The sequence below is a fragment of the Trachurus trachurus genome (genome assembly GCF_905171665.1).
Source record: "Trachurus trachurus genome assembly, chromosome: 5".
NCBI lineage: Eukaryota > Metazoa > Chordata > Actinopteri > Carangiformes > Carangidae > Trachurus > Trachurus trachurus.
Genome location: NC_139896.1, coordinates 31,591,784 through 31,729,168, shown reverse-complemented (window position 1 = coordinate 31,729,168; position 137,385 = coordinate 31,591,784). Strand labels below are relative to the sequence as shown.

General features: G+C 41.1%; 4 protein-coding genes across 4 annotated transcripts; all 4 read left to right on the top strand.

Moving 5' to 3' along the window:
* The first annotated feature begins 22,509 nt into the window (after nt 1–22,509).
* On the top strand, nt 22,510–33,683 carry dusp7 (dual specificity phosphatase 7). Its single transcript, XM_083972779.1, has 3 exons — nt 22,510–23,444; nt 25,111–25,539; nt 28,818–33,683. Exons 1-3 carry the CDS (start codon nt 23,036–23,038, stop codon nt 29,132–29,134), a joined length of 1,155 nt encoding a protein of 384 aa, XP_083828905.1. The 5' UTR covers nt 22,510–23,035; the 3' UTR covers nt 29,135–33,683.
* A 39,603-nt stretch (nt 33,684–73,286) lies between these two features.
* rpl29 (ribosomal protein L29) lies at nt 73,287–75,727 on the top strand. Its single transcript, XM_083972703.1, has 4 exons — nt 73,287–73,359; nt 73,808–73,860; nt 74,143–74,207; nt 75,546–75,727. The coding sequence occupies exons 2-4, from the start codon at nt 73,824–73,826 to the stop codon at nt 75,636–75,638; spliced, it is 195 nt and encodes a 64-aa protein (XP_083828829.1). The 5' UTR covers nt 73,287–73,359; nt 73,808–73,823; the 3' UTR covers nt 75,639–75,727.
* Nucleotides 75,728–78,433: 2,706 nt separating this feature from the next.
* On the top strand, nt 78,434–132,643 carry iars1 (isoleucyl-tRNA synthetase 1). The gene is made up of 34 exons (XM_083972619.1): nt 78,434–78,495; nt 79,726–79,849; nt 80,751–80,907; nt 81,003–81,122; nt 81,412–81,494; nt 82,923–83,040; nt 83,239–83,386; nt 87,948–88,035; nt 90,065–90,125; nt 90,340–90,435; nt 92,816–92,938; nt 97,311–97,402; nt 99,088–99,186; nt 102,310–102,436; nt 104,358–104,431; nt 106,241–106,435; nt 107,086–107,172; nt 107,950–108,033; nt 110,852–110,996; nt 111,913–112,033; nt 112,270–112,361; nt 113,340–113,417; nt 113,991–114,112; nt 117,208–117,310; nt 117,536–117,619; nt 121,400–121,574; nt 123,755–123,867; nt 125,868–125,963; nt 128,416–128,592; nt 128,824–128,944; nt 129,139–129,264; nt 129,421–129,567; nt 130,553–130,705; nt 132,270–132,643. The coding sequence occupies exons 2-34, from the start codon at nt 79,731–79,733 to the stop codon at nt 132,350–132,352; spliced, it is 3,807 nt and encodes a 1,268-aa protein (XP_083828745.1). The 5' UTR covers nt 78,434–78,495; nt 79,726–79,730; the 3' UTR covers nt 132,353–132,643.
* Nucleotides 93,900–95,054, top strand: LOC310986673 (vimentin; the record flags this gene model as incomplete). Its single annotated transcript, XM_083972701.1, has 1 exon — nt 93,900–95,054. One exon carries the CDS (start codon nt 93,900–93,902, stop codon nt 95,052–95,054), a length of 1,155 nt encoding a protein of 384 aa, XP_083828827.1.
* Nucleotides 132,644–137,385: the final 4,742 nt, after the last annotated feature.

Here is a 137,385-nt window from a genome sequence, read left to right as displayed (position 1 = left end):
TACAACAATGCTGAGAGTGCAGTCCCTTTTTCTGCTGACGAAGGACCTGCTTCTACTAGTCACCCTGTGTGTGTGTGTGTATATATGTGTGTGTGTACGTACATAATGGCTGCCTGTGCAAAAGTGTAGTCCCATGCAATAGACTTCGCACTTGCCTATGCACAGCACATGTTTGTCTTATTCTATCTGTGTGTGCAGAATGACATCAGTAAGTCGCTTACTCATTTAAAAAGCACAGAGTGCACACAACACCAAAACGTCCAGGGCCACAGTCATCGTTTTGGTCGTAGTATATTCATTTGAAACTTGAGATAGAGGCTCGATGAGAAAACTAATTTAATGATCAGTCTGCTTTGACTTCGTTACCCACAGATTCTCTTTTCTTTGTTTGTTTTTCTTCTATTATAAGTCAAATTTACCCCAAAGATTTGTTTGTTTTTCTTCCATTATAAGTCAAATTTACCCCAAAGATTTACCATACAATGAACTAAACAGTCACAGCAGAACTAACACAGTGCCTTTACTCTGTCTTAAATGAGGAATCTACATTCAAATTGGTAAGTGCTTTGTTTTTAAAGTATTGATCTGGTGCTATTCTATATTCTTCCTGCTGTCAGAACATCTTATTAAAGGCCAAAGTCAACAACTAATTTGTCCCTAAGAAGCACTATGGAGCCAAAGCGTGATTATCTTTCCTCTGTGCCTTAGACCTCCAAAATCCCTTCAAAACACATCACTGAACCACACCAGTTTCACTTAGCGACATGTTCCTTTATCACAGGGGCGGTGGGTTATTTTGAGTCATTATTACCTACATTGTCCTTCTCTGGTAATTACTAGAGACGCACAGGTTCAACAGATTGGTGCTGCCAGATAAGAAAGTCATGTAATGCATCCACAGTAGATACCACGTCTTTGTCAGTGTCTTTTTAATTATTTTAATTTAGTTACAGTTTGAGTGACCAGTTTCTTCACTGATGGGTGCACCAGCAGCCTTTGGACCCATGTCTGTGACACACACATACGTAATTTAGAATTTAGGAAAACAAGCTCGCTGCAGACTGTGCTCAGATCTCAGCTGATGAATCTGTGTTAGTAAAGAAAAACCTGGATTAGTGCATCCTGAATAAATACTTACTCACTGCAGGGAATGGAGGTTAATCCAGAGCTGAAAATAGTCCCCAGCAAATCTACTATTTACTTTACTCTGAGTAACTTTACACCCAAATGTTTCAGGGGTTTAGTATTAAAGTAACAGAGTATATAGGAAACCAGACTTGTTTTTAAATGTCAGAAGACGTTTTGGTTGTTGGCAGTGAAAAAAACTCATCCTTAAACATAGATTAGTGTAATGTAATGCTTTTCACATTGGTTCTCATTCAGTTTCTTTGCCCAGCGAGTGCATGGTGCCTGCTTGTAATTACTGCAGTTTGAAAGATAAGCATCTTGTTCCGTCCCTCTATATCCTGTGTCTGTAACTTTTATACGCTCAGAGTAAGTTACTGTGTACCTTCTTAATAAATGTTTTTCACTCTTATCTCTGACTCAAAATTAGTCGATAAAACGGTTCCGGTTCCTCTTTCCTTACACTGAGCTTTGTTTGTGTATATCCAGTGTAGGGAAAGTTTGTTTTCATAATAGCTGCCAAAACCATGAGGTCACCTCTTACCTTTTTAAAAATTATTTTCCGCTCAGACCCCGAGCAGTTACCCAAGAATTCATGACTTTACTGTTTTTAATTGTTCTTAGCATTAAGATGGTGAGATGTGAGCTGTGTCATCACTGGAGTAATCCTCAACCCTGCAGTCTCTGCCAGATATTTAGCAATGATCTATTACAAAAGCATGGGGGTGGAAGCTAAATACGCCTGCCCTGCATGTGTCCAAAATCCTTATGTTTCACCCCTGGAGTAATTTACGTAACCTGACCACTGATGCTTGGATCGGTACTTTTTATTTTTAGAAGCTTCATTGAAAATGAGCCGGCGGCTACAGACGCACGCCGCAGCTGAACATTTGAGCCATAAAAGAACCTCATTCATTGGAGTTTTCTATTTAACAAAGTGGTAATATGTTTACATACTAAGGTAATGAGTCACACCAAGCCCTATTGTGGAGGCCTCGGCCGCGCTCGGAGAACAGCGTGTCGTCATTAAGAGGGAGGAAAAATATTAATTACTGTTTCTTTAAGACCCTGCTCAGGCTCTGCTCTGATGGAAAAAGAAGAAAAACAAAACCGGAATTCTGGAGCTGTGCTGCCGGGCCCACGCTCTTCCTTCCTGTCTGGGGCCCGACGTGGACACACACACATACAAGTACACACACAGTGCACACACACACACACACACTTAGACACTCATGCCAGAGAAAACGGTTCCCTTTACTATGGGCCTCAACCAGACGGCCTGCCAGGAGCTCTAGTGGAGGAGAGGAGGGGCTGAAAGAGTAGGTTCAGTAACTGCTAAGCTCCACTGTGTCTGTGTGTGTGTGTGTGTGCCTGCTCTCATATGTCTATCTTTGAGAGGACCCGACCATGCTTTAGCCATTTATGTAAAATTCAGATTTAAAATACGAATGAGTTGTAATGTTTGCCCTATGAGATTGGTGGATAAAGGATAAAACAGTTTTAGTTGTGAAATTCTGCCTCACACTATTCTCAGCACTTTGGCATCAGACAAGCCACCAAACTGATGGATCCATCACTCAGACTGGACTTCCTGGATCATATTTCTGTGTCTCACTGGTACCTGAAGCAACACACACCGACCACCATCCCACCCCCCACCCCCCACCGAAGCAGCCCACTGACGGCTGAGGTTAGGAATTCAGATGTGTTGGGGTTATGTCAGCGAAGGTCCTCGCAAGTAAAACAGTATATCATGTGCCCATGAGAAAGAAAAGAAGAAAAAAAGAAAAGAAGTTGGAGAGCAAGCCTCTGTAATATGTAGCCCATGTGTGGCCCACAAGCGTGTGTGTGTGTGTGTGTGTGGGAGGGGGTTGGAAATCCTATGAGGAGAACATCTGGATATGTTTTTCCTGGTGTGCTGTGGTTGCTGCCACTGCCTGTGTGTGTGTGTGCGTGTGTTAGTTTTACTAGTTCAGTGTGTCAGGCCTTTGTTACTCCCCTGCTCTCCTTGGCTTTTTGTTTCCTCAAACATTATGTTATATTCTGACAGACCGATGAGACTGAGATGATGCCGTCCTGCAGCAGGTGGAGGCCACACCAACATAGTACATAGTTTCACTGTGGCTGAAAAACCAGCACTTTCCCCCTAAAAAAAACCATCTGCTGCCCGTGGCTATTCTTAGATCTACAAGTTGTACCGGCCTGTGTTATAAATTGTATTTGTTAACCATTTCTTCAGTCTGGTGGTAGCTCCTCTTGGTACATTTTGTACTTTTTTTGTAGTTCTAAGTAAATGAGAGGCGGTCTGACGACACAAAGTACACAGAACTGTTTTGAGGAACCACAGTAAAATAACATAGAATAAGCCAGCCTTTTGGAAACTATAGGGTGCGATGTATAAATGTTTCCAGTGAGTCACTGCATAGCGAGACTACAGTATGTGGGATATGTATGTTTTCAAAGCAACATGAGTGAACTAAGCCATCACAACTAACACACATACACATCAGTCTTGTCCGAAATGCAGGTGCAACTTTGTAAAAAAAAAAAAAAAAAAAAACTTTCATATGTCAGTTGCCAAAAATACACCATGAAGTGATGAAGTGTGGCTGTTGTCGAGACCAGGGGGGATCCCAAGCTGATTTGTGCCACAAAGATGTCTGTTGTCATGGTTTTCACCATAGTGACATAAAAAAATAAAAAATAAAAACTACTCACACATTTGATGTTTTGCTGTTATTATGGACTAGACACCCCACATGACGAACTAGGTTAATTAGAAATCAGCATAGGCTACTGTTGCTGGAGGTGTGACAGGGAATGAGAAAAATAGAGCCATGGCTGATCCACTCTTAAAGGGATAGTTCAACATTTTGGCAAATTGGCCCATTGCCATAATCCCTATAGTTTTAGGAGTAACTTTGTTAACTTTAATTGTCAGTGCAAGCTATTTTTAGAACAGCGGAGCAGAGCCGCCGGCCGCTCAGAGCTACGTTATGGAGGCTAATGGGATTTCTTGGTTTCCCTCATCAAACTCATCAAATACACAATCCAACAACTCCAAAACGCTCTCGTGGACAAGTTGTGACCTGCACATTCACCACGCTATGAGATAATAACGGAACGTTACGAGACAGAGTTGTTTTCGAGGCAAATGCAGCTTGCCGAAAAACTGCCCCCACGGTAACGTGCATCAGCGGTTTTGCATGAATTTACCTCAAAAACAACTCCATCTCATAACGTTCTGTTATTATCTCATAGCGTGGTGAATGTGCAGGTCACAACTTGTCCACGAGAGCGTTTTGGAGTTGTTGGATTGCGTATTTGATGACTTTGATGAGGGAAACCAAGAAGTCCCATGAGCCTTCATAGCGTAGCTCTGAGCAGCTCACGTCTCTGCTCTGCCGTTCTAAAATTAGCTTGCACCGACAATTAAAGGTAACGAACCTATTGCTAAAACTATATGGATTATGGCAATGGGCCAATTTGCCAAAATGTTGAACTATCCCTTTAATGGTATTTCAGAAGTTGTTGCTGATCAATTCAGTTCAATACTTTTTAGCAAATTATTATTTCTTTTGATGTCTTTGTGACCTGGTTTTAAATTTCTGAGGCCTTTCTGTCACTTTAACTTAAAGCAATACTTACCTTTCTGGAACTTTTGCACATTTCATTGTCTAAGTTAAAATGCTATTAATAATCTGATGATACATTAAAATGTAAGAGAAACCCAACAGGGTTAAAAACTCATCATTTTTTCATTCTCATATAATTCTGAGAAAAGTCTGACCAATAATATTATTCGGTCCGATTAATAAGATTTGACGAGCGACCGAACCTACTTAATATGTAATCACTTAGTGCACCCCTCTCCTCCTCTCCCCCCTCCCGACCAGGAAGAACGCTTATTGACACAGAGCAGTAGCAGGACATGAGCAGAGGAGACTAGAGTCACAACACACACTAGAAAGAAGGTTTTTGGAAATAAATAGTTTTTTAAAAGACCAATAACTGCAGCCGCAGCTGGTCGCGGAGTTTCATGTCTGATATTGTAACGTTGATAGTGATCAGCCCCGAGTGATACGTAAACACAGGAAGTCACATGTGTCTAAAGCATCCAGTGCTAACGGCTAGGGGGCTAAGCTACTGTTAGCTCTGTGAGTTCTCAGCGGTCCGGACCCGGTTGAACTCCGGACCGGCGCGGCTCCACTCGGCTCGGTCTGGATTTATTTTCGGCCTGAACCAGCGCATCAGGTGGCGCTGGTCCGGCCGCCAGCCCGGGCTCGTTGAGAACTGTAATCTGTAACAATCACTTCCCCTGCGTCTCCAGTAGCAGTAGGCTAACAACAGTTTATTATAAAACTCATCAGTCATCATCACTGAGTCCGTTTATACGGTTTAAAACTCCGGTGTTGTGTTTGTTTGTGTTGTTCCCGTTTCACTCGCGTTCCTGTTCTGTTTACCGTTGCCATGCCAACGCATGCAGCAGGGAGGGAGGGGGCTCGTGGAGCTGCACAGGAGGGAGAGGTGGGTGGGACTTGTGAGGGAGGTGGAGCTGTTGATTTTCAAATGTTTGTGCTGTGCTGAGTGAAATGCCAGATCGGTAAGTATTGCTTTAACTCATGTGTCTTAATCTTCCACTTTATCATTTTCTGGAAGAAACCTGGATGTGGTGTTTCCATTATTTTGTCCACCACCTGTTTGTATGTAGTGAGTTGGATATTGGGATATGAATGAAAACATATCTGTGTGATTAGTGGTAGTAAACAAACCCTGATGATAAGTCACATTAAGGTGTTACAGGTGTCCAGGTTTGTCACACCCCAGTTTAAAACACCAGAAACGTGTTTGCGCCGCGGTTCCACCATGTCTTCTCCGACCACTGCTGGATTTTGGCAAAACTCCCCCGTGCCTCATTTCCTGCTTCACCCCTCGCTTGTCTCCCCCCCCTTTTCCCTCCACTCATCGCCTCCCACTTCTTCCCCCCTCTGAGACTGAACCGTGCTTGTCGGCGGTGGCTTGGGTTTGGCATTCTACTCTTCCAACCCACGCCTCGGCTCCCGCTCCAAAACCATCTTTTCCATTTGATCCCATTGGGAGTGAATGGATGGAGGGACTTTTTTTTCTTTCTTTTTTGTCTATTTGTAAGACGATACAACAAGAAAAAGTTTTTAATCTCGTTGATCTGTTAGCCTGTTATGGAAATCTGAAAGAGAAGATGCAATTCATCTGAGAAGCTATTATCCTATGTCCTCTGTCTCTTATTTTAGTGGACAAGGACTTAACTTTGTTCACGTGTCTCAAAAAAAAATATTTTCATCGTATTTGCATCTATAATTTGCATTTACTAAATATAAATATAGCTATTACCTCTTCTTCTAAAAAGTTCTCACAATAGAACATGATCCTTCACTGGTGTTACCTAACTCAAGGTCAGTTTTAAATCACACACAACTGCAGTGCCACTGCTCAGGTAAAACAAATAAAAACCAGCTTATACACGCTTCAAGGTGTGTAAACGTGTGCTGATAGTTTAAAATTGATGACCTACTTTACAGTGGACCAACCCATAAAACAAACCTGGTGATAAGTGTTGAACACCTGCCCCTTCCCAAAGCCTCGCCTCGCCTCGCCTCGACTCACCTCGACCTCACCTGCCTCTCCAAAGGTCGACACACGCCCACGTACTAACTATATAAAGAGGGTTTGTTTGCCGAGTTTATGGTCATTTCCGGGGTCAAACTTTTATATTGTTTGCGCAATAATGTCATGTCACGTCAAGAATAAATATTAGGAGTGTGTGACTGTGTGATCAAATAAGAGCTTGGGTTTTAGAAATACTGAGTCCTGAATCCAGATCTCCTCAGTAGCACCCCTCCCTCCCCCTTAAAGAAGTGTTTCACTGGCCACTCAACACACTCAGTTAGATTTTAGATTATAAGGTTTTATGTCTTACTTTATGATTTTTTTTTTTTACTAAATAATCAACATAACAGGTCCTGTATTTTTTTTTTTTTGTCGAATAAAATCTAACTTATATTCTAAAAGAAAATGAGCACCATTGGAAAACTGTGTATCAAGGAAAAAAAAAAAAAAAAACGCGAATAAATCTAAAAATCCCAGACATAATACACTGGACATGGCCAGAATCAGACTGTGATTATGTGATGTTACTGTCCAACACATGTGCAAATTAATAATCATGTGGGAGCTGTAATAAAAAAGGGCTAAAATCTAAAAAATATCCTTGTTAGTATTGTAATGTAGTTCAATCACCCACTGCTAACTGCCAGTAATGTCAGTCACTGTGTGTTGGTCACTGGGTTATTGTTGTCACTGATCTGTCATGATGACTTGACTTACACCAAGAGATCTGACATAAACATGACATGACAGGTTTCATATAGTAGAATGCTAATTTGCTGTCAAATGCTATGAACTTGTGACCTGTCCGGGGTTTTTCTTCTGCCTTTTACCCCATGTCAGCTTGCATTGCCTCCAGCCCTCCTGCCCCACTGAAGGTTAAGTGCTATACTAATGGGTGGATGCTGTCAAATGCTCTTCTGACACAGTCACTGATCAATAATCTAACCTTAATTACAGTAGTCAAGTTTGGAAATGTAAAAATATAATAAAGCTTTGTCACATAAAATATAACATGGTCCAGTTGCATTATAATAACAGTGCTACTGTTCTACTGTTAGTTCTGCTAATATCTGTTAATTACAGCTTGTTGACAGTCACTGTAAATAGGCTTCTATTGTATTTGACAAACATTTGACATGTATAATGGTTTGACAAATGAAGTAGGCTATGACATACTTTGTCAGGCTAATAGCTCATGTCGAGTCGTAGTCGATCTCAGAACAACAACTTTGCACTGAAAGCTGAAGCTGAAAGGGCAGAGCTGATAAATCAGTTAGTACATTAAAAGAAAGGCCATTAATCTGTCAGTACTTTGATAATCAATAATAATTTAGGTCGATCACAGCTTCTCAGTCGTGATGATTGACTTTTCTGAGTTCAAAATGAGATTGAGGTGTTTCCATCCTGATCACGATGTGCACACGCATGCGTTTGTGTCACACCTTCACCTGACTCAACCAAAACACTTTTTACAGGCAATATATTTTAGGAGTCAGAGTGAATCATGGGGAAGTTCCAAAAGGACAATTATGGACTATGATAATAAAATGTAATAGTTACGGAGGTCAAAGGCTGTACCATAAGTTCAATTGAAAAAATAGTTGAATCAGCCATCACCACTGCTACCTTTGCTTTCACTTTTACAAATTCACAGTTAAAGGGACAACGAGGAGTTTCTATTTGGTTATAAAAAAGTCTCACGTTAATGTGGATGAATCTACGCTACCCACACTTGTTAATGGCTCCATTTTCGATAAATATATTGTTTTGTCTCTATCGTTATTTTGTTATTTTAATTAGTGGCGGAAATGCTGGGTGAGCCGACCAGTGTTTCCTTACTTTCGGTTTCGCGGACGCTGCCTGACGGGTCATGAGAATAACACCACCGAATCGCCGTTTATGGTCGGAACTACGACGGTATCTGATCGTCTTCAAACCTCTGACTTTCATTCTTTTCTTTTTTTCTAAGTATTTTTTTTTTCATTTTGATTTATTTATTTGATAGCACAGTAGAGATAGACAGGAAAGGGGGAGGCAGAGAGAGGGGGAATGACATGCAGGAAAGGTCTGCCCGACGCGGGACTCGAACCGGGGACGCCTGCGTTGAGGACTGTAGCCTCGACATGAACAATTCCAAGAATTTCACCATGCGCGCGGAGGCTCATGGTAAATGTAGTATGAGAACACTTCGCTTTCCAAAACTCCTCGTTGTCCCTTTAATGTCTCAATGTTGTTGTCCAATATTTGTTCTGGCGGAAAGTTTCTGGCTATTGTGTTTTGCGCATGCTTTTGTCATTCCTTAGAAAAACAACTTTGTCATTGTAGGTTGGATGAAACCAGCTATTCGAAGACATGACTTGTCTGGTCCAAACTGTTCTAGATAGACTGAAATAAACCTGATCAACAATCAACAACTTGACTGTTAATTACAACTCTAATGTGATATTATTAACTTCATTACATTTAGTTAATTAGTCAAGAACATTTGTAGTTGAATGTTACTTTTCACACCATAAGCCTTAAAGCTTTTTCAGTCTTAATATCAGCTTGTATGACCTGTCCAGTTACTGTTCACCATGTTTCATAAATAGATGTTCATTAGACCAGTACTGTAGCTGTCAGCTGGTTTACTGTAATCCTGTAACAGTGGTGTGTAATGTGGTCATTTGTATAAACTGGTGGATTAATGTTGTGTTGATGTTCTGTGGGTCAACCGCTGGTGTGGAACAGGGAACAGGAAAGTGAATCTCTTCAGGAGATGCAACAGGTTGTAAGTGTGATCTGACCATCTTTGACCATCTGTTTTTATGGCCCTGCTTCTCAGCTGTCATAGTGATATAATGGGGGTGAGACTGAAGGTGTGTGTGTGTGTAAGAGAGAGAGGTGAGGACTGAGTCAATGCTAGATGACTCAATTCTGTGCTTTTACAGTCTTGCCTTACGTAGGTACAGTGTGTTTGCTCTGCAGGTTATTAGATAGATATGGTAGGCAGGGTGAAGGTTACAGGTGGTTGAGAAGAAGAACGATTTAGAAGTTCAAATAATGAGGCAAACAGACGGTTACTTTTGTCATGTTGGTTCAGTGGTTTATTAAATGCTTACTTAGCCTCACAGTGCTCAAATGTGTTTTCTGGAACTGCTACAAACCTGTGAGCAGCAGAATGATTTTTGAGGACAGGTCGGCTAGCTTAGTTTTAGGATGAATTTCTTCCATTAAAGGGATAGTTCAACATTTTGGCAAATTGGCCCATTGCCATAATCCCTATAGTTTTAGCAGTAGATTGATTTGTTTCCTTTAATTGTCGTTGGAGCTAATTTTAGAACAGTCGAGCCGAGCCACGAGCTTCTCAGAGCTACGCTATAGAGGGTCATGGGATTTCTTGGTTTCCCTCATCAAACTTATGAAATGCACAATCCAACAACTCCAAAAAGCTCTTGTGCAAAACTGCTGATGCGCGTTCCCGTCTGAGGCTGTTTTTCGGCAAGCAGTCTCTGCATTTGCCTCGAAAACAACTTTGTCTCATAACGTTCCGTTGTTATCTCGTATCGTGGTGAATGTGCAGGTCACAACTTGTCCATTAGAGCGTTTTGGAGTTGTTGGATTGTTTATTTGATGAGTTTGATGAAGGAAACCAAGAAATCCCATGAGCCTCCGTAGCGTAGCTCTGAGCAGCTCGCGGCTCTGCTCCGCCGTTCTAAAAACAGCTTGCACCGACAATTAAAGGTAACGAACCTACTGCTATAGGGATTATGGCAGTGGGCCAATTTGCCAAAATGTTGAACTGTCCCTTTAAGGCTTAGGTTTGGCCACAACATGTTGTGGGTTTGGTTAAGTACTACAAAAAAAACCAAAGGTGACTTGAAATGCCAGATGGGATGCATAAACATTTAACAAGGCTAAGAGTCTACAGCCATAATAGTAGCTGTGTGAACCGGCTAGGAGGCACAGCATTGCTTTGGCCTAATTCGGCACTGCTCACACTGACGACACTAACATGAAGATTTTTAGCAGGCCTTGTTTATGGACTCTCAGAACTAGTCCACACTGACTGCATTGAAAATAAAAATCGTTTATAGTATTTCTGAACAGCCATACCAGAGGGCAGAGTGAAAAGCTGGCAATCATCAGCAGTGAGCCATTTCTGGGGCCGTAGCATTCGGAGGCTGCAATTGAAGACTAATTGCATCACAGCAGTGCAACTTGACTGTCCCATTTTGGAGGCTTCTTCAAATGCGGCCAACAAATGGCAGCCCTCCTTTCCAAGAATGATCCAAAGGGTGGATCCTTCACAGCCCAACACATGCCAAGATTCACTGTGCGCCAGTGATGAAAGCAAAAAAAATATGGACACAGGTCAACTTGTAAAGATAAGTATTCAGTTCAACGCAGTAGACAGCAGCAGTACAGCTGGTAAACCCCAGGGCCTTAAAACCTGAAGGTTTCATCAAATAAAGTTAGGTGTTGTCATGGTTGTTATCATCTGTCTTCCATCAACCAGAGGGCTACACCTTTGTGGGCCGCATTAAGGATGTAGCCCGTGAATTAGGACACAGCTATAGAGTGTGGGCTGTTTCATCACACCTGCATCATTTAGTCTGGTTAAACCAAATCCTGGTTTGTTTTCTCCATTTGTACAATTCGTACAAGTCCGGGCAGGTGTGACAACAGAAATCCCACTTGGGCACTGACCAAAACAGTCACACCTAATCAAGACCCTCACAAGGAGGTGGACTCGGTCTGGTTCCAAACTTACTCTGGTTCATCCTCTTTGGTCCAACCAGTTGGTGAATCCATGAGTTTGAGGTAGAGGATTCCAGTTCACTTCTTCCTTTGTTCATTTTCCTGTTCAATCCATACCAGACAGTCTGACCAATAAGCAGAGTGAGCATTCTGCTATTATTTCTAATTATGTAAATTGGTTCATTAGATGAAAACAAACCGAACCAAAAGGAAAATGCGGATGGTCAAACTCAACTAAATTGTATTACGGTGAACAAACAAATAAGATGTGGACCTAATCCTGGAGATAACTGCTCAAATTGTGAGGGAGCATCGTCCCAGCAGGACAATGATGGTTTGTGTGCTCTGTTGTACAAATGAAAAGTACAACAGAGAACTAGACAGAGAGGTTAAATACTTCTCACCTTCACAGAGCCGCCATCCAGATTAGTTTTGCAGGTATTTGGTCATAAAACCAAGTCCTAGGCAGGTTTAAATTTTAACCTCACTGTCACACCAGAGGAGATCTCAGGTTATCACCATGGTTACATTTCATTAAGACAACAAGTTTGTATGAAATGTCATGGAAATATATGGAGATGTTTCAGTCAGGACCAAAGTTGTGGACCAGTTGAGGGCTAAATATAACGTGTGGTATAACCACACACATTTTGGCCACCAACCTGAATGCATGAATCTTTGTTTTATGTATACTAACTGAGATCTTTAGGACAATGAACCCTTGATAGGTCAAAATGATTACCAGTGTCATTCTATCAGCAATTAGCAGTCTATAGATTGTTTTTGTGCCTTAATGGGTTTGCAGTGCTCACCATCATTCATATTTCATGTCGTTGTTTTGTCTCCCATGATAACTGCTAGACTGAGGAGATTTCATTCATGTTGTCAGCTGTTTCTTCAAATCTACTCTCCATCATCTCTCTCTCTCTTACTCTCTCGCTCTCTCCCTTTTCTGTCTCGTGTTATAGTGTCTCTCCCTCCTTTCATCTTTCAAGTTTGGTCTTTAATAATAAATTGAACTGAGAGGCTTCTCTGAGGCTCTGGGTTCACAGCGTAAGCGCATGTACACAACATACAACATATACACTAACGGACACAGGGCCACACCTGGACTCTCTCGAAGACTCTTAAAAGATTTATAGCATCCAGCGCTCGCACACTTCCACTGCAGACATCAGCATTAATACTGCCTTTCTTTTTTACTTGTGTGAAACACTGAGCGCTCCACCACTTCACGCGATGATGTCATCCCAGATGTTTTAAGTTGTTTCAGCAGCGGCCTTTGAGAGCGCATTCACTTATTTTATTACATTTGTCCAAACTAAAGCATTGGTCCAGCATGTTAACTGGCTCTGGTTGTGTACGGCAGATGGCTACTCACATGCGCACTGTGCTAAACCATATTTTACAATGTTTTCTTTGTCTAAAACCTCATTGAAGAAACACGATAATATAACGATTTTGATCGTCGTTGTCAATCCTGAAGTCAATACTTGTGTTCCATGTGTAATAAGAAAAAATCGAACTTGCCACCAGTGCTCTTACGCTTTGCTCTTGTGGACTCAGTGGTCAAATAAATGACTTGTAACTTGTTACAGGGAGAATGGAAGCTCTCTGCCTTCCACCTAGCGTCTCTTGCCTGGAAACCAACCTTGCAAGATCAGAGCCTCCGACCCGGTGTCCCAGCTCTCGACACGGCAGCACCACGACACTAACGTGCCCCATAACCTGTAATCTCTTGTTTATGACAGATAAGATTACACAAATACACACATTGTAACACGTAGCTATATGATAAATAACGTTATCCACCTCTCCATGGATTGCTTTCTCGCCGGCTAAGTTGAAAGCAAATGCACATGACCAGGAGGAGGGTTAGCAAAACAGTGGAAAAGCGACCAGACTTGAATAGTTCCCCTTTAATTTGCCATTTTGTTCAAAGTGGCTAAAAAACATTCTTACAGTACATCACTGACTTGTGTATAAGCTCCCCCCTGTTTCTCTCAGACTGTAGGATCCACATCCAAATCAACTGTAGGTAATACAGTACACTGGCCATGTACAACTACCTCACACAGCTCCACATCAATCTGAACTATCACTAACCGCTTCACGGTTCTGAATTAAAGAGTACTGTTCCATATTAAACTAACCCCAACCCTAAACCCTAACCAGAAACGTCTGTTCTGTCTTTCAAAGGCATCCCCCATCCATTACAGCTTTTGTCATAGGAATATTGATAATATCACGAACACTCTGGAGAATGAAATGAAAATTACCTCCTGAAAGTCTAACCCAAACCCCAACCAATCTCACCAGTGATCAGAAACTGGCAGTCTCAGTGACTGCACATGTCTGATTAGTGAATAGATACAAAGCCCAGAGTAACTGAGCATAAACAGGCAGAGCAGCTTGATCCATTTTGCAGGGCTGTTTTCATGTGTTGTCGACCTGCGTGTTTTGGGGCAAAGGAAACAGCAGAGGAAATGCCAGCGTTAGCGTGGGAGAGGGGTGGCCACCTCACTCCATCACTGAGGTGAGTGGGTTTAAGCTACAGTCTGCCTTAAAGAGACCTCAGACAAAAACACAGAGACAAGAGAAGGAGCTTAGTGCCAAGTTGGCATTTTCTCAGTATATTAAGGAATACAAGGGGGAGAATTTACACCGTCGCACATTTGGATTATAATTGACAGGAATAATAATTACTAAAATTGTGTTATAAGGACAAAGCATTACACTCCTTTCTCTTCACAATTAATTTCAGCTACAAACGTCTTACTGAACAAGTACAGTTCAGTCTTGTTAACATGAAGTTTAAATCTCAGCTGAGGTTTGAAACGAGAACATTTTAATCTGTGAAAGTGAAGAAAAAAAAAAGGTTTTGGAGCTGTTCCACTGACAATGAATGGGAGACTTTTTCTGAATACTGGAAACAACCCAGGGTGATTTTCCAGGGATATGGGCAGATCTTCTGGTTCAGAAATCATCAATTTAATGCTTTTCATAGGAAAGAAGCCCAGACAAGTCCACAAAGATCAGATAATCCTCCCATTCCCTGACGGAAGTGCCAGTTATTTCCATAGATATTCATCAAAGCAGAACAGAATTTTGAATTCCTCTCACCTCCTCCACTTTGTGTAGAGGTAACATGTATTTCCAAGCTCAGAAATCATTGATACAAAACACATACTGTACATGTATCACTATAAGTGGAAGCCGTATGTCTCTTGACAGCCTTGAACATTAAAGGAGCTATTTGGATTTCACCTATCAAGTGGAGGCTAGCAAGCTATGCTAACTAGCTTTCTGGCAAGCTCCTTCTCAAAGTAACTGTCTGAATAGTACAAGGAGAGGACATAGTTACTCAGCGAGGGACAAAAACTGTTGCTCATCTGTTTCGTCTGTCCTTCCCCTGCTATGACAACACTTCACCTCCCACTGACTCTTCACATCAGGGTCAAGGTTCATGGTTAGGGGACGGATCAGAGTTAGGGTGTCAGGGTTCATCTCCGTCCTTGACTTTTTTTAGGTTCTTCATCGAGTCGTTCAATTTTCATGTTGTGTGGCTTTTCATTCAGAGAGGCATCACTTCATAAAGGCAGGGGAGCTCAGTTTCAGGTCTGGATTTACAAATGCTTCAGAAAATTACATTACCATTCTGGAGTATAGATTTAAGATGGAATTAAAGGCTCTTCCATCTGGCAGAGGTTTTTTCCACCCGTGAAAGATGGCTCTCAGCAGCAAATATATTTGTATTGCATGTATTGCCTTTTTGTTTGAATAGGTGATACCAGTCGTATTTCTTTGTGTGGCTGTTCTTTGTATTTTATTTCAATACAAGAACAATACAGCTGATTAAAACCCCGAAGCAGTGGTGTATGGAAGAGGGCAGACTTGAGAAAGCTTGATAGTTTGAAATAACAGAATAGAGATATTGTGAATCAGTAAATGTGTCTTCATAGATGATCTGAGAGGCTCCGTGTTTTCCTTAATGGCAGATTAGAGACGGTTGATTCATGTATGAGCAAGTAGACTCACAATGGTGAGTAAAGCTGCCGATGAGTCCACGTCTTTTGTTGTTCAGATCGTGGTGATTCCATTCTAATCTTTGCGTAAGCCGATTCGTCTTACCCCGCTTTTGTTGTGTAACTCATGCTAGGTGCCACTGACATTTCTGAAGAAATACACTGGAAGGGAAAAGGTGCCAAAAATGGTTTCCAGCCACTAAATGACCTATGTGTGCCCACGTGTCGGAAAAAATTATGTCACAAATTTTTTAGAGCATTGAGCAATATTTGATTCAAAATGTGATGGCAGTTGGGAGTTGTATCAAAACTGATCCACCAACACCCACAGAGTCTGATGAAACTGATTAATTGTGTTTATGCGTAATAAAACCAAAGATAGATTTTGCTCCAGCTCTGACTTTGATTACGTATTATTTGATTATAATTATAGATATTTAAGGATTTACAGAACCACCCTGAATTTGCAAACAAGGGGAAAGTGTTGGGGGAACTTTCATCACAGATTAAAGTTGTGAATCAGTTCGTGGTCATAGATTACTCTGCAAGACAAACACTCACACGTACATTTGACTGAAAATCACACTCACCTCACAGTCTTTAGGATGACACCGGAGACATTTTCCTGGAAAGTTTTGCAAATACAAAGTTTTGATAGATTGAAAATCCCTTATAGGCTACATAAAATGTAAGTACCGTAAATTTCTCCAATAGAAGCCTGGGCTTTTGTTTGCTTCAGCAGCCGAACTAACCTGGCTTAAATTTAAGACAGGCATGTACCTATATATATATGGGATGGGCTTTTATTTCAATTTGAACAAATCTTATGGTCAGCAAAGAAGACAAAATACTATCAAATCATTATTTTATTACTGTTTATAAGAGTAAGAATAGAAGGAAAGAGAGCACATATTCATTTAGAAGTTTAATCGGCACCGATTAAATAATTGCTCCAGCGCTGAGTTCTCTACTGGCTTGTCTGATCAACACAAATGGACACACCAGGTTTGGGTCGAAAACATATAAAACTTGGGTTGGCCGGATCATGGGCTTCCTTTTTTTGGAAGAATTGGAAGAATTAACACTCGTGAGTTTGGTCACGTTTTAATATTCAGGCCCGTTGAGACTCTAGCACAAATTAAGCAGCTTAGAAACTGCTCAAACAGGTGATCGTGGGCTTTGAGAGGTTTTGTAAATTCACAAGAACTTGCAGAAAATAGAAATAAACCCGGCTTCCAATTGAGACCAGCTTATATTTGCTCAAACCTGTAGCCAGACCCAGCCAATATAGGAGGCCGGCATCTATTTGAGAATTTACGGTATATTATTTACCATTTTTTCTATAATGCTGATCTGTGGTGAAAAAAGAGGAGAGGAGTTTTGGTGTTGTAGTATTGTGGTCGGCCACTGTGGCAAAATTGGCAGTGTCCGCATCCTATCCATCATGCTGTGTACACATCCACCTCCAATCCAACATTCTCGCATAATGCCGGCTCTCAAAAATGTGCTCTTGTCAATCTCACTTTTCAAAATCAGCATGTCGTGATGCCCTCTTTTCCCTGGCAACTATCCAGCCCCCCCAACGCCCCCCTCCTCTTCTTGATTTCTTTGATGTACAGCACAACCAGCACCAAAGCTTGTTCATTGTTTTGCTTCATTTTTGAAACATGAGAGTAGCACAGATGAATAATGGCAGTTGATGAGATGATGTGTCGGCTTGAATCAGTTCTACTGCAGCACTATGATTCATGCATTCATAACACAATCTGATACACCCCCAAAATTTATACTACACAGCCTGATTGCAACCATCACCTGGACTACTGATGCCTGACAGGCAACAGGTTATCTAAAGTCCACTTCGACATGATTGAAATTAATTTCTGCACGCATCAAAGTTTTAAAATGAGTGATGATGGTTTTGTTTACTACTGGAGAGCAATTTGTGGACGGACACAAACACACACAGAGTGGCTACACACTCTCTCTAAGAGCCTGTTGTTGTCCATGAAGGGAGTTGAAACACAAGAGGCCTAAAGTTTGTGTGTGTGTGTGTCTGGTTGTGTGCACTCGCCCGAGTGTGTATGCATGTATGTATGTGTCTGCGTTTTGTTAGTGAGTGTGTGTTTGTGTGTAAGTCATGGGCGGGATAAAGAGCCATTGTCTGCAGCTGGTGCATCCCCCCACTCCTCCTCTCTGCAGCTGTGAGGAAATCAAACACTCCTCTTTTCCCCCTCTCTGCCTCTGTCGCAACCTGCTGATGCCTTATTAGGTCATTCATGGTGAGACGTAGTGATGACCCAGTGATGGGTTGTGTAGTGCAGCAGTTGCACCACCACCTGAACTCTAACAAATAGCCTGAAAAAGGCCACACATCACACCATCCCACCCAGGATTAATTGTGGGGGGGGGGGGGGGGGGGGGGGGGGGGGGGATCATTAAGAGTGTCATCATTAACTGATGGCTCTGACTCTACAGTGTAGGCCAATGGCACATCTGCTTAGACACTGCATATTCAGCTATTCACTATAGTAGTAGTTGGTAGATCAGCTGATTTCCAGAAAAGTGAATGTTCAAAATGTGCTGCTTTTCTAAAACAATTGTTTGGATAATATAATAATTGTGGATAAAGCAACAAATTGAAAAGCGGTAACTAGAGTTGAATCAACTTTTTAATGACATTTTTTATAATCACTTTATTATTTCAATAGTTTGTTCAGGAAAGAAATGCAAACACTTACTGGTCAGGGCCAAAGCATTATCTGATTATTATAAGAGAATATAGTTGTGTTTATGTATACTGCCTACTACTCAGGTTCTGAGTATGTGTAATGTACATTTTTCATTATCATTTAACATTAAACGCTCGTGCAGGTGTACTGCCAACTACCTGACTGTGAACTAGATGATGTGGATTAAATTGTTTCATCAAACAGTACAGTAGGCTAACACACCACATACTGTAACAGTACAATACAGCGTAGGCTACAGTATGTCTTGTTAAAGGGAAAGACATTAATTGTTGTTTACCAACTCCACAAGCTCCACTGCTGTAGTGGAGATTTCATTCTGATGCACTGAGAGCTGAATGCTGCCTGAGGAAGACATGCGTTCCCTATCTCTGTATCACATTGCAACCACTTATCTCCTTTTTTGCTTCATATGCACTTTGTTGGTGTGTGTGCATCAGAGCTATAGGTACTTCCAGTCTTGAAAAAAAAAGCACACTTTCACTGATAGCAGTCATATGTAATGTGCATTTTGCCTGTGGTGTGTCTCTAGATTTTTCATGTGTCAATTTTCCACAGCTCTGAAGATCTATAAAACTCTAAATATACAGTGCGCTGCAGCTGTATGTTGTGTCATTGTGAGTCAACCTGGAAAAAAAAAACAGGACAAAAATGTGGCTCTGACTTTTGCTGGGTGATAGAGACATCACTCTCCCTTGTGGACACACTCCAGAAAATGTGTCTCCATTAGCTCCGTCTGGTTAGACGCAAAATACAATTCTCAGTTAGGAATGTTTTGAGCAATTGATTTGTAAAACTTGTAGAACTGTGGATAAAAGAATGGCTGTTTGTGTGAGGTTGGATGAAGGTTGTGTTGAGATACCAAAGAAAATAGCACTCACATTTACTCCTTTATCCAAAGTGACTTACAGGTGAGAGCAACACTGAGCAGCAGGAGACCTTGGAGTGGATAACAAGTACAGCTATTCACTAAGTGCAAGGAGATCCGATAAAGAAGTACATAGCAAGTGGTAGTGAGGCATGTTAGGGTGTTAGAGGGGTTAAGGTGTTCTTGCAAGAGATGAGTTGAGTTCTCGAGAGATTCTTGAAGATAGAAGACGGACACCTCTGCTTCGATGGCATTTGGTAGCTTGTCCCACCATCAGGGCGCCACAAACGAGAACAGTCTGGACTGTGATGGCCTTATGCGCAAGGATGGCAATGCCAGACATTCCTTGTAGAAACACATTGGCCAAGAAGGAGCATAAGCTGTATGATTCAGACCAGAAGTCACCCCGAAGGCAAGCATTAGTGGGTAGCATTGGTAGTCAGCGTAGGGCAATGAGCAGCAGGGTAATGTGCCCTTTTAAGACTAATCAGCTGTGATCACTAATACCCCTTTCCCACTGGCCAAAAAACCCGTTTAAACCCGCTAACAATCGGCTTTTGGTGGCAGTGGGAAAGGCGCACCGAGCCGCGTCGACCCGCGTCGACGCGGGTCAAATGACTCGGCAAGCGACGCGGGTTAAAATCGCCTTTAATCGGCTCGGCTCCGAACGGCTTGCAGTGGGAACGCCAGACCCGCGTCAACTTTTTACGTGATGACACTGAACGTTACGTGACGCTACGTCATCGCGCCGGTCGCGTCTCATATCACGTACCAAAACAAAGCTCTGCTCCGCTCTGCTCTCATCCGAGACTGGGATCAAAAGATCAGAGAACACTGACCAAAAACAATAGAAAAAAAGAAAAGAAAAGAAGCGACAGTCTGTTTAACTGACGTGTTGTGCCGCGGACGTCCATCATCCGGCCGCAGCAGACTCTCTGTCCTCCGCGGTCCTGGTGCTCCAGGTCAGCCAGCCAGAGAGTCTGCCTCGGCGGACGGACACTCCGCGGCGGGCGGCTGTGGCATGACTGTGTGTGTGTCTCTTGCACCGCGGATGAGAGCGGGGCGACTGGTTTATGCTCTGTCTGATCCCTCAGCGGGGGGTCAGACTCGGCTCATTTTGGTCAATGGGAAAGGGGCCAAATGCCGATTGTTAGCGGGTCGACCCGCGTTTAAAAAACCCGCGTCGACCCGCTAATTTTAGTGGGAAAACGGCTTAAGAGTTCTGACTTAGGAAGGTTTTTGTTGAAGGTGGCGTTTCTTCATCTATGTGGAAGAGCTGAGATCAATGTAAATTGTGGGGTCATGGTGAGAAACACAGGTGTCGTCTGCATAGCAGTGGTGGGAGAAACCATATCATATCAATGGGAAATTGGATTGGTGGTGTATACTACAAAGATAAGGGGTCTCGGTGCTTTGCCTCTCCTGAGGATACCCTGTAAAGGGGTCCACTGAGATAGGATTAAAGGGATAGTTCAACATTTTGGCAAATTGGCCCATTGCCATAATCCCTATCAAATCAATGGAACATTATGAGACTGAGTTGTTTTTGAGGTAAATTCATGCAAAACCGCTGATGAGCGTTCCGGCAGTTTTTTGGCAAGCAGTCTCTGAATTTGCCTCTAAAACTACTCTGTCTTATAACGTTCCAATAGCGTGGTGAATGTGCAGGTCACAACTTGTCCACGAGAGCGGTTTGGAGTTGTTGGATTGTGTATTTGATGAGTTTGATGATATGAGGGAAACCAAGAAATCCCATGAGCCTCCGTAGTGTAGCTCTGAGCAGCTCACGGCTCTGCTCCCCCATTCTAAAAATAGCTTGCACCGACAATTAAAGGTAACGAACCTACTGCTATGACTATAGGGATTAGCCTATGGCAATGTGCCAATTTGCCAAAATATTGAACTATCCCTTTAAAGCTAGAATAGGAGATCCTGGAAAAACAGTTTGTTCAGGCTACATTATTTGAAAATGCACAATGCAAAAGTCCAAGCCCCTTTCTTCAGACTTCTCTCTGAAGCCACGCCTCTAGAGCGCAGGAACGAGACAACGTTGCTGCAACTGTCTCGTTGACTTTAGCCGGCTAGCATTGGCTCTGGCTCTGGCTCTGGCGTCAACTTTACCGTATCGTAAATCGTTAAAGATTCTGAGCACGCGTGCGATTAGTGTACGAAGAGGAGTTTGGGGGCGGGGCAGGTTGATAGACACATCACGATCCAATTAAAGCAGAAGTAAGCGGAATATTTGTGTTAATATAAGTCTTAAATAGTTATATCTTCTGACAGCAATCACTTAGAGTGTTTGGTCTGAAACACGGGTCTGTCAGTCGCTCTGCTCTGCTGTAAGCCGAGGAGAAAACTTTCCTTGTATCCTACAACCTTTATCCAATGAGGAGAGAGAACGGCATAAAGGGGCGGTCCTCTCTGTGTGTGCAGCTAAGGGATGAGCTTGAATGTGGTGACGTAGGGACGAGGGCGGGGCCTGCTAACTCCATCGGCTGACAAGAAGTTAGCCAAAACGACCGGATCGCTTACTTATGCTTTAATTCATTTGTGGCGTTCAAAATCATTAGACAGTGTTTTTACAGGATTATTTATTCCACAGGTAACTGACATTTTTCATTTTTGTGAAAAATGTAATTAATCAGTTGCAATCGGGGTGTGAAGAGGATTTCAGGCAATAAAAAATGCTCCAGAAAAAATCTCCTCCCCTACCTTTAAAAGCAAGATGCCCATATCAGAGAATATAGACCAGAACTATGTATCTTTTTTCTTCTTTAGAAATGAAAATAAAAATAATTAATAATTATAATAATATTTTTTTTTGTTTGTATAATTTCAGAAAAAGTGACACCTTTACAAATTCAATGAAATGTCCAAATCTTAAAGTTTTGAAAAAAAAATAGTCAAAATGATGAAAAGAGAAAAGGCCAAAATCATGAAATATTTCCATGAAAGGTAGGAATACTTAAGATTTATATTTATTTATTTATTTATTTATTTATTTATTTATTTATTTATTTATTTATTTATTTATTTATTTATTTTATTATTATTTTTGTTTTTATTTATCTGTTGGAATCTGTTCTTACAAAAATAAAAATGTAAATGTACTTTATAACTCTCCACCACTGCAAGCAAGAGGCTGATATTTTGCATATTTAACCACCCCCAGTCAGATGTATAATTCAAAGGTAGGTTGAACAGTGCTATATAGATTATCAATGAATGGATAGTGTGTCATGAAATCAGTGCTCGTTGAGTGTTCAGCAGCTCTGCACCTTTAAATCTGTGCGCTCCTCCCTCCTCAGTGACAAGCCTGCAGAGCCTCTTTAGCGCAGCCAGTGGAAATGACAAACCAGAGGCACTGCATGGGCCAGCATGTCAAATAATAACAATAACCATGGGCTTTAGCGACAGCATCTCAGCCGGCGCAGTCATCCCCGGACACTAAACGAGGCCGTGTCGGTCGGTCTCGCGGACAGCCCTTTAAAGTTGGAGCGCACGGGGCTCGGCAGATGGACGTCGATGGGCTGGAATGAAAGCTCCACTTCTCCCGTCGGACTGAAGGAAGGAGGGAAAGAAACCGCTGCATGTTCAAGTTTCCTGCTCCAACCAGAGGGGCATCGCTGCGCGCGTGTTGGATGTGTGTGGAAGTCTGTGTTGGGAGCGTGTGTGTGCGCGCCCGCAGGAACAGCAGCAGCGGCAGGAGCGGCGGCGGCGGTGGTGGTGGTGGTGGTGGTGGCCGTGGGAAGGGAAGTTTAGCGGCGTGATTTTCTTCCTTCCTCTCCTCTATTTTGTTGTGCGTGTGTGTGTTGTTGTTGTTTTTTTTGTTTTTTTTAATTCATGTCGCAGAAGAGGACAGGCGGATTAACGTTTCCCTGATGAAAATTAATCATCTGTGGAGAGGCTCTGTGATCGTGACTATGATGATGATGTCGGGGAAGAGCGTGGAGTGGCTGCAGGAGGAGCTGGAGACCGGGGCCAGCTCTCTGCTGCTGCTGGACTGCAGACCCCACGAGCTGTACGAGTCCTCGCACATCGAGTCGGCCATCAACCTGGCCATCCCGGGCCTCATGCTCCGGAGGCTGAAGAAGGGCAACCTCCCCATCCGCTCCATCATCCCCAACAACGAGGACAAGGAGAAATTCGTCAAGCGGTGCAAGACGGACGTGGTGGTTCTGTACGACGAGGCGACCTCGGAGCGGCAGGAGTCCGGACTGGGGAGCTCCGTGCTGGGGCTGCTGCTGCAGAAGCTGCGGGACGACGGGTGCAAGGCTTTCTACCTGGACGGTAAGACTGTGTTTAGTTTAGTTTGGAGTGTGAGAGGCTCTGCTTGTGTGTTGTAGTTCCTTTTAATTCATAAAAAAAAGGGAAGAAAAGAAACTCACGGCGAGTCTCTGCTGTCAAACCGGAGAAGACAAATTGTTTAATTTCCCTCTGATGTGATTAACAGAGATTGTCCCAATTAGAGGATGGTGGTGTCAGTCAGCGCACAGTGAGCAATTGATCCTAAAAGTACAATATATTACAGCCCTGACATGGGATTATCCTATTTGTCTCCAGATGTCTGCTGTCAGAGGACAAGAGGACGATTGAGACTGCTGATTATTATTTTTAAGAAAACCATCACAGTATATGAGTCGTAGTGGTAAAATAAAATAAAAATGTCATCATAAAACTGATAGGGGTATTTAAGTGTTGAGATAAATCCAGCTGCCCGACCACCAAACTTAGTCTGTTATGTATTATTCATGCATCATAATGAGGCAGCGACGCTCCAGTCTAACAGCCTGTATAATAAGGCAGATTTTATAAGCATAGTTATACTGGACACAGCAGCTGGTGAGAAGTCACTAAATGAACTTTGATGTCTAACGCAGCACTTTCGTTTTCTCATCGCACCGCATTTAAAACTGCCCTTTTCTCTCTCTCCTCTCTTCTAATGGCGGGGATTATTATCATCAATAAACCATCGGACAGCAGTGTCCTGTGGCTGAGTTTAAAGAGCCTGCTCAAATGTGTTTTCAATTAAATGCTGCTGCTAGAAAGAAAAAAAAATGTCCCCGCCATGTTGTGTGTGTTCTTTCAGGAAAAGACAGGCGTTTTTTTTTCATGAATGAACAGGGAAACGAGGAGACGCGCTCTGAATAATCCTAGAGCACGGAAACGAAAGATATTTTTGATATCATGAAACCCGTACAGTTGTCAGGTTGTAGACAAAAGACATGGGGTGCAGTGTGCGTTTGATTTATGGAAGACCATAGACATTTTAGTGCGGTGTCACAAACCGAGCTGCCATTCACAAAAAGTCCACAGTGCAGTGCAGAGCAGAGCTGTAGCAGAGCTCAGTGTCCTGCTGCTGCTGCTGCTGCTGCTGCTGACTCTCCCCGGGGCTCAGCTTTTCTCAATGGCGCACATCTGTCCAGTCTGTTTGCTTATTCACAATGACGTAAATATCATGGTATTCTCATATTATCTGTCACACTGGCTTTTACTAACAAACTCTTATCATTAAAGAAATGGCAAGTTGACATATGATGTAATATGCTTCATGTGTCCAGTGTGAATAAAAAAGGTATTTAAACTGATTTCATCAGGCTTCCACTACACTTTCCTATACATCATGACTCTATAAATGTAATTCATTGTTAAAGGTTAAAGGTGTATTTAATAGATTTTAATTCAGATTTTTTGTTTGTTAGATTTAACAACCAGAATTTATTTTTCTATAATATACCATAATAATTTGAATGTTTAGGCCTATTATTCTTTATTTGCTGTCTTGTTTATGGTTCCGTATCCACCTCTTGTATCATGCAGACTTCACATCCAGCTGCCATTTTGTAGATGCTGAATTGCACATAGTGTCACACACACAGCCAGGAACCTGCCTCTGGGTATTTATGTGCAAGGTACAGCAAATATTGACCTCATTTGCTCCTTTCTTATCCTCCAGGGGGCTTCAACAAGTTCCAGTCAGAGTACCCCGAGCACTGTGAGACCAATTTGGACAGCTCCTGCCCCAGCAGCTCCCCACCCACCTCCGTGCTCGGCCTCGGAGGGCTCCGCATCAGCTCGGACTGTTCCGACGGGGAATCGGACCGCGAGCCGGGCAGCGCCACAGAGTCGGAGGGCAGCCCCCTCCCCAACAACCAGCCAGCGTTCCCTGTACAGATCCTGCCATACCTTTACCTGGGCTGTGCCAAAGACTCCGCCAACCTGGATGTGCTCAGCAAATACAACATCAAGTACATCCTCAACGTGACGCCCAACCTGCCCAACATGTTCGAACACGAAGGAGACTTCAAGTACAAGCAGATCCCCATCTCTGATCACTGGAGCCAGAACCTCTCGCAGTTTTTCCCCGAGGCCATTTCATTCATTGGTGAGTAAAGGTGGAGAAAGCTTAAGTCAATGTTCGGGTCAGAGATTACATCAGCAATACTGTGGTTATCAATATTATCGATTAATCTGCCAGTAGTTTTCTTGATTAATACAGTCGTGATTCTGTCCATATATCATCAGCTTCAGCTCTAGTTGGGATCAATTTAGTTTACACTACATGATAACTGACATTTTCTGGATAATTTTCTCACTTAATCAATGAATTGTTCATTTTATTAAAAAAAAACAATACGTCTACAGGTCGTGTAGGTTCAACCAGAACTTATACTTGAATTATTCAGTAGTTTATAAGACAAGGAGGCAATAAACAGCATTGTCTGTTCTTTGTAGAATTGTTTGGTAATCATCTCAAAACATTTTATTGTGACAAATTCCGACTAGATTCCACCAAAGCCTGGGAAGCTGACCTTATTTTTAATATAACCAATTCTTCATAAATATAAATGTTAAATTTATTATCAGAATAGTTGAAATTTTAGGAAAGTAACTAAAGATTATTCTCAAATGATTGATCATTTTGTGTCTAAAAATGTCAGAAAACAGTGAGAACTCCCCATCATAGTCTTGCAGCATGTGTTCATGTCTTTAAAAGATTCAGTTTTCTGCCGTAGAGAAGGAAGAAACACAGCAAATATTCACGTATAAGACAGGGGAGTCAGTTAATTTGTGGTTGAAAATGGACATAAACAGTTATGTAGTGGTTGGAAGTAGCTGGTGATTCATTTCCTGCCACTCAGCTAATCGACCAGTGGTTACTCACCTTACTTGTATTTATCAAGATTTCTGTTATAAAATCAAGAAAGAAAATCATACATTTAACAGTTTTGTGTAAAAGGTTTTCAGCAGAATTAACCACTCTGCCCCGCTGCCTTTATTCTACTATCACTGATAAAATATGAATTCAGAATCACAAAATATGAAGGAAAGCCATGAATAAAACATGGAAATGGATTTTTTGAGAATGAGGTCATCCTGAAGCCACATGAATTTCACTCTCATTCCCGAGCTGCATTCCAGTTTTCTGCATCATCTTGTCCCATCTCAAGTATTTCCCATCATTCCCTCTGACTTATCTCCTGAAGAGTGAGTGAATTCCCAAAGCCTTTATGTTGGTCTTAGACTGTCCAGACCCCGGACTCTTTCCTTTTCTGTTGGAGTAATGTCTCTGCCTAGGTGGGAGGAAGTGTGACATATGCCAGAGCCAGAGGTCGTGGCAGATTTGGGTCAGGCTGATGTTAAATGGAGCTGTCTGGCTGGCTGTAATGTGCAGGAATTACATCAGATCTTTTTGGTAATAGCAGGGTAATTATGGGTGAAAGAGTGAAACTGAAAGTGGAGACCCAGATGTGACTTTTTACACTGCACTGGTGTTAAACTGTGGATTCTTTAAATATCTGAAAATACTTTTTGAAATGCATTGAATAACATGGAGATGGAATGGATCTGATTTTCTGTGTAATATTATGTATTTATAGCACCAGTAATGTGATGTAATGCCCCACAATGTGAAGATCGCCTCAGTGCAGATGCACTTCTTGTTACTTACTCGACTTGTGAGCCTTGTGTAGTTGAGTTTGCGTCTTCTGATGAGGATTTTTTTTAAACTGTGGAAAGCGAGAACGCATCACATATAAATTTAATTTGGCTTCCGCTTGGCAGCCTGAGCTCGTGAGCCAACTGACCTCAATCCTACAACAAGAGATTCAGACAGAGCTAGTGAGGAGAGGCAGAGAGAGACAAAGCATGAAAGGGAGAGAGAGAGGGAGAGGGAAGGAAGGAAGGAAGGAAGGAAGGAAAGAAAGAAGCACTTAACTCTTGCCCTAATGGCCTGTAGTGATGCAAGCGCAAGGGCTGGAAACTGGTAGAAGGTGGATGGATGTGGCCTCTTAATAATGTAAGATGTTTTTTATTCAGTTTTTTTTCTATCGACTGAGAGCTAGAAAGCAGAATGAGAGATGGCTGTGTGTGGTCATTGAGAAAGGTTGTACGTGTTACAATGTGATTTTATTGTTTGAAAGAAACATCCGATTTTTTTTTTTTGCATATTTTTCGTTGGAGTCAGATGACACCTTTTAGTTGTTAATTTTATCCAATGACCATACAGTCGTCATCAAGTCATCAAGTATCTTCATTGTCCCAAGACAGGGAAAATGGGTTTGCAGTCAGGAAGATACGCACAGAGACATTCAAACACAATACACAAATGAACATGTAACATACCATGGGCAAATTAAAAGAATGTATTATAAGGATGTATATCCTTATCCTTATATAGTAATGAAAAGCAGCACATGTATACATTTGATAAGTAGCGAATGTTGGTAATTCTTATTTGAATGAACAACCTACCACCACTGTTGCCAATACCAAGCACAAACGCTGGTCTGTTTTAAATCTATGTTGAAGAGGCACTTGTTCTTGCAGGCTTCTGCCTGCTCATTTAGTTGTCTCTGTTTATTGTAAATCGTCCTTGGCTGTCCTGAAAGGAGCTATATAAATCTAAGTCATTATTATTATTATTACCTGCCTGTTAGATTTTTTTTGTCAATTTTCTTATAGTTTTGCCTCCAGATACAACTTCAGTAGACTTCCAGCTAACAAGTGCTTATGTTGGTGAATAATATACAGGAGGATTTTCTCGTAATTAATCATTTAGTCAAAGAACGTCGTTTCCCAGGCTCAAGGAGACACTAACTCTAAAATCTAAAAGATATCCACTTCACAAAGGCATAAAGAAGTGTTGAAAATATTCACCAGCATATACAGTATTTGACTTTTTTTCTTGAAAAACGACTGAACTGCCTGAAACTGCTACCATTATGTCTCTGTTCACTGATGCTCAAATGAATGATTCTCAGTTTTACATGATCCATTATCATTATTGTTTTAATCTCCATGTGCTGTAGCCTTTATTATGCATATTAGAAGAGTTTGGCAGAGCACAGTCCACACTTCAATGATTTTACATATTTGCCCGTTTGTGATTTATAGTAATAATTGGTAAGATACTGTGATTGATTTTAGAACCATATTGAACCAGATTATGTTCATCCATTGTGAATATGGATGAAAATTCCAATTAGGAAAAATCCTTGTAAAGTTTTAGATCAGAAAATCGTCTGGTTCATTAACAATTTGATAGTTTTGGAATATAATACACGAAATATGTGTTTTTAACATTTCTAATAATCTCTCTCCTACTTTGCTCTCTTCCATTCCCATCTTCTCCTCCTCCGTTCCTCCCTTTTTTCTCCACAGATGAGGCTCGCTCAAAAAAGTGCGGCATCCTGGTGCACTGCCTGGCCGGGATCAGCCGCTCCGTCACCGTCACGGTGGCCTACCTGATGCAGAAGCTCAACCTGTCGCTCAACGACGCCTACGATTTCGTCAAGCGGAAAAAGTCCAACATTTCCCCCAACTTCAACTTCATGGGCCAGCTCCTGGACTTTGAGCGGACGCTGGGCCTCAACAGCCCCTGCGACAACCACTCGTCCTCCCCGACGCACGAGCAGCTCTTCTTCACCACCCCGACCAATCACAATGTGTTTCAACTGGACACACTGGAGTCCACATGAAAATCAGTGGGAGGGGGGGGGGGACTGTCCCCCCTGTTTTTTTCGTGGTGGGGGTCAAGATGGTGTTGTTACGGTAGTAACACGCGGCTGCGCTGGAGGAGGTTCAGCCACTTTTAATGAATGTTTTAGCCTCCTGAGGCTCGTTGTCTGAGAGCCTGGCCACGGAGCAACGGTGAAGGGACACGGGAGGTCACAGATGCCACGTTAAAAGGGGAGGGGGAGTTTTTTTAACCCGGAGCGGGGCGAACAGACGGATGGGTTTACGGCGGCGTCCGTCCTCCTCAGAGTTGACTGAATTTCGAGGGAGAGCTCTGAGCAGCTTCTCTTTCATCAAAGAGGAGAGGAGGAAACTTAACTGACTGAGAAACTGATCGAAGGTCGCGACCGGACAGACAGCTTCATACAAAGATAGGAACACGGGGAAGAAAGAAAAAAAAAAAAAATCGACATGGCTCGATTTGTGAGACGACAGCGTCCTCTCTGTCTTTCTCTGTCTCAGCTCTTGGGCTGAGCTAACTGGTGCCAAGTGGAGAATCTGGGTTTTTACGCGTAGGGAAAACTCGCTCTACCGAATGTAGAGTTTTTAAAAACCAAGGAATTTAACATACACACACACGCATAAACAAAGTATGTATGTTTGTACTGTATGTACTGTATGTATGTTAATGCACATAGCAGAAAATGTATGGGCAGTCCTTAACAAAATCAGTATGTCTATATGCATTTTTGTATATTTTTGTGTACATTTACGCACAAATCTATACCTTATATGAATATATATACGCATAGAAATCTTATCTTTGTCCAAAAACAAGGTAATCCAATCCAGTACTGGCTTAAGAGATTGTAAAACTAAAGAAGGGGAATGGGTGTGTCGACACCAACAAAGGAACGTTGTTGTGATATTCCTAGTTGTCTTTTTTTGTTGTTGTTGTTTTTTTTAAGTTTTGTTTTTCATCGAGGTTTGTAATGACCTAATGCAGTTTGCACAGTGGTGTAGCCATTGACTTGCTGGCACTTGGAGCCAGTGCTGGAAGCAGGCGGATAAAGAGACATTCAGAGAGGAGGAGGAGGAGGAGGAGGAGGAGGAGGAGAAAGAGGAGAAGCCAGTCCCAGGCTGCGACAAGTCCCAACAGCTGCACCGTGCAGTGGGGAGGGAGCAGGAACTAAGGCGCTGCGCAGAGGACGAGGTTGAGGGTTCAGCGCCGGGCCACGGGCTGAGACAGATAGCGGTAAGAGCGCGCTCAGGGTTGAGGAGCTGTCAGGTGAAACGTGGTGAAGATACCACAGTAGATTTGACCTTGGTCAGCTGTTTGCAAAATGCAAGTTCCCAGTTCCTACTTCCTTCCCCCACATGACTGTTTATCCTGTTGCCTAAGTCGTTACCACTATTTTAGTCATTCGTTTCATTTCAGTTAACCTCTTCACTTCCTGGGTGATTTCGTCACATTGTGTTGTCCTACTGGTGTGATTTGCCAAACTGGTTTCTGACAGCTCTGACTGTTGTACTTTGAGGCAGAGACTTGGATACGAGGTCAGCGTTAGTTCGTTGGGGGATTCAAAGGCAGTGCTAACATTTCTGAGCAACTTTTTTTTGGGCACCGTATCCTAGCGACCTCGAGCAATGAAGTGCCTCAGCACTCTTTTATTATCTACATTGCAAACTTCCTTTTTTTTTGTTGCTTGAAAGCAACTTTGGTTTGTTGTGTTGGCCGTCGTAGGTTTCCTTTAGGACCCAGAGAGATGCCAAATAAAGACTCAAGGAGACGAGGCTGTGATTGTAACTTGGTCTCTGTGGTGGGATTCTGGTGTTGTTGACTGGGACTGGCCTCAGCTACAGACTGCACTTAGCTACTTAATAGCATCATGTCCCTTAACTGCATTGGAGAAAAGGGAAAGGAAGGGATCACCCATTTCATCAAAGAAAAACTTTGTCTGATTCACCCTTAAGCCTTGGGTATATTATATAAAAGATATATTAAACACAAATGGGTATATACTGTATATATACAGTATATATATATAAATAAATATATATATTATAGAGCTAATAGTAAACAGAACCATATTATTTTGTATACCTGAGCATGCTGTGGTACTGTATGCTCTCTAACAGTAGACGTAACCATGGGTTGGATGTTGCTTTACCGGGTTGGAAGAGGCGTGATGAGGATCGTTTTTTTAACTGCTGTTGCAGCCGAACACGGCAGCACACAGCATGTGGTCAGGGAGTTTCCTGAGACCCTGTCCACATGAGTAGCACTTAAACAGCGTGGCGAATATGATTGGAATATGTTGTCGAGAAAGAAACAACAGAATCCTTGCAGTGATTTCAAGGGGGAAAAAATCCTGATTAAATTTCCCCTCTCCTGTATTAATTGCCATTTAATGCAGACACAGCAGCACTACGGCAATATGTGTAGGTTGCTCTGGGGCTCATGCAACAACATGGTCACATCCTGATCCTAAATCTCCTGTTTGTTCATACTAGTGCTACAAGCTGGATTCTAAAAATCCTCCTATACCTGCACAGTCTGTCAGCCTGATGTTGTGATCATTAGCATAATCAACCCCAACATCACCACATCAGGCTCTTTATCTCGCTCCATTTCATTCACAAAAGCGTGACTGTGATTAAAAAGAAAAAACAAACGTTCACACTGAGGACCTTTCTATTCTAAATCAGCAGACCAAAACATAGCAGCGAGGAGTGCTGAGGGGACCCTCATGAGATGACGGGATATGATATGAAGTATGAAGAGTTAGGGACTTTCAAAAGTCAGGCAGTGGATCTAGGGGATGTTTGGCTTGAAACTGAGCAGCGTAAACACACGGAGGCAGCTGCTGGAGTGTGAATTCTTCTAACCGGAACACACATGTCAAAAAGAAAGTCCAGTTGTAAAGTGGTGAACATATTCAAAACGCATAGAGAATCACAAGTCAAACGAGTGTAGTTCACTTGTTTGAACAACACTCGTTTCGATCAACTACAGGTAGTTCTAAATCTAGCTTCTCTTAAACTACCCACACAATGACAATAACAAATATGCTTGTAAGAGTGGTTGTTGCATGAGGCCCAGTGTTTTATTGCCAACTCCAGAAATTAAGTTTCAAAGCAGAAATGTGGACGGGGTCAAAACAGAAACAAAGAACTGGTTTTTCAGAAGGGACAGCAGTTGAATCTGAACAGGGTTGGTTTTAGCTGGCCTTACATAATGTTTCTAACTTGTTTCTAATGCTGACTGTTCAATACTCTTTGTATCTCACTTTAGAAAAAAACATTGTGTAAAAAAAAATGAAATGTTTGTTATCTGTTATTTGAATCAGAACATGGTAATAATAGATGGCAAGCTGTCTTTTTACCGTGACGGGTCACACAAGGTCCTCTTTGTTACTCTGCAATATATCAAAACACCTTTTTTGCAGTATTTTGTAGATCCAAGACCTCAAAAATTTTTAAATTCTTCTTCTTTTGTACTTTATCTATTCTATATGATTATACAAGATCCAGCTCGATTATGGCTTGTGGACTGAAGTAACATTTCACCTGGGGTGTCCAAAATGTAGGACCGGTGTGGTCAATACCAACCTGAAAGGCCCTCATTGACACACAAACATTTGCACACACACACACACACACACACACACACTGCTTGACACAGCCAGAGCTGTGGTTCAGCATGCCAGTTAAGTTTCACAATAGAAAGTTACACCACCCGGCTTAAATAATTACAAGGTCTTTTTCCGTCTTGTTTTGATATAATGTGCTCTATGCTATTCCTGTGGCCTTTCCATATGAATATATATCTAAGTATATATATATGTTATGAATTTATATGCAAAAGTTCCTCTCCTATTATAGCATCAGAGATAAAAAATAATACTATCATGCTTGAATGGACTTCCCTTGTCTGGAGTCATATCCCACTTACAATAAGAAAAAAACGTTGAGGACTTGATCACTTGCACCCTAGGATTGAAATATATTTCAGTACGGAGCTTTTCTATTTAAAAAGAATATGGTTGATTTCAAGCTGCTTTCTTGTGTTTTGTGTCTTTGTAACAATGAAAGAGAAATCAAGTCTTTTTCTCTGTTTGTAAATTTGCCAGATCACGGGAACGACAGTTTCTGTGTCCTTAAACTTGTAGCTACATCTTGGTAAAAATGTGCTCGGGAGGGAAAGATATGACTGAATGATAGGAGAGGAGAGGAGAGGTGGAGGCAGCGGCGACGTAAAACGTAAAAAGGCGAAAGAAAAAGTGAATGATTTAAAAATGTTACCTCAATGAGGAATTTTTCAGGGATTTTTTTGACAATGCATCTTGCATCGTGTTACAGCTTCAAACACACGTTGAATAGCTGTTTTGTATTGTGCTGTAAACAGTTTTTAAAAAAAATGCAATCTGTCTGTGTATAAAAACAAGGGGCATGTTAACCGAGGCAGTTTCACCTTTCTGTCTTCTGAAGGAAATACGATTGACCCTATGTATTGTACAGTATATGGAAACAACACAAGACATGTTTATACCGCAAATAAATATTGAAATATTTTTTTCTTTAACACTTGTTTTCCTCTTATTTCTTAACACATTACATTAAGAGCCATGTTGATGGCTTTTGAGGCACTATTCACCAGTTAAATCTTAAACTTTCCTGTTATATTTGTGAATTTTAGGCTAATTTATTATTTATTTATATTTTTATCATAATTTAGTACAGATAAATAATTTAAAATACACAAACATGTCAGAAAACATTTTGACATGCAACTGGTGACAGTCTGTGAGTAAATTAATACAGCTATATTATAATAGGGTGTTAACCTGTTCACAATTTATAGGCAGTGCTGCAGAAAAGGTAGGCCTATAGTGTGGCTACATATATCAGATGACAGTAAAGGTTTCTTTATCAGCCTATACTAAATTTGGGGGTTTAGTAGCCTACTGACATTTCCTCATCTTCAGCCATATTCACGCACACAGAGGCTTTGTCTTGTTTCTCTGCTGTGGTTTCTGATGACTATAAATCTGATTGTTTAAACTGAAACTCTGCCACTTCCCCTCTCAAACACCACTGTGTAGTTGTGTGCAGTAAAGAAGCATTGTGTCATCTGCCACCCACCAAAACCACTTTGATCAAAATTTAGCCAAGTTTCTATATGAATCAGCACACTGTGAAAAAAGATCTGGGGAATTATTTGCTTTCTTGCCAAGAATAAGAGAAATATTAATGTGACACTATAATAGGCTAGCCTGGGCTGGCTAGCCTAGCTTAGCATGTTCTGGAATGTCTCCTGCCCAGATGTGAAAATTTGACTACTGGCACCTGTAGACCTCTCACTGAATAAGTTAGGTAAGGTTTACCCATTTAGTCTTTACGCTAAGCTAACTCTGGCGATATAGCTATCTATAGGCTGTACTGTACAGTGAGAGTGGTATTGATCCTTTTCTTGGCAAGAAATATATTTAGGCTATGTTCACTCAAACATTATTAGTTAGAATAAAACACACTAGTGGCTATTTTGAGGTGCTGTGGTGTAATGTTTCTATTTCAGAGGAATAGCAGCTGCAGCTCTCTCCCTGATACCTGTGTCCATCAACTGTCCTATGTGTCCATGTTCTCAACCAGTGGGTAATAAAGGTTCACATGAAAGTGAGGGAGAGAGTAGGAGAATCAGTGAAGTGAAGAGGCAAAGGGGGGGGGGGGGGGTTGATGAAAAAAAAAAAAACCTGGGTGTCTTAAAGACAGCACTGTGAGCTGTGCTGTGCATGGCTATAAATATCTCCTCATCTCTTCCAGTGTTGTCTTCGCTCCTCATCCCTCCGTGGCTCTCCTTCATTTTTCCCATGACTTCCTCTGCTGTCGCATCATCCAGAGAGCCATTCACCTCCTGCTTAATTCAGACAGGATATTACAGTGACAGTGGCATTGAAATAATGGAAATTAAGGCTACACCCTCTCTGGTTTCCTGGCAACGCAGTGACAGGGTTTCCCACATGCCAATTATCATCATGGTAGTTCATGTAACAGGAAATGTTTCTTGCTCTAATTTGAAGTAATTGAAGCTGTGCATTTATCAGAGGGATCTAGGATGGTTAAAGGAATTAATAAATGGCACTGGACCATTTCCTGTTTTGCCCCTTCTACCGAGGTACAGAGCTTAAGTCACGTCCCTGTTTGTTAGCCTACTGTTTTAATTGAAGTGCTGTATCCTGTCTTCCTGTGTGGTCCATAATGGGGTTTCCTCATGTGTCTCACCTGCATCTGATTGCACCTTTGTCAGATGGTCTGTTGTTCCGTCTCCTGTGTCCTGAGTTTCTCCTGCGTGTTCCTGAGTTCCCATGTGAGTCAAGTACTGTAAGTCTTGAGTCACTCTGACAACAAGGACGTAATGTTGCTACAGACCTTCATTGCCTAACTAAATCCAATCAAAACACACATTTCAGACTTAAATGTCAGAGACCGAGTTGCATTGTGGGAAAGCAGAATCATTTGTGGACTATAAAAGATCAAAGGTCAAACAAGCATGATGGTGCATCCAGCACTTAGGGCAGGTCTGAGTTATGATTTTAGCCTCTGTACAGGGCCCAAGCACATATGCTGCCCATACTACTACATTAACCTAACCATGTAGTAGCTTAGAAATCATTAACATTGCTGCTAATTGTATTTAAAGGGATACTTCACCCAAAATCAATAATTCACCAATCATCACCGTCATGCCAAGGAAGGGTTCGGAGTTATCAAAACGCTTTTGGAGTTCCAGGGGGGGTCCGGCTGACAACGAATTTTCATATAACGGCGGCAGATAGAGTTCACTTTTGAATCGTCCAAAACACACACTATGAAACATCCAAATACCTCCATACTGCTCATCTGTACTGACCCAAGTGTCTTGAAGCCGCAACATGAAAAAGTTGGAAAAAATTAATGTTTGTGCGCATGCACGAGATTTGCTGCGAGATGTTCGTTCATCGTTGTAAACCATTGGATGTATGATGTAAACACAGAAGAACATCTCGCAGAAAATCTTGCGCATCTTGCACAGCCACTAAGAGCTACTACTACAACAATCCGCCACCATTATATGAAAATCCATTGCCAGCCGGAACCCCCCTGGAATTCCAAAAGCGTTTTGATAACTCCAAACCCTTCCTTGGCATGACGGTGAGTAGATGATTGGTGAATTATTGATTTTGGGTGAAGTATCCCTTTAAGTGTAAATACAAGTATTAGATAAGTAAATAGTAGGTCAGGTAGTAGGTTAATGAGCATCAATAAGACACAAATCTGAAAATCGTGTTCAACCAGAGTACAAAAAAAACTAAACAAAAAAACAACTATATTGTGAGTGAGTCATTTGCACCGACCGAACATCGGAATGTGGTTGATACCCACCAGCTGCTGCAGACATCATTTCAAGGTGAATGAAAGGTCACAGTGGAAAAATATCTGATCTCAACTCTTGCTGCTCTGGTGAAGCTGCAGGTGACAACACGCACCGCACAAAATATGTGATGCTGGTGTGAAGTGATACAGAGGTAGCCTACGTACAGTATGTGTGCTGGCTGTCGTATCTGCAGTCTACAACAAATGAATTACTTTAATGTTATGGCTGTAATCTCTATGTTAATTGGCAGCATTAACACAAACACAAACAGATCTTCAGCAGTGACAGATCCTGCCATTTTGGCTCCCCTGAACGCAGCGTGGACTTATTTCTGTGCCTCCATCTTCTTTCACTGAGCTTGTCCTCGTGTTCTCTGACAAAGATGAAAATCTACATCACAGCCGCAGTCGTGATATTGACAAACAGAGGAGCTCAGGCCTGTCTATTTTTATGAAAGGCTCCACTGTTGCTGGTTCCTTTGATTGGCTCAAATAATTACAGTAAACTGCCTGCTATGGCTGCTACTGCTGCTGCTGCTGCAGTACTCAAACGAGCACTGTCCTCCCACTGTGAGTGCTACTGTACTGATGCACTGGACTCTCTCCGCTCTCCTTCACAGTTATATAAGGAACCAGCACAGCACTCTCTCCAGCAACGCACCACCACTTCAAGAGCATAATAACAGGGGGATCTGGGAGGGGAGCGGAAGTGGAGGGAGGTGTGGAGGGAGGATGACAGGAGCGAGGAAGTGAAACGAGGGAGAGATGTTCCTGTTTCATCATGTTGAGAACTGCATACCTGTATGGAATGGAAACTTGAAATTTGACGAGGCGCTCGAGGCCGAGGAGCAGAGAGACACACATGTTTCTGCTGCTGTACCTGCGATCACGTGTTAATGCATCTTCACCTTCAGATTACATTATGAGTAGGCCTATTGCTGTGTTTGTTACTGTTTTTTTTTAATCATTATCATTAAACTCTTATGTTAACATGTTAAATTTCCATTAAATCTTTGCGAGAAGCCTCTTAAACAAATATTATGTCTTCATGCGCTGCTGCAATGTATAGTACTAATATATACTCTTAAAACTCTCAGTTATAGTCTAAAACTAATAACACATTTTATTTTGTGGACTCTCTCTTTTTCTCCTGACAGACAAGCATCATGATTCGTATTGGCCACATGGAAATTGGACTGTTTATTGGCAATATACTGAATTTCTTAAGAGAACAGTCTCATTACTTCATAGTAGCTGATAACAGAGTGTTGCCAGGTGCATATTCTGGCTGGAAACAAACTGCCCTTTATCTGTAAGTGGGTAATTGATTTTATTTAGGAAGATGAACATGGCCTGTTTGTAATATATTTGGCATATGAACGGTAAAGCCTTTAAAACTCGCTGACTTTATGGAGTCAGTCTCAAGTGTGAAGTCTGTGCATTTCCATCTCAAAACATTTGAACACAGATTATAGTCATCTGCACACCATTATACATTTAGAACATACTTGTGTACATATACAAAGCTGTGAAATGCTGTGAGGCTGAAACCCTGTTAGTCTGAGGTCAGCGGTGGATGGTTAACAATCACCAGTATGAGGTTTTGTCAGTTCATCCGTGTGGGCTGCTGAACTTCCTGTGAGCTCATTACAGACACACACCTGAACAAAGTCTTAACACCGCAAATCACTGACATCACCTTCAACACTGATTGGTACCATGAAAGCAAAACATGGAAAATGACTTAATTAAGCCAGAAAGTTAGATGTACAGTGTGTCGCTTTGGAAATAAATCCGTGTCTTGGATGTTCGGAGCAGCTTTACCAAGGCCAAATATGGTTACACATGTGTAGATTGGCAGCAAAATCATTACCCTGTAGACTATGATCTCAGTCGCTATATTGTACAAAGTGCGTGTGCGAGGTTTCGAGGAGGAAGTTTGTGGGTTTCAATCCTCATTAGGATCAGTGATTTTCAAAGTTCCACACCCAAAGACTCAAAAACACACAAGTAAAGCACAGAAGTGTCTGACCCCAACGGCTCCGGGTGTTTCAGGTTCAATCTGACCAAACATTTGAGTTTATTGCAGGACCGCTCGGAAGAGTTCAAGGATGTGGCTTCAATACACATGAGACTCGGTGAATTTTGAAGTCAAACGGCCAATGAGAAAACTGCTAAAGGCGCAGCGAGGAGCTCCCAGCGCAGTCAGGAGCACGGTGGTTTTCATATGAGACTGTGTGAGTCTGGTTTAAATCCTGCCTGTTTTCACTACCTGGAGCATCAAAGCCAGTCTTGGTGCGGGGGTGTGTGATGCCTGCCCGTGAGCATGTGCAGCCACATGTGCCTGAATGTTGACTTTGATCCCGTCCTTGGAGAGCAAACATTTTCAGGCTGTTCTTATCCCTTTGCCCTCTTCGACATTACCTAATTAGGCCACTGTTGTGTTGGTTTAATTTGCTTTTGTGGAATGTATTTACAACCATTTTCCGGGTAATTAATATAATAAGTACCGTAGCTACTTTTTTTGCTCTTTTTAATCTTAATTTTCTTTAACTTTTTTTTTTTTTTGGCATTGCTTTATTATTACATGTTTCAGTTACAATCACTGTCGGCCTAAAGCTATAGCCTATCTGTTGACAATATTATAACGTGGAAGTCTACTTGTCTCTTCCTCCGTCTCTAACCTTAAACCCTACTTTATTTTGTTAAAAATAAAGTGAAGTTTATATCATAACTTGTATCATAACTTGTTTGCTGCAGTGTTATTGCTCTGTCTTGAGGTACTTAGCTCTGCCAAGGTCTTATAGTGTAACATCTCTCCCAGCTTCAGACAGTAATTTAGGTGATTCAGAGAAATGTCTTGCACATACAGCGATGGGATGAAGTGATAATGACCACCCTTTCCTTCTGGGTTCTTCCTGTGCTTTTCTTTGTTTTGTTTTTTTTCTCCTTTTTTCCATTTCACTAGACTTTCACCTCTTTTTACCCTTCTTGTCTTGTCCTCCCCCACTCATTATCTCCTAATTCTCTTTCATTTTCCCTGTCCTGTCCTTGTAAGTACCGTACTTTCTCTCTCTCTTTTTCTCGTTTCCTCTGCTTAACTCACTTCACATCTTAATACAACCCCCACAAACACGAACGCACACCTTCACCTCCACTTCCTTCCCCTTGGCTAGTGGTATCATCATGGCAGCAGACAGGGCGAGGGCGAGGCGCTCGGCGGGTTAATAAAGAGTGCTGCACAATGCGTCTGCGAGTTAAAGAGTAACAACAGTGATTACCTCACTGCAGTCAGTGACCACGGCCCACGTGGCAGCAGCCATGTCTGGGAGGGTACAGACAGACAGACACAGGATGATGAGCAGTGATGTGGTGAAGCGATGTGGAATCTCAATCACTCATAAACCAGTTGATTTTGGCAGGTGATACCCTCTTTTAGATGTATCAAGCATTTGACTAACAGCTATTCACTCAGGGTTTTGCAAGTAATCCAGACATTTTTCAGCCAGTGGGTGATAGAAACCCATTAAATAATCAGTGATTAGACATGCTCTCCACTCTGGCATTCATAAATGATGAATGAAATGCTGCGTCGTGCTCCCCAGAGTCGGATTATCAGACCATTAGCACGGTGACTCCTTTAAATTGCCCGATCGTCTCGGCAGCACCACCACCGGCATAAGATCAGCAGTTTACATTGTTAAGATTTACATTAGTGTACATGAAACCACTGGCTTGTTCAATTTGGTGCATGTTTTTTTTTTCCAGTAATAACCTCTATAATTGCCTTTATGCATGATAAGTTAAACTTGTAACAGGAAGAGTTTTTGTTTTTTCTGCACAGGATCCAAAGTGGTTGACAGGGCAGCCCCTCGCTAAACACCGATCAGGCCTTGAGTTTGGGAGGAGAGAAAGGAGGTCATCTTACCATATGCATCGCTGCAGTGATTGACATTCACCATCTGACCATACACTGCTCAGAGCCTGGCACCAGTGCAGGAGAGATGGTGGCACTTTGAATCCAGTGCAGGCAAGAGGTTAAAAAAAAAAACAAAGACGCTAGAATGTCACTGCAGACGTGCAAATGCGTAAAAGACACAGGAGTTTGTTCACCTCATCGATCTGCTTTCAAAATATAAGATAAATGTATTTAATCATTTAGGGATAAAAGAACGGCATAATTTCACAGGAAATGATGCTTTGTGGAGTTTAAATAGTTAATTAAGTCTTTTTTTTTTTGTTAGCAGATACACAAATGCTTCTCTTCCATTTTCTGTGTAACATATGACAGTGTCTTTTGCAGGATTGTCATGTCCTCCATGTGTTCCCCTGTTTAGTTTGAGTTATTTTAAAAACCCCTAGTGTCCTCTTTATGTCCTCTTGTGTCCTCCCAAATTTGCAATCAGCACCTGCCCCGCCCTAATGTGTTACTCCTGTGTCTCATTGTCTTCCCCTTGTCTGTGTACATACAGAATGACTCCTGCTCCACTCACCGGTTGCCAGTTCATCTTGTCTTCCTCATTTTTGTCCTCCATGTGGGCGACCCTTTGTGTTTCTTTTTGTATTGTCCAAGACTAAGGCCTGTTGACCTTTTTCTTGATATTTGTTTTTTCTCCTTGGAGACATTTTGTCCCTTTTTTGCTCCTGTTTTCACTCACCTGTGTTTTTGGAGCCTGTATTTGGCTCCTATGTTTCTCTATAGCTGCAACAAGGATGTTGAAATATACGTTTCAAGCTTGTGCATGTGCATGTCATGTGTCACAACATTCATCCATTCATACTCTTTTTTATTATTGCTATTAGAGGCTTTGATTGATTTGGCTTCGCTTCATGCGATGAGCCTCTGAATGTCTTTCTGTTATCTCGCTCACTTGTCTCACACTTTTTGAAATGGCAGCACACTGCAGCTGTAGTGTGAAACCCGCGAGGACACTCAGTCCCTCGGTTATATGAGGCAGAGAGATGGGGAAGTGGAGATAAAAATATTCTTTTTTTTTTTTCTTTTTTTTTTGCGACCCAATCCATCTGATGATAGCACAGTTCTCTTTTGCTGTTACCATGGTAACCGGGGACAGGAAGGAAGTCGATTTGTTGCAGAGCTCAGCAGGACAGAAACCAGAAGAAGTGATTACAGGTTATAGAAGATCCTGTTTGCGTGTGTGCGTGCGTGTGTGTTAGTGGTGTGTTAAAGTATTGCACAACGGTGGAAGCTACCACAACTAAATCTTCTTTTCATGGGTCTCCCTTATTAGTGTAGTCGCACGTTGTGTGGTAGTAGTGGTGAGCTCTTATCGTGGCCTGGACTCCAGCCAGTGTCTTATCTGACCCCATTAGATTATCTATCATTTTGCATAATCAGCCTCTGCAAACTCCCACTGACCTAAACTGAACTTACTGAACTGAGATCAGCTGTACTGAAACTGTGCTCACCACTGTTCGCCCTCGTTATAGAAGTGGTCAGCAAAAAACCCAGTGATTCACCCCCCCCTCCCTCCCCTCCCTCCCCTCCCTTCACAGTTGTAAAAAAAAAAGTACCCTATGAAATACATTTAAGAAACAAAGTGAAACTCTTTTCCTTCAAGTGCTGCAATTCTGTATCACGCGTTGTACTTTGATCTCATCCTGGACGGGGATAAAGACGGATTTATCTCTCACGTAATCAATAGTGTAGCATGAAATATCCATTTACAGAGCTTACCGAGAGGGAAACACCAGAGACTCACGGAGCAACCGCGGCTACACCGTGAAAAGTAGTGATGTTGTGCTACATCTTTACAGGTCAGAGCAATGTCCCTGACAGATGTGAAGCATGAACAGATGTCCAAGCACGTTGCCTCTCAAGGCTTGATCTCCGTGAATCAGAGTGGATTTCGAGAATATGTCCAGAGCTGAAGGAGAGGAGAGCTGACGGTGGTGATACTGTAACTACCTGGTCACTGCCAAGAGAGGAAAGATGGCACAATAAAATCTTGATTGTTTAGCTGGTTCACGCAGGCAGGAAGTAGGCTATAAACACAGGAATCATCACATTGAGGAGACGATTAAATTACTTTTTCCTATGGAAAAAACACAAAAAATGTATTTCCAAGCCTTTACATTTTTCTTAATTAGTAGGTTCCATAACACTTTATAATAAGTACAGACTATTAAGCATTAGTTAAGCATTAAATACTGAATTAATTATTTATAACACATGAATACTCATTAGTATGTAGTTAATAAACACAGTTACAGTTACTCATAATTTATAAGCACTAACTGTATTTATAAACCACATACTAATGAGTATTCATGCATTATAAATGAAAAATTCAGTATTTATTAATGCTTAATAATGTGTACTTATTATAAAGTGTTACTGTAGGTTCCACTCTGAATAGGAAAAGCTGGTTCCATTCTCCTCTCTTTTTGAGGAAGTAAATTCCACAGCTGAAAAACAGAGTAGATACAACTCCTAGTAACAAATATGAAAACAGCAACATGTCAACTGTCACATACTACTACTAATAATAATAATAATAATAATTTATCAAAAGCACTTTTCAACATACTGGATGTTGATGCTAAGCTTGACTCATTAGTTCTATTTTTGTTTGAATCAATAAAATCAATCTTGTCATTGATCTCCTGAAACACAAAGAAAAACAGATTTGTCCAAACATTGAACCAGGGAAGGGAGCAGCAGCAGTTTTAACATCTTCCCCTGAATAATTTCCCAAAGTGTGGAGCACTTATTATTTGCCCTGGCCAGCTCCACTTATCTGAGTTGAAAAACATTCACAGCATGCGAACAAGAGCTGCTCCCCATGAGTATAATAATTTAAGAAGCTATACTCCAATATATAATCCAATATACTCCAATATAATCCTCCAATAAACGTTTCTCCCTCATGTGCTGAAGCTAAGAAAGCATCCCTCTTATGGCCTAAATTTAAAAATCCATGCTCTGTTCTTTGTGTGAAGGCTTGAACTACATTGAGTTGTGTTACATAATGCTCCAGGAGTCCCCATAGAGCAGACTACACACACACACAAGAGTGTAAAATATGCATATTAGAACAGCTCCCACAAATTATTCAGATTTTACATTTCAGCTGCGTCTGTCTTCGGCTCTGATTTAAATGGATTCAGAAACAGGGGGTCAAGATTTGCTCTTGTTAAATAAATGCATCTCTCTTGCGTAATATTCCTATGACAGAAGTTTGATTGAAACCTAGTTCTGCCTATATATATATATATATATATATATATATATATATATATATATATATATACCTTTAACTCTATGGTGTTAAACTGATTACACCACCTAAGTGAGATAAACACATTGACAGAAAGGCTGACCCTCAGCCCTGTCCTTCAGAGAGACTCGCTGAAGGCTGTTTATTCATAGCGCTGTTTTAAAATAACACCACTGATGAAAAGAAAGACACGTAGTATTGCATAACCACCGCTCTCTCAGTTCCATTTCCAAATAAAGTTTTGTAATATATAGGTTAGATTGGTGTTAAACAGAGACACCACCATGGATATATGGATTACGAAGCTACAGTGATGTGGAATGGATGCCACGCAGGTCTCACTATGACAAGCTCATATGAATGAATGAAGCTGATTTATTGGGGCGGACCATTCACCATTGTTTTTGCATGCATGTCCCTGTGTCTCTGGGGTTACAGAGATTGTATTGATGTATCATTGTTTACTGAGGATATTTATTATTATATCACACTTTCTGACGCATGAGTCTTTAGTCCTGTGACCAGATTAACTTGCCCTAGGACGGTGTAACACTTTATAATAAGTAGCTACACACTATTAAGCATTAATTAAGTGTTAATAAATACTGAAGTCATCCTTTATAACAGGGGTTCTCAACTAGTCTCACTCTGGGACCCACATTTTCCCATGGTCATTAAGTCGCGACCCACTTTTATAGAATTCAAACCAAGAATTTTTTTTTTAAAAGCCTTTAAAAACTAATTTTCCTTTTTATTGAGCAATGGACCATGACAACTGCATGTACGGAAGTGAATTAAAAAATATCAAACTGCACAAAATGGAGAACAACAAAACAATATATTTGACTTCGTATCTCTGCATTCAGAGCATATTCACAAAAGTGAATAAATATCAAATTGCACAAAATAAAGACCCACAAAACAAAACAAGAATCACTGCATTCAGGCCACATTAATAAGGAACTGATATATTTGCATTCAGAGCAACTAATAAGACACTGAGGAGGACCATTTCAACTGCATGTGTTCACGTTATTTTTCAAAATAAAAGACATGTCCAACATTAGATGTGCATTAAATATTATTTACTTTTTTGACCAGCTGTCCGCGACCCATCCAGAACGGGTCCGCGACCCACTTTTGGGTCCCGACCCACCAGTTGAGAACCACTGCTTTATAACACATGGATATTCATTAGTATGTAGTTTACAAATACAGTTAGTGCTTATCAATGATGAGTACAACATTTTTAACTGTGTTTATAAACTACATACTTACTTACTCCACTGTCTTGGTCAGACTACTGCGGATTAGTGAGACCGATGCGTACGAACTGATGAAGCCCCTTGGATAAGAGGCGAAACGTCTTCCTAGACAAATACAAGTCCATTTGCCTATGATTCAATTTAAGAGAGAGAGAGAACAATGGCCTGGATGAATGAGAATATTTATAGACATGTTACATGAGTATTCATGTGTTATAAAGGATGAATTCAGTATTTATTAATGCTTAACTAATGCTTAATAGTGTGTACTTATTATAAAGTGTTGGCCCTAAGAAAAATGCATCTTCCTTATTCACATGACTGGGGCCAGTCCAATGGCGCCACAGGGGTGTCAACACAGTGGCCTGGATTTCCTACTGTCCACCTCACAACTGTTGGGGGAAAAAAATGAAAACGCTGTCACCATGGTAACTCTCAGGACTTGTAGAATCCCGTCTTTGAGTTTTATTAACCTCTGCGCGGAGATAAATACTCAAACACATGGATGTGATGGTAATCCTGCTTTGCACTACAGGCCCCTACATTTACAGGAGCACGAAGGGAAGTTAGTTGACAAAGGATGCGGATTTTCAGTTTTATGGGCGATGAGCAGCAGAAATTAGTCAAATGACGAGTCGTTGTCACTTAAAATGCCGTCCCTGTCTCATCAAGCTCTGCCTTTGTCGCTTAGACTTAGCAAACGTGCGCAGACTGCATGTCAAATGCTTTATTATTAGCAGTACATGCATTTTGGAATCAGCAGGGATGAGAGGTCTCTGGTGGATTCAAAATAATCATGAATGTTCTTTCCACACATTGTAATCTCATTATGTGCTCACAGGGTGTTCTTGTTTTATTCAAACACGCTTAATTGTCTCCGTAGCTAATTCATCCCATGTCTCTTTTTTTTCTTTCATACAGCCAATGCTTTTTTTTTTTATGGAGTCCTCACTCTCTTTTCTCTTTTTTTCCCCTCATCTGGAGTCACTGTCTCACTCGTCCTCTCTCCCTCTGACTCTTTGCTCTTTCGTCTGTCTCTCCTCATTAGTGTCCATTATCTGTGGGGAGGGCCAAAGATGCAGCGTTCAGAATCAGGATGTCAACAAGTCATTTCCTGCAGGAGATACAGGACACTGTGTGTGTGTGTGTGTGTGTGTGTGTGTGTGTGTGTGTGTGTGTGTGTGTGTGTGTCAGGGCTCCTAATGAGCTACAAATCCCTTGGTTGTGTTGCTGCCCAGGCTGCTACTTATTGCTGAACATGAATCTCGGCTTTACAGCACAGCAGCTGAGATGTCTGCATCTGCGTGAGAGTATGTGTGTGTGTGTGTGTGTGTGTGTGTGTGTGTGTGTGTGTGTGTGTGTGTGTGTGTGTGTGTGTGTGTGTGTGTGTGTGTGTGTGTGTGTGTGTGTGGTTGCACAGATTAGTTTCTATCATCACACTAAGTGGAATCCCTTTAAGTAGAGGAGGGATTCCTGCACTGTAAGTAATCACTCAATGAATTACACCTGCTAAATATAGAAAAAAAGTTTAATGAGCAACATGTCTTGAAATACAGACAGGGACAGGAATATGACAAAGATTGATCTAGACACAGGCAGACTTTGAAACAGCAATACTGTCATGGCGTGTGTGATGAATGGACACAAATATTTGTTTTCACCTCAGCTGACCCTGGTTCAGTTTCAAGTCATGTCAGCTGGCACTTTGAGCACGGCGGTATGTATCCTATCCAGGTGGTTCCTGTCCGAGGGGACAGAAACCCAGAGGACAAACACTAAGTGATTAAAAAAAATCAATAAAAATGTGTGATGTGGATGTTAGTGGTACACATTGTCACATTTGAATATGTTACATGTCCAAAAGAGGGCCACTGTTTCTTGTGTGTTCATAGTTCTGCTTATTTTGTGAATTTTTAAAATGACGGCAAATTAGATAACACTGATAATCTATCTACCTACCAAGATGGTGCCATAACAGAGGAGACCCATCACTCTGTCCGCATCCTATACAATTTCACAGGGCCGTTGCTAGGAATTCTGGGCCCCCTTAAAGAATACTAAAGTGGGCCCCTACCCCCATAACTTCTCCAGTTTTTTTTTCTTAGACTGCGTATGTATTATCATTTTTTATTTAGCCTACTTTGTTTTGATGCTAATGCAGCATTACTATGAGTATTAGTCAGGGTCTTATGCAGAATAAATCAGTCATACAAAGATTAGACTACTGAGGTTTTTTGTGGACCCCACTGGGCGCTGGGCCCCTAGAATTATCATCACCTTTCTCCCCTATACAACGGCCCTGCAGTTTCATAATACACGTTGAATGGCTTGTTGTTTTTGGAAATGATTCAAGCTAACACAAGAATCCCACTTTCTGTCATCTCTCTCTCCCAGAGGGCTCAGGGTTGTGACACTGTCTCTGTCTCCCTCTGTTAACAGCAGCATGTGACAGGGTTAAGTCAAATCTACCCTCTCACTCTGTCATATAACAAGCCTCTGTGCGTTCGACAGTGACACGCGGTGTGCCTTCTGAGCTGAAAACAGATCATTATTGGAAAGTCTTCTGCCGTAGCAGAGTGGAGAGGATGATCCATTTGATATTTCATGTTGTCGGTAAAAGAAAAGATTTGGTCTGTTGGTATTTTTTTTGTAAACCTTTATATGATCAAATTTTCTCACCTAATCTTAGATTAGGTGATTCTCCATTTTCCAGTTTTTTGTTGGGTTCAATGCGGTTTAAAGTACAATCTGGACGGAGCAGGTTGAAAAAAGAATAATAATATATCCAAAAACATAATGTTTACGAACACCTCAATGCTCTTCACAGCACTGTCTATAATACACACATTATTTTACACTATGCATCAATGCAACAGAAAAATATCTTACTTACTAATCTACAGTGTTGGGCACTAGAAAAGTAATTAGTTATAGTTACGAGTTACTTTCCCCTAAAAGTAACTGAGTTAGTAACTGAATTACTACATTATAAAAGTAAGTAATTACCAGGAAAAAATAACTATTGCGTTTTTTAAATAAAATGCTTAACTGGATACGCAAAAGTCTCTGGTTTCTGCTGATGTGTCTCTGTTACCTACAACAGCAAATGAGCCCATCGGTGTGAAGATACGCTATTTCTAAGTAGTCTAATTCTATACCTCTGGAAGGCATGGTCGGGTCGGACCACTGACGAAACCATACGAATAGATACATTACGCTGCTAAAAAAAAAACAAGTCCCGTCTTCTTTCCGACGTTTCCAAAACAAATCTACACGCGCCGGCCAGACAAATGTCTTCCTGACAGTGGGAAATGCAGTCTTCATTCCGCCGCTTTCGTCCACAGGGGCCACCGAAATCAACACTACATGAAAAGTCTGTACAGGGCCTTTAAATATGTAGTAACGCCATTATTGACGCTTCTACCGTTATTCCCATCACTGCTAATCTACATGACCAAAATGTTTCAAGGTCAAGAATAAATGTTCAACCTCTAATCATGATTTAAATAAATAGAAAAATATATAAAGAGCCATTATCCCCATTGAGTGGGGCTTAATACAGTTTTATGTGTTTTGGTTTTTCCTTTAGAAATATTTGGCCTCATTGTTGGTCAAGCCAGTTTCTCCCAGAGTAAATGTCAGGTTTTGTTTTGAGAGTCATCTGTGTCTTATTTTAATAACCACATTGGTTTTCATGTCTTGATATAGGCTGCAGTGCAACAGGAAGTGTTGCTCAGTCTCTACCTCATGTTTTTGGCAGAACTGACAGAAGTGACTCTGTGTCTGTCTGTCTGTCTGTCTGTCTGTCTCTCTCTCTCTCTGACTAATTTTCAGACTGTGGGAAAGTCTCGGCCCGTCCTTGGCCCGGTGCGACAGATTCCACCACGTGGTCAGAGGTGACAGATTCTCTGCGTATCAGACGACTCGGGTGTCCACGTCCGCTTCCTGCCCCCCTCGGACTGCGCACAACACACACACTTAACCGACACCTAAACCCGTAGTGTCCGATCTGCCTTCCTGTCCCCGTGCTCGGCTCGCGGGGTCCACGGTGGCCCGGTCCAGGTCCACAGCTGCCAACCGTCTCAGGTTACGGCACTCAGCCTGAAAATAGATGCTGTGACCATTAACATCCAACATGCTAACCACCCCGCTTCCTGTTAAAGCAATGATGGGCGTATGGGGTTACAGAGAGAGCAGAGGAACTATTTGTACAGCTTATGGTCAAACAGAGCAGAAAATAAAGGAATAGAATATAAAACGAGAGCTAAATGAGCTAAAGTAAACCAAGCCTGGTTGACATCATTTACATCTGTGCTCTTCTTGCTGGGACATGTCACTGAAGCGACCTTTCCCTGCCCTGCAGTTGTTGTATTGTTGTGTTTCCTACCACCACCTGCACACCTCCACCCAATAACCTAATTTCTCCCTCAGTCATTGTTACATTGTTTACAGCAGGTTGTCTGTTTGGTGTTCATATACTGCACAAACTAGTTTTCCTGTTGATTGTCCTAACTGGTTGCCTTTTGCCCTTTGACCACCCTCCCAAAAAAAGGTTACATTGACCTTTACCTGTTTGTTTCTGATTCATGCTGTGGACTCCTCCACCTGTCTGGATGTCAGACACCCAGTTTGACTGATCCTCACCGAGCCAGATTTACTGGCTTGGGTGGGACAGGTTATAGTGTGGATAAGGTTATTTGCATAAATTGTGCTTAAGAAAACAACAGCGGTGCTCCCTGAGGTGTTAATCTGTCCTTTATCGTCAAGACACGTCTGCTCTGCTTCTGATTTTACCACATAAGAGAAAATTAATTATCAGTATTCTATTTCTTGAATGTTCAACTGCAAATTCTTCAGTAAAATACCATACTTTCTGAAATAAGACAAAACAATCACATTCAATAAAGGCACTTTACTACCTTCCTTCACACTGGATTAATTTGAGCCAAGCTGTTTCATGTGGTGTTGAAAAGTATCTGGCTCTACATGTTTCACCTATCGCAATAAATGACCTAGTTCAGTATTTTCTTCACATAAAAGTTATAAAGTGGGACCTTATTTGCGAAAGTCAGCTCTCGACTGGTTGATTCAGGGGGAGAAAATGAGTAATTTTTGAGTCAGAGTGATTTTCAGTCTGGGGCTCAATGGAAAAGAGGCTCTTATCTGGTGAGTAGGTGTTCATCAGGCCTATTTCTGGTTGGAGTGCCGACAGACGAGCTCAAGTGTTTCCTCTGTTTTGTGACACACACACACACACACACACCAGTGCTGTGGCGAAGTGCGGAAGAAATCCTCACATTCAACATGATCGAGGTGTGACAAGACGGGGTGACAAAAACACACACATATACACGCACACACACGTAGAGCTTAATATTTTGTCACTATGGCAACTAGGCCGCAGCACTAACCAGTGTGGTGAACTGTGCACGTGTTTATTTGTGAGAGTGTAAGTCTCTCCATGCATGTACACATTTGTTTGTGTACATAAGCATGTGCTTGTGCGTGTTAGGTGTCTGTGTGTGTGTGTGTGTGGAGGTGACGCTGGGATTAACCTTAGTGGATACACAGTGATTTCACACCTCTCTTTAAGCCTGGTGAAGGAGATCTTCGAGGGGGTTTTCATTAGATCCTCCAGCAGCTCGTGTGGGAATTATTGGACCCCACATGTGAAAAAAAAACAATGTCACTTCAACATCTGCTATTTCTCACAGCCCGTGATGCTGTTCACACTGCTGCAGACAGGCGGCTCCTAAAGTTGACTGACGCGTCTCACTTTTTAAAGGGATACGCCAACATTTTTTTTTCGTGTCTTGCCTCACTCCCGAGTCCATGACCAGCAGATAGACACCATCCTTTCGACTGTGCATGCAGTAACAAGGGAGATACGGGCAGAGCTGGCACACCGCTAATTAGCTTAGCTCAAACGCTGGAAGTGCATAGGTAGTGTTAGCCTGCCTCCTACCCGAGCCGAAATCAGTCAGAAGCTGATTTCATTTTAGCTCTGAACTCTGTAAATATATCACTTTATCGACATTTTTAGGCGAGAAAGTAGCCGTTTAGATCAGCAGTGTGTCGTTAATTTGTTTAAATACCAGCTGTTTACAATTTTGTCCGGACGAATTCGGCGCTACTCAAGCTAGCCGTTGTGACCAACGCACTTCCGGTTACTTTAACAAAAATAAAACACCCGTTGCCCTTTATACAGAAAACCATGACAATAGAATTTGTGCTTTTACTTTGAAATAAGAAGCTAACCTACCCTCGATGTAGCTAGTTTGAACCAAAATAAACCGTCTTTGCTTGAACCCTCCATTTTGACCGATCTCGTCCCGTTACCGGCATTTGACCTCTCAAGATGCCTTACCGGAGAGTTTTGTCAGCTCTGAGACGAAGATCGGCCCGCCGGTTTCCGTTTAGAGTTGCTGAAGAGTTTGTCTGATGACTTTAGGGGGAGGCAGGCTAACACTACCTATACACTTCCAGTGTTTGAGCTAAGCTAATTAGTGGTGCGCCAGCTCTGCCCGTATCTCCCTTGTTACTGCATGCACAGTCGAAAGGATGGTGTCTATCTGCTTGTCATGGACATGGGAGTGAGGCAGGACACGAAAAAAAAGTTGGTGTATCCCTTTAAAAATCTCAGACCTCGCTCCAAACCGAGCCGTGACTTTTGACCAGCGTGTCCTGCTCAAGGGGGCAGTTGTCGGTCTGAGAAGTGAAGCTCACTTCCGCGTTCAAAAAACTGCAATCCCCTCGGCTGTCGCTGCAGGGATGGCTCCAGAAGGGAGCAACTCCAATTGAGCCCCATGTTAAAATAGCCGACTTTTCAGCTTAAAAAAACATATTTACAGCCTGGTACATTTTATTTTTTTAGTGTCAATCGATAGTTTCTACCCCCGCACACACTCTGAGGGGGGTGAATTTTTTTAAAACTCTACCGTTTTACCATTAGGTTTAAAAATCTAGCCAATTAGGGCGCGGAAACGTTGAGTGACAGGTCCGGAGACCGCTGCTTCGAGGCCAGTGGGCGGGCCCTCGGCCGGCTAACGGCCGCACCTCTCCAAATATGGCAAGTAAAATCCAACATGGCGCAGTTCAAACCTCTGTAGTAGCGGAACAAAACAGACTCCCCCAAACCAATGGGTGACGTCACGGGTGCTACGTCCATTCTTTTTACAGTCTATGGTCCTGCTTTAATTCCGTCCAGGTGAACAATGTCAGTTTCAGCTTGGTGTTCTGATAGAGGGCAAAGTTTGGGAGATGTTCAGGTTCATTTCACTAGTGAGAACAAACTAAATGATGACACAGCAGCCAACGTCCTGTTGCCATGCTCACCCTCACCAACACAACGTTTTGCCCTGATTTACAAAAGTGGGTAAATTGTTGACTACACCAGTTTATGGCCATAAATTGCATAGTAAAAAACCCATGAGGTATATTATTTTAAAGTAGGGAACATTATTACAAAATGAAACCAGTCGAGTTTTTTCCTCTAGGTATTGAAATAACTTATTTTCCAACAGAACTCAACTATAGGCTACCCACAGCATTCATGTCAAAAAAGTCAATATCTATTACAAAACATACTGTAGCTATATCATAACTGAATTGATTTGACAAATTATCTGTATAGTGGATGGAGTAGGATTTTAACTGACATATCTTTATTTGTAATGGAATATTTTTTACACTGTTTATTGCTATTTTACTTAAGAACATGAGAGCAGTGTTTTCACCTCTGTTTAGCACCAGTGTGCCCCTGTTCAACCTCACACATACAACAACAGTGTAGACTCGGAGACTCTCTCTTCCACAGCCATGGTCTAATCTTGCATTTATCTCCTCCCACTTGGATTACTCTAACTCTCTTTTACTTCCATTAGCAGGACTTCCTTGGCCAGGCCAGGCTTTTAACAAGGGCTGTTAAAAGGTCTCACATTACAGCCATCTCGATATCCTTGATCTGGACCCCCCCCCCCCCATCTAACAGAGTATTCCTGGGTGGGAAGCCAGTGGGGGATCAGGGATTATGTCTTTGTTTCTCACAAATCCAGGTTTTTACCTTGTGAATGTGATATCTCCATAACAGCATGAGGGGATTTCTTCAAATTTGGCAGGAAGGCTAATTTGGATACAGGAAGGAACTGACTAGATTGGAGTGGTCAAAGGTTAAAGGTCAAGGGTCAAGGTCAGTGTGTGAGTGCACAAAACACAACACCAGACCTCACACAGCAAATTATGACGACACATCACAAAAATAGTTAATATTTTAAGTGATAAACAGGGAGTGTGAGTGTTGGAGGCATATGTGTCATGTCTATGCATTTCATCTGTTAGATTTGCTCTAGGGTGGTATATTATTAATCAGCTATACATAAATAAACTTCTGTCAGACCAAGAGAGATTCTCTATCATACGATACACATTTCTTTGGTTGGCTGTCTCAATCTGTGTGTCTGTCTTTATCTGCGCTGACAGTGAGGATAAACAGCAGTGTGGGTGTGCCTGGATCATTAAAGTTAAAATGGGTGAGAGTACAGTTTCAAGGGGCTCTCCCTCCCTCATTAATAATCCACAGGGCAGACATCAGGGATATCAACCAGCCTCACTCATCTTCCTCTCCCTATTCACTTCAGAGACCCCCTTTCTTTCTCTCTCTCTCTCTCCCTGTCCATGAGTCGTTCTCACATGTCTTTGGGCGTGCAGATACTGTATGTGTGGTTTTGCCTTTTGCATCCTTGTGTGTGTTTTTTTGTATATTTAAATGACCTCCAGGCGCGACAGGATGTCTAGTCTGGAGGTCAGCCGGGTGAGGTAGAGGATGTCTCCTGTTTGCCATCTAATAGGTTTGCTTAATTTAGAAGGTGGGTGGTGTCGTGTGGATTTCCCCTGACACGTGTTACTTTGTCTTTTATTTGATAATAAGTGCTGTCACTGATCACAGAATATATGCCATTTAAATTGTACCTTTATAAATAGCACTTTGATAATACTATTCTCACTTTAACTAACACAATAACTGTGTAAAACACTGTCACTGTGTGTCAGAACTATTTGACATACAACACTCCTAAGGCCAACAAGTTGTTGACCCAACTGTGCAACAGCAAATGTGACAATTATTGGAGCAGTAGTAATGTAGTAGTTGTAGTAATGGCCTGTAGTGTCTGGCTTCAACATCCCCATTTGAAATCAGTTGCTGCTGTTGTTGACAAACACGCCGCTTTGGCTTGAAGGTGCCCTGGCCTGTAACATCAGAGCGGACTGAACGGATGACATTAATGATTCATGGTTGTTGTCGGTTACTGGCAGAGCGTCTGACGTCCCTCCAGACCGGCTAAACAATGATGTCATGCTTTAGAGTATCGATTAAACTCTCCCTCTCTAACGCATCACTCTGTCCCTCTCTTTCTCTATTGTTCTCTGTGTTTCTCTCCTCACTCCTGCTTCCCTCTCCCCTCACCCCTCCCTCTACACTGACCTCATCAAGTCCATCATCAGAAACCAGATGCTGCCCCTAAAACAATAAAGCTCCCATCCTGAGAGTCATAAAACAAACCATAATCAGATGGTCCGTGCCAGGATCAATAATTTCCAGTCAGACCCGGTAGACCCTGGAAGGTAGCTTTGGATGCTGCAGCGGGATGCAGAGGGGCGGGTGAGAGGATTGATGGGGGCCGAGAGTTGGGTTACATCTAAAGTGCACCAGAGAATCAATAGTTTGTGGACGATGTGGCACACAGTCAGAGTTATGGGTCGGCCTCCCATGGGATCTGAAGCACACAGGTCTGCTCTGCAAAATAGCCCTGGCCAAAAAAAAAAAAAAAACCCCAACAGATTGTGTTTCACTTTCTATTTGAGATGCAGCATTATTGTTAGACAAAACACATGCAACTGCAAGAAAATTATGGTGGGTCATGTTTTTGAGAGATATTCAGTGGGGGAAGAAGAACTCACATACCACATCAATACTCTCCCACCAGCATCAAAGCAGAACCAAAAGTAAAAGTATTGTACTCATTATTATTATTATTTCACATTTGTTTTCAAGATCCAGCAAGACTAATTAAGACAATGTGAAGCAGCTCCTCAGTAACAGCTGGGGTGACCATGAGGTGAACAGAAATTTAAAGGAAAAAAAAAAAAAAAGCATCATGCTGGCTGTGTTTGCTCCCAGATGGACCGTGGCCTCAGGAGGAACTCCTACCTCTGTGCTGCTGACGATCCTCCACTGAAATGCACACACAACCTTCTGCTTTCCAAGGCCGCATCTGGGACAACGTTACTGCTGCTAAAGGAATTTGAGGTCGCTTTAGTTTTACAGCCCCAAGTGGAGGCCTTGTAGAGTATGCCACTCTTCATAAATTTCTTCTTTTTTTTTTTTTCCTCATCAGTTTCAAGGCCACAACATTAAAACTGGGCTTGAAGTCTTTACAAGCTGACTCAGTCGATAATGAATGAGACCAAATCTGGATCAATACCCCTTAATTTCACAATGGGTCTGGCCTTCATACAATCGTACATGCTATATAGGAAAATTGAAAATGAATTTCTGAATGCTGTGTTTTTCACTGTTCTGCTTTAGATCTTGAAATCGTGAGGACCTTGCAGGTTGAATTACTGATTATCAGAAAATGAATGAAGCCTATGATGTTCAGCTGAGAAAAAAACACTTGTTGCAGCTATTCTTGTAACTTAACCATTTAAAACTTTTTAAAATTTGGTCTAAAATATTGATATAAATGGCCTGATGCTGACGCAATAATGTGCTAATTATTGTTTATAGGCCTGCTAGCCCACAATTTGCATGCTTATGCTTACAGATGTTAGCAGCATGTTAGCATGATGCAAGTTTATGTCTAGCTATGGCAAATTAGATAGGTCACCTCACAAAGGTTTTTTGGATTCATGTCCCAGTAACTAATAATATTTCCTGACAGTCCATCAAGTGGTTAATGAGCCTACGTCACATCCTGCTCTATGATTTATCGTCAATAGCATTGTTGCAAACATCAGTGGGATTTTTTAAATGTAATGTTTATTTATTGTACTTAATTTTGGTAGATAAAATGTTTTCACTGTAAAGTACCTCAAAGAAGCTGTGGTACAGACCATAATACTAGCATATTGTCACAGTCTGCTCTGCCTGCTCTCCCCTGCTGCTGTCAAAGTTCCTCCTCACCAGGTTCATCATTTCCAATTCCACCTGTTGTTCCAACCTGCACTAATGTAGCCAGTAGGCTATGCTAGGCAGACAGTCTCAGTCCACACCTTTGCCAGACCTTCCAGCACCAGTTCTCGGACTGATTCCCTGGTTTTCGTTATGGCTTGCCCTTTGACCACCTATCCTTGTCTCTGCCCCTCAGCCCTCCACCTTTAATCACGGGTTTTGTCTCTCCAACTCCTGGTTCCTGTCTGCCTGTGGCTTTTTAGCGAGCCCCTCCTGGGGTCCGTTTCACAAAGCAGGTTCAACAAACTCTGAGTCTAATCCTGAATTCTGAGTTGATCTACTCTAGAGATAGGAAACTCAGAGTTTTGGGTTTCAGAACAGGTGATAACAGTTAGTTCAATCAACTCTAGGTAACTTGACCCTGAGTCAATAAATGGATCAATCAATGGTCATCAATGGAACAAAGATAATATGATTCACAATGGCAACAAGCAAAAAAAAAAAACCTTGCCCGTCCCACTTCTCACGGTGGAGTGTGATGTGAGGGTTGTTCAGATAAACTGACGGTGCAGAACACGATCAAACAAATCCTCATGGAGAATAAAACATCCATGAGGTCTAATAACCCTCCTGACGGAGTTTACATGTCCTGTCAGCCGCTGTTTTCAGTCTGCAGGCTTCAGATAAAAAGGAGAAACTAGGGTTAGTTGGAGAAAACCTGCTCCCGACCAATTAGGTTCACGGAGTGTGTTGCCATAGTAACTGACTCCAAGCTTCAGTTACCTCTCTTTGAGAAACGGGCTGGAGTTACTCCTCCTTTCCTGGTTTGAGTTACCTCCCTTTCTGAAACGGAAAACCCAGAGAGTTTGCCTCATTTCAGGGTTAACAAACTCAGAGTTTTCACTAAAGCTGCTTTGTGAAACGGACCCCTGGCCCGTCCAACCCTGGTGGTTCTACAATCCCCCCGTCAGTCCATGACATTTCGTCTGCCTGCTCTGTTTTGGTCTGTCTGCCCTGCCGCCGGCTCACCTGCACTCTGCTTTGCTCTTGACCTCTGTTGCCATCAACCGTCCCTGAACTCTCAGTTAGCACCCAAACCCCTCCATGAACTCTGACCTGCTACAGAACCTTAGACCCACCATCACCTGAGCCTTGCTCATAACTACCTGTTTCCTGCTGTTATCCATCCAAAACCAGTCAGACCCTGTCCAGTTCTTATAAACATCTTTATAAAACTGCCTCTCTGTTGTGCTGCATTTGGGTCCGATCCCCCACCCGTTACAAGAATTAGACTACTGCTGCTCTGTGTTGAGACTTCTGCTCCACATCTCAGAGGTTTCACTGAAGTGACACTAGTAGATGAGAAAAACACTTTTATGCGACAGCGGTATCAGTCAGAATTTAGAAAAAAAATATTGAGACTGTACATGAATGAGAGAAAAACATTCAGCTTGTAGATGCATAACACAAACATCGATCTCTACTTCATTGCTGACTCAAGTTTTCACTGTTAAGACTGTTGTCTTCTCTTCTCTCTCCCGCTTGTCTTTTCTGATAATATGAGCAGAGCTGCACTGACTGTTAGTTTGTGTGTGTGTGTGTGTGAGCAGAGCTGATCATGTGACTTCCCACAGATCGCTGTGTTTCACTCAGGATGTTTTTGACACGAATCCTCTCGAGTCGACCAGGTTTGAGCATTCGATACACAACGGGGGCCAGACCGAAGCACATATACACAGAGAAAGAGAGAGAGAGTGCCCTGCATTGCCTTGCTGAACTGTCCTGCCAGCTCCATTCATAGTTAATCAATGGAGAGGAAATGTAGATCCTAGATTCTAATTATCCTTTGCAGTGTGGCCTCTTTCCTCCCATACTCTCCTGTTCTCTCAGTCCTGTTTCATCCCTCTACCACCTCTCTCTCTCCACTCTCTCCATCTCCTCTCCTTTCTCTGACTCTCTCATCTTTTTGCTTCTTCTTACGATTTAGCCTCATAGCGCCTCGCTTCATCTCTGTCAGCTCCAATTTTCTGCCTCGATCCCTGTCGTTCTCCTCCCTCTCTCCAGCAAGGCTCATTTTTATCAAACAGTAGCTAGCTGCTGAATGAGAGGGATTTGCTAACTCCCCCTCTCCCCTGCACTCCGTCACGCACACAAACACACACACATACACAGCACTGAGTGATCTGCAAGAGGGGATCAAAGGAAGTATTAATTCCATCATACTCAAGGCATACACGCACTCTTCGCTCAGACTTGTTCATTCATTAACGGAGTCACATGCTGCACATCTCAGATTCACACATCACTGGCCTTGAGTTAGTGAAAGAGCAGAGCCTGGGATGGACGGAGGGAGTGAGCTGGCTTGTGTAGCACGCCTCAATGTGTTGTTTTTCCTATGCACATGGTTTTGTCTGCAACAAAGCTGTGTGTTTGTAAGTGTGCAAGTAGCCCATGTGCAACTGCAGCATGTTCACCCTCACGTATGAAGAGATACATTAGTGCAAATGCATGTGTAATTGTTTGTGCATGTTCCTGTGCATTGTTGTCTGTGCAGTCGCGCTGCACTGGCTGCCTGCCTGGATCCGCTGTCACATGGTCTCTGCTCAGGAACACACGAGGCAGCAGCAATGCAGAGGAAAAAAACATCACGTCTCACAACACTGTCGGGATTTTCTTAACTTCTCCACCTGTACGTGAAAAACATTTTTATGTGGGAGAGAGGGAGCTCTCCTCAAGGTTTGGTTACAACAGTGAGACGGGTATGTGAAATTCTGCAAAAAAAAAAAAAAATAATTAAGTGAAAAAGCCACAAAAAAACAGTTTTTATTTCTTTTTAATCCTTCACCCACCGATTTTCTGTAGGAGTTCTGATTGTTAAAACTCAAACTCCTACAGATGCATCATCCGACTCCCACACGCTCCCACAGAGATCCCGGTCACTCCCACCCGAAACAGTGCTTTCTGTTGGAAATCTGTTCACCTCACCCAGCAAGAAACTAAGACACATGCAGCCCTTATGGATTACACTTGAAGCCATGGGACCTAAAATTGGATAAAAATGTTATGGATCCAGTCCCTGTTTCTCTGATAGTTTGTGCTGTTTCCCATAGCAGCTGATATGAACCAGATGCTGGAATGTCTGAATACTGAGAAGCAGAGATAGTGTAACTGTTCACAGATCAGATTTAGATAAGGGATGGTAATTTTTGGGGTTATTGATGCCTAGATTAAATTCTTGTACTGTATATTACTAGAGGGAGAGTGAAAACAAACTCAACTCAACTTAACGTTTGAGGAGTGCATATGGTTTTACTGGAAGACCATACACGCATGATTATTCGGATAATAACAGATTTTTACATTTGAATATTTTTAATTCCATCCCATGATGATGTCGCTAACCGGCAGAGTAAGTCATTCGCTTGTAACATTTGTCAACATGTGGGAATCTGCGTGCAACTCTACAGGATAATTTGTTTTCATTACAACAGGGCCTTATTTTCATAGTCTTGGCCATCATGCCTCATTTCGTGTGCACGGAGGAATTATTACCAACATTTTGGATGTGCTCACTTTCAGTTCAACCTCAAAATGAAGTTTAATAACTAGGCTTCACTGTTTGCCTGCATGTTTACAACCCATCTGACCCCTGACTGCTGTTTCTTGCCCCAACAAGAAACAGAAATGCAACCTGATGTCCAGGCATCCTGGCAGGAGAAGGACATACTGGGAATGAAGATAATTAGAAAAGTTGACCAAATTTTGAAAACACATGTGCAATATAAAACTGTAAACAGTTTTGCATGACAGAAATGACACTAACAATATTGCTATGTTACCCCCAGCAGAGATGACTTTATTAAATATACTGTGTTTGAAACGTTAAAGGGATAGTTCAACATTTTGGCAAATTGGCCTATTGTCATAATCCCTTCGGAGGAACGGAACGTTATGAGAGAGTTGTTTTCAAGGTAATGCAAAATAGCGTGGTGAATGTGCAGGTCACAATTTGTCCACAAGAGCGAGTTGTTGGATTGTGTATTTGACGAGTTTGATGAGGGAAACCAAGAAATCCCATGAGCCTCCGTATAGCGTAGCTCTGAGCAGCTCGCGGCTCTGCTCCGCCGTTCTAAAAATAGCTTGCACCGACAATTAAATGTAACAAACCTACTCCTAAGACTATAGGGAGACAATTTGCCAAAATGTTGAACTATCCCTTTAAGTCCCGAGTGTGGCTGTGTTTTTCTCCACACAAAAAAAGGACAGCACAACATCTGATTAGCAGAGAAGATTTTGGGCTGACCTGAAAATCACCTCACCATAAAAAATCCCCGGGCAGAGCTGCAGCACTCCTCTTCTCTTACCAGTCTGTTTAATCAACACCTTCTTCTGGCAGCAAACTGTACATGTGTGATTAACCGAATGGGAGACCTACTCCCCCCCCCCCCCCATCACACAGATAGCAGTAGGGCTCCAGCTGTAAGCACCGCTCTGCATGGAGTGCGTGTGCGCGTGTTCGTCGACATGTACTACCGTCCAACAACCAAAGAGCTTCGGCTGTAATTACACACACACTGACGGCAGATTAATTCCTGCTATGTGAAAGCCGAGCGAGCAAAGAGAGAAGAACAAGGTGAAAACAGAGTCGGGAGCCAGAGAGATTTCAGATTGCTGCTGTGTCTTATATCATGTTTGAATCTATTAGTAGGAACCCACCCCCACCACACAAGTCACTACCATCAACACTGAGGAAAACCCTCTTACTTCTGGTTATTTGAAGTGAGGCTGTGGGAGCTAGTCCTGCAGAGTGAGTGTATTACCAATAGTAGAGTCAGTGAGAAGAGGCAGCAGGGAACCTGGTTCTAGCAGAGTGATGTCCTAATGTACATGGGGCCTGCAAAAAGACGCCCACCAAACAATCCTATATTTTTTCACTGTACGCTTCGTGCAGTATATTCTAGGTTGCCATAAGAACAACTCATTCCATGCCCAACACTTTTTTCAACTGCTGTGTGCATTGAATCATGCCACGGTCAGAGGTCAGCTGAGTGAATCAGATAGAGCTAAACCTTACTTTGTTTTGATGGATAGAAGGCAAGTTAAGTTAAAGGGATAGTTAAACATTTTGGCAAATTCGCCTATTGCCATAATCCCTATAGTCATAGGAGTAGGTTCATTACTCTTAATTATCAGTGCATGTTGTTTTGAGATCTGCGGGGCAGAGATGTGAGCTGCTCAGCGAACACAATGGAGGTGAACGGTACAGGTCCCCTGTTTTCCCTCATCAAACTCATCAAATACACAATCCAACAACTCCAAAATCCTCTCATGGACAAGTTGTGACCTTCACATTCACCACGCTATGAAATAATCATGTTAAATCATGTAACATTACGACACATGAAGCAAATACTCAGAACTACTTGCGCTTTTCAAATCACTCCGCTCAGCAGCCGTGTCTGGAATGTAGTTCCGGCTGCATTTGCCTCCAAAACAACTCTGTCTCATAATGTTACATTATTATTTCATAGGGTGGTGAATGTGCCGGTCACAACTTGTCCATGAGAGTGTTTTGGAGTTGTTGGATTGTGTATTTGATGAGTTTGATGAGGGACAGGGGACCTGTACCATTCACCTCCATTGTGGGCAGCTTGCGTCTCTGCCCTGCATATCTCAAAACAACTTGCACCGATAATTAAGGGTAATGAACCTACTCCTATGACTATAGGGATTATGGCAATAGGAAAATGTGCCAAAATGTTGAACTTTCCCTTAAAATTGACTTGCTTAGTTACAGACTTAATTCAGTTGCTGATGATACCAGCACTCATGCATACACATACTTGCTGCCCTTGACATTTTCTAATACAGAGGAGATTGCTGCGGCCTCAGTCAAGAGTCAGACAGAAGAATCGAGTGTCCCTCTAAAGGGACTGCATCCTTCAGATAACAGCGCGGTCTCTAGGTGAAGACTTTCGTGAGCATGGCAGACCATAAAGGCCAAACCCAAATGAGACAGTCTGGTCTGTAGAGGATTTGCACTTTGTGTCACCAGCTGTGGCTGACCTCACTGTCGCAGTAAAAGCAGCAGTCCTGTCGCCTATAGCAACGCTGACAACACATAAACCTCAAAAACTTGAGGAACAGTTGTCTCACTGGCTGTTGAACTGAGCTGAAACCCAATGCATTCAGAGACTACATTCATCATTCGTCAGTCAGCTCCTGTATTTGAAACAACACATGTAAAGCGACATTTGTTGGTGCCCTATAAAATCCATGATAATTATTATTAGTCCACAGAGAGGTTTTATCGGATGGTTCAGTGCATAGGTCCATGGGGAAAGAGCGAGATCGACAGACTGCTGGTTTAGTCCAAGAAGGACAAACAATAATCAGAACAAATCTGGAGCCAAACTAGCTCCTCAATAGTCATGACTCAACTCTCTGAAGACCATGGCCTTGTAAGAGACAACATGTATTTTCTTTTTATCCCACTGTATCTTTTCTTTCTTTTTTTTAAACTCAGAAACATAACACACAGTCTCGAGGGAGAAATTTGAGAAAGAGAGAAATGATTCACCCTATTTAGAGCCGAAATGAGACTCGCCGCTTGTCTTAAAGCAAAAACATGGTTCATTCCAGCCATTTTCCACCATTCAGCCTCACAAAAGACGAAGAGACACTTTCACATCACGACCCAAAAAAATCAATAGTTAGATTTTAAACACCATCTTTAACAATCTTACCGTTCTGTGGACTGCAATGCTGCTATAAATTAAACACTATCAGCGAGTTCTAACCTTACACACATCGATTGTACTGTACATCATGCTGTAAATGTGAGCAGAAAAAACAATATACAAAAAAACAGATATATGGCCAATAGCCCTTTACACTTGTTGAAATCACACAGTGCTAGGATTTGCCTTTGACTGAGGTGGAAATTACAGTAATTCAGAACAAACAGCTGTTGACAAATGATTCAATGATCATTGATGTCAGAAATCCCACTTTAATGCTCACTATAGGGTCAATTACAGGGTGTTTACTGTGGGAATAGTGAATGATTCAAGAAAATACACACTTACAGGCTACAGAATTAAGAATCAACCACAAAATGAACAAAACAATTTTACAAGCAAAAGACCTGTGAAACCGGCATAGCAATGATGGTTGAGGTCTCATAACAGCAAGTCAGCATCTTCACATCAGGGTTCATATCGTGTGTTACTTAATCCAAAACCTCCTTCTCTAGGCCATCAAGACTTCCAAATTACATTTTCACATCAAATGTGCCTCCTGTTATCACAAATGTCTCCTCTGTGTTTTCCTTCTGTGGCGACTCGCTTTATGTTTGTTCTGTTGTCTCGTCAGTATCATTCAGCAGAAAGGCCTGGTGGCAGGGATGATTACTTTTAATCTTCATCTCTCTCTCTCTCTCTCTCTCTCTCTCTCTCTCTCTCTCTCTCTCTCTCTCTCTCTCTCTCTCTCTCTCCCTCTCTTTCTTTTTTTTTCTCTGGGAGGACAATGGTGAGTCGTGCCTGTTTGTGAAGCCGGTCTCTTCACACCGCCCCACGGAGACAGAAAGCAGGTCAGAGTAAAGACTGGCTGTCCCTGAGACACATATTGTATAACGGACTACCCAACAACACTGTGTTCAAAAATACCCAACACCGTGCTGCACTGTGTCCAAGAGTGTGTTGTGTGTGTGTAGGTGTGTTGTGAAAACACATCTATGTGTGTACTACTGTATGTGCAAGAAAAGTGTGTGCACGGTGTGAATGTGAACGAGTGTGGCAGGGATACAAGTGAGTCACCAGAATATGATTAATACAGCCTCAGTTTTAGCTCTCTTATTTAACCAGTCACTTACTTTATATTAATCTGTGTCATCTATGATAAGAAGCCTGTTTCTGTGAGATTAAAGACAGTTACAGTCCCATATGTGCACCTCTACAAATTATTTCCTCTAGTCCAATAATCTTTCCCTGAAACGTTTCCTGACACGTTTGTGTCTAAACCAAACCAGGATGATGAATGTTCCAGAGGTGTTTTCGATGTTTCCGTAGCAATACTTTTTTTACGTGACCGGGCCGCTGACCCTGTGCACAACTCTCAGGCCATTGCTGGCTTTTTGGGAAGGTGGAGTTGGTTTGTTAGTCCTCTCCTCTAAACCTTTAGCCTTCCAGGCAATAGATTACAGACTCACACCACATGAGACCAGACAGTTTTTGAGTTGTGTACAAGCTGCCCCGGCACGTCAAGCCCAACCAACCCCTGTTACCATGTAGGTGGTATTTTGCTTGGGTGCAATGCAAAATACCACTACTGGCAACGCAAGACAGAATGTCCAGAATGTTCCAGAGGTAATTGTGACTAATTTGACATTAGGGATGCACTGATCCTTTTTTAGATACCTGGACTTAGTGTATCGGCCGATACCAATACCATTGTTGTATACCTTGCCATGGGGAAGAGAGAAAAGGCATCAGGCTTGACTTTAACATTACTTTCCAAACTTTATAAAACGTTGTGGCTCTGTGTTTTTTGTCTACCGGCATGTTGCCAGTAGAATACCTAGTTTTCACATCACAGAATTTCAAATAAAAATTCAACAACCATGATCTGATTGCACTGCACACGTCTTAATCATTGTAGATATTTGTGAATATGTGTACCATAATTAAATCCGACAACAGCCTATAAACATTTTTGTCTCAACATACACACACAAGGATAGCTGGTTTATCTAACCAACATAATATAAAACAAAACCTTTAAAGTTTTGCCCCCAAATAATTCATTACGATTGATTTTAGCATTGCAAAGAAACTCAACAGACATGATATTTTCTGTATGAACACAAATTTTGTTCACATATTTAATGGTAGCATGTGCAACAATTAGTATCATCTGGGTGATTGATTCATAAGCAACTATTCTGATAATAAATACATTTTTTCAGTTATTTTCTAAGGGAAAATCTCTGGCTCTAACTTCTCCAGTGCGTTGTTATTAGTCTTTGTAAAATATGGCAGTGAATTGAAAACATTAAAGGTTTATAAAGTTAGTCAGAGTGTGCCTGTATGTGTGTTTGTTACTCTTGACAGCCAGTGTTAGAGTGGAAGTAACTGAAAAGACAAAGAGGATGAAAGAAGAGAAGGAAGAGGAAGTATTGTTGGTGGGATGAGAGCTCAGGTAACCTTTAGGCTCCAGAAAACAAATTGTTGTCGAGTCTCCACCGAGTCTGCAGTAATGAGGCCGTTTCTGATTCGCTGACACCGTTAAGAAGCTCCAGTGGAAGAGGCTGAGCTCCGAGCTGTCTCTTTGAAAAATAACAATGAAGGTGTGTTCTGTGAACAGGGCAGCGAGTGAATCGTGATATATGGCGTGGAGAGTGGGAGTAATGCTTCGCTAGTTAGAAACAGATGTTTATAATCAATATGTGCATTCACAATGAGCCAATGAACAGAGACTGAGATAATGTAATCATATTTACTGGTTCACATTCATTTTCTGGCGGCTGAGTTTTGAATTAGTTTGATTGAGAGCAGGCCGGGGACGCCTGAGACGAGTACATTACAGTAATTAATACTGGAAGAAATAACAGCATGTCTGAGTTTTTCTAGGTCATTTCAGCAGAGGAAAAGTCTTATCTTGGCTGTATTTCTAAGAACAATGGATGCGCTGGATATTACATTGATATAGTGTTTGAAAAATGTTTTTTAATGTCTAACAAATGAGCCCTAAGCTGTACAGGATCTAAAAATGTGTGTGTTTTTTTAAAGCTTTGCATTCACTTGGGAAAAGAAACCGGACATCTTTTGATTGGGAACGATTTGATATTTTTAACAATCATTTCATCATGTTTCCTTCTATATTAATTTGTACATCAGACAAAATAGCATAATCAGCAGCTACAGTATAAATGACAAACACTAAGTTAACTCAGTCATTACCAGCCCAGGCCTTTTGCTGCATGTACCCTCTCTCCAAACTTTCCTGTAATATTTTTACATATACATATAATATTTTAAATTCTTGGTAACACTTTATTTGACGCCTATCTCTATAACACATTATAACTATACTTATAATGAGTTATAATGCAGTTATAACACTGTATAACTATCATTATAAACACTCATAAATGATCATAATGCTTTATAATAATAAGCATAACACATTATAGAGAAACTCTTTTTAGAATAGTATTAGAATACTTATATAAGCCATTATAAAATGTCCTATGATGTGTTATGCTTATTGTTATAAAGCCTTATGATAATTAATGAATGATAGTTATACACGTATATAAGCCAATTATAACACATTATAACTATATTTATAATGTATTATCGATGTGGGCATTGTCAGCCAGTTACTAACAATTATAACGTATTATAATACCTGACCTTATAAGTCATGATAAAATGCTATATAGTGTGTTATGATTATTGTTATAAAGCATATGATCATTTATCATAGTGTTTATAACTATAGTTATACAGTGTTATAACTGCATTATATATTATTTCATCATGTTTCCTTCTATATTAATATACATCAGACAAATTATCATAATCAGCAGCTACAGTATAAATGACAAACACTAAGTTAATTCAGTCACTACCGGTCCAGGCCTTTTCCTGCATGTCATACCCTCTCTCCCAACTTGTAACTTCTAAATTTGCTAACATATCTATTCTATTCTGCATTTTGTCCTATAATGCATGGGCCAGCTGAGCCACAGGGACATGAAGGATGGAGGAAGCAGAAGCAACATATGGATAGACAGACAGATAAAAGGTATAGGACATAGGAGAATGAGTCATATTCTACCTCCTCTCCTCACCACTCCCCCCCCCTCCTCTCGTCCCAGTGGTGCTGCATGCCCTGATGCTTGGTGACATCTGGACTTCATTCAAATCAGCATCCTTTCATTCATCCCCTCCCATTAACCAATAAGAGAGCTCAATCATAACAGAGCCGCCCCACTCATCCTATCCTGGCACCAATGAACATGCACTTGTGCTTCATTCTTTCATTCTCATGTACTGTCCTTCGGCCACAATGAATGAAGTCAGTGCAGCAAATCAAACGAGGAGCTTGATGTGGCATAAAGAGAGAGAGAGATGACTATAGAGTCTATATTTGCCCATGCTGCATGTCAGAATATAGAAACCTCAAACACGAGATTTGCATTTGATCATTCAGATCATGTTGTGCATCTGAGATGAAATACACAAGCTCTCACACACAAGCAAAAAGACACACACACACATAAGAGTGAAAGAATCATTTGAAGAATAACAAAGAGGAAGTGCGGGGACTTACAAGTGAGTTACACAGATGGAAGACAGGCAGTGTTGTGTAATGCAGTCAGTCTACTCTGAAAACTGACAAAAGAGAGAATTACATGGTAGTCATTCTTCTTTTTAGAAATGGCAGGAAGACATTCATCTTATGTGTAACATCTGGTGAGGGAGGACAAACAGACAAACACCACAGTGCTGTGGCGAAGCACCATTTGAGCAATCATTGATTCATCACGTTACTCAAGAGCACTACTGCGAAGCTGAGGAACTGGGAATTGGAACTGGTCAGAGCCAGTCTGCTGTTCTAATGAAGATTTACAGTTAACGTAAAAGAGAGGTTCTAGGTTTTTTTTTTCTTTTCTTTTTTTTTCAGAGACAAACTAACAAAATATTTTCTGTATGGTAATGTAATATCCTCCTTTTATTGATATTTTGTGAAATTAACATTAACCGCCTTACATTAAAACAGTCCAAATGTATCATTAAAATATTTGTACCCAATACAATGACATTATTGCACAGCGATAAACAAACAGATGTTTAAGGCACTAAACAAGAGCTGACCACCATCATGAACGAACCAAGAAAAATAAATGTGAGGTACAACCAATATTTGGCCTTTTTTTTTTTTTATCAGCAACATCTTTAAGCATTGTCCTGATGTTTTCCTGCCCATTTACTGTGGCTGTGTGCTAACATTTTAGCACAGTCATGCTTTTAAATTGTTTCCTGAGTGAGGAATCTTTGTTTTGCGAAAGAGAAATTTGGAGCACTCACTTATGTTTGTGTGATGTTCCTGTGACAGGAATTACAGTTGATCATGAAACAAGTTGTTACTAATAAGTATTCAGAGCAGAAAAGCCCTCACAGTAACAATGAGTAACTAAGAAAACTACTAGATTATGGGCTTGTAACATATGGTATCAACTGTTAACGCTGAAATACTGTACACATTGTATATTCATAATTATGCCACTCGTCAATTCCTCAATATCCTGGTGTTTTTTTCCCCCCTCCTGTTTATTACAATAGATCTTCCACTCTGTTTGGATGTGCCTGTATATGATGCCTTCAAAATCCAGACACTTAATAAGCAGCCTCTTTCATGTGTTGAGGTGAAGTGAGTCCCTGGGGGATTTGACTCTGTGCTGCTCAAAGGCAAGATTTCCTCTTACAGATGAAAAGGAAATGAAAGTGGGTGGGAAGTTGTATACAAAAGAAAGAGCAGGAGAGCAAGAGAGGGAGTTCAGGGGTAAGAGGTAGAGAGAAAGAAGGAGCAAACAACTGAGTTTGGAGTGAAAAGACAAAAGAGAGCAGGAGAAAGTGGTATGAAAAGACCAAGGAGTGCGAAGCCCCCAGAGGATGAGTCCTGCTGATCCTCCGGGTTTTCACCGAAGACCAACCAGACCACCAAGAGCCTGACATTTGTGGGTGTGAAGTAAAATGTCTCAACATTTATTGATCAGACTGACATTTGGTATCACACGCACACATATGAAAAGCTAGCATTAAATCACAGGCTGCTGGCACCACTGAATAACAGCAGGGACACATAAGAAATTCAGGGTGAAAGAAAGAAAAAAAAACCGAGGGATAAATAAAGAAAGAGCAACAACGAGAGACACAGTGAGGATGACAAGAGTGACAGAGAGAAAGACACGGAGAGTGCAGAACACAGCGGCGGTGGCAGCAGCATGTGATGTCCTCTGCCCTCTCACAGGGAAACGATTAAGTAACAGAGCAGAGCTGGTGGCTCTCTGTCTGCTTATTATTGAAGGGAATGAATGTACAGCTTCTCCAGAGATGCTGCTCATTCAGTAAAACCATCATTATGCTGCACCGTAGCTACTGTGTGTGATGTTAAACGGGACATCGTCCTGACATGAGCTCATATTTTACAGGCTTCAAAAACCTGTATTCCCCGGGAAATGAAGGTAATTACAACGAACCGATCATGACTTGAAATGAAGACGCAGAAGTAATTGAATTTTTTTTGGTACGATATGAAATGGGCGACGCAATATCAGGGAAGCAATATAGCACAATGTTTAAACAATTACGGATGTGCCTGTGTAGTGTTTGTTGCTTGAATTGAAGATCGGGCTCTCGGATAAGATGTAATATCTAAGATCGGGTTAGACAGCACACAAGACCTTCATATTCTGTAAATGTATTAAAGTTGGTCTTGGGAATACTGACAGCACTTGCATTTGTATGTGTCTGAACAGAAAAGTACAGCGTTGAGATAAATAACCTGCAGGAAATATTCAATGAATTTTATATTAAAAGAGCAGGATTTTTTTTTTAATGTCACTGAGTTTAAACTGTCTTTCATAAAACTCAGCTTAGATTAATTCACTTGTTATTGAGAGTTACTGTCTGATAATCATGTTTGTTTCAGGGGATAAAGTGAAAGTGTCTCACCCCTCATTAATAAAGATGATACAGAGGAAATATTCATCAACATGTGTTCGTTTTGCAGTCTCAACTCACACCAATGTAACTACCGTCATGCAAAAGATGTGACAGGGAAATGGAAACCAGTCCTCCTTTGACCACTATCAGATCAAGGAGAAAATATGAAATAACACATGCACCCTGTAATTGACTGAGCAGAGCCGAGTGCTGCAGAGTGGAGCAGAGAGGCTCATATGATCAAACACGGATCTAAATATAGGATGCTGCTGCATGATTTCTTCTGCTTGAGCAGGAATTTGCCCAACCTCAGCTGAGACTGAGATGAGAAGAACGAAAGGAAAGGAAAGGAAAAGGAAAGAGAGAGGGGACCAGCGGTTGCAGCTGCATTCAGAAATATATCTCGATACATTTCTCAGTGTATGATCAAGTGTGCGAGAGAGACAGAAAGCTGTGAGCTCAGTCACATGGTCCTGCATCCATCCCCATCCATCTGAGCACAGGGGAGGGTCGGCAGCGCTGTAATCTCTGTAGATGTGTCCATAAACGCTGGCTGGCTGCTTTACAATCTGTCCATCATCTCACCGTGCTGGTTGCCGTGTTGCCGTCTCAGAGGACAGTAACGGAATATGCATAAAAAACATTATGAATGGCACTTAACCCTTGACAGGTCTATCAGAGGGAAATCACACAGCACAACAACATGTCTTTGCTGTCACATTCTAGTTGTGAGTACATGTAGTTTCTTGGAAAGCAGAACTGTGTATTCACCAGACTTCATTCAGATATTTAGCAACTGAGGGATATTTACACTGAAATCTATCAGATGAAATTTCACAAAAGTGACCACGATCAGGTCAGCAAATAGGCTAGTGTAATTTTTATGTTCTTATCTCAATATTTTCACTTTTTCTGTAATTTTGACATTTGTTGCTTTTTCTTGCAAACTCGATTGTGAACCTTGTAGGACAATGTTTGACTTATTTCATGGTTGGAGTGCCATCTTATAATTCTGTCATTAAAAGACATCTTAAAGGGATAGTTCAACATTTTGGAAAATTGGCCCATTGCCAAAATCCCTATAGTTTTAGGAGGATGTTCTTACCTTTAATTGTCGGTGCAAGTTATTTTTAGAACAGCGGAGCAGAGCCGCAAGCTGCTCAGAGCTACGCTACGGAGGCTAATGGGATTTCTTGGTTTCCCTCATCAAACTCGTCAAATACACAATCCAATAACTCCAGAACGTTACGAAACGGAGTTGTTTTCGAAGTAAATTCATGCAGAACTGCTGATGTGCGCTCCCGTCAAGAGCAGTTTTTCGGGCAAGCAGTCTCTGCAAAACAACTCTGTCTCATAACCTTCATAGCGTGGTGAATGTGCAGGTCACAACTTGTCCACAAGAGCGTTTTGGAGTTTGTGCATTTGATGAGTTTGATTAGGGAAACCAAGAAATTCCATTAGCCTCCGTAGCGTAGCTCTGAGCAGCTCGTGGCTCTGCTCCACCGCCATTCTAAAAACAGCTTGCACCGACAATTACGAACCTATTCCTAAAACTATAGGGATTATGGCAATGGGCCAATTTGCCAAAATATTGAACTATCCCTTTAATAATTTAATACTCATGAGTTTGAGTTATGTTACATCTCATCCACAGTTGCTGCTGCTTCACTCTTCACTCACATGTCAGGTGTCCTGGCTCAGAGAGATGGTTTGGTGTTGATGACACAGTCTCAGTGGCTAAACTGGATTTAAATGTAAACCTTGGATCAATAAACATGTTTCCTAGAAGTTTTTGTAATGCAGGTTCATGAGAAATTTGAGCTCTGTCACAATCAGCGGCTCGTCTTCCTTTTTATCAAGAAGAAGATTTTCACGAATCAACACATGCTCCAAGAACTCTGGTCCATCTGCAGTCAATTGAAGTCAGTGGGCTAACACTGTTCAGCTCAAAGATGTATAAACAGGAGTCATTTATGTAGCAGAATAACCTATGAAACCTTTTTAGATGCACTGTATGTAAAACCACAAACAAAGGAGCTGCTGATAATAAAGAGTTCATGCATCACGGTTCTGTCACTGTTGGACAGGAGGCAGAGGCAAAGAAAGATAAGGGGAATTATAACAGCAAAAATAATTGCTATTCCTATAGGGCCATATTGTGAGCACGTGGTTATTATAGAATGAATAATGACCTGTTGGGTTCTGTCTGATCTTGGATACAAGTGCCCCAGTTTCATTACAAACTTGAAAAAAAAGACACATATTACTGTAAAAACTTTATTGTAAAGCTGTTAAACTGCACAAGAATTATCAGTAAAATGTTCACAAATCAGGATACTTATATATTGTTATTTACATTGTTTGTAGAGATGCAATCATTGTATAGTTTCCAACCTAGAAGTCACTAAAACAAGTTAATAAATAAGCAAAAACAACAGAAAGCAATGGAATTTATTTTTTGTTAAATACTTTATTTTTCAGCCTCAGTCAGGTTAAATGTCTGTGGTGGAAACGGCTAACAAGAGCCAAATAAACATTGCATTATGGGTCACAGGATATGCTTGGAAAGTAAAATCATATTCTGCACATTTGATGTTATCATTATAGCTGTAAAATAATTGTAACAGAAGTGTTTTTCTTTACACTGTCCTATTTTGTTTTGCTATTAGAAAAAGACTGAGCACTTCAGTGCCTCAAAGCTGTAGGCTACTACAGCAGGCCTGTTGGGTCACACTTAGTACTACTACCTGCAAAGAAATAAAACCAAAACCAAATCAAAAAGAAAGATAACATAAACTCATGAAAGAGAAGGAAATATCAAGTCATTGCCAAACTTTCGATTTTAATAAAGACAGGATGTGTCATACCAAGCTAAAACTCATGAAGCTGGTGCAGTACAACAGTCCAAGTCCTTTGTGCTGCTGTTAAACTGTATTGTGTTGCGCTGAGGCGGTTCAGGTGTTGAGCCTATCACCACTGATTTGAATTGGATGGACAAAAGAACAGAAACTCGTGTCAACATGACACACAATGAACCGCAGATTTGGAAAGTTGAGTCAACACAAGTTTCAACAAAAACTGATTATAACCTTCACGGAGGCAGTCAGATCTGTTCCACGGCTGCACTAGTTTTATCCAGGTGTTCCTAATAAACTGGCAGCTGAGTATGTTGTGACTCATACAGACAGACACATTTCATCTATTGTGGCTGCTCTTATTTTGGAGGAGTCACATTACATGAGCAGAGAGCGACCCCCAGTGGCCAGCTGCAGTGTGGACCCTCACATGTTGTTCCACCACCGGCCGACAGGGGGCGGTGTAATAAACCACGCAGACGAGCGTCATCGTCTTGACTCGCCTCGTCTTCTTCTCCTGCCCCGGGTTTGTCTTTCTTTCTCTTCCGGTTGTCGTCTGTTCGTGTGGCAGGTATCTATTTTTCCCACTTTGGCGGAGTCTGAAAATCTAAATTAATCCTCCCGTATGTTACATATTCGCACACAAACAGTCACTGATTTTGATAAAGCACTTTACTGGCAACGTGTCCGCCGCAGTATGTTTCAGATGTGGTCAATAAGAACAGATTAAAATGCTATCTTTCGGTGCTAACGCTTCTCTCAGCTAAAGCAGCCTCTATCACCGGGGCGTCATTTCTACATTCAGACAGTACCTGTGTATTTAAGTCCTAGATAAACCCTCACGTTGTCCTGTAACAGCTGCTGCCGTCTCATATTATTATTTTATCCAACAGCTAACGCACAAGTGTTTACATAACGTTTCTGGCCAGCGGTTAATACTGAGCTATCGTGAGCTAGCACACTGTCATTGATGCAAAACCCGGGATAACGTGAATGTCTCTGTGTTTTCTCCTCTTTAGATAAACCAGTGTCAAAATGGCCAAGTCCAAGAACCACACAACCCACAACCAGTGTGAGTATACGAGAGGAGTCTGAAGTTTATTCCATTGCTGAGTTTGTGTGGAGAAATGTGGCTCCATGGGCTTTACTCATGTAGCATGTCTGCTAAAGCTAAAAGTGTACTGCATAGTGCTATCTACCATGCACAAGCCTGAACTCAGTTGCCAATACGTATGCTCCTACTTGTAGCTTTGAATGCCTATCCTTCAAAAACACATGTATTTCTTGTATGGGTGTCTCTTATTCTCATGGGTCAATTTTCAGCTTCTAATTGTTTCCCTTCATGTCTGCACAGCTCGTAAAGCCCACAGGAATGGCATCAAGAAGCCCACATCTCAGCGTTATGAGTCACTGAAGGGGGTATGTACAGCTTTAAATGTGTGTACTGGTATTTTAAAAAGTCATGGCAGTGTTTCATCCCTGAGTTCAGTGTGGTCTCAGTGTATCTTGTCAACCATCACTGTGCTGTGCAGGTGACAAGATATCTGTATGATGCTGACACTGGTACTGTGTGTTTTTATTCAGAAGTGTAAATGCAATCATTATTTATGATTGCACCTATATAACATTTTCAGCAATATTGTGATAGTGCATGGACATCTTGGTCACTGTGATGATGATGATGATGATGATGATGATGATGATGATGATGATGATCAGTTTCTGCACCATTTTAGGTTAAATTAATCTTCAGAGAAATCCTGGCCATCACTTTGTAATTAGTTTGTATTTTAGCAGTCATGAATGCAGATAACTCAAAAATGGTATCAGTCCTTTCTCCCCCAAATTGACTTGGAATAAGTTTTTATGTTAGTAGTAGTTTGGATGAATGTACATTCCATTCGCATAAAACAGATGTATCTGAACTTACTTGTATAGTTTGAGAACCTTCCTTTTGGCTATAGATGTTGTTCTGCTGTTTTTGGATTTAGGATGCATTTGAGCACAAGGAGGCAGTCATTAGGGCTCTGATCTTCCTTTGCGTCTTGCTGTTAATCTGTCAGAACAATTGTTTCCATTTCTGAGGGGGTGTATTATGGGACACATGCATGTAAAAAGAAGTGTATTGTGCATGTGGCCAGAAACTGATTTACTCCAGCATGTCAGTAGTCACCTGGTAACATCAGTGTTTTTAAATGTGCTTAATGATAAGGAAGTTCCTTATGTTTTTCATGTTAGTTTTTACTGTGTGTTTGGCAACGTGTTTTGTACATTCTTCAAGTAAAGGGCTGTTCACGTTGCTCAGGTTTATCTAAAACTAGCCATACCAGATCTGTATTATCAAACCTGCTTCAAAGTTGTTAGACTACGGTAACTTTCAGAGCTGCATGAGCTGTCATTTTTATAGAGTGTAGCAAATATCATACCATGGCAGCCTTCGTTAGAAATGCTGACGCATCATTGGAAGAGGTCTGACAGATAATTGTGTGAAGTGGTGTAAAGGATCAGCAGTTGCAGCTTCTTGCCAGGACTTCAAATTGCAGCTTTACTTAACTGAGAGTGCTGCATTTTTATAAAACTTGTGGCCGCCTGGCCGGTCAAGATTTTGTACAAATATATTGTGTCAGCAGGACCTGATCTGAGTTTGTCTTTGGCTTTTTGAGTATTGTGCCATGTTGAACTGGTATTGTGCACCTTTTACCTCCGACCCTCCTGTCACTTGGCATGTTCACTAATTTATTTGTTTCTTTGTTGCAGGTGGACCCTAAGTTTCTGAGGAACATGCGCTTCGCCAAGAAGCACAACAAGAAGGGCATGAAGGCGGCACAGAAGGCAGCTCAGCCGAAATAAGCCGCCATCGAGTCACCGCCATGTCTGTCAGCGTTCCATAGACTGTGTTTCCACCATCACAATAAAGCTATGCTTTGTTAACAAACCAACATCAGATGGTACTTTTGTGTCCTTACTGCTCCTGCCTCAGCCTGAAACATTTAAAATACCTTCATTCATTAGGTTTAGGCTTAGTATGCATTTCATCTTCAACTTTGCTTTGGAGTTTAGAAAACGTGACATTTTAATGGTCTGAAGTTCAATTATATTGGGTAAAATTGATTCACTGTGGTTCCATTTTTTTTATTAGAACCTGCACACATTTCCAAAACTTTGTCACCCAGTCTGTCACCTATTAACCAGTTCTAAACTCTAAACCAGTAAACTCCAAGGTTCACTGAGTGGGGTAGAAAACTCATATTTTATTCTTTGATGTACCCTATTTTGTATTTCCAAGGAGAACAAAAGCTATGACTGTAGGGGTTGTACCAACTGTACAGGATTTTGTAACTTGTCAGTCACACTGTATTTTTCTTCATCACTATTCAACAAACCTACACTTTGTTTTTTGTCATTTAAACTTGTATTGGCAGCCAGAGAGTCAAAGATAAGACGAGATCAAATTAATCATAGTTACTGCTACAATTTTCAAAGTAAAAGGGATAGGGGAAGGGAAAAGAAAAAACAGCAACACCTAAACAAACAAAAAACGCATTTTTTTTTGTGGTACATACACAACAAATACATGGATTTAGTGGGGAAAAAAGAGAAAAGGTGGTAGAGTACAGAGATCAAATATTCTCAATAGTTCTGTGGGAGGGGGGATACATTGTGTAAACAATTATCAAACTGGGTGTGTACGGAGCTCAAACCCAACCGGAGGCTTGAGGATAATTTCAAGGTCTTCTGGAAAGAGGGAAACCTACGTATCATGTTAATTATTTCTCTCAGTAAGAGCTGTTCCTCATGACACATTTCCAGGAGATTTGAAAACCTACACTTGGATGAGAGGAAGTGTTTTTTGTTTTTTTAACCTAACCACAGATGATTAATCCAATGCTCTTGCTGTGAAATTGAAATAATTGATGATGGTGAATGTTTAAAATAGGATTGCGTTGCACCGTACATACAGTGCTTGTGGAACATTCTCAGATCCATTTTAAGTTTTAGACTTAAAATGACTTTGCATAAATCTTAATCTTCACTCAATGCTGCACAAAGAAAACAAAAAAATGATTCTAGAAATTAAGACTTAATATTTCACATTGGATAAGTATTCAGGCCATTTGCCATGACCCTTGACACAGCTCTCCTCCTATTTATCTTGATCACCTTCGAGATATTTCTACACCTTGACTGGAGCCCACCTGGGGTCTCTTCAAATGAATGGATATGATTTGAAAAGACACACACCCCTACACAAGGACACACAACTGTCACTGCATATTAGAGCCATGGGGTGGAAAGAGCCGCCTGCAGAGTTTAGACAGAATGAACTGTGTTTCAAGGATAATCTCAAATAACTTCACAAACAATAGCAATTCCCCCATGTGTGACAGGAAAGTAAAAAGACATCTCAAGTTTACTGCGAATACGCAAATGACTTCAGTTATATACTATATCAGTATCTCAAAAGTGAGTAGGCTACACCCCTCACACTTTTGCAAATATTTTATTATATGTTTTCATGGGACAACATTGAAGATATGACACTTTGATACAATGTAAAGTAGTCAGTGTACATCTTGTATAACAGTGTCAATTTGCTGTCCCCTCAAAATAGCTGGCAACAAAAGTGAGTACACCCCTAAGTGAAAATGTCCAAATTGTGCCCGAAGTGTCAATTTTTTGTGTGGCTACCTTTTTTTTTCCAGCACTTAACTGTCTTGGACATGGAGTTCACTAGAGCGTCACAGGTTGCCACTGGAAACCTCTTCCACTCCTTCATGATGACATCACGGAGCTGATGGATGTTAGACACCTTGCGCTCCTCCACCTTTCATTTGAGGATGTCCCACAGATGATCAATAGGTGTTAGGTCTGGAGACATGTTGGACAGTCCATCACCTTTACCCTCAGTGTCTTTAGCAAGGCAGTGGTCGTCTTGGAGGTGTGTTTGGGGTCGTTATCATGGTGTACTGCCCTGGGCCCAGTTTCTGAAGGGAGGGGGTCTCAGGGTGTAGTCACTTTTGTTGCCAGTGGTTCAGACATTAATGGCTGTGTGTTGAGTTATTTTGAGGGGACAGCAAATTTATAATGTTATACAAGCTGTACACTGACTTACCATTGTATCAAAGTGTCATATCTTCAGTGTTGTCCCATGAAAAGATATTATAAAAACAGGCTTTGAGCATATAAAAAGATGTTTTGATGCATATATGTGTTGTGTAGGGTGCGGTGCACATATGTGTTTATTTTTATTTATTTATTTATCTTCATTTTTATTAAATCAATAAATTGCATTTTATTTTTTACTTATTTAACTGAATGAAAATAGTGAACAGAACAATCAGGTAAAAAAAAAATCAAGACGTTTAGTGGTAACAAAGGACAAGTTACAGTTTATTTATAAAGCTTTTTTTTTTTTTTTTGGAGGCATGAGGGAAAATGTTTTTATTATGTGTCAGAGTAGAATAATAAAATTGAAGAGCCGGGCATTATGGCAACAAATACCGCCAGTATCTCAGATCCAAAAAGGTAACATAGAAAGTCTCTGGTAACATTGAACCTATGGAATTAATTACATAAAAAAAAGAAAGAAAAAACTTTATTTTCATGAAACAGATCAGTTTGCGTCCTGACGTCACTTCCGCTCCCCTCTGACTCCAGCTTGCATCATTTCTTGTCTCTTTCGGCAGCCGGCGGCGGCAGACAACATGTGAGTGTCTCCATTCATACTGAATCATTACAACTGAACGCGACAATTACAGTCTCGCCTCTCCGTCCCTCTGCTCGCACATTTCAGCCTTTAAACACCGTCTTTAACAAACTTTGTGGCCCGTTGAGCTACAAGCTAACTACATGAAGCTCTGACCGGCTAGCTTTAGCCTGCTAGCTAACAACAAGGAGGCGTCATACCTGTGAACTTCATGCTGGGGAGAAAAGTCGTTTATTGGACTTCACTGACTAGTTTGGGGAAAGTTTCAGCATGTGCGAGTTTGACACGGGGATTGTTTAACTGACAGGCTCGGTTTTTCATAAAATTGTGACCACAGTTGCACGTTGTGGAGCTTTGACAGGTCAGCTATTAATAAGCTCTTAAAGACATGTGTGGAGGCTGAGAGACATTCACAGAAAAAGACCAATACTCTCTGACAGTCTCATATAATGTCTGTTAATTTTCTGACTTGACATAAATACTGTTTAAATATCACAGAATGCAGTTTAATAAGTGTTTCACAGTCTTGGAAACTTGTCACATCATGTTTCCTCAGTACTTCCTAGAAGTATATAGAAAGGAATGGTAATGATAAACCCAACTTCATGAAAGCTACCTGGCACCAGATAAGCAGTATGCAATGGATGTTTGAATTAACCAGTTAAAAATTATAAAGTGATTGTGTGTTTTTAAATCAGCACTTGCACATACAGTGGAGCCTTTGTACTGTAGTAGGATGTCAGGAGTGGCAGTGTTTTGATTAGATAATTTTCAACCCTGTCTTTAACAGTGTGGGAAAGTGAATGTGTACTGAATGGGAAACTTAATTACTCCTGGTTAAGATGTTTTCAATAAGGTAAATGATTTGTATTTTAAGTGACGTCAATCTCAAAGAAATTAAGAAACACGTAGTGCGAGTTGATCTTGATGACATGTACGGTTTGATTTATTCCCCTGTCTTCCTGATTCACAGATCCATAGGCTTTATGCACAGCTCCACTGCTCTCTGAACTTAAACAAGCTCCTTTATTTCCTTGTCTTACATTATTGGACAAACTGATTAATCCAGGTGTGTCCGACTTTGACCATACTGAGGTCAGACAGACCTGGGTTAATCAGTTTGTCCAATAATGTAAGACAAGGAAATAAAGGAGCTTGTTTAAGATCAGGAAGTAGTGGAGCTCTGCATAAAGCCTATTGTAGTTATTTTTGTTCTCTTTGTTTTGGCAGACATCATGGTGGAGCCAGTCCCCGAGTCCATAAACTTTCCCTCTGAGGAGGAGAAGATCCTGAAGTTGTGGCAAGACAGGGACTGCTTCCAGGAATGCCTCAAACAGTCCAAGAACAGGCCCAAGTAAATCCATCTCTTATTCATGAATAATCAGGATATGTTAAAGTGTAACACGTAATACAAGACACAGAACTTTTAATATTTGACATGGAAATGCATAATTATTAGGCTATATTGTGCATAAATTATAAGTAGTCTACGACAGCTGCGTAGTCCACTCATCAAATTCAAGATTATTTTTACTGAGTGGCATTTCATCTGTCATGCATCTAAATAATCAAGTTACAGTTCCTGGCTAACCTGTTCTTAGACGCAGGTGCACACCTTAAGAATTTGATTACAATGAAGATCAGAACTTGTCCAGCATAAAACATGTAGTACACAATAATGGACCATTAAAGTTAGTTTAACCAAAAATAATAAGCAGTTCTTGTGTTTACTTAACTGGACAAACACGGCTAATATGTAAAGTGGTAATAATATTTTTATATGTGGAATTGGAAAAATGTGTCACAGGGGTTTCGTTGTTGTTGGTAAAAACATAAACATCTGCTTATGTCCATTTACTTGGAAACTGTATGATTTATGCATCGATTACCTTTCAAAGTGGTTTTGATTGTTTTTTTTAATCTTTAGCCAATGAAAGACTAAATGTCATGATGACAAATGGTAAACAGAGAACAAGTGCATTAGCAAAGAGGAACTTTGCTCACTAACTGATCCTGATCAACACTGACAGAGGTTTTAGAGAATACTTGCTTAGTTACCCTGAAAAAATCTCCCTGATATTATTGTTTCATGGATCCAGTACTCATGACATGTACATGGAGCTTGAGGATCATTATGGCAAACACACTTTTGACATTGTATCAGATTACATTGTATTTTTAGCCTTAAAACTGTTGCTTCTGTTCTCCCATACTCTATTTACCATATAATGTTTTGCTTCATGTTTTCCCACCAGGTACACCTTCTACGACGGCCCTCCCTTTGCTACCGGTCTACCCCACTATGGTCATATCCTGGCCGGCACCATCAAGGACATCGTTACTCGTTTTGCCCATCAGAGCGGCTTCCATGTGGACCGACGTTTTGGCTGGGACTGTCACGGCCTGCCTGTGGTAAGATCTCCTGCTGAATCTGTCGAATCATATTTTGCGAGAACATCTGTCAAAATGGTTTAATTATCTGCCTCGTGTCCTGTCGGTTTTTGTAGGAGTACGAGATCGATAAGACTCTGGGGATCAAAGGACCTGAAGATGTGGCCAAGATGGGCATCGCTGAGTACAACAAGCACTGCAGAAATATTGTCATGAGATACTCCAATGAGTGGGAGGTGAGGATACAAGAAAGAATAATACGTGAAAGCACTTAACCGTACTTTTGAGACCTGTTTTTTGTCACATAACGATGTGTTGTGTTTGCAACATAGTTTTAATGAAGACTGATCTAAACATACTAGTGTGTGAGCTGCCCTGCAGAATCTTGGCATGTGGCCATTATTATTATTATGGTAGATGATCTGCCTGACAAATGAATTTCCAAAATGCATAATAAAGTAATTTGTATCATATTGTATCATGTTCTTATGACTTATTATGTTTTTGCATCTTTTTTGTTTCCAGATCTCAGTGAGGCGAATGGGCAGGTGGATTGACTTCAAGAATGACTACAAGACTCTCTACCCATGGTTCATGGAGACAGTCTGGTATGGATGTTAGAAAACATTTTTACCAGTTTTGACTTAAAGATTGACCATTTGTATTCTATGTGATCACAAATAATTGAATTTATGTCTTATTTGATTTACTGATAGCAAAAAGGTATTTCTTTAATTTCTATCTAAAGCCAGATACACACATGAAGATTTTCTAAATCTCAACAGATTTTTATCTGTGAGAGACCCCACACATGAAGATAAAAAAATCTTTGATTGAACAGGTTTGATCAAATTGTGTGTGGTGTGCTCCAATATTCCAAATACAGCACACCACACACATAAAGATTTGTCTCATGACACACTAGAATCTCGTCCCCCACGCCAGAAATCTTACGTGATCAAACGTGATCTGACACACTTCATTGATGGCCATGGAGACGGTAGCCACACTGGTTTGTTATGCTACGTGTGCTGCAGTCAGCTGCTTCTTTATTGGTTACATTCAATTTCACGTCACATTCCGCGGAGACGGAGACGGTCCACAGCCCTCTTACACAAGAGGGCTGTGGACCGTTTTCCGAGTCGATTGTCAGGAGAATTTGACTCTTAAAGGGATACTTCACCCAAAATCGATAATTCATCAATTTTCTACTCACTGTCATGCCAAGGAAGGGTTTGAAGGGTTTGGAGAACGTCAAAACGTTTTTGGAGTTCCAGGGGGGGTCCGGCTGGCAACGGATTTTCATACGATGACTAATTTTTGAATTGTCCAAAACACACACTATGAAACATCCAAATACCTCCATACTGCTTGTCCGTACTGCCCCAAGTGTCCTGAAGCCGCCACATGAAAAAGTTGTTTGGGAAAAAGTGAATTTGATCTCTGTTTTTAGCCTTGTTGTAGTAGTAGCTCCCAGTGGCTATGTTGATGTTGGTGTGCATGCACAAGATTTGCTGTGAGATGTTTGTTCGTCATTGTAAACCATTGGATGTATGATGTTAATCCGTTGCCAGCCGGACCCCCCCTGAAACTCCAAAAGCGTATTGATAAATCTGAAAGTTCTCAAAACCCGTCCTTGGTATGACGGTGAGTAGAAAATTGGTGTATTATCAATTTTGGGTGAAGTATCCCTTTAACACATCTCACACCACATGATAATCTCATAGGATAATCTTAAGAGCCATAAAATAATCGGCCGATTTTTGTCCTTGGACTGAAGGGGGGAAATCGGGGCAAAATCAGCCAGATTATCTTTATGTGTGTGGCAGGCTTGAGGTTGAGTACCACCTCAATGTTATCATTTCCTTAACGTTACAGATGAGCTCCCTAAGGGAAGTAAATTTGCTGTCAGACTAAAAGCAGCATAAAATAACCACTACTAGACTACCAGACTAAATCCATCTCTGGATCTGTCCTCTTTTGTTCAGTTGTTGTGTCTTTGCCATCTGTTAACTTTTTTCTTTTCTCTAATACAGGTGGGTGTTCAGACAGTTGTATGACAAGGGTCTGGTGTACCGTGGTGTCAAAGTCATGCCCTTCTCCACTGCCTGCAACACCCCTCTCTCCAACTTCGAGTCTCACCAGAACTACAAGGTTAGCAGAAATGATTGACCTCTCACAGCTTTGCGGTTTTATTTCATAACAATAAGAAAAAGAAGACATGATGATGACGGTGATGACAATAAGAGAATGTCATAGAATCAGATTAAAACTTGTCTGTTATGTATATGATAATTAAGAAAAAGGAAGAATACTGATGGACCAAACATTTCTTTGTTGTATTTTTTGCAGGATGTTCAGGATCCATCTGTGATCGTCAGCTTCCCACTGGTTGAGAGTCAAGACATTGCTTTGATTGCCTGGACGACAACACCCTGGACACTGCCAAGTAACCTGGCTCTGTGTGTCAACCCCGAGTTCCTGTATGTCAAAGTCAAAGGTGAGGAACAAAACGTGACAAGTGCTGTGTGTCAGTATCTCACTGCACTCACCGCCTGTATACAGCATGCACCACCAAATTTGGCGGTAACCTATAGTATCCTGTGCAGTTAATATGCAAGAAATCTATGTGTTTTTTGGGCCGTGACGTTACAGCTGAATACTTATTTGTTGTTTTGTGATGTTTGTCTATCATGCCCTCAACAACTGTGTAACAATCAAGGCCCTATCTGACTGACAACAACGCTAACATGAATACTGATGTGTCAGTATGAGCTGCTGTTGCTACTGGCTTTTTACATTTTTAGGTGGGCTCGATTTAAAGGTCAGATTTTCTGCCCAAGCCCAATGTGACCAGGGCTGGGTTGGATTAAGCCGTGTTTAGGTCAGATAAAAGTTGGAAATGGGGAGTAGGCTATGGTCTGATAATCAAAAACGATATGTATTTACACCAGAACAATTAAACCACAGTCTACTGTTATGGAGGAATAATAAGGTCACAACAGTTACAGCGATATCAACTGCAGCACTCTAGTCTCCTCTGTGCTGCTCAGCTCGATAGATTTCTGTTGTTCAAACAACTTGGAACTGCTGTTTAACACTTTGATTATAACAGCCGACTTTTCAAAAAAGGTTGTGTTTAAATCAGTATCTGGCCCATAAATAGTTGATGGTTAAACACGGAGAGAATGTGCAAGGGCTCGGGCAGGGTCAGCTTGGGCTGGATGTTTTGCTCCCGGTCTAAGCTCTACATTGAATTTCAATTACTGGGCATCATAAAAAATGCTGGGAATTACATTTTGTAAGTCAACATGATAGTTGCATCAATTATTAGTTGTTGATTTTTTCACATATTTAATGTAGCTAGTATTCAAATAGTTCAGTATTCTGACTCATTCCTACAATCAGGGTGTTTATTCCATAAGTATAATTATTGTTTTTAGTGTATTAATTTTGTCAGTTTCCTGCTTGAAATCTGCTTAGAACTGCAGGGTGGTATAAAACTAGGACACAGCTTAGGCTCTTTAAAAAGTCATCCCCGTCGTCACATAAACAACCACTGATGTGCTGGAAAGAAAATGCCAATGTTTTGTGGCTGTTGTCTGTATTTTCTTCAAGTGATACTATGGTAAAAAAGCGGCGATAAGGGCTCATATACCTCCTGCTGACTAACATGTTTGCGGAGGATTACTTGAATTACTGGGTTGGTAGTTTTGTTGAATGATTTTACTTAAAAATGCTGTAGCCTAAGGCCAAAGTTCTCCGACTAGAAATCTTGTTTCCCTCGTGGGTTTGGTGTTGTGGACCTCAGTATCTGCTGGTGGGTGTTTTTTATCCAAAAAGAACAAACAAGAACAAATTAGCAGTGGAGGAGCGCTGCCTTGGAAAATCACACCCAAAGGAGAGGATTTCTGTACCATAATGTGTTGGTGGACTTTCTAGCTTTTGGCTGTGTGTTAGCTGATAAAATAACACAGTTTTTTTGTTGTATGACAAGGGACTCACTGTCAGTAGAACTTTGTTTTTATCTGTAACCAACCAGACGCTGCACATTCTCAAACACAAACCTGATTTTAAGGCATGACTGATGTGGACACGGGTTCATGAAAAACATTACGTCCTACAAGTGCATCTAGACTCACCCACGTAACATGGACCTGTCACATCTAAACAAAGAGCATTAGATAACGTGCACCCACCGTGCTAATGGTTTCTATGCACAGGTTTCACTAAGAAGTGCTTTCTCACTTTTTGCTGCTTTACCTTGGTAGGTCTTGTCCTACACAAAATAACACTGGTCAGTGACCAACTAAAATGTCAAAGAACAGCCAAGAACTGAAGAAGATTTAGGCAGTAAGTTTCCTGTAACTTTGATGACATTAGCTGTGTCCTTTTCTGGGTATCTGTGATTTAACACAGCAGCACAGCAGTCCGACATGTGCACAGTCATTGCGGAGGATGTTCTTAATGCTACTTAATTGCTAGAAAACTGATAGATGCTATTTTGTTAAGCCGCATGACTTTTTTTCACTTTCAATCAATGTGCCTGAAATCCTCTCATTTAACTGAAATTGATTGACCAAGAAAATGTTCAAAATTGTTTTAATTTGTGCTGCAGCAAACTTTTTACTACTACTACTACTAATAATAATGATATCATTATTAAGTGAAGAGGTTACTTCTGAGAACTTAAGGCATCTTATTATATAAAACCTCAAATACTCGTCAGTTCCAGCTCAATACCATCTGTCAGTGCAGTTTTAGGTATTTGCAGAAAATGGACAGATTTTTCAAAATGTCTTTAGGTCTTTTTACATAACAGATACGTTGAGTTGTTCAGGTCGGAAAAGCACAGGTGTTGCATACTAGCTCGGTTTTGATTCAAGTGCAGGTGACAGTAAGCACAAGCATCAGGGTCCTGACACTGGAGCAGCGAATGGAATTTATCCATCATCATGACATTTTCTTATTTAAACCTTTATCACATTTAAAAAGTTACCTCAGTTGAAGAGGTGTATTGTGATAACTTGGATCTGTGTGTGTGTGTATGTGTGTATGTGCTCGTGTGTGCACATGCATGTACATTTGGTTCAGAGAGTGTGGATGAATCAGGTCACTTAAAATAAGTGTTGTCCTTGTTCAAATATATAAAAAAATACTCCAGAGAGGTGGCTACTGTTTTTCTGTTACCCTCCTGTTGTAGTTTTTGGTTCCCAGTGAGAGAAACTGCTGGGTTTAAAGGGTGACCTAGATTCCCACCAGCCCGTCGTGGCCTCTATGATCCTGCAGGGGGCACTGTTGAAGCTCGGTATGCCACTGTGAGTGCACCGCTCGCTCTGTGCTGCATGGGAGACCGCCTTGGAATACCAATACATTTTTTTTCCTTTTTTTAAAATATCATCTCAGTCTCTTTATCTCCCATCCTCCCTTGCTCCGTCTTCATCCCAGTTTTTCCTCTCATTTTCTTATCGCTCTCTCTGTCTCCACATACACCTGTTTTTGTCCTTCGCTCTTATTTTCCCTCTCACTGTGCCTTTCATGTGTCTATCCCTCTCTCACTCTCTCTCTTTCCTTCACTGCCTTTGTCGCTGTTTGAGTTTGGGGCTGTCAGCAGCAGCAGGTCTGAGCTGTGCAGTCATTTGTCACACCACGGAGAGGAAGAAACATCTTTTATTGATGCTGCCCCCTTCTCTCTCTCTCTCTCTCTTTTTTGTGTCTCACCGGCTAAGGCCATTTGGTTTTTGCCCTCTTCACAACTGTTGTTCCTGACGGTCTCAACCTCTTCTCTGTTATTTTTCCTAAAATCCCCATTTGTTCAATTTTTCCTAGAGGGTTAAGCTTCCTAAAATGGCAGTTATCCCACATGAACTTTTCAACAGCATCGGATTAATTTAGCTCAGTTTCAGTCGAGTGGTTGTAGCTACATGATGGGCTACTTACCTGACCTTGACTTTCTGGCTGGCTGGATTATTACGAAGCAAGACTTGACATTCAGGTTTAGCAGACTTAAATGTAGCATGGCTGTTAGGTATGTGGATTTGTACCGTGTATGATGAGTGGCTGCAAAATTTGGTTCAATAAACATAAATCACTCTGCAGGGATGATTTAGATTAATGACTTTAAAAAATGACCAGAGCGCAAAAAAAATCATTTTTCATCATATTGATCAGCGTCTTCACTCCCACTTCATTTCATGCACTATGAGGTTCGAAAGCTGTACCAAAACAAAAAGGAGGAAAAATTCAGGCAGCTGCAGGGAGGTTTGTGTTAATGTAGTTGCTTCCTGAAAACCACAAGATACTGGATGTCTCAAAATAAACTGAAACGGTTTGAGGATAAAACAGGGGTCCTCATCACAGAACCCAACAGACCCTGCACCAAACCCTGGTGGGACTTTTGATCACACATATCAAACCCAGTAAAAAGACAAATCTGCTGCCTGTTAAGAAGCTTGTGTTTTTTTTCCACTTAAGAGATACCTCATTCTAAGATCAGACAGTTAATGTCTTGAATGTGCTGAAAACTAAAATCATTCTTTTGTTCCCCCATGCTTTATCTACTTTGATTCTTTAAAATACACTGTATACAGTATATATTCTAGCCGATGGTTCTAAATGCTGCAGCCAGTCCTCACATTACTCCATTGTTGGCCTCACTGGCTACCAGTGGAATTAAAATCAGATATAAGATCTTGGTTGTGCTCTATACATCTGAATTGTTGTGGCCATGTAGAAATCTGCAGCCTCGGGTCAGCTGATGGTCCTTTTGGGTGTTCCCAGGACCCGACTCAAAACTGAGGGGAGAAAACCCAAACCCCTCTGAAACATTGTTTTTTTTTTTTTTTTCTTTCTTTTGGATACATACTTTTGCCATATCTGTTGAATTGATAATGCTGTTTGTTGTCTTGTTTCTAAATCACCTAATTTTAGTTTTGAGAGGTGCCACACTGTATACATTTTACATACTACATTGCTTTATAGAGGATTTGTGAAATGGTGTAAAACATTTGCAAATTTGTTACTCAGCAAATGCATTCTCTTTTTTTTTGTATATCTTTCAGATAACACCACAGAAAAGACGTACATTATGATGGAGGCCAGGCTGGGAGCACTGTTTAAGTCAGAGAGCGAGTACACTCTGCTGGACAAGTGAGTACACAAGAGCTGGCTAAAAAAACATCAGGAGCGAAAATGACTAATACATTAAATTTAGATATTCAAGCTAAAGGGCAGCTGAAGTTCAGCAGTGCCTTGCTGAGGTACACGTTAGACCAGAAATAGTGACGTGAAAATATTTTACAACACAGTGAGATTTTTTTTTCATATTCAGGATAAGCAAAAAACCAGCAAAGTTGAAAAATTGCCACTGATGCTTAATCACAAAACCCTTCTAACAGTGTTCGAAGTGTGAAAGTTAGTGTGCGCCCCTGTTTTCTGTTTACATCAGTTTAGTTAGCTGTAGTTCATAAAGGACAATGATGGATCTTTCAGGAAACTGAGGATGGTCATGTTAATGGATGCTGCTCGTAAATGACAAGTGATTCTATGCAACACTGCAACTTTCAAACATGGTTCGTTGACTGACTAGTATTCTCCTGAGCTACAAGTTGTCTTCCAGAGTTGAGAGGCGACGAAAAAGTCGGTGACGGAGAATGAGCAGCGTTGTATTATAACAGCTCAGTGTTTGCAGCAGAAAGCAAATCGAATTCCCAATTTCCCAGTTCACTGGATGATTTTTGAGCGATAGGAAGGTGCAGAATGGAGTAGGGGCAAAAAACAAGACGAGGCGAGGTTTCTTCCTCTCCGTGGTGTGAGATGAAGAAAACACCTGAGTGAAAACAGAATACAGAGTGTACTGGAACCAGATAAAGAATATTTCTAGTCATGATTTATACCCACTCGTCCCATATATGAGACTGATTAACCAGAAATAAAAAAAATATTGAATAATGTTGTTTCCTGGCAGGAACCACTTCCTCCTCAAGGACACAGTGTTCCCATACACAAGGATGTCTCTGTTTTGAATGATAATCATAAAAACAGTGTATCATGGCTGATTCTGCAGCCAACAGATACTTAAAGCTTAAATAGTGATTTTAGGAGAGTTTCTGTCCTAACCAGGGTTTTACTAAGCTTTTTAAAGGAGAATTCCGGTCATTTTCTAGGTAACTCTCTACAGCTCTACTAGGTCCCCGAGTGCGACCATAGGAAAAATTCAGAGAAAAATATGTGCAGACCGGACCTAGCTCTCCTCCTGCTAGCTGTGCTACACTGCAGTTTAACAGCAAAGTAATGGGGGCAGTTCTTCTAACCGCGACTGTGGCCTCTATATAACGCTCAAAATATCACTACACGTGCTTTGCAACATCCACCAGTTCCTTACCACACAACACCGAGTGTGCATAACTCTATGTTTACTCTAGCTTCCAGGATAGACCTTGCTAGTCGACTGTTGAGCTCGGGACTGTTTCCATCAACAAAGACAAAAATGCAAGGAAAATGGATTTAGGAGGGGAAAAAATGATTTGGGATGGGGAAAAAAGCAGTTATATTCATATTGATGTGTAGTAAGGAGCTGGTGGATGTTGCAAAGCACGTGTAGTGATATTTTGAGCATTATATAGAGGCCAAAGTCGCGGTTAGAAGAACTGCCCCCATTACTTTGCTGTTTAACTGCAGTGTAGCGCAGCTAGCAGGAGGAGAGCTAGGTCCGGTCTGCACATATTTTTCTCAGATTATTTCCTGGGGTCGCACTCGAGGACCTAGAGCTGTAGAGCGTTACTTAAATTACCGGAATTCTCCTTTAAGAACAACCATGATTAATCTTGATAACAACACATTATGAAGACATGTCTTTTAATCATTCAGTTCCTTTTAAAAAAGTAGTAGTCTACATAAGTTGCTGACTCTTGATACACTAACTTATAATGAGGTTTAGTTTTTACTGACAGTCAATGTATTTTCATGTTCACACATTATTCCTTAGCCAAATAGATTGTCTTTATACTTCAGTTGTGACTCTAGATAAAAAAAAATTGACCTATTGACCTATTCACAGTAGAAAATTCTATCTTTGCACATAAAATCACCTTTTCCATGCCGGTACCAACACTTGGGAAACATGGGAAACTTATGAATATTAAAAGAAGGATTTCAAATGTGCTTTATGTGTTTTTAGATTTCCTGGCAAGAACCTCAAAGGGAAAAAATACGTGCCTCTCTTCCAGTACTTTGCCAAGGTTTGTGTCCTCCCTCTTTCGCATTTAAAAGTTTGTCCCAGAATGAGGACAGACTCATGTTTCACTTTGGTAATTAACTGCAAACTGACATCTCTGTTTACGTTTTCTAAATCTGTTGCCCAATCTTTGTCTCACCATCTGTGGCTGTACCTCGTTCCCTTCTTCACCACTCACCCTTTCTCATCGAATTCTCCTTGTCCTCATTTCCCTTCAGTGTGGGGAGACAGGAGCGTTCCAGGTAGTGATGGATAACTACGTCAAGGAGGAGGAGGGCACAGGAGTGGTCCACCAGGCACCTTACTTTGGAGCTGTAAGTGTTGTTGTTAAACACGTTCCAGCTTTTCTTTCCTGGTTTTTGTTGCAACAACAGAACATTCTTATATATAATACCTGTTTGAGGGATCACTTGAAGGATTAATCAGCAAAATGACTGTACTTGACCCGAAGGTATGCTAGCATGACAGGAGAAAATGCTAACAGAAAACCAAATATTTGCTGATTATTTTCTAGACCAGTCACATACTAATCAATCATGTCTAAAATGACACTCTATAGGATTTGAACACCAGGCTGGTAAACAGGATTTTTAAAGACAAAAACACAGTGCACAGTTTTGAGGATGGTGACAAAATGAAGATGAGATCAACATTGATTCTGAGATTGTAGATAATACACTGTGGCGATTGTACACAGGTGGCCACTCTCCAGTGTACACATTTTCCCTTTCCCTCTTGAAATGAGAAGTTGAGAAATCTATCTAATACTTATGAAGCCTTGCCTCTAGTAAGCCTGTTTTACCAAGCTTACTGCAGTTGTCCATATGGAGCTCACTCTGGGGGAAAACAAGGTCACCTTTGTCTGGTGTAACACTATGGTTGGCTTCGCTGCCATTCTGGGTAAAAAACACAAAGTGCATCTGGGAATGTTTAGTCTTTTCTGTCTCTGCCTTTATGTTAGCAGTTTAATTGTGTTCTGTTTTCTGGCAGCATTTCTGGATTTGCGTGTATTTTCAGAAATTACAGTGTTTTTTTTCCAGAGTTGGTTTCACAGTGGCTAACACGTTTTCTCATTTAGCTTGTTATTTTCTCTTGTTGGATTATTTTAAGTGCATTTAGTCACTGCCAGTGTAGCTCCTGTTACCACACATTGGATTATGTGATTTTACTGGAGGACGTAGCACGAAACCCCAAACAACCTTGTTAATGTGAGTGAAAATGACAGTAACAATACTTTTATTAGTTTTGAAAAGATTCGCTGGTCCAGAACTTCAGGTCAATATTTTTAGACACATTCAAGAATGATTAGGGACTCGGGGTGTCCTCGACTAAGGATTTTCCTAGTCGAATCTGATTCGTCAGAACTTGTATTTGCGTCTTTTTCCGGTGAAAAAAGCTAAAACACCCAAATATACAAATTTAGTTATTCAGTTGGCATAAGTTAACAATATCAGGACATTCTTCATCCATCCTTTTCCTCATGTCACTCATTAGGCCTGCTTGCAAGATGTGCATCACCGCCTCTCTTTTGGGGATGGTGCAGCGACGAGTATATGAGTTTGTGCTCTGAATTAATGAGTGTATATGACAAATAGAAAAACATGGAAGTCCCATTGTTTGTATCAAAATAGGAAAAAATAGGAAATTAGGAAACAAAGAAATTCTAAGTAAAATCAGATATTCAGCAGCAGGGAGCACCCCCATATAGTCAGAATGGTACGGTCTTTTTTCATAACCACAATTTGCGACAATGTCTGATTCAACAAAGTCGAATCAGACTCCCTCAAATTAAATCAATGAATCGTCAACTATTCGGGGTCAACCTCAAGTCTTTTTATGAAATCTTTGTATTGAATGATACCATCGTGGTTGTGAGATTAGAGGCCAGTCCAGTAGTGCTATCAGAGGTATTGGGTCACTGCTAATAGGTTAGATGCCCTTGTCAGGGGCAGATGGATGCCCCTGTGGCTGTAGCCAGCTGTGGATACACATTCAGCTTTTCTCTCTGAGCTTTCTCTTGTGCCACCTTTCATCTCTCTCTTACATTTGCATTTAAATGTTCGGTATTTATTTAGCTACAGATTCTGTTATTCAGCGATCACATTCGCGTTTGAGTAGTCGGTGAAAACCTGAAACACAGACGCATTTGCATGTCATCCTGGAGATGTATAGCGAGAAGAAACACACCGCCCAACTACATTTTTCAAATTTTATGTTGTTATGACTAGATGTGAAATGACCCTGTGACTCATCCATCTTGGGACCTTGACAGGGTGTTTGAATACAAAATGCATTTACAGCTGGACAGTACTCAGATCTTTCATGCATAGCTGTCACATACCAGTGATGTTTGTTTCAACACTGCAAAAAGTGTCTGGCTCAACAAGGAATTCAATATGGAGTCATAACATATCTTTAATCCAGTGGCTGCCTGTGTTGTTAGCTAATTATTTATCATTTCTATGTCATCAATTTGGAAAAAGATCTCAACGAACCAGGTCACGATTAATATCATGAGGATGTAAAAAAAAAAAGAAAAAGAAAAGAAGAAGCAAATATTCATTCTCTCGATGCAATAATATTTTACTAGTTAGCTAGTTGGTTTGTAATGATGAAGCTAGCAGTGAATTATTTTAAGGAAACTTTATGTCTTCATCAGAACTGTGTCTAAGCTATGTATCATTTTCTCTGTAGGATGATTACAGGGTGTGCACTGAATACAACATCATCCAGAGGGACCAGGCTCCTATCTGCCCTGTGGACGCCTCAGGCTGCTTCACTTCAGAGGTCACTGACTTCGCGGGACAGTATGTCAAAGTGAGTGACACAGAAGACATTTACATGTAGATTAGGTTTGCAGACATTTCAGGCATTCTAGCCCTGGTACGATACACGGGATAAATCCCTCAAGAATATTGATAGCTGGATTAATTCAGCATTTCATTTTCTGCATTCTGGGTACCCGCTGTCCCATTCCTCTCCATTTCCTCCGTTAATATCTGGAAAGTCCATCTTTTTGAAATGATTTTTCCCTCTTTTCATTCCGCACAGAAATGTGCCTTTTCTTCTCGGTTATAGGTTTAACACTTTATGTAATAGTAACTGAAATGAAAATATGAAATATGTATCATGCTTCTCCAAATGTTATTTAAAATGACTCTTTATGCCATGGTGATATGGAGGGAGCTGTGTTGGAACACTTTCACAAAGTTATGCAGGACGACCTGCTGCCAAAGCACAATGTTGTTGTGTCACTGTTACCAAGTTCAAGTTAGATGTTGTCAAATGCACAACATGTGACAGTCAGCTTTACATTGAAATGGTTGTGATGAGGCTCAGGTCTTCTACAGTTTAGCATGTAATAATAAGGAAAGGATGTAATAGTAAGTGGGTGCATTCTTCCTTCTTGTCACACCCAGCACCATTACCATCCTAAGTGGATAGTGAGTGAAAAATAGCTGCCGTACATGATCTGATCACTATTTCACATCCCTGCGTAAAGGCCAGGGAGTGGGCTCGACCTGCCTGGCCGCTCACATTACAGCGTTAGCTAATAAAGACTATGCAGCCACAGTTCTCTGAAAGTCTGTCATAATCCACTTTTGAAACATGTCAAAACCAAGCGTGAGTTTCAAGGCTGTCCGAGACATTCTTTATCGCGGCATAAAAACTCGGAGGCGATCAGAGGGAGCGTCAGTTTGCGACGCGGGCTAGCAAAGAGAGTCGGAGAGAGCAGCTGTTCTTCTGTGAGCCGGAAAATAACAAGACAGTACACAACATGAGAGCTGCGTCTTACACCCAGAAGAGCCTGCAAGTTAGCGGCTCTGGCAGCAGGGTGAGGATTCAGAGCCCGTCCCCATCCCGGTGCCGCGGAGCCTCATACGACAGCCGTGGACGCTCAGGTTATCGCAGCAATGGCACCGGCACCGGCACCGCAATCGAGTTGGGCACAGAGATACACCAGCAACATGCCAACGAGAAAGAGGAGATGCAGGAACTCAACGTCAAGTTTGCAGGATACATCGAGAAGGTCCAGGCCCTGGAGCAGCGGAATGCTTCTCTTCAAGCGCAGCTGGCCGCCCTGCAGAGCCGCTACAAGGGAGGCCCCACGGGCATTGGAGAAGAATACGAGCTCAAGTTTAAAGAGGTGCGGGAACTGATCGAGATGCTGACAAACGAGAAGGGAGCAGCCGATATCGAAAGAGGCTACATCGAAGAAGAGATTGAAGTGTGGCGACTAAAGTTGGAGGAGGAGCTGACCCTCAAAGAGGAAGCCGAAATGATCCTGAGAGAGTTCCGCCAGGACGTCGACAACGCCACGCTGCAGAAGGCCGAGCTGGAGAGGCGCATCGAACAACTGGTGGCCGAGATAGAGTTTCTCAAGAAGCTGCATGACGAAGAGGTGGCCGACCTCATGAAGCAGATCGAGGACGCAAAGATCACCGCCGAAATGGACGGAGATCGCCCCGACCTGGCCGCCTACCTGCGCAGCATGCGAGCGGAGATCGAGGCCGTGGCCGCCCGCAACGTCCAGGAAGCCGAGAAGTGGTACAAGACCAAGTTCGACACCCTCAAGGAGCACGCCGGCAAACACGAAGACCAGATGAAGACCATGAAAGACGAGATCACCACCTTCCACAACCAGGTGACGGACCTGCAGAACCAGATCGACGGGCTGAGGGCTCAGAACGCCGCGCTGGAGCAGCAGCTGGAGGACATGGAGATGTCCCACCTCGATAAGGTCGGGGGTCTAGAGGGCGTCATCGCTCAGCTGGAGTCCCAGCTCTGCGAAACCAAACTGGAGATGACCAAGTATCTCAAAGATTACCAGGAACTGCTGCACATTAAGCTCAAGCTGGATGCAGAGATCGCCACCTACAGGAAGCTGCTGGAGGGAGAGGAGCAGAGGCTCGGGATCGCCAAAGAGGTCTGAGTATCCAGGGTGAGAGGAGCAGCAGGTCCAAAGCAGCAGCAGCAGCAGCAGCAGAGCATTGTAATTTCACTCTAGTTAAAAAAAGACTCTAGATTCTTCCCTGTTTTAGCCATTTGTCCCTGTGTTTGAGATTTCCTTGATACCTGTTTCTAGAAATATTCGAAGATCAAATGTTAATGCTGTCTAATCACATGGTCTGTGTCAAGAATATTTCTAGACAAGTCTAAACTTGAGGGGAAACTCAGACCTATGACATCATGAGTCACGTGTGTGTATGACTTTCTCAGTATGTTGATTGACATCAGCAATGATCCCACCAGACATTTAATACCAGCGGATTGTGGACTTGACAGTTGTTGATATTCTGGTGTTATGGACACGTGTTATTGACACCAAGTCTTCCCATCCTCATCACTCTGCCACACCCTCAGTCCATTATTCTTATGCATTTGCCTTCTTCCCAGTCCTTCCTACTTTCCAAAACAACCTTCCTTTCCACTTTTATTGACTTTCCCTAACAGTGCCCCTCCCTTTTCCTTTTTTTTTTTTGCATCTCTCCTTGTTTCTACTCTTTACTCCTGCTCCTACAGTACCCCATGCTAAATTTAACAACCCTCCCTCCCTCCCCTTTTCCTGTCAAGCCAACCCCACTGTTATATCTCTGTCGCTTTCCTTTGCTACAGCTGCTCACTTTCTGCCGTCACTGCTTCTCTTGATCCAGATTGTTTCCGATTCCACCACCTTCACAATGAAATACTTTTGTTCTGTCTTGATGTGTCACACATCAGCCCAAACACAGCAGAACAAATAGCCTCAGTGTTATGACTGGTCTTCACAGTCCTCCCAAATTACTCTAAATGTTTTGACAAGACACAACTTGTGACAATTTACACTAATATTGACCAACTGTTACTTAATAAAGATTGAAGTGAGTGCATACAAAATAATGCGGTGATCGTTTTTCCTTTCTCTTCTCTTGTGCGACTTGTCTTCTGTCTTGATGTCTTCTTCTGTGATGACTTTATTTTTCCCTGTGCACTCCGTTGGTCTCTTTACTTTCATCTACCCTTATTTTAAGCTGCAGTACAGGAAATGGGCAGAAAAACATTCTTAACTTTGCTTAGGTCAAGTAAAGAACACGTTTTTCCACTAAACCTAAATACTCCATTGCTCAAGCTGTCACTAAGAATTAAAATGACCGTGTAAATCCAGTCATAGGTTGCCTTATGTTGATTATTTTTCACAGAATGCAAGCCGGGCTTGATATTATAGCAGCGGTAGTTAACCTGTAAGTATTATATTAAACATGAGAGTAAAAATTACTGTTTTGAAAACAAAACAAAACAACTCACTAAATTAATTATACTTCATGGCAAAGAGATTCTATAAGAGTCACAAAAATGTGTGCAAGTGATTTACCGAGTAACCCCGAGGTGGCCTGTCAGTGGAAAAAGGTTTATTTTCCCCGTGGGTTACAGGTGAAGTTCCCCATCACAAGGGTGCGCATGTTTTAATGAGCTCAGGACAGGGCATAACAGAATTTACTCCTGGCTGAGAAAGTTTAAAACCTCCCTTTACAAGGAGGTCATGACCAACACTTGCTGTACAGTCATATTTATGAGCTTCCTGTGAATTGCACTGTGAGCTTGGATAGAGGGAGATAAGATATCACGTTATAAGTCACTGGGTTTATTGCATATTAGATTGTATACCATAAACAATATGCTGAATGACACAACAGACAACGCCTCCCTATTTGTTGCGTGATATTTATCATAACTGAAGGAGCGGAACTGGAGCTCGGCTGTGAATTTACCTTGAAGTCTTCAAGGCAGGATGCTGAGGCATCTTCACCAACGAAGAAAAAAATCATAATGAATCATTTTTGAAGATATGATAAATCACGAGGGAACTCAGGAGTTTTAACCATGTAATGGTTTCGTATTGCACAAGGGATGGATATGGCATGACGCGAAAGAATACCAGGATTATGTTTTATCAACCGCCGTTGTTCATTTGATTAATGAGACACAACTTTTTTTTATATGTTAGGAAAAAATAACAAGTATGTTGTTGTATTTCAAGAGCAACTTGACACAACTTGAAAATCCAGCTTGGAGACTCATCAGATGTACTGCAGGCTGTGTCGGTGCTTTGCGTCATCATATTTGGGGGTGGTTATTTATTCTGCCTGGTGGTAAGTCAAAAGCTGCTTTTGTTGTAAAGCAGATCTAATGTTGTGGTTTCCTTCTACAGGATGCTGACAAGAACATCATCAAGTGGCTGAAGGAGAAGGGCCGCCTTGTCAATGCCAGCAGTTTCAAGCATAGTTACCCCTTCTGTTGGAGGTGAGACGTGTACATAATTTAAATGTTACCCTTGTGCCGTTTTATAACTCACTTCTACCTCTAGGTAGCTAACAGCTTTTCTGCTCGGTCCCCTGGAAACAGCAGTTGTTGAATAGCTTCACCCGCTGAGGGTTGAAAGCCTTTTGCAGTGGTAGAGAGCATAATGCACTGACAGAGCAAACCTCCCATTAATCAGCAGTTTAGCCACAATTTAGCATTCGGATTAGTTCTTATACACTGAGGTTTGAGGTTCACCTGTCATCAGTGCAGGATGTCAATAGAGGTTTCACGGTCCGCTCTCCGCACAGGATCAATTCATAAAGCCAGTGTCGCTGTGGTGACGCATAAATAACCTCTCAAGGTCCCACGTTATCACATCATAAACTGTCAGGGACATGCAGAGCCCCACACACACACACACACACACACACACACACACACACACACACACACACACACACACACACACACACACACACACACACACACACACACACACACACACACAAACTTTCTTTTTTTAGTGGACTAAGTCACTGTCTCTCTTGGCGCAGCTGCAGTCTGACCTGAGAAGGATTAATTAACCTTAGTAAATATGCAGAGATGTGCTCTCTAAGCCACTAGGAGACGTAGGCTCACAGAGATGTAACTGTTTTGTTATAACCCATTCATCACCTGTAAGTAAGAACTCAGCTGTGGTCCATAAAGCTACATAAAAAGAGTCTTTCTAGAAACAGTCTTGGATTATAAGACACAGTCCTATATTATAAACATTGTCCAAAGTATTTGACATGATCTTTTTTTTTCCCTGCAAAGTTTCTCCCTGCTCAAGCCACTGAGAGGAGCACAGAAAAAGAAAACACATGTCAAAACCTGTGTCAAAACTGCTGGTAGGGGGGTGGCGTTTAGCTTACTTAGTAGAGCCGCTCCATGTTGAGGCTACAGTCCTCACTGCAGGCGGCCCCGGTTCAAATCCCGCATCAGGCAGCCCTTTTCTGCATGTCATTCCCTCTCTCTGCCTCCCCATTTCCTGTCTCTCTCTCGCCTGTGCTATCGATTAAACACAATAAAAAGCCCCAAAAATATACTTTTAAAACTGCTGGTAGAAACGGAAATGAGTGGCCTCACTAAGGATGAAAAAAAAAAAAAAAACAGATTAAGGAAATAGGTTTTTATGGACCAAACCCTTGTTGGTGGTTGAGTTAGAAGTATATTCATAACTGTGAACACACAGTCTCAAAATTTACGACTGAGAGTCCAAGATTCATCATTTAATTTATTTCAGCTTACTGCATTAATATCAGACCATGTTTTTCTCTTGAGAAACTGGCCTCTGTAGAGAAAGACCTGCATTAATGTGCACATATTTCTAGATATAGGAAGCCATTTTACACACAATCATACATTCATAAAACGCTACAGATACAAGTATATAAAACAAATTGTTTTGCAGATGTGTATTTAAAGAGTTAAAACACTTCAATTTCAAGACACCACTTTCTGATTAATGTTGAAGTAGACCGAAACAATTAACCCTTTGAAACCTATTTATTGCTGTGCATATGTCACGATTTCCAATGCTCTAAACTAAAATAAATAAGTAAATTAGCAGCAATTAGATCATTGCTTTTATTCAAGTCGCTTTGTTGCATCCTTATGTTTTATCTATGTTTGCGTACTCACAGGTCTGACACGCCCCTGATCTACAAAGCCGTCCCCAGCTGGTTTGTCCGAGTGGAGCACATGGTGGACAAACTCCTGGACAACAATGGAAAATGCTACTGGTAAGCTAACGAGCCTGTTGGAAAGTGACAGTGAAGTGGCAGACACGAGCTCCTCGCAAAAACAAGTGGTGTAAAATACTTGTGAAGACCGTGAATACTAAGCGAAGACAGACAGCAGTCACAGTCCCAAAACAATTACAGCCGCGACTCAGTGCTACTACATCAAGTTGTTTGTGTCAGTCACGGGCCTGTCTCTGCAGGACAGCCAGCGCTGGGAGTAGTCCTTATACATTGGAGGAGATTACATTTTAAAATAAACGTCGCTGCAAGGACTTTTCTTCAGTTTTCATTAAGTTTAGTGTTATCATGATGCGCACGGGACTGGTGTTTTATCGAAAACATTAGCATGATGCTAATTGTAATGGCAGAACATGGAGCAAAAGTAAGCGTCAGCATGATGGCTTTGCTAAGTGGTATTACCCCCGGTGCTCCCAGTGCTCTTTTCTGAGCCACAGTAGCTGCCTCTGGTAATGGGACTGTCAAACTGAGATGAATGACTAGCCGCTAGGAAGGTGAAGACGCACAGGCACACACACACACACACACTCGTACACTGGGACCAACACCAACACACACACACACTGCTTTTAAAGGCAAAATTCCTTATCTCTAAAGGGTACTGCTGTTATATACACTCACATGCCACCTGGCTAAAACTAATGCAGTGCAATACAACAGTCCTTCCTTAAGCGTTACCTCAAGGTTATGATGTTCAGTTGTTATTGAAACAGTTTGTGAAGTGTTGATTCAACCGCAATGGGCATTTTGGATGATGTATGTTTGTGATTGTATTGTGTTAGAGAGGTATTAAACCTGCCCACACTGATGTAAGTATGGGCGGAAAATAATAAAAACACCAGTCAGTATATGAAAATGCAAATCAGTTGCCTCCAAAATGAACATACAGTTGAATTTCAGCTTTATCAAGAGGGAACTTAATAAACTGGCAACTGAATCTGTTATTTAGGATTTAGGACCTATCTATAATTGTCTGATACTGCTAAAATAATAATTAGAAAGTTTTAAAAGTTTTATTTTCTTTTTGATGCAATATTTAAACTGAGACAAAGTCATCAGTCAGTAAGTGTTACCAACTCATTTGCATCCTACGTAAGTAAAATCCACAGAGAGTTCACTACCTCTGTATGAAGTTCATTTTAATTGATGAGAGACTCTTTAAGAAACTCAATGTGATTTGTTCATTTGATCCCTTTTTACTGGACTGACGCTATGGAGGTCAGACTGATTTCTCCAGATGTTTGTCCTTCTGTCTGATTAAATGAATAACTGTATTAATGAAAGCAGAGCTGGTTTCTTGATGCCACTGTTGTGTATTTGCAGTAGGAATTTGAATCGTATCGTGATGTCAAACATCCCCGGGGCTAAGATTCCTGTAAAAGGATTTTAAAAAGACACTCGATTGTGTTGATGGCTACATTCATGATATCGTCCTTGAAAACACGTGAAAAAAATATGGAAAAGAAAAATGTATAGAGGTGTTTTGCAGGGCTAGTGTCCTAAGCATCCATCCATTGGCTGTACCACTTACCTGTGCAGGTGGCTGGAGCTAAAGTCAGTGTGCTTGGTGAACTTGCAGCTAACCTTAGCCTACACTCATTTTGTTTCCTTTTTTTTACCTAAACCTGGAGGTCATACTAACAAAGCAGAGAGATGTTACTCCATTCTTGCTACATTTGTGTTTGTATTTGTGGAAAAGATGCTTCCAAACATTGCTCTTAGTCAAGCTCAGTGCTTTCCACTTCATATGGATGAATCAAAGCTCGACAGAACTGCAGTGCCTAGTTACAGTTGCTAAGCTGCGGTTGGACAATCACTGTTCAGGGGGAGGGTTTTCGAGAATGGTCAGTCGCCCAATTTGGCCTTGAACACTACATCCATCCTCCCCTTTTTTTCCTCATTTTCTTTACCTTTTTTTTTTACCCGTCATGCAAATTCTCCTCCCTGACCACAGCCTGTGTCCCCGCCTCTCTCATGCGTCCATCCATCCCCAGAGTCTCTGACATGCACTAGAAGCCTGTACATGTTAAATGGTTCCTCTGTGCATCTCCAGCACAAGGCAGCACATTTTAAATTCTACATTTAGCATGAGCGGGCAGAGGGAGGGTGAGGAGTGGAGGAGTGGTTGGGGGGTGGCAGGGAGCAGCAGCAGCAGCAGTAAGGAGAAAAAAAATCATTAAATTGATATATTAGGGGCCTAAATAGAAATGCCTCCTACAAATGGGAATTGATGAACTTGTTGCTTAGCGCGTGGATCCTGATGACGATCCACCCCAGTCCTTCACTGTTCTTCTGAGCAACGTGGCCCTGGCACAGCAAGCGAGGAGGACAGAGGGGAGGGGGGGGGGGGGGGGGGATGAGAGAAAGAGAAGGAGATGGTGAGATAGTGGATTAAAGCTAGAAATTTGTTGAGGCTAAATCGGAGGAGGAGAGAGCAGGAAAGGGGGAAGATGCCTGGAAGGGAATGTTAACCTTTGCAGTTGTGCTTCATAAAGACAGCGGTGCAGTTTATTTTTAGGGCTAAAAACATGAAGAAGAAGAGGGAAAACAAGCCCACTCCATAAAGGAATAATAGTGCACATTATAATAATGCTTGCTCCTGTTATGAGGAAATGCTTTGTGCATTAAATTAATCACAATACCTGCAGGGCTTTAAACCCTAAAAAGGGCTGAAAAAGTAAAAAGTCCTAAATCTAATTACAATAACTCTGCCATACATTTTCTCTTGTCCACTGTATTGGAATTGATGTGAGCTATAAAACGTTTTTTTTTGTTTGTTTTTTTTCCCCAGATTGCGAGCTGTTAGAAGATGTGACACACAAACTAAAAGCATTGTTTTGACAGGAGATCAATCTTGTTTAAGACCTGTAGTAAACACTGTCATTACTGCTAGCAATAGTAGCAGGAGACTCAATTATTCATATGGACAAGTGCAGATTTTACAAACATGTGTTATATGTACATAAATGACTGTTAGGTTTAGATTTAAAACACATATATGTCAGCGATTTGTAGACTTGATTCTCCCTGTGTCTGTGTTCAAGTTTTATATTTGCAAAAGTAATTAAAGCCAAGGCAGATGTGATAACGTCTCTGTCTCCGCAGGGTTCCAGAGTTTGTGCGTGAGAAGCGTTTCGGGAACTGGCTGCGGGACGCACGCGACTGGGCGATCTCGAGGAACCGTTATTGGGGCACGCCGATCCCCCTGTGGGTCAGCGACGACTTCGAGGAGGTCAGGACAATACAAAACACGCACTGCTTTGCTTTAATAGAGTACTTAGTGCTTCTAATGTGTCTTTGTTCTCCCAAGAGATCACACTATTTGTCTGTGTCATGACCAAATACCAAGATAGTTATTCTCTTCTAAGGCAGCTGATCGCAGCTCCGGCAGCCCTCGCAAATCAATCTGGGGCCGAGCATGAGAGGGCATAATTGAAAAGTTGAACTCTATGTAACTCTTGCTTTTATCAACCACAGAAACGAGTTGGTGAGGAAAAAATGTCTCGTGTCTCTCCAAAGGAAGACTGGTCTGCTGCAAGGATGCAGCAAATCCAGCTCTTCTCTCATAAATTGGCAGGGTGAAAATTTTCTCGCTGACCTCTTTTTGATACTCGCATCGTCGAGGGTGTGGATGAGACTGTAGCGTGACTCCGTACTGCAGTCAGACTCGGCTCCCCTCCGGCGCCATTACACAGTGCCTCCTGAAACTCAGCACATGAATGATTCATAAATGTAAACAGCAATTAAACACCGACCAAGAATGTGTTTGGTTTCCCTTTATGCCAGTTAATGGCATCAAGACAAACGGCAGTGGGGTGGGGTGGGGGCGAAGAAGAGACAGAAAATACACAGAAGGGGGCAGAATAAATAAGCTGGTGAAAGGAGAGGGCGGCAAAACGAGAGATCACAACAAGGAAGAGGGACAGGAGGCAGCACAGAACAGAGCCATGACTGTAAATGTTCATCTTGTCATGGATGTTGGTTGCCAAACCAGGCTGACTGTGTGAAGTAGACTGAACTGAATAGAGATGTCAGAACTGGGTTGTTTGAGCGTTTGAAAAATGAAGTGTTGGTCCCCTGGCTGAAAGAGGGACAGCCAGCGACCTGCTTGCTGGAAATAGCATTGTGACTGTTTCCAGAACACTCGCGCTCCCCGGTGCCTCCTTTACACACCCCCTCAGCGGCGAATCGCACACCCAAAACCAAAGCTGTCTTCTTGCGTGTTTGTGTGTGTGTGTGTGCAGCGTGTGTGCCTTTCTCAGCATGTGACAGCATGATATCTGTCTCTCAGTATCTTCTCTTTTTGTTGCCTGTCCCCGTCTCTTTGGGTATGTTTCTTTTTCCTTCCGTCTTCTTTTGTGTCTGACGGTGGCGTGTCAGGCTGTATCTGGGCCACGTTACCTGGTGCTGTGGTAAAACTAGAGCAGAGCCTACAGGTTAACTCTCCGAGGAGACCAGATAACACACTTTACCATACTTTCTATGGTAAAGTTACTCAGGAAGTGTGTTAAAGTAGGCCTACTTTCAAGTTTTTTTAAAGAATTATCTTAATACATACAACTACTGGGTAGATTTCTCAGATTTAGCACTTTAACTCCTTTGCAGATGTTAAACTAATGAACAAAATTAGTACAAATACGACAGTTCCTGTGGGTTTAAAGCAGAAGCTCTCACAAATAAAAGGAAAACAGTTCTGCTCCTTCCAAAGGTTACATGTGGTAATTTGCCTACCAGCTCCTCTAAAGCTCACTAATTAACACATTATATCTCATTTGTTTCATCTGTTAAAATCCCCAAATGATATGGTGCTAGGCATATGTTCATATTTACACTACAGACTAAGTGGTGTCTTCCCATTTAATCAGGGCAATAATAGTGAATAAGCACATTAAAGAAAAAGGTTAAGCTGTTCATTTAAATAAAATGAGCAGTGTTAAGTGGGAGGGGGAAGTGGGGATTCCAGTTCCTACCATAGACTGACAAAAAGAGAACTGCAATCATCCAGTCTCAAAACCTAAAACATCATTTTTGAAACTAAAAAACAAAACAGCAACCTTACACCTGTTTGGTAAATTCATTATCTGTCAGTTGAGATGTTTCCTTGCTGTACACATCACAAATTCTGTGTGTGTGTGTATGTGTTTGTGCATCAGGTGGTGTGTGTCGGCTCCATGGCTGAACTGGAGGAACTGACCGGAGTCAAAGTAACCGATCTGCACCGGGAGAGGTGAGTCACTGATTAGCTTGAACATTTACTCAGTTGTGTTTCCTTCTGCTGTGACAGAGCAACACCATCAGATTCACACGCTGTATGTGTACCTAGGTCAAAGTATCTGTGTATGAATGGCGTCCATTTAAATCCAGCCCCTGTCTCTGTAATTTGACCTGTCAAACAAGTGTGGGGGAACACAGATCACCGTTCTCCTCCGCTCCTCATCAGCTAATTACCGTTTATCATTTCCATGGGACTTGACATCTTTAATTGATGGAGGAGGCGGTCCGGTTTGCCCTGCTCCTGTGCTCGAGGTTGAATGTTGAAGAATTCTGCAGGCCTGGAAGACTTGGAAAAGTGATTTAAAATTCAGAAGAAGTAGTAAAACACTTTGAAGAAAATAACACCTGATCAGTTTCAGAGCATCTTACCAGATTTTTAAATTAGTGAAACTGCTGCAGAGGTTAGCAGCAGAAGTTTTAAAGTTGGAAAATGTAAAAAAAAAAAAAAAATAATAAAATGCAGTTTTTGTTTATTTAAACTTCAATAATTTATTTAGATAGTGATATGTGCATACACACATATAGTATTCACATAAGGCATGTTGTCTAAGGCTGCATGTAGTCTACATAATGCAGACATGAAAAAGGTTTTAATCTCCTGAGTTATGGGAAGAAAGCAAACAAGCATGTTTCCCAAAATGTCAAACTATTCCCCTAAAACACAGCTGACTACGGGGATGTTAATGTCATGAAGATGTCTTGGGGACTTGAGTTGACCTCTGTCTTTAGATGTATTGAAGTGAGAAAGAAGCCCAGATCTTTTTTTCAGAGCTTTTTTTTTTTTTACCAACTTGAAAAAAGTTTTGTACTAAAGTCAGGATGTATGGATCACGAACAGCTTAATGGACACACTCTAATCACTCCGAATTATAATATGCAAAGTGGCAAGCCAGATATGATAATGGCTCTGCCCACATTGATGGAAAGTGAACATTTTAACACAATCTTCTGTGTAACGCGCCACAAAAAACACATATTAAACTACTCAGAATGTACTCGGCACTGCACTTCTGTTGGGGAAAATTCCTGCTCTACACGCTCCCCTCCCTCTCTAGGCCCTGGAGCAGAGCTCTTAAAGAGCAGCAAAGCACTGCAACAACGCAGCTTTAGTGGCTAATAGTAGATTACCAACGATGTCATGTCATCGGCGGTTTATAGGCCCGAACTCTACAAATGTGTAGTTGTTTGTTGCTGGAGGGGAGAGGAGAGCAACTTTCTGTATATATTATTTTGATGTTTATTGATTTTTGTTCTGTGTTTGCTAAGAATAGGCTGTTTGATGTGGATTTTATGGACACATCACACAGGCTGACATTTTGTAACTACAAAAGTCAGGTTCATCTCTTTAACCCCCGGCTTAGGTAACTTCTCTGAAGCAAGCGTGACTTTTGTTTATAGTGTTACTCTCGGCGAGTCAGTATTTGGTGGAAAATAATCCATATCCTCGCGTCTGAAACTTATGACCCAAAGCAATAACTGCCATTATTCTGCTGCGTGTCAGCACAACATGAGCTCTGCTGTTCTTTTCTTAAACCCAGTTCCCAGCGGTGAAAGATTATAAAATCGTTGCTCTGGACTGCAGCCAGAAAGCCTATAGACCCATGGATCCATACGGCGTAGAAATGTGCAAACAGTTACCTATGGCCCTAATAAAAGCTGAAATAAAACAGAACTTGTTCAATTGTTATTGCATCCATCTGTCTCAACAGTTGCACTTTCTCTCTTTCTTTTCTTCCTTCTGCCCTCGCTTTTGTCTGCCCAGCATCGACACTCTGACAATCCCATCTCGGTGTGGTAAGGGCGTCCTGCGGAGGGTCACCGAGGTGTTTGACTGCTGGTTTGAGAGCGGCAGCATGCCTTACGCCCAGGTCCACTACCCCTTCGAAAACCGGAAGGAGTTTGAGGACACTTTCCCCGCTGACTTCATCGCTGAGGGCATCGACCAGACCAGGGGATGGTGAGCTGCAGATGAATGGATAGTTGGGTGAAGGGAACTAATTGAGGGATAGATGGGAAGAGGGTGACGGATGACAAGTGGAGACACACTTGCCTGCTGAGTTCATCGAGGGGAATTGATGAGAGCAGAGCAAGTATGCATGGGTGGACATAGTCTCGAATTTTTTGAATTTAATGGATTCATACGAGTCATTAATTATTATCAGAGGTTCCCATGGCTCCTTGATATCCTTGAATGTGTTTAAAACTTAGGAAAAAATAAACCAAGGCCTTGGAAGTGTCTCGGTATAAATAAAATGAATTGCGCCTTTGAAAATCCTTCAAAATTGTGTACTTGAACTCGTAGATAAGTCCCTGCGTCTGTAACTAACCTCATGCAGTAAGTTGTTTTGCTGTGTCGTGATACCACTTTGTCGGTAATTACTACACTTGAGAAGTGTTCAAGCATCAAGCCTCATTCTAATTGTTGCTTTAACAATAATTAACCTTGATGTGTGTCTCAAATTATGCCTCGTGAGGTCCTAGAATTTGAGGTAGTTGTGCATTTAAAGGTCCTTGAGTTTTGTGTTCATAACGGTGTTGGAACTTTTGTCTTATGTTTATTTGTACTTGCACTGACCTTGTGTACGGTGTTGTTGTCTTCTCCTGCAGGTTCTACACCCTGTTGGTGCTCTCCACTGCCCTGTTTGGCAAGCCACCCTTCAAGAACGTCATCGTCAATGGTTTGGTCCTTGCAAGGTCAGTCCATTTCCTTATTAAAAAAAAAAAAGAGAGAGACAATCGGCATGACTCTGTATTTTTCTGTTTGACTTGCGGCACATTGACAATGTGCAGGTGGTTTTTCAATATACTCTAAATTTGACCTTAAATAGGTTTATTGCAAGGATATTGATTTAACGACTCTGTTTGGTAATACAGCAACACATTGGTCCAACAGCTCGCTGATGTGTTTTCAATGTTTTGGGCAGAAATGGGCTTTATGAATGTTTGGCTCAGGTAATGCTCATCAGTAGAATTGATTTTAGTCTTCTCTGGGATTTGTTGACAATGCAAATAGATAATATATATATTGTCAGACTCATCCTTACAGTTGATTTCATATATAATATACATTTTAACATACGGTAATAAATCTGTACTCTTCAGACATCATTTAGCTTTCCATTGTGTTTCCTTGCCCCCACTAATCCTCTGTTTGCTGCCCCTCTATACCATCATTTTTTTTTCTTTTTTCTCTCTGTATTCATCTGCCCATTCATCTCCTATAATCTTTCTGCTGTTCTTCATGATCAGTGTGGTATGTGTGCTCTTAACATTTAGCCCTTGGAGCTGCTCCACAATAGGGCTGCTTGTCCTCAGCCCCCGGGGTCTAAACACAGTACTGGGCTCACAGGCCTGCTGACCTGGAAGGACTTGACTAATTTGAATACCAAGTGCATGCTTTCGAACATGCACTTTTGTGCATGCATGCGTGCGTCTGTGCATTAATGCCTTTGCTTTGTCTCATTCCTGCAGCGATGGACAGAAGATGAGCAAGCGCAAGAAGAACTACCCAGATCCGGGACTGATAGTGCAGAGCTATGGAGCTGATGCCCTCAGGTCAGTTCTGTGCTTGAATGTGAGCAAGTGTGTGTCTCTGAAGCCTAGTGCCTGTGGCAGAGCTGTGTGTGTTCACTTACCTTATGTTTTGAAAGGTTTAAATCACTATCTACACTTAAGCTGGAACTGTCCCAGGCCTACATACAGTAGACACACACCCATCCATACTCTACATACAGTCCAAGTGCATTCACAGAGTGTTTCTCCTCATACATTCTCTCCTTTGCCCTTAGCAGTAAGGGCTCCATGGCCATATGGCCTAATGAATAAAGCACTATGCAGTTGCACCATATGCTCACATATACAGTACACTGAAGAGTGAACTGAAGAGATAAAGAGGAAAAGGCGGCAGTGTGTTGCTATTCTGAGCTCCCATTTTCCCTTTTCTGGCTGAAAACTTAACTTACAGTGTGGCAATTATAGTATCATTACCTCCACGAGTGTTTTTACTGAAAAATGTTAGCAATATGAAAGTAAACAAGTTACAGACTGAAGTAAGTGAGAGTTTGTTTTTGTTTTTTTCAAAGGGTCAAAGTTTTCGGTTAAACTTGGTAAAGAGACAATTGTCCGCCTTCATCTTTGCTCATTTTAAGTTGATCAAACATTTATACCAGTTGATGTGTCAGTGTCAGTGTGTTGTGTATTTACATTCAGAGTTGTTACTATTAAAATCACTCGTGGCCTGTTGCATGAAGTTGCATCATTTCAGCTTGAAAACCTTTTCTAACCGGTCCAAACCAGAGAGCTGATGCCTGCCACTTATTATTATATTGATCTGGATTATTTTGTTTATTTGTCTAAAGTGTCTCTATTTAGCTGTAAGGGAGGAAAGAGATTAATTTGCACCATGATGCTTGTGTTGGTAAAATTAGGTTTTGGCAAAAAATATGTGCAAGACATATTCAAAGTGGACATTTAGCCTAATTGGTAAAGCTAATCCAATTCAAATATATTTGACAGTTGAAGATACAGCTTGTCCAACTGTGCTTTTATTATTTTCCTTCATTTTTTTCTTGATGTCCACAGAGGGGGGTGTTTTGTCTGTGGCTGAAGTTTATTGCAAGATTTCTCTGTATCTGTATCCTTTGGCTTATCAAAAAAAAAAAGAGACCAAAATTGAAATGCAGCTCTTGGCCACCAGCAGCACTTTGGAGGCGTGTTTCATCTGCAAAATGTCAAACAAATGAGCAGAAAGTGATTTTTAAACCTGAAGCTGCTCTTCTTATTTAGTTCACTGATGGTATACAGACAAGGATGCAGCTTCAATTAATGATGTGCATCACTCACTCACAGCACTGTACATAGTTTGCCTGCTTGCAGCACTGTATGGAAGGAAATGGTTCCAGTTTTTAACAGAATTCAATGGGGCGTTTTCTGACAGCTGCTGTACCACAAGTGGGTATACTTTGAAAACGGCAACTGCACTGTGGCTTTATATAGCAGATTCTAATCCATCGAAATTTACCTGGTCAGACTAGTCAGTGATTTTGGATAGGGTCTTGAGACTAAGATGAAACCATTAAACCACTGTGTTCTGTTACACTTGATGTGTATAGGCCACTGGCTCCCTATATCAGCCTCGGTTTGATACTGCAAACTTGAGTTGAGTTTACTTTATTTATCCCATAGGGCAATTCTGTTTCTACAGCTGACCACCGCACCACAATCACATACACAAGCATACATACTGTACAATTGAGGAGGAAAGTGCAAGACAGTGCAAAATTGAGATCAGGTAAGATAAAAGTACAAAAGTATAATAAATACATAAGTAGGGCAATATACATAAAAAACACATTGATAACTTAATGAATGAATAATTAATTCATGGTGTGGGTAGAGTAGTTTATTTTGCACTTGAATTTGTAAAGACACTACAGATTTCACTTACTGGTAAATTATTCATGGTTAGTAGCTTTGAATTTCAAAGATATACTCACAGAAAGTTAGGATGTTTGGCTTTTGGATTCAATTTCAGAATGCACCTAAAATGCACTATAACCTTTACAGGTGAACTTAATCTTCTCTAAACCTTTGAATGCACATGTCAAATTGTTCAATGTTTCAGTCCTTATTAAATAACATGCTGTTCTCTAACAAAGTGATTAACCATAAAAATCACAAGCATTGTCTGATTTTATTTAAATGTTCTGGTTCAATGACAGTTTGTATACAGTCCTCTTCTCTCTCCCTCTCCTCTCCACCATGTTCACATTTTGACATCATGATCCCAAGACAACACTTTGATCAAATTGATCAAGTTATTGAGACATAGAGATTTTTGTTGTGCTATAGCCACCACTGTTGTTAGCTTTTGTTTGAGATAAATAAATTACCATTGCATCCTTCTACTTAAAAGGCTTTCTTGATAGAATATCACTGTAGCATGAACTTGTTATAGGGATATTCTTGTCAAATATCCCTAACTTGAGTAGTGTATATTGTATTTTAGGTTTTATGTTGCTATTGCTTCAGAATTAGTTGTTACTTGTTCTTGTTGGAGAGTACATCTGAAATAACTCTGGAGATGAGCCGGTGCATATTCTCATAAACTCATAAACTCTGGAGATGTTTTGTCATTGCTGTGTCCTTTCATCATGATTGTCGGTGATTATTGAATAGTGCTTTTGCTTGAAATGCCCATCCCTAATATTTATGTTACTGTTCTATCTAGGTCCCCTCACAGGTGCTGCATGCGACCTCACTCACATGCCACATTTAAGCTTTCGTCCTCCCAAGATCTACCTGTTTACACACTGTATGTTTCTCATAACCGCTCCTGCTGCACACTCACATACTGTACTGTCTCCCCCTGTAGACTGTACCTCATCAACTCTCCTGTAGTGAGAGCAGAGAACCTGCGTTTCAAAGAGGAAGGTGTGCGGGACGTGCTGAAAGACGTCTTCCTGCCGTGGTATAATGCCTATCGCTTCCTGGTGCAGAACGTGCAAAGGTTACAGAAGGTACGTTTGTAATGAAGGGAACACAAGATCCTTATTTTTTAGTCAGTCCTACACTGTTTCCTCAGCTGTTCCTGGTGTAATGCTACAGCCGTTTGTTGCCAATAATAAGCAATTAATTATCAAGTAAATATTGGTGCAAAGAGGAAATTGAATTCAATGTTAATGCCATAAAACAACGTAGCACTAGCTGCAGTAATACATTTTTGTAATGTCCCTGTATCGTTATTGAATTTCAGGCTGGATATTAAGGGGCGATTTAAAAATCTTAGAAAGCAAAGAGAAGTCTTCAGGGATGCTTTGATCATGTGTTTTTTTTCTATTTTGGCATACATTGCTGAAGATGTACACTATATCACTTTCACATGGCCAATATGTTTTTTTTGTTTTACTTATAGAGCACACAGTTCTTCTCAGTCACAGACACCAGAGTATTAACCACAAGTGATCGATAGCTAGGAGTATTAATTCCGGTCCATCGATCGGCAATAATGATCTGTGGCCAATAAGTGGGGGCATTCCTAGAATTTAACTTCAGAGGGCTGTAGACTCTCCACACAGGGGAGTTCCTTAGTTAATGCTCACAGACAGTTTTACATCTTCCAAACTCCAGGGAGGAAATAGCAGCAGTAGTAAACTTTTAAATACCATTTGCACAAAGGGCACACAAATGTCAAAATTGCAGCAGCATTTGCTTTTTTCCCCCATAAATGGTGAGAGTCAGTATTTCTATATGTGGCTCTCCAAGCTACCGTTGGTTCTGCTTCTCTTCTCTATATGTGCCACATGTTACAAGATCAGTTTCAGCTATTTCATATCAACACTGCTGTGTATCCCCGTTCTAAAAAGTGGAAACTGGTCTTTCTTTATGTGTGATTGTGATTGTGTTTGTGCTTGTGTGCTTGTCTCTCTGTGTCAGGAGGAAGAGATTCGGTTTCTGTACAATGAGAACACACTGAAGCAGAGTGACAACATCATGGACAAATGGATTCAGTCCTTCACACAGTCCCTCATTCAGTTCTTCAAGGCTGAGATGGATGGTGAGGACACACACACTTCTAAAGACCACCCTTGTAATGGACATTAGCTTAGAAGATTTAATATCTTAAAATTCATCCCATCTGGCACCTTTCAGCCTGTTTCCATATTCATTGCTGAGTTTTCATTTCTTAACATCTGCTCTTATCAGATCTTACAAAAGAGATCTTGATGTTTATGAGATCACCTGTTAAATAAAGGTCAGATAAATACACTAACAGTAATTTTGTTGCTGCAGCTTACCGCCTCTACACTGTCGTGCCTCGCCTGGTCAAGTTTGTGGACATGCTCACCAACTGGTACGTCAGGACCAACAGACGCCGCCTGAAGGTGAGAGCAGCTTTTGGTAACCCTTTCATTTACAGGCCGTTAATTACGTGATAATTTCAAGAAATAGCGTTATAATGTCTAGAAATAGCCTTGAAATAATGGTCAATTTCATAGCAATGTCGAGAAATATAGCCAAGAAATAAAGATTGATTGCATTGAAATAACGGTCATTGGAAGTGTGACTTGGTGGAGAAAAATTCTGGGCTTTCCCAAAAAATCCAAAACATGAAAAGCATGTGTAATCTTTTGCCTTTATGAAAAACATGACACTACTATTAAATTGACCGTTATTTCTAGGCTTTATCTTGACATTACTACGCAATTAATTGTTATATCTTGACATTATAACGTAATTAATGGCCTGTAAATTAAAGGGTTACCCCCCCCCCCCCCCCCCCCTTTTTTTCTTTTAGTAATATACACATATCTGCCAACTGGGCACAAAACATACAACATTACATGAAAAGGGGAGGATTTGTTCATTAAGTAGAACAGCAGAGCCAAACATAAGCACATCTTACATTAAAATATAAAAATGCTTCTTGAGAATAGGGAAAAACATTTCTTATTAAAGGAATTGGCCTTATCTTTGTGATCTATTTGAAATCAGGTCTTACAGTTGACATGTAGCTGAGCCATTTTAACCAGTTCTCTTCAAGTTTGAATGTAATCCTCTCCATAACATATAAATTATAAATGATATCAATAAGGGTTACCCCTTTTTTTTAAAATCATTAATGTTAAATGAAGAAGATGGGTGTGGTTTTAGATGGCATCTCATAACTACAAGTGTATGCAGTGGCATTAGTGGCCATCACTACTAATAGTATCTGATGAGTTGAAAGTATAATCTGGGGACATTTTCTAGCAGTCAACATTTGAGATACATGCGCTGTCGAATTGCCAGGGCACTTCTGTCTTTTCACTGTTCCAAGAGGAGCGAATATGCTGACGTTTGTGTGTGTGTGAACTTTGTAGGGAGAGAGTGGCACCGAGGACTGCCTGTGGGCGCTGGAAACCCTCTTCAGTGTTCTGTTCTCCATGTGCAGGCTGATGGTGAGTCATCCTGCTCCTGTGTGTGAGACCCTGCGTTTGAGTGACTGAGAGAGAAAGGAGACTGTATGGGGGAAATTTTCTTGTGGTGAGGTTTTGATTTTGTGTGTGCACAAAGACGCAGAGAAATAATGCCTGTTATGGCAGAGGTGTGTGTGTGTGTGTGCTGGCAGAGCTATGAATAATGCATGAGCAGTAGGAGTTTATATTTATAACACATTGAAGATGTTTGCATGTGAGGCGAGAGGCACGCTAAGAGGCAGTTTGCCTAACCCAGATCAATACAGATCAGCTGTGAGCTATATAAATTAATTAGCTATGGTTGAAATGGAAGAGAATCACATTAGAAGTAACCTCACTCTGGCACGATTCAGTTTGAACTTTTGTACCAATTGAGGGGAGAAAAAAAAAGATACAGTAAAAAATGTGTTTTGTATGCTGATTTTTATAGCTGCCACTGACTTTCAGACCTCATGTCAGAAAATGTAAATTAACTACAGCACAGATCTTTGAATAATCTCCCTCTCTTGTGCTTCCTCTCATGTCTACTTGCTTTTATTCCCTCTTTCACCTCAGGCTCCCTTCACACCCTTCATTACGGAGATGATGTACCAAAATATGCGCCACCTCATCGACCCCGCCTCCGTCGAAGAGAAGGACGCCAGCAGCATCCACTATCTCATGCTGCCCCAAGTCAGGTCGGGGAAACTCTCTTCAATAAAGCAAAGACGGCTGGCTTCCTGATACAAACATTAGAGAGGGCCTTTAAATGTTGCGCACAAAACTTACTTACTGATACCTGATACCTGAGAGCTGTGTCTGTTTACGCTAAGGAAAGTGGCTCATGCAAAAGTCAGGACCACCTGCAGATTTCTGAACCAACAAAGACGATATACAGAAACACTGGCACAAAACAAACAGACATTAGTAGTCGACTGGATTTGTGAAGCAGGCGCCCAGCTTCCTTTCAATTAGGACCACACTCAGGACAGTGAGCTCAAAAATGTTTTAAAAAAGAGAAAAGAACAGAAGCATGTTTTCTTTTCTTTTTCTTTTTTTCCTTTTACACATGTTCATGTCTTATTTACATGGGTCTTTTCTATTATAATAATACAAGGAAATAAAAAATTAACCAAGTACATCTTAGTATATAAAGAAAAAAAAACATTAACAAACAAGGGGCGTTTTAGGGAAATATACCTTTTCCATTGCTTTCAGATGTCATCGAATTTAGATTGCTGAAGTGATAGTGATTGAAAAAGTGATTCTTTCCATCACAAATATGTCGTAAATTATATGAACAGATGGGATTTCGGGCTTAAGCCATTTCTTTGTGATTGTTTTTCTAGCAGCTAAACTCGGATTCAAAGAGCCCATGTCGTCATATCTTGAAGAACCGATTTTGCTTGTTACACAGATCCCACTGATCTTTAAACCTGTCGTCTGTATTGAGACAATTCAGTTTCCTCATCTTCTTAAAATATTGTGGTTAATGGGAGCCAGCCGGATTAATTAGAGAAATTTACATATTCTTAAAACGATGTCCTGAAGCGATTTGTGGTGGAGGAAGGACACCTTGCCTGAAATCAAAGGCACCTGCGAAAGCATGGGAAAAAATAAATCGACAAAGAACTGCTGAGGCTCACAGCCAAGGCAACATTTTTAAAAAGCCAGGCATTTTGTTCTATTTATTGGCTTTTTAACCATCATCTAACAACTAAATGAATCAGTGGATATTATCAGGATTGGTCTGATTCAGCTCATCAGATCACTTCAACTTATCATCACACATTTAAAGCAGAATGTCAGATGAACAATAAAGCACTAAATGTATGTGACAATTTTCATGTACAAAGCCAAAACAAGCAGCTCAGTCATAATAAAACCTCAGGTTAGATCAGGCTGGAGTAAATGTAGCAATCATTAGACAGGTCCTGAAGGGAACCCTGTTTTACTACCAATAACTTTTCATATTTCTCTGCGACAGAGCAGCAGCCCTGTATCTAGCAGGATGTGTCGTAGCACACTTCAGCAGAGCAGACGCTCACTGAATCTTGAAGAGTTTTAACAAAGTGAAGGAAACAAGGGGTCATTTGGTTTAAAAACTGCTGTTCTTGCCTCACAGTCTCCCCACAGTGAGCCCCCCTTGTGTTAGCTCCCGTTCTCTTGCAGGATTTCCAGAGCCTAATCAGTTTCAGCCAGACTGTGTGGCCTTACTTCACCCCCATGGTATCACACTCTGAACTCAGAAGAGAAGCTTTTGAAGCTTGACTGTCCGCAGCAGTTTCTCGATCCGTGTCAGCCTTCAGAGCCAGCCCTTTATGTCTTAACACAATTTCTCCTCTTTGTTTGTGCTGATTGTCATCTTCATCTGTGATCTCTTTTTCACTCTCGTGCTCTTTTTGTAAACCCCCCCCTCCCATTTAATCGTGGCATAGGGAATACATTTAGGATTTTTGATAAATATTAATTGCTATATTATTGCTTCCCCCAGATAACGGTTTGTTCTGTGTGCTTGTGTGTCACACCACAGCTCATGGTTCTTTGTTTCTGAATGATAACAGTGAATCAGAGATGATGCATTTTCTACGCTGGCACAGAGTCAGTTCCAACCAACAAACAGGTCATCTGATACGGAGAAACCCTCCTCCAGTCTCAGTACTATCTTCTCTAATAATCAGCCAAACTCGAATTGTATTTTTAGTGTAAAAACTGTTGATATCTCTCTAGGTCTCCAGAGACAGAAGGAGGGCTTGCCTTGCCTCACAAAATACCATCATTTCATCCCCTTCACTTCAATTACTTCAGTATAATGTGTTCCTTGGTGGCTGATTGGTTTTGTTAATGCCTTGGAGGTCTTTTTTTTATTTTAATTGCCAAAACTTAATTGCGTCATCTTTAACTCTACAAAAAGATCTGACATAATTTAATATCCATTTGATGTTTGCATAAGGAAAATAGTGTATAATCTCCTCTGTCACTCGGACAGCACCCACCACCACCACCACCACCACCGCTGCTGCTTTATTAGCTGCATGTCCCTCCTGTTTGTCGGATGGGACCACTTCACCCTCCTCCCAAAGGTCAGCCACCAATCAGGCGGTGGGAGCAGCTGCTTCTCAATCAGCTCAATAAATGACGGACTGTTTCTGGCATCCACTCCTCTGTCATTTTACTACACTGTTGTATGCACACAGGGTGAAGAACACTGCAGGAATACATGAACAAGCACACACACACACACGAGAGAGTCTAGGTTCCTGCAGACAGTTAGGGCTAATATCGCCATTATGCATGATTATCAGTGGCTGTGCAGCTCTAATTTGAATTCAGAGGTGGAAGTCTCAGTCTCAGTTTACCTTATTAGTGGATGTTCCACAGTTGGCACTGATGGTTCTGAACTCTGTCTTCGTTTCGATTTGTGCTACTAACCTTGTCTAGTACTATTATTAATTCCCCTCAATAGAACACCCATTTGAATTTCTAAATCACCACTAAGTAGAGGATGGCGAGATGTCACTCACTGTAACAAAGGCACATCCACCCACAGCCTGTGCCCTGAAATTGTTCGGAGTTTCACAGAATATCAAATAATTATCCCGAAAAGTTGAGATGTTTTGAATAACGCTCAAGGTCATGCAGCACCCTCACAATTAGCTCAAATTTACCAAAGCCCAGCTAATAATAGCTGTGTTCGATGCTCGGCACACTTCAAGTAGTTTTCTCACTGCGGTAACACAACTCCTAATATGCTGATACTCACACTTTCTTTATTTTTGTGTCTGTTTTTCAGGGAGAGTGTGATTGACAAGCGCATTGAGAGCGCTGTCTCTCAGATGCAGTCTGTGATTGAGCTGGGCAGAGTGATCCGAGACAGGAAGACCCTGCCCGTCAAGGTGAATCATCAACTGAACTCCACTCACTCATGCACTCCTAGTGTTCAGGTTTCACTGGATTAAAATTATAGTACACAAGATCTTAAATTTTGCTATTTTCAAGTGAATGTATGTATATATTTTGTGTACTGTGTTATCGATTGTAAATATACAAATGTATGAAATTTTAAGGAGGATGAAATTGAAATTTGAAATTGGTTGTCAAGTTGATTATTTGTATTTCAGTACCCACTGAAGGAGGTGATAGTTATTCACCAGGATCCAGAGGCTCTGAGAGACATCCAGTCCCTGCAGAAATACATCCTGGAAGTAAGTCATTTGTTTTTATATATTTTTATTTTAATATTCAAGTATTTATTTATTAGTTTTTGTTTTTTGTTTTTTACAAAGAACAGCCCTTATGTTGTGTGGTAATTATACGTTTTGTTTAGTCTTGAAGTTGCCATTTTTCCAGTGCTCTGTTTCAAGTCAAAAGGAGCATTTCTGCTCATCTTTCCGATGTCATGATTCCCTTAAATCTACTTTTTTTGGTTTGAAAAAAATGGCAGGGGTCTAAGAGCCAATTTTTTATGGTGGTACAGCAAAGAGCCACATTATATTGCTTGCTGTGGGAAAACAGTGCAGGTCGTTAACTGATTAATAACCATTAACTGAAAAGATCTGACGCGAGTGGCAACGCAATCCTCTATGGGAGTTTTTTTTTCTTGTCATTATAAAACACACAAGCTTTGGAGCCACGTCCACTGAGCTCTGTCTCAGCTGACGGTGCTCAGGTGGAGGTTGGATCTTATTGGCCAAGAGCCGCGGGTTGGCCACCCCTGTTCTATGGTAAAAAGAAGCATCAGGTACATCCTTCCTAAAACTCCAAAGCCACTACTGTACGTTGACTCAGTTGATGGGATAAAGATCAGAAGGAGAACATCTTCATCTGCTCTTTGTAACTCCCGCTGTCGTTATAGTTTCTGTGCCGGGTTAATTTAAAAAGCGGGGTGGAGTGGATGCCTTGGAAAATGATTTCACATTTGATCTTCTCCAGTTTAACCACAAGCAAGCACCTCATCAAATTCAGGATGGAAACACACATTATGTTTCCTTCTAGTTCAGCTGTTTATCAGTTTGTGTACCTGTGTTACACAGTGTCACTAGTTATATGCATCATTATTCTGTAGTTTATCATCATCTTGTACCTTTCATAGTATATGTAGTTTACAATGTTACTGAGTTCAATTCCCAATGTAAGGTCATGGCTTTTTGCTATCCAGACACCCACAACATTTCCGACATTAAATAAACATGTATTCATGAGCACTGAGTGTGTGTTATAATAGGTTTTCCCAAAAGTGACATTATCCCTGCACCCCAGAGAGTCTCGATGGCAGCAGAAATCGTAGATTGATGACACGAGTCTGTTGAGTTAATTCAAGCGTTGTTCAAGGAAGTTAGGAAATGCTGACTCATACTGCAGGAAGCCTTTAAATTTACATTACATTATTCCTCTGTGTGTGGTTTTGATTTTCCACTAACAAAGTTTAAGATGTCAGTGTTGTTCCAACATCCCTGCTACTGTCATAAGTAAGAACGTTGTCACCTCTGCAGGAATGCTGAATCTGTCCCCTTCATATTAAATAGATTATTCATGATATCTATTTCATTTTAATCTTGCTAGATCTCAAGATGAGAAATTACTGATGCATCATAGATTGAAAATTCATTCCATCTCATTCCCATGTGGTGCTGAGCAGGAAAACTGATAGAACCTTTGTGGACTATGTGGGAAAAGAGTTTCTGTTGTAACCTTCTGTTGTGTCCTCCCAGCTTTATATTAGCTCAGGCCACTTCTTATCTCACTCTGTTTCATTTCTGGTTGGGAAACATTTAACCTTGCTGGCTTCTTGCTTCCCTCCAGTAAACAAGGTTCATTTGATCAGAATTGAGAGCAATAAGGTCCTGCAACCCGGGAAGAACCCCCAAGCTCTCTTACAATGTTACGAAGTTTTAGTCGATGAACTCTGAAATCACCTTTTTACTTATTACTGTATATGATTTTCTCTATTGTGATCCACTCACTATTTCTGATTAACTAGTCATTTTCTATCATGCATTATGATTTCTTTCATACCACGTAATCAAGCACCAATGGGACAGTAAGCTCAAAAACGATTCATCAGGTTCTTTTCTCACTGGCAGGGATGGAAATCATCTTCATTAAAATTTTAATAGTACCACTACTTTTATCAACAGCATTTATTGATTCAGTACTATAATGGTACCACTATTGGTACTTATTAGTAAAGCAAATTATGAACAGTTAACAGTTAATATTGCTTTATTTCCTCATATCTACTCAATGGATATTAAAACCTTCCATGCCTCCTTCATCCCTTGTCCCAGGGCTATTGCCCTTTTCAAATCTTTATGTGAGTATTATTTTATAGTCAAATATTAACTTTTAATTTCCACTGTTATTGCCAACATCAACAGGCCTACTGACGAGTTGATTCATAGCCGACTTGCTCAGAGCGAATTGAATTGAGGCGGGTTGTAGCTACGGCACAAAGTTTTACATTTGACTTTTATAGGTTGTAACAAATCACTCAGCTGAAGGTGGGACCCGTCAGAAGTGCCTGTTCGGCTACACAAAGCAGTGCATGCTACTGGCACCAGTGCTGTTGTTGGCATATTTCAAGACTTTGACTAGTTCCTGACATTACACCAGTGACATCACAGTCTTACTGTAACTTGTAAAAAAATACAAAGACACAGCAGCAAAATGTTTCTCAGGAAGTGTTATTTTGAATAATAATGATTCCAATTTTATTGCCCCTTTCTTCAAGCAAAACATGAATTTAATGAATTTCAGAGGGAGGTGAGGCACAGAAAGGATCAGCTGTCCCTTGTTAATGGCCACACTTTTTTTTTTTTGGTCAGCTTTGCTTGGCAGACGAGCTCGTTGATGAGTACACTATCTGCTGAGTTTCCAGTGAGCTCAAGCTGCTCTAAAGAAAAGCCAATTGAGTTTCCTTTTGAGCTGATGGAGGCCTGGATTCATTGTAATGCTCTAAGTCAACACACACACACACACTGCCAAATATCTCCTCAAGGTAAAACAAAGGCTCTTTTTGTAGGCTTTTTTCGAAGTAGAAGTTTGTGAGCTGCTATTTTCAACCCGTCACTGCCCTGAAGTTTATTACACAACAGTAGTGCATCCATGCTCTCTCAGCAAGTCAACTGTGCTCGAACTCAGCTTCAACTTAGTGTGATTGACTGACAGTAGCTGTGCGTGGCAGACCTGGGTGGACACCAGTATGTAAATTTCATATCTCTCTATTGCCTCACAAAATATGACTGGATCACAGATGTTCTCCATTTGGACTGAGGTAGTGATGAATAGAAGAACTGGCCTGTTGGAGATTCAAAGACAGACTGGCTTACTGAATGGTTGATTTCATGGTTGACTCGCTCTCTGAATGTGTAACTTAATACATTTTTATTTGCTCTTTACAGCTTATGCCTGGGGCAGTTAAGATCTTTTTATGAGACGTTTTGTAAACTTTAATGTTAAATTGTAATGAGATTGGAATTTGATTTCCAGTGTTGCTTTCAATTCAATTTCTTTTTTTCCTGTTATATCATATAATGTTTTTGGGGGGCTGCAGTTACAAACTGGTAGATTTCTCCTGAAAAGAAAATTGAAAAACTGAACAAAGTTCACCTGACAATTATTTAAAAGGTTTTTGTTGCAGGATGAACTTCTGAAGTTTAACCAATAAAAAGCAATCCTTTAATTTGAATGGCTACTGTCAAGACAACTTTCTTTACCTATTTCTTTGCGCATGTTTGGCTGTATTACAGTAGTACACATAATTAAAATTTTATTTATAATTTAAATACTGAAATAAAAGCAGTTTTATACCTAGTTTCACGAATCTCCTTATATTTGAACATAAGTTTGTATTATTTTAGTTTTTGTGGCATGCTAAGCTGTAGTTTCTGTCCATACTTGAGATATTTACTCTCTCTACAGGAAACTACAAGACCTTAACATTACCTTTTCCAATGCATAATGTGTGTCTGTTTTGTGTCCTCCAGGAGCTTAATGTGCGCCAGTTGACACTGTCAACGGACAAGGACAAGTACGGCATCCGTCTGAGAGCCGAGCCAGACCACATGGTGCTGGGCAAGAGACTAAAGGGGGCCTTTAAAGCCATCACTGCTTCTATCAAGGAGCTCACCAGCGAGAAGCTAGAGGCCTTCCAGAAGACAGGTATGTCTCCTATACTCACATACACGGAGGAAATGTTTCAGTAATTTACATTTATTTACATTATTTACAACAGGTTTTGTTATTATTCGCAAGAATATTTTTGTTCTCTCTCTCACACCTGCCAAAAAAAGGGAAGAGTAGGCAGTGATTTTATTTACCAAATACTGAATTGGTGAACAGCAGTTGGTTAGCAATAGGGTTACACCACTGATGCATAGTGTCAAAATATATATTTTATATAGTAAATAATGAAACACCTATAATTAAGTCTGCAAACGTTGACCAGTTTATCCTCAGAAACCCTAACCTTAAACCCTCTGAAACTCCAATCAGAGGTGGAGTACGGATCAAAGCAGTGCAAGGTATCTTGTCTCTCCAATTATAGAAAGACGAGGAGAGCTCCCTGGGTCTCTGGGGATGGAAGCAGAGGAGGTCAGCTGGGCTGTGGGAACTTAACATTTCCAATCACTTGGATGTTTGAAGTCTGGCCAATTGGAAGGCAGAAATAAGGATGAGCAATGGAAAGAAAGTGGTAGATGTGGCAGAGGATGTGGGAGAAATGATGGAGAGGGGAAACTCACAGATGAATATCATGTTAGAGTTCAGTAAATTGAGAGCCAAGGTGAGATGTGTTGAGTTCGCAAGACACTGAACTGTATAATTCAGAACCTATGTTTGTTTTTTAGTGGACAATATTTAAGGGAACGTAGGGAAAGGATAGAAAAGGTTGGACAAAATAAACGTCCATCTGTGTGATCAAGTGGAAGAAGCAGCGACGGTGAATGAAATAATCCATCCATGGAAGAGTTAACGGCTCACATGCAGTTGAAAGCTTTTACTTTTAACCTTTTGAGCAATTTCTCACTGCAGAGTCCATGACTCCAAAAACCAGAAGGCTTTTAATTTGGCAAGAAACTATTTGTGGGTTGATGGCCATTGGTTCTGTTACTCATTATTCTTTACCTGTGCCTTTTGATCCCATCGTTTCTGATGAGGTAGAAGAAAAAAGGTTCAGAGGGAAGGTGGGGAAGAGCAGAGAAGCAGGGAGGGACACAGGAAATCAAAGTGTGGAAATATAGGATTAGAGGGGATTGGAGTGACTGTTTCACCCAGCCTCTGGGTGTGGAGAAGTGAAGAGGAGAACGGAACACGGTCATGGTTTTTAGTCAGAACACAGACGTGGGTAATTGCTGCCACTGGCAAAATGGAGATATAAACCTGACTCAATGGCGTTGGCTGCATTGTTTAAAATCTTCACTCTTCATGTGGATGTGGCCAGAAAGACTGCACTGTAAGGAATCTTAAAATAGCAGTCCCGACCAAAGCTTATTCAAAACAAAGCTTCAGTCTGCATGCAAGCCAGAGCACTTTATTTGTTACCACCGAGTGTAATTGAAACCTTTAGGAACCTTCTCAGGAGACAAAACACCATATAGACTCATTTCAGCCGGCAATTTATTCGATATTCAATTAGCAGGATAGAGGGAGCTAAATTATCATCATTAACTTGATCATAATGGGCATCAGTAAGCATGGTGCTATGACTTATCATTCTCCTCTAAATGATACATTCACTGTTTGTACAATTACATCATATGTTTTTCTCTGTTGCATCAAGAATTCATGAATTTTGTAGATATTCACAATAGTGAAATGGAACGGTTATACATTGTTGTAGTTGTCCCCTCACACTTTACTTATCATCAACATGTAATAATCTCAACTTCATATTGGTCACCAAGACTGAAACCCAAACTCACAAATACTACACAGTGTTTTGTGAATTATTAATCATTTTCTCAGGCTTTGGGAGTTTGTCCAAGCAAAAAAAAAAAGCAATAACTTTCAAAAAGTATTTATTTTGAATGTTATTATAATTTATAATATTATATTGCTCATTATGTCCAAAATAACTGTTACCAATTAGCTGCTCTCCCAACCCGTAAGGAAAGTCTTATTGTTTGTGATCTGAAAATAAACACTTTTTAATGAGTGAATGTTAAGTATGGTCTGTATCTTGTTGTGCCCCCTGGAGCTGTGTAATTTACAGAAATGTGGGCTGATGGTGCTGAAACAGTGTGGGGGAATTATGTATGAACCGTATGTTTATTAACTTCACTGGTGTTTATGGTGGTATCAGCTGTTCCTAATGTTGTCTTGCCGCTGTGGATAATTTAAAGGATCCATCATGGTGGACGGCCACGAGCTTCATGAGGAGGACCTGAGGCTGATGTACACCTTCGACCAGAGTTCAGACTCGGCTGCACAGTATGAAGCGCACTCTGACGCACAGGTACACTCCACTCATATTAGGCACTGTGTTGTTCCAATTAGATATATTTAATTCAATATTTTAGCTCTGCATTTTAAGTTTAACACCACAGTGATCATAGCGAATCCCCAGGAAACTAAGAAGCAAATGATTTTTATGTCGAAGTGCCAAATTCTCGAGAGACAAAAAAACACCCTTTTTTTCTAATCAAAGTAACAGTTGAACATTTTAAAAAGTCTTCATCTGTGTTCTTGCCAAGAGATGGATCAGAAGATGTATACTATTTTCCTAGTAGCATGGGAAAAATAGAAGCTACAGCCAGCAGCTAATAGCCATTAAGTTTAGCTTAGCATAAAGACTGGAAGCAGAGGGTAACGACTTCATTTATCTCTTTGCTTTTCTTTTTTCTCCTAATATCAATATCACAATCATGGCGAAAAATGCTAAAGACGACTTTTGAATGACACCAATTAACATGTTATAATCAAAGTGTGAAAAGGGCAAGTTGTGTTTTTGCAGGGGGTCCATGTGTCAGAGCAGCAACCAATAATTTTGAGGTTGCCAGCTAACCTGCAGACACTTTAGGAAATGACTGCAGCAAGCCAAGAAATAATTTAATCTTGATGCTAAGCTATGCTAATAGTCTCCTGGCTGTGTGGTGTCATTTTTCTCACTCGGCTCTCAGCCTAAAAGTATATATTTTTTAAAAGGTGCAAATGTTCTTTTGACCTGGTAGTCGTGTTTTTTAAACAAAGAAATTTAGATATTTTATTACATAAATAATACTGTCAATCATCCTGAAGTACCTTCCTTCTCTCCCTCTCTCTTTGCCCCTACATTACTTACTGTTGTTGTGTAGATTGAGCTACAAAGTGTAATGTAATTGGATCTAATAAAAAGGAAGCTGCTCTGCTGCTGATCCTGCACCAAGCTGCCATATACTGTAAAGGCATTTATGTGTTTTTTTTTCTGAGAGTGTGATGTATGAAATCATTCCACGGCCAAGTGGAATCCAGCATCTATACGTTTCCCACAGGCCCCGTCTAATCAGTGCTCCTCCAACCGTACACATGCCACACGGCTGCACCTTAATACCAGTTTACTGAGCTGGCTTTTTAATTCTCTGTTACTCTCGCTCGCTCGCTCGCTCGCACCGACTTTCCAGCTCCCATCTGTCTGGCTCTCTGTTCTTTCTCTCCTCTTATTCTTTTCTCTGTTGCCTTTGTGTACCTTTCTCTGTCACCCTGTCATCTCTTTCCCTCCTACTTCCCATGGCAGGGCTGGCAGCAGCTCAGCCCCACACAATATGACTCTCACTTTACCTAAATGACTCATGCAGACGACAATATTGTCATTATTGCTGCTCAGTTGGTTGCTCTGTTTCAGTTTTCACATAATAAATGTTTGGATAACAGTGTAAGATATATAAGATTGTTTTCTTTAAGGTTGCTCTCATCATCATAGATGTTGTTCTGTTTCTCACATGAATAGTTTGCATCACTGAGCTGCAGGAGCCTCAGTGCTTCAGCAGATATAGTAAACTTATGATATCAGAGGTTGAATACTCCCATAATATCTTCATGTCATGTGAAATCCTACATTCCTCTCACTCTATTCTATCAACTGAATATTGGAGTAATTGTAGGGATTTACAAATATTTAAAACAAACAGTGATCACAGCTTGAGCATGTATCTTAAGAAATGGTCCTAAGATGAACATTTTTTGAAAACTTGTTCCAGAGTATTCAAAATTTATTTTGCCCCAAAATTAAAACGTATGTCCTTCGAGAAAATGTATAGATTGACTCAAATTATAATCAATTATGAATATATCAGTGAACCATAGTATTTCACTCAATTGGCAGGAATCTACAAATTGATTTGTTTGTCTTCAATATAACTTTACAGAGCGTTATGTCAGTCTTTGGAAACATCAGAAGAGTTCAGTGTTAAATTGTCTCATCGTTAGTGTTTTAGTGTTTCATCTTACACTCTCCTTTTCTCCCTTTCTGTCTCACAGGTCCTGGTTCTGTTGGATGTCTCCCCAGACCAGTCCATGGTGGATGAGGGAGTTGCCCGCGAGGTTATTAACCGCATTCAGAAACTACGCAAGAAGGTGGGGCAGTTATTTCAGGAGCACTACAAGCTCTGGAAAAGAGTGACACATAACAGGCCGCCACTAAATTTTGCAATCCAGTGTGTAATGAATAGAATCTGACAGAGATGAAACACTTCAACAACGTATGTAATCAGGGCTGTGCCAGGCTGAGCAAAACATGCCGCTGAGGCACTGAATTGTGCTTCAAGATAAAATATTTTCCATGGCTGTTGCCTGCATAGTGAGAAATATATATATAACAGTAAAGCAGGGGGTGGAGATTGACTGCAAAAGAGGTGGAACATGAGAAAATGCAACAAAAAAACAACAAAAAAAAGTGTGTCTCTGTGTGGCATTTTAAGGATTGATGTCAACCTGCACATCCAGCAGGTGGACATTTGTGATGGTATGCATTTAGAAGAAAAAGTACACAACAGGATATTGTCTCCAACAGAAAAGCTTGTTTGGCTACTCTGTAAACAAGAGATTTTTTGTCGCTGGTCCTCTTTAAACCTTTAACACTCTCATCCTTCCTGTATACTCACGCTTAATGCCTTATTATATTTTATAATGATGATAATGCTGAAGTTGATTAGGCAATCAATTCCGCAACTGAAAATGACTCCACATAAATTTAAAATAAACTTTTAAGCCCTTAAAGTAGCAAAAATGTCAAATAATCTTATATAATCATATATGGATATTAAAAGAACAATAGACATGCTGCACCGACAAAACAAGGAAATTATTAATTCTGTAGCATAGATCAGAGTCGTGAGAGATGTTGATTTTATATAGTTATTCAAGGACAAATGTAAATCTCTCTTTTTGCACACTTCTTTTAATCATTGTAAATATTATTCCTTGATGTTTTCACTCTTATCCCTGACTTAACTGTTTACCTCTTATTACATTTTGTCAGATATGGGCTCCATACTGCACCATAGGTCTGCATCATGTTCTCTTGGATTTTCCTTTCATTAAAACCCCCCCCCAAAAAAACTATTGATTGAAAATCAACATCAGGGTAATCGATAATGAAACTAATTATTGCCACAGTCCTTTAATGAAGAAGATTTTCTGTATTTCTTTCTTATATTTCCCTCCCTTTGGACCCCCTCAATCTTCGTCTTTATGTCCCATGCTAATTTTGCGAGGGCAGTTTTGAAATCTTTCCACTGCAGCGTCACAGTTAGAAGTTTCTCCATCATAAGGAAGGCTTAATGGAAGCTTAATTACAGTCTGGCCCCTTTCAGATTCTAATGTTGGAGCTTTGAAGTGGTCAGGGGAGTAAAGACGGATTAGCCAACAGCCCCTTGTTTTCACAAGCAACAAACACTTTTTCCGTCCTCCTATAGCAGTGGTGTGCTCTGGCTCCCGGCCAAGCTAAATTCCTCCAGTTATTTCAAACTGAGATCTGTTAGGAATTTTCCACCCCGGGGATGGGAATTAATTTTTAACAATTCTTTGACATGTTTGGTAGTAGTGTGTGGGTTGCGCATGTGTGTCTTTACCGGTGTTTACGTGAGTGTTGGTGTTTTGTTTGTGAGCATAACACCGCTGAGAAACAGGGGTCAGCATTTCCTTTATTTTTATTGGGCTGCACACAATCTGGAGTTCTCTGTAGCTCTATCGGAGGTGTACACACACACTCACAGACACACAGTATTGGTCCCTTCAGGGTAGGGTCAGTACCTTGACTTGGCAAGAAAAGCCTGTAAACCTTCCTCCATTGATTGACTCCTCCTCTGTATCTAGTTAATGTTATTCCTCTGCCCTTGAGCCACATACTGCAAGTGTGTGTGTGTGTGTGTGTGTGTGTGTGTGTGTGTGTGTGTGTGTGTGTGTGTGTGTGTGTGTGTGTGTGTGTGTGTGTGTGTGTGTGTGTGTGTGTGTGTTTGTGTGTGTGTAATACAGTCAGAATATATATGTGTGTGTGGCCGTGCACACTGCAGATTAGGATGAGATCAATGTGTTTGAATGTGTCAAGGTTAGAGGAAGCTGGCAGTACACAATGCCAAAATAGATGGGCTTTCATCCAATAAAAAAATCTCCCCTTGTTCCCTTCTGCCTTTATTTGTTCTTGTACTGTTTTCTGCTTTTTAATCCCTACCCCTCTCGTCTTTTGTTCGCCTCTTCCATTTTGTTTATCCCATACCTCCTCTTTTCCCCTCTTTCCGGTAATTGCCTCCTCCAGATTTCATTTTCTTTTAAAAGAGAGAGGGAAAAAAAGCTTTGAAGAAAGTTCCTTGTCGCAGTAATTGTGAGCCTGTGTCCTTGGCAATCATTACTCATATCAGATAACAGCTTTTCTAAATCAAATGTCAGATTATCGTTTGTTTTTTGTTGCAAAGTTCAAGCAGTGTGTTTAGCATATTTGCTCACACCTTTTGCTTAGTGTCTGAAAGATGCTTTGTGTGAAATTTGCTCACATTTAGCTTACAGATTGTCTCTCAATCACCTGCTTTAGGGCCATTTGGTGCCGTCTGATGAGATAACTGTGTACTACCGCTGCCTGCCTGAGGGGGAGTACCTGGGCTCTGTGGTCCAGGCTCACACAGACTTCATCCTGGCCACCACCAAGGCTCCACTTCTGCCCTACCCTGTCCCCAACAGCGCCAGCGTCATCATAGAGGAGAAGACTCAGGTACGACTGGGGATAAGCAGCGTGTGAATGATCACTTGGTGTGAACTGCTGTGCCACATATACATTAAATGCACCAATACCATACCAAGTGTGTTCTTAGGACTTTCATTTGCATTTTGCTATTTTGCACAGGTCACAATTTTTTTTTTAATGAAATAACACTTGGGTAGAGATTATGAAATGAAGTGTTGGTCTTTGTCTCATTTGTTCCTATATGCTTTTATTTTGCAGCTGAAGGGTTCAGACCTGGAGTTAACCATTGTGAAGGGGTCTTCAGCCCCTCGAGCCCCTCTAAATGGACCAGCTTGCGCCTATGTAAACCTCAGAGTGAAGGTCAACAACAAAGAACAAGGTAGCACCTGGTGGTGGTCAAATAGGAAGCCTGTGTTTGCAGCCAGAAACCTCTCAGAAGCATATTTGTGACTGATCAAATTTAGTTTTTATTTTATAAGGAACTTCAAATGTCTGGATCACTTCATTCACTTTCATTACTGTATGAGCTGCGTCACCATGCTCATAATTCTCTCTGACTGGTTTGTTGTTCAGACGGGGTGGTGCTGTTGGAGAACCCCAAAGGAGACAACAGACTAGAGGTGGACAAGCTGAACAGAGTCTGCTCCAGCATCTTTGGAACAAACAACACCAAACTCAGATTCTTCAGTGGCGCAACTGGTGAGAACTGATGTGACCTCTCAGAAAGACATAAACCCCGACAGATCAGACTCTCATATCCTTGTGTGACGATTCTGTCTATTTGAGGCTCCATAGTAACCCAGATATAAATAATAAAAGTCCTTCAGTATGTCTGTATTTGTATGTCCACTTCAGAGTTGACCAGCAAAACGGACCTTCAGGCTCTGAGTGGTAAAACTCTGTCAGTGACGTCAGGCTCCTCCTCCCCCGGTCCTGTCCCCGCCGCCGACACCATCCTCTGTCCTTACGTCAACCTGCTACTCTGCAACGCACAGCCAGCCGGTAAGACACACACACACACACACACACACATAATAATAATCATGCACCACTGATAAGCCAGTCCTTTTTAGGCAGTAGTTTATCCATGCTAATCACCTAAACCCCTGCTACCAAACAACAATGAACGTGTCCTACACTATAACACAGTACATTTCCAAAGTAGATAAAGGTAAGTTGCAGACCTGACTATGAGAGCTGGATAAACATGGAGCAGCATCTCTGAGCCTTTGCAGTAATGTCTGCCCATCACAGAGCGACTGTCCTTCCAGAGATCAATAATACAGTTGCTGTTGTCACTGTTGAAGGTAGAGCCAGCAGTGCTCCACAAGGACTCTTGATATTTGAACTCAGCAGCAAAACAAACACACCTCTCCCTTCACAGCTCCTTCAGAAGCTCCGCCTCCCAAATGAATGGGCCAGCATGACTCGGTGTATAGATTGTTCTTACAGAAATATAGTGGCAGCAGAGAGGACCAATATCACCCGACACATCATTTCAAATTATGCAAAGAAATCTATTGTTCTTGCAAACCTCTGCATGTCGTATGAGCGAATAACATCTTAACTAACATCTAAGAATATGTCTTGATAAATGAAAAATGTACGGCATTGAGTGGTCTGTTGGTACAGCTAATACTACCCACCTGTCAAGCAGAAACAAAGCAAAGTCTGCATTCATCTTCTTGCCCTAGTACTCTGAGTTCTCTCCACTAATCCTTCCAGTCATTCACATCTACCCTCTTCACCTGACCTCTCTATCCACCAGCTGATGAGCCAGGCTCTCTCTCTCTCTCCTTTTGATCCATCCTCCTCCTCTCTGTCTCCTCCCTTTTCCCATGGCAAGGCTCTGGCTTGATCACATACTTTCCCAGGACTTGTGACCAAACCTAACAAGCCAATCATTTCTTCATTTATAGAGTAAGTAGAGACTGTCTGGTTCACTTCACTGTCTTTCTTCCTTCCTCCTTCGTCCACTCTCCTCCAGAATGCCAGACAGGAGAGGTGGCCACCCTCCTGCTGGTGAACCCCGTGGGCCAGAACGGCCTCGACTTCTCAGGCCTGCTGTCTGAGACTGCCAAGATTTTCGGCCTCCGCAGCAGGTGGCTCAAACTCTACCTGGACCAGGACCTCACCCAAGGTAAGAGAGCGTGTTGGGTTGGTCGTGAACAAAATCCAACAACCATACAGAAGGCCTTTAGCATTTAGGAATAAAGTAACACTGCATGGAGGAGGTGATAAAAATAACATTATATTCCCAGTGTTTGCTATTTCTTTAAAGACACAGACTTTTAAATGTATATCTAGATTTTCTTCAGTATCAGAGTAGGGTTAGTGATAGATACATGTGCACACATGGGTACACTGCAAACAGGAAGTGCTTGGAGCTTTATTTGGCATTCTTTTCAGTAACACTAATTTGATTTTAAAAAATGCTAACAAATACCGGTTAAAACAGTGGTTTACAATGAGTAGCAGTACTTAATGTACCTTACATTACAAATGGTCGTTAATAAGAACACAGGCTGTAGATTTCAAGATTACTGGAATCTGTTGTTGTATTGGTTTGCAATTAGACCTATACGTTGGTGTTAACTCGCATCCATTTATCAGAATGATAAAATCAAATTGCTTAACTTGTTATGTTGTCAGACTGAAAAAACAAGTTTGCACTTAGCAGGAGAAATAAAACAGCTGTTTCCTTTGGGTAAAAAAAAGACAACCAATGAGCTCACTTTGAAATAGTAGATGATTTTGACTGTAGTCATAGTCATTACAGGGGAAGGGGTGCTCAGGACATACATGCCCTAGACTGGATTAAAATCACTGACCAGAGCAGGTAATATTATAATCACCCCACCCCACCCCTAGAGGATTAAATCCCCTCTGACTGGGGCTTTAAACTGATTTGAGGCAAGTCATTCTGGACTGATAGAGTGAGGGGGAAATCAGATTGATAGCTCATACCATCATCACCGTTCAATATGTGACTGATAAGAAAACTCAAGTTTCCAGAGGAGGTTAGGGCTTCAAGAAATTATGTTTTAAAATGACATCATGTCTTAGCCAGTGTACTGAATGATAGTTTTTGTTGATGGATGTTCAGATTTTCAAATTCTGAGCTAAAACACTTTATAATATTTACTGTTATTGTTTATATGAATATTATGCATTAATGTACATAGTGTTATGTTGTGGTTTAATCTTTCATAATCTCTTCATGTGTTTTGCTTGTGATATCTAATTATCAACTAACTAAAGCTGTTAAATAAATGCAGAGGAGTAAGATAAACCCGGGATCTCTGAATTGTTGAAGGGTAGAAATAAAATGCTCAATGTGGAGTAAGAAAAAGAGGCGCATTGAGCGAGTCATGGTACATGGAAATGTATAAAATCTTGCTCATGTACAATTCAGTGGCAGTTTGTTTATAGCTCTGTTATTCATTCAACTACAAAACATGTAATTTTTCTCTATTACCCATCATGCATTTCAGTTGACCTGTATCATGGGCTATATTTAAAAGTAGTAAAATACTATGGATTAGATCTCCCCTGCACACCCCGATAAGTGGCTATGTTATGATGACATTTTGGATGCGGTCTGTTGTATTTTCTTGATGTTAAGGTATTAGATGTCATCGTCTGTGATTGTGTGATCAATCAATTAAGCAAACCATATAACCATTTTTTTCCTCTGTTTTCAGAACTGCCAGCTGATGCACCAGTAAAATCTCTAGACACCAAAACTCTGTTTGTGAAAGTTCTTCCAACGACAGCCCAGGCATAAGTCCAGAGTCATCCCCTGATCTTACCATCAACATTTGTCTCAGATGTATAACAGGTTTTTTTTTACCTACTGTAATCCCATGTACGGTGGATTCATGACAGCAATGTATGTCACATGTTAAGAAGGTTTTTTTTTTTCCTGAAATCCTAATACCAAGCAGGCTTGTCTGTGAAGTTCTGTTAAGCCATAGATTCACTGTCACACATCATGAAACTTCTTCAGAGGACTTCAGACAACAACGTTAGCATGGCTGAAGATCACTTGAGGTATTTGTGCTGGAAGGCAATCATACATGTGACAACAGCTGTACTCCCTGACACAGTTTCTTTCCTTCATACCACCTTTAGTGTGTCACCACCTCTAAGTGACAGTTTTCTAAGGAAGCACAATGTGTTGCTGGGCTTTATTTATTCTGGACGAAGGGCAGATTTACATTCTTCATTCAAAGCGGATGCACTTCAAGAACTTCAGGATTGTTCATACAGATGAACACACTGACCGGATGAAAGCATACAGTGGTTGGCCGTGGAAATTGTCTGATGAAGGAAAAACCAGACTTGAACCCACCCTGAAGGTTCTTTAACCTCAGATTGAACGATTTCTATCTCGCTGTCAATGTTACAAATGGATGTTTTTCTTTATTATGCTAATTATAGAAATTATGCAAGCTAATTCCCTTCAAGGCTGACGAGAGGTGAGCTTAGTCCAGAGTAATTATTGCTGTGGCTCATAATTGGGAAACCAATTTGGCCTATTGTGCTCATACTCCATTTTGAATTTAACAGATAAACCTATTCTGTTCATTGCATTGGGAATCCTTTGACAACTCAAAGGCATTTAAAAGGTGAAATGGATTTTCGGGCTGCTGTACCTTAGGGACAAAAGGATTCTGTGATTAAAAAAAAGTTCTATATTAAGTGACAAATGGAATAAATCAAAGGTGACGAAGAATCAATATGTTTTTTTTTTACTTGTGTTCACACAAATCTCAGCATGTGGTGTGGCAAGACCTCTAGTGTGTTGTCATAAAAGGTTTCCATTTCCCATAGTGTTTCCTCTTAACTTTCAATCACCCTTTAAAGGGATAGTTAAACATTTTGGCAAATTGGCCCATTGCCATAATCCCTATAGTCGTTGAGTAGGTTTGTTACCTTTAATTGTCAGTGCAAGCTATTTTTTGAACGGCAGAGCCGAGCCGTGAGCTGCTCAGAGCTACGCTGCGGATGCTAATGTGATTTCTTGGTTTCCCTCATCAAACTCATCAATCATCACACAATCAACAAACTCCAAAACATGGACAAATTGTGACCTGCACATTCACCACGCTATGAGATAATAACAAAACGTTACAAGACAGAGTTGTTTTCGAGGTAAATTCATGCAAAACTGCTGATGCACGTTCCCTTCAGGGGGAGTTTTTCTGCAAGCAGTCTCCATTCTTATCTCATAGCGTGGTGAATGTGCAGGTCACAACTTGTCCACGTTTTGGAGTTGTTGGATTGTGTATTTGATGAGTTTGATGAGGGAAACCAAGAAATCCCATTAGCCTCTGTAGCGTTGCTCTGAGCAGCTCACGGCTCTGCTCCGCTGTTCTAAAAATAGCTTGCACCAACAATTAAAGGTAACGAACCTACTCCCGTAGAGATCATGGCAATGGGCAAATTTGCCAAAATGTTGAACTATCCCTTTAAGTAAAAAAGACAGGGTCCCAAGTTGCTCACAAAGATGCGAAAATATTCACCTGTTTGGAATCAAACTGGTTCTTCTAATCTAGGACACAAAGAATGAAAAAAAATCTGTAGTTCTTCATTTCCTTCTTAAATATTTTTGACACAATCTCACCATAGTCAACAGAAATTGTAGAACATTGAGCATCGATAAAATCATGCTTAAGTTGCATGAAAGAACATGACCACTATCACATGAATGGGTGTCTGTCTTTGGATACACTTTGAACAGTTGGGCTTAAGAAAAGTAAACCACACATTAGTAATATTGAAGGCCAGCTGATGCTCCCATGCAGCTCTTTTACTTGGAACACTTAGCAAATGAAACTTCTGTCGAGGTTTCAGCTGCAGATCTGACCAGAGAGGTTTAGGGAGTAGAGAGGAGGTGATTGAAAAGCTGGACCTGAAAGAAGTGGTGCAGGTGAGGCTGGCCTGGGAACCCAACTTTGGTGGATAATTCTGTGTAGCCAGTAAATACAACAACTTTATCTAGATCTTAAAAGCTTTTATATTTTTGGCGTGCCAATGTAGGAAAGTTACACCTCGAAATGATGGAGAAATCAATTTCAGCAGGGCAGTCTCCGAGAAAACTGTCCGGAATTTGAATGGCCAAGTAATGCAAAGATTAATACTACTCATATTTCTGTCAATTAAATATGAAGCTGCAGCCAGCAAACACTTAGCTTGGCTAGACTTGGCATACAGACTGGAAGCTAGAGGGATCTAAACTGCCTAATCTCCCAACCAGCATCTCTGACTTCATTTATCATGTTATGCCTTGTTTCCCTATTTTGGAAAAAAAAAAAAAAAAATCCTGTCCATAATCCCCCGTAAAATCACAAATGGTCATTTTAAAGAATCTTACAAAACCTTAATTAAGCCTCAAAAAAGCAGCTAATCTGTAAATCCATAACTGTCACAAAGCTGCCTTGCAACACTACCACATGATGGTACCTAACTAAAAACTACATTTTCTTAAGTCAGCCGAGGACTGCAAACTGACAGTGTCATAAACTGACATGGAGCTCTTTCTCATTTCTTGTGTGAGTGATGAGACGATGGTATCTCATTTGTCATGACGACAGATGACCCAGTAACTAGCTGTCCATGGAAAGATGTATTCATCTTGGACTGGGTCATCCTCTGAGCTCCATTTGTTATCAGGATGGCTCAGTCCTACTTTTTATGCCTCTGTGCTCTAGACCAGCTTCAGACTGAGGCATTATGTTTTTATGTTCTCCATCCCTCTGTTCCATTGCATCCTTGTGAATCTCAGTAACGTCTTTAGGGAATTTGCTCAAATTTAGCACAAATATTTACTCCAAATAGCCACTGATTGAAGGATGAGCCGATTATACTCTGGTGGTCATAACTCACTGGTCAAGCTCACAGTGACCTCACGTCTATCATATTCTTGTTCATGAAATGTATCAGGAATGCCTGGAGGAAATATCTGGTGCATGTGTCCACTGAGTCTCAAAGATGAACTGATAAGACATTAATGGTCAAAGGTCACTGTTATCTCACATGTCATAATTAGCGTCTGTTTACTTATTTAGTCATGATAAATAGTACCTCTTTATTAAATAAATCAAAACTTTCTCTATGAGTCTAGACATACATACATAGACATAAACTGCAACTTCACCAGTTGATGTGGGCGTACAGCTGAGATGCAGCAGTTTAAGTTTAAAGGGGACATATTATGGAAATATCACTTTTTGAAGGCTCTTTAAACTTTCAGGCCCCAAAATGTGAGAATTGACAAATAACATCTGTAATGTGCAGGCTCCCTAGGTTGAAATCCACATTGTTTTACAAGCTTTGCATAATACCACCCCTACCTGGGGCCGGTAGAAGGGGCGGGGCGAGCAGTGGTTCATTTTAGGCTAAAACCAGCCGTTCTGAACAGGGCAGTTTTGAGAAGATGGAAAGAGCCGTGATGTTTGATCCTTGGGGTATTTTGACCAAAGCATGTCACAGATATGTATTTAAGACACCTGGGAACTATTTTAATTTGTGGAAAGGGGGCATAATATGTCTCCTTTAACTCCCTGGCAGCTAGTCTGAAGGTGGGGTGCATTGTAGATGTGATTCAAAATGAGAATTTAAAATGCCCATGTACTGTATATCAGAAAACAGGGACAAGGTAGTTTGAAGAATAAAGTTAACAGGGTCACTAGAGACACAGTGTTGAACATTACTTTTTTTCTTCTCCTGGTAACATGATGGGTAACATTGAGGTCTAGTTTGACTGCTGAGGATTAAGCTTGGTGTTAGGCTGACTTGGCTTTCCAGGGGACATTTATAGGCTACTGACATCCACAGGCATGGTGTTAATCTCTGTCTGTGAAACATGGTTCCCACTGGTCTGGAGCCAATACAGTGAGAGGTCCACTGTGTCTGTGTTGATTAATGGAGGACCCATGAGGGAGAACTGCTTGTTGGCAGTTGTGATAACCCTTACTTTGGGGGCTCTGCTGCAGAACCTCTCTTTTCCTTGTGATCTCTATGGCACTCTATTATAAATGTACTGCTAATTTGCATGAATATATAAATATACATGGTAATGTTCAAAATATTAGTTCACTGCAGACTGCATTGCCATCAGCACCAACAAGGTGCACTGAGCTTTCTCCTTGAACACTACAAAGTTGTTTCATCAAAGGGATTTAATATTATGACCCAAATGTTGTTTTGCTCTATAAAGGAAAAGAATGGCAGCAAGAGTTACGAAAAAAGTGTGAAAACAATTGAGTAAATTTCAAACCAAAAGTTGTTTACAGCTTTTTTACATAGTATTGAGTGAAACAATCAATGCCGCTTAAGAGTGGTACTTCATAAGCAGTATCCCCTGAAGATGTGAGTAGTCTTAGTACAATCTAGACACTCAGTTACTTTCCACCTGAGAACACCAGCATGTCTATAATCATTGTCACTTCAGTGTGATGATTTGATCCTCCTCCCTCCTAGGCGGAGCAGCATGCTGCTTCACTGGTTAAATATTAAGCACACTGCTCTGTCTCATCCTCCTTTCATCCGTCTCGCTCCCATCTGCTCCTGCTGCTCCATTTGTGCTGCGGCACACCCTGGCCCGGGTAAGAGAGCAGGTCAGCGACCCATCTGCTGACAGACATGACAGAAACGTAGTATGCAGCTCTGATGAAGTGAACATGACCCCTTGTCATCCAACTGTAATGATGGACACCAAAACTCATTACAGTGATAGTCAGCAACAAGCAAAGGGGGTTTGGCCACAATAAAGCCCAGGTGTGTTTCCAAGAATATATAGACCAACAGGAGCTG

Excerpts from the sequence above, each read along its gene's own strand:
- dusp7 (XM_083972779.1), top strand. The coding sequence starts at position 23,036 with ATGAAAATTAATCATCTGTGGAGAGGCTCTGTGATCGTGACTATGATG. Across the intron at positions 23,445-25,110 it reads CAAGGCTTTCTACCTGGACG|GGGGCTTCAACAAGTTCCAG; the intron begins GTAAGACTGTGT and ends CTTATCCTCCAG. Across the intron at positions 25,540-28,817 it reads CGAGGCCATTTCATTCATTG|ATGAGGCTCGCTCAAAAAAG; the intron begins GTGAGTAAAGGT and ends TTTTCTCCACAG.
- rpl29 (XM_083972703.1), top strand. The coding sequence starts at position 73,824 with ATGGCCAAGTCCAAGAACCACACAACCCACAACCAGT. Across the intron at positions 73,861-74,142 it reads CCACACAACCCACAACCAGT|CTCGTAAAGCCCACAGGAAT; the intron begins GTGAGTATACGA and ends ATGTCTGCACAG. Across the intron at positions 74,208-75,545 it reads GTTATGAGTCACTGAAGGGG|GTGGACCCTAAGTTTCTGAG; the intron begins GTATGTACAGCT and ends TCTTTGTTGCAG.
- iars1 (XM_083972619.1), top strand. The coding sequence starts at position 79,731 with ATGGTGGAGCCAGTCCCCGAGTCCATAAACTTTCCCTCTGAGGAGGAG. Across the intron at positions 83,041-83,238 it reads AGTCTCACCAGAACTACAAG|GATGTTCAGGATCCATCTGT; the intron begins GTTAGCAGAAAT and ends TATTTTTTGCAG. Across the intron at positions 113,418-113,990 it reads TCTCCATGTGCAGGCTGATG|GCTCCCTTCACACCCTTCAT; the intron begins GTGAGTCATCCT and ends CTTTCACCTCAG.